We start from the raw sequence: 144179 nt of genomic DNA, 5'->3' as shown, positions 1-144179 counted from the left end.
CCCTTGGTAAAAATAAAAAAAATTGAACCTGAAGTATTTTTTTGTGAAAAAAAGTTAAATGTTCATTTTTTTTAAATATTCAAAAAATTCCTGTGAAGCACCTGAAGGGTTAAGAAACTTCTTGAATGGGGTTTTGAGCACCTTAAGGGGTGCAGTTTTTAGAATGGTGTCACTTTTGGGTCACTTTTGGGTATTTTCTATCATATAGACCCCTTAAAGTGGCTTCAAATGTGATGTGGTCCGTAAAAATAAAATGGTGTTGCAAAAATGAGAAATCGCTGGTCAACTTTTAACCTTTATAACTTCCTAAGAAAAAAAATTTGGGTTCCAAAATTGTGCTGATGTAAAGTAAACATGTGGGAAATGTTACTTATTAAGTATTTTGTGTGCCGTATCTCTGTGATTTAAGGGCATAAAAATTCAAAGTTGGAAAATTGCGAAATTTTCAAAATTTTCACCAAATTTCCATTTTTTTCACAAATAAACGCAAGTTATATGAATGAAATTTTACCACTAGCATGAAGTACAATATGTCACGAGAAAACAATGTCAGAATCACCAGGATCCATGGAAGCGTTCCAGAGTTATTACCTCATAAAGGGACAGTGGTCAGAATTGTAAAAATTGACCCGGTCATGAATGTGCAAAGGGTTTAAAGATTTCCGATGTGTTCCACAAATCCTTTTAAAACCTTTGGGATCTGTTGAGGAGGGTTCTATGTTGGCTGTTCCCCCGGTGTTGGTGGAGGATCAAATGGAATATGAGGTCGGACACATTGTGGATTCTCGTCTAGTATGCCGAACCTTGCAGTATCTGGTACACTGGAAGGGGTATGGTCCAGAGGATCGGTCGTGGGTCCCGGTCCAGTCTATACACGCTGATTATCTGGTTCGGGCGTTTCATGCCAGACATCATGAGAAGCAGCATGATCAGGAGAAACGGGTGGAGCAGCAATTAGTGACCGCACCCATGAATGGGCGGAATCCAGCAAAGATGGATTATCTAATAATGAATTAAATCCTTGTAGAAAAAAGGTCGCACTCGACGGGATGAATTCTCAAATTTATTGACACATATATTAGGTGTCAGAGTCGGGAGGGTGACATCTAGAGTGCAAAAAGACTGACAACGGCCGTTTTGCGCTGCTCAAGTGCTTCAACGGGTCAAACAGAAGGAAGTGACGGATTCATATGTGAAACACACGAAACCGTCCCACCTCCTTCCACAGCTGCTGTCTAATGACAAAGTGAATTAAAAACATGTATGAGTGCTTTAAGCTTACATCGAACATACACTATAATACAAAACATACATGAAGAAATATCATGAGTGTGGAAATTCATAAATACATTACAGGTTTTACGAATATGCCAAACAGTGGGAGAACATCACTAATATTTAATCAGAAAGCGTATTGCAGCACAAGAAAAAAGTGCCCTTATATATCATTATCCAGTACTAAGCACTATGCAGGAAAACTTGTTTATCTGTCTCAATACATAACCTAACCAAACCACACTATATTTAGATCAATTTCAATTTTTACTATCCACTTATGGACTGTGAATAAGTGCACCATGTACAGGAGGAGTATCTTCACAGTATATACCTCCAGTATCACCAGGTAATTTAATTGATATATTTGAAATGCAAGTTATACAAGATCAGTAGTAGAATCAGTAGTATATCCGACAGTACCCTCGAATTTGACAGCATTAGAAAGACAAGCCATGAAAGAGATCAGAACATGGTCAGATACGATAGTGAGACCTTCAGATAAAGGAGGCAATATGGTACTATTACCGAGAGAGATGTCTATGTCAGAAGCACATCGACAATTATCTGACACAGTGACATATACTAAGTTAAAGGTAGACCCCACATCTAGATACATAAGAGATTTCAGGTCTTTACTTAGAAAACATGTCATGAATCATGTCATTTCTGAGAAGAAGGCAGAGAAATTAATGCCGGAATTTCCTATTCGTCCTCATTGGTACCATGTACCTAAAATCCACAAATCCCCCTCCTGTCCTCCAGGTTGTCCAATTGTATCTGGAATAGGATCAGTTACAGAGCCTTTATCACAACATGTAGAGTGGCTATTGCGACCACTGTTAGTCCAAATCCCTTCGTATATAAAAGATACTAAAGCCTTCTTACAGGAGATACAAAATTTCACATGGCAACAAGGCTATAGTTTGGCATCTATAGATGTCGAGAGTCTTTATACGAGGATTCCCCAGAAATTTGGTGTTGATACAATTAGAGAGATACTCGAGACGACAGGAAAGGAGCAGGGTTTTGTGGAGTTTGTTTGTGATGCTATAAGTTTCATATTAAACCATAACGCTTTTACGTTTGATTCCACGTGGTACCGGCAGAATGTACAGTTGTGGCCAAAAGTATTGACACCCTGCAATTTTGTCAGATAATACTCCGCTTCTTCCTGAAAATGATTGCAAACACAAATTCTATGGTATTACTATCTTCATTTAATTTGTCTTAAATGAAAAAACTCAAAAGAGAATGAAGCAAAAAGCAAAACATTGATCATTTCACACAAAACTCCAAAAATGGGCCAGACAAAAGTATTGCACCCTCAGCCTAATATTTGGTTGCACAACCTTTAGCCAAAATAACTGCGACCAACCGCTTCCGGTAACCATCAATGAGTTTCTTATAATGCTCTGCTGGAATTTTAGACCATTTTTCTTTGGCAAACTGCTCCAGGTCCCTGATATTAGAAGGGTGCCTTCTCCAAACTGCCATTTTTAGATCTCTCCACAGGTGTTCTATGGGATTCAGGTCTGGACTCATTGCTGTACACCTTAAAAGTCTCCAGTGCTTTCTCTCAAACCATTTTCTAGTGCTTTTTGAAGTGTGTTTTGGGTCATTGTCCTGCTGGAAGACCCATGACCTCTGAGGGAGACCCAGCTTTCTCACACTGGGCCCTACATTATGCTGCAAAATTTGTTGGTAGTCTTCAGACTTCATAATGCCATGCACACGGTCAAGCAGTCCAGTGCCAGAGGCAGCAAAGCAACCCCAAAACATCAGGGAACCTCTGCCATGTTTGACTGTAGGGACCGTGTTTTTTTCTTTGAATGCCTCTTTTTTTCTCCTGTAAACTCTATGTTGATGCCTTTGCCCAAAAAGCTCTGCTTTTGTCTCATCTGACCACAGAACATTCTTCCAAAACGTTTTAGGCTTTTTCGGGTAAGTTTTGGCAAACTCCAGCCTGGCTTTTTTATGTCTCGGGGTAAGAAGTGGGGTCTTCCTGGGTCTCCTACCATACAGTCCCTTTTCATTCAGACGCCGACGGATAGTACGGGTTGACACTGTTGTACCCTCGGACTGCAGGGCAGCTTGAACTTGTTTGGATGTTAGTCTAGGTTCTTTATCCAACATCCGCACAATCTTGCGTTGAAATCTCTTGTCAATTTTTCTTTTCTGTCCACATCTAGGAGGGTTAGCCACAGTGCCATGGGCTTTAAACTTCTTGATGACACTGCGCACGGTAGACACAGGAACATTCAGGTCTTTGGAGATGGACTTGTAGCCTTGAGATTGCTCATGCTTCCTCACAATTTGGTTTCTCAAGTCCTCAGACAGTTCTTTGGTCTTCTTTCTTTTCTCCATGCTCAATGTGGTACACACAAGGACACAGGACAGAGGTTGAGTCAACTTTAATCCATGTCAACTGGCTGCAAATGTGATTTAGTTATTGCCAACACCTATTAGGTGCCACAGGTAAGATACAGGTGCTGTTAATTACACAAATTAGAGATGCATCACATGATTTTTCGAACAGTGCCAATACTTTTGTCCACCCTCTTTTTTATGTTTGGTGTGGAATTATATCCAATTTGGCTTTAGGACAATTCTTTTTGTGTTTTTTTCATTTAAGACAAATTAAATGAAGATAATAAAAACAAATTATTTGTGTTTGCAATCATTTTCAGGAAGAAACTGAGTATTATCTGACAAAATTGCAGGGGTGTCAATACTTTTGGCCACAATTGTAGGTACTGCGATGGGTACCCCGGTATCATGTACATTTGCCAATTTATTTTTGGGTGCCTTTGAGGAAAAATATATCTATATTGTAAAAAAAAATTTTCAACATATTAGACTCTACCTCAGATACGTGGATGACGTGTTTGTAATCTGGGAAGGCTCTAAAGAAATTTTTGAAGAATTTGTGGGTTATCTGAATGAGGTCAATCAAATGAACATGTTTTTCACGCACAATTTTGGGGGGTCGAAATTAGAATTTTTGGACGTGCTATTAGAGATAAAAAAAATAATCGAATTTGTACATCAGTACATAGGAAACCGTTAGCATCAAATTCTATATTACGTTCTGATAGTTTTCATCCACTACATACAGTCAACTCATTACCATATAGTCAGTTTTTGAGAGTACATCGGTTAAATAATAAAGCAGAGGGTTTTGAAAAACAATCTAAAGAAATGTATAATAGGCTTCAACAATGGGGATATCCTGATTCGTTATTAAATAGTACATTGGAAAAAGTGAAATTCCAGCGGGAAGCGAATAATAAGGGAATGGTGTTACAGCAACACAAGAAAGTCCAGAAGGAAAAGAGATTCACTTTCTGTTTCCGCTATGGTCCTATGTACCGTCAGATACAATCAGCAATTAGAAAGAATTGGCACAGCTTAAGGGCCTGTCACACTTAGCGATATCGCTAGCAATATCGCTATAACTAGTGACGTTATAGCGATATTGCTAGCGATATCGCTGTGTGTGATACTTACCAGCGACCCGCTCCCCCGCTGGTTATCGCTGATCGCGCGAGAACGTCCAGGACTGTTTCTTGTCATCAGCTTCCTACAGCGCTTCCTGTGGAGAGATGAGCGACGCGTGGAGCCGGGCGGGAGGACGCAGGATCGCCTAGTGTGACAGGTAAGTAGCGACCCCCGTCCCCAGCGATGTCGCTGGTGAGATCTGCCTGTGTGGCAGCTCACTAGCGACCACTTAGCGATGTACCAGCGATCCTGACCGCATCATATTGCTGGTCGGGATCGCTGGTGCATCGCTAAGTGTGACAGTACCTTTAGAACAAGACAGAGATCTTGGTGATATAGTATCAAGAGGACCTATTGTGGCAAACGTAGTACTAGAATCAGAGATATACTGGTACAGAACCGGGTGGTAACAAAACATGATACTTGGTTGAATAAAGCAATCCCTAAAGGGAATTACAAATGTGGACATTGTCCATATTGTAGACATCATTGTATTGATCGTACACTTCAGATAGGTGCAGTTCAATACACTGTGTCGGATTTGATTACATGTAAAACGGACCATGTGGTCTATGTAGTTTTTTGTACACGTCGTTTCTTTTACATAGGTAAAACAATACGTCCCCTATATGTTCGATTTCGGGAACATTTTAAATCGATAAATACGGGGAAAGGAGTCCCATGTTTGATTAATCATGGGAGAGAGGTACATGGAAAAGACCCCAATGTCCTTTCCTTTGCTGGTATAGAAAAGGTGACTTTACCCCCCCAGGGAGGAAACTTGAATAAAATATTGTTAAGATGAGAATCAAGGTGGATTATGGATACACAAGCAACTGGTCCGTTAGGATTTAATGACAGGATTGACATGGCTATTTTTTTTGTAAAAAAATATATTTTTTACTACATATTTTGTATACAGCGAGTTTGGAGTAATTGGTAGTATGTAGTGATAATAAGCTAATCAATAGATTGGTATGAGAAGATATAGTTACTGATGTTCCCATTGGATTTTTAACCTTCAAATGATAACTTTACTTGCATTTGTTTTATAGGTTTATATACACATGAAGCGTTTTTTGAGAGAAGATTTAGTAGTAATATCAACCTCTTAATATTCACACAATTATATAGGTACTGCTAGACTCCGAGATGTTAGAGATCTGTTGCCCCGGACTCCAAGGACTCAGAGGAGCTTAAAAGGACTCGAGAGGACTCAAGAACGGTCCCATAGACTGAAAAAGACTAAAGACCGCAACACGGGCCCTCGGTGAAGGGGCTTTAAGCGCCCAGTTTCCAGCACATGGGCTACTGAGAGCTTCTGCTGTGGGTGTGGCTGTCGAGAGGTTCAGGGAGATCCGGTGATGTATTCTTTTCTTTCTATTCCATCCCTGTGCATTAAAAGTTGTTCCCTGTTGGACAACAGTTGCCTTCTTGGATTCTAATTCGCCTGGACTACCATGGCTGGATAAAGAATAAGGTTTGCGTTGTGTGAGGTTGTGGTGTTGACAATTTTATGATGATCAATTGATGTTATTTTATTGGTCGACACCTCATTGAGATGCAGTGTTACCAGTACACCAAATCATGACAATCTCTAAATAATACATAAGGGTCTAGAATATAATCAGAAAGAAATATCCCCTAAAAATGATACTTTATTAAATTTAATAAAAAACAAATAAAAAACAAATCTGAACTGAGAAAAGTAAGTTAATGTGTATGCACAATGTAAGTGCATATTAACACATGACCATTAACCAGAGAAAACAAAAAACACAAATATCCTAAACTAAAAAGTAAAAAATGTATACTGCAAATAATGCATAAAGGTAATAATAATAAGGGTATTTAGTAAACATAATTTTGATCAAAATAATGTACAAGCCATCCCGCCACGTCACGGCAACCCTTGTGGGACAGTCCCTACTCTAGTATTTAAAACCTTTTCACTTGCCAAGTGGCGTGAATGTGAACTGCATTATTTGCAGTATACATTTTTTACTTTTTAGTTTAGGATATTTGTGTTTTTTGCTTTTTGTTTTCTCTGGTTAATGGTCATGTGTTAATATGCACTTACATTGTGCATACACATTAACTTACTTTTCTCAGTTCAGATTTGTTTTTTATTCATTTCATTGTGCATTCAGTGCATATATGGGTGTGACCGCCCTCTTTCTGAGCTGGGAAAGCCATCCAGTCTGGCCTAAACTGTTACTAGTGGTTCAGCCGCTCGACCCTTGTTCACATTCACGCCACTTGGCAAGTGAAAAGGTTTTAAATACTAGAGTAGGGACTGTCCCACAAGGGTTGCCGTGACGTGGCGGAATGGCTTGTACATTATTTTGATCAAAATTATGTTTACTAAATACCCTTATTATTATTACCTTTATGCATTATTTGCAGTATACATTTTTTACTTTTTAGTTTAGGATATTTGTGTTTTTTGCTTTTTGTTTTCTCTGGTTAATGGTCATGTGTTAATATGCACTTACATTGTGCATACACATTAACTTACTTTTCTCAGTTCAGATTTGTTTTTTATTCATTTCATTGTGCATTCAGTGCATATATGGGTGTGACCGCCCTCTTTCTGAGCTGGGAAAGCCATCCAGTCTGGCCTAAACTGTTACTAGTGGTTCAGCCGCTCGACCCTTGTTCACATTCACGCCACTTGGCAAGTGAAAAGGTTTTAAATACTAGAGTAGGGACTGTCCCACAGGGGTTGCCGTGACGTGGCGGGATGGCTTGTACATTATTTTGATCAAAATTATGTTTACTAAATACCCTTATTATTATTACCTTTATGCATTATTTGCAGTATACATTTTTTACTTTTTAGTTTAGGATATTTGTGTTTTTTGCTTTTTGTTTTCTTTTATTAAATTTAAAAATAACCAAAAACTTGGTTATGCACCAAAAACAAAAAGTGACAAAAATCAAATCAAAAAAGTGTTCAAACCAAACCCCAATAAGGGAACAACTAGGAATCCCTATTAAACATCCTGAGCTTTAAACTGCCTGGCCGCGGAGGTTGGCACCCTAGGGGGGGACGATGTGGCGCCCCCGCTCAACGATGATTGTCCCTAGGGACCCTGATGTACCCTGCAGCCACTAGGGTTACCCTCTATCCAGTAGTAAAGGGACCCCTAATTCTAAACAATATAGATACTGCTCTAAGGAGGGCCCTGTGTCCCTTATAGTTAAAAACAATAGAACACATTCAATCCACATTAACAGGTGGTATCAGGGAGGGGTTATAAAAGAAGTATTTCTATTTTCACACATGAACTGTTATTGATCTTGTGGTCATAGGTTAATTTCTCAAAAAATACCACAATCACTAGATTCAAAACTAGTGCCAAATGGAGATAATAACTCTCTTAATGCCCAATGGCTATCATAAATGGCTCAAATAGAAATTCATGCTAGCATATAAGCAGTATACATAGGATTGCAACAGCAATAATCCACTCTATTATCAGTGTAATAGCTATCATAAACAGTTTGGTGCCCAATAGCTTCAATCCATGGCTCAAATAAACACTTTCACTTCACAATTTAATGCCAGCATGTCCGGTATATAAAGAACAGAGCTATCAGCCTAAGTGCACACGTACCGGAACTCTCGCGGAAATTACCGCGAGAATTCCGGAATTCCAGTCCGCGGGAAAATCGCATTTTAAATTCCCGCGATTTTCCCGCGGAAAAACTAGCATTTTGCAAGCGTAATTAGCTTGCAAAATGCTAGCGTTCTCCAAGCGATCTGTAGCATCGCTTGGAGAACTGATTGACAGGTTGGTCACACTCGTCAAACATAGTGTTTGACGAGTGTGACCAACTTTTTACTACTGAGGCCGCCTATGCAGCATCAGTAGTAAAAGATAGAATGTAAAAATAAAATAAAAAATAGTGTTATTCTTACCCTCCGACGTCCCGCGCATCCGTTCCCAGTAATCCTTTGCGAAAATGCCCGCGATGACGTCCGTTCTCGCGGGATCGCGACGTCTCGCGGTAATTCGCGATGACGTCGCGCGAATGACCGCGAGACTTCGCGATCCCGTGAGAATGGACGCCATCGCGGGCATTTTCGCAAAGGACTACTGGGAACGAGAGCGTGAAGAGAAGCAGGAAGACTGTGCGGGACGCCGGAAGGTAAGAATAACAATATTTTTTATTTTTAAATTCTATTTTTTGCAGGGATATGGTACCCAAAGCCCGGAGGACAGTCTCCTCTCCTCCGGACCGTGGGTACCATCCGCAAATGTTCTGCTTACTTTCCGCATGGTGGGCACAGCCACTTGCGGGAAATAAGCGGAACAATGCATTCCTATGGGTGCGGGATCGCCGCGATTCCGCAAATTAATGAGCATGCTGCGGTTTTTACCGCGAAGCGATTCCGCCGCGGTAAAAAACGCAGCATTAGTACAGCATTGCGGAATCCCATAGGAATGCATGGGATGCTTATTTTTCGCGGCAAAATCGCGCGGTTAAAACCGCCGTGGAAACGCGAAAAAAACGCCACGTGTGAACTCAGCCTCACAGCGATGCCCAATGGCTATCATATATAGCTCACATATAGATTCATGCTAGCATAAACGCAGTCAACACAGTTTTGCAGCCGTTGTGTCATAAAGGTAATCCTGGTGATATTAAATTTAATATAATAGAGGTTGTGAAAATAAATCCAAGAGGGGGTAATATAGATAAGATGATCCTGAGGAGAGAATGTGAGTGGATATTTAGAATGGATTCCCTGGAGCTGAAAGGGTTAAATGAGCAATTCTCTTTTGCCTGCTTCTTATGAGTGATGACTGATGGATGGGACCCCTTTGAGTCTATCGGCCACCCCGGGTTTTGTTTTGTTTCCTCGTCAATTGAGGAGTCTCATGTATTATCATGTAATATTCTTCTACAGTATGTTCCCTTTACTGCCTGCCCCCTTTCATAGCTTTTATTTACTGATTATAAAACATAAATGAGGGATTAAATAATCTCCTATTCTGTAAACTAAATAAGATAAGAATCCGCTAAAATCTGGTCATATAATATAGATAAGAGGGCGAAATTGATTGATATATAGCACCTGACCGGTTATATTGAAAGTGGAGATATTGATCTCACATAGTAAGAAGAGGGGCGTCAGACATCTTTATGGAGTCCTGAGCATGCGCATTGTGCGCTGGATGGACAGGAGGCTTTGCCTCTAGTGACGCCGATATGGCGATCACTATCTGCTCTCTGAGTCTGCGCAGTAGAACGTCGAATGGCGCGATTGGTGAGTACATCGCAACTCCTCGTTATCTGCAGCTGGCGAATGTTGAGCATGCGCTATAGATTAGATCTTGGTTGGATATGCGCATTGGATCATTGTATGACGATCTGGATGGAGATCTTAGATTGGTCACATAGCGGTGACGTTTTGGACATGCGCATTAGGAACATGGGGAGGACGCCATACTATGCCAGCACAGGTGGGCGTACACTTAGGTGTTAATAGCGGCGGTTTTAAAAAGGGAACTGAGCAAGGTATCATGACACTATTGCACCTTATCTTCGACACATGGCATCTGATTATCTGGCCTCCTGATGAGCCATAAAGGGCGAAACACGTTGAGGCATTAATTAACCCATGACGGGTGGTGGGTGACACAGGTGAGTATCGCTGTTGCAACTCTGTGTTTTTACATATATATGCTGGCATTAAGCTGTAAAGTGAAAGTGTCTATCTGAGCCATGGATGAAAGCTAATAGGCATTAAGCCGTTTATGATAGAAAATGTATTGTTGCTGTTGCAATCCTATGTATACTGCTTATATGCTAGCATGAATTTCTATTTGAGCCATTTATGATAGCCATTGGGCATTAAGAGAGTTATTATCTCCATTTGGCACTAGTTTTGAATCTAGTGATTGTGGTATTTTTTGAGAAATTAACCTATGACCACAAGATCAATAACAGTTCATGTGTGAAAATAGAAATACTTCTTTTATAACCCCTCCCTGATACCACCTGTTAATGTGGATTGAATGTGTTCTATTGTTTTTAACTATAAGGGACACAGGGCCCTCCTTAGAGCAGTATCTATATTGTTTAGAATTAGGGGTCCCTTTACTACTGGGTAGAGGGTAACCCTAGTGGCTGCAGGGTACATCAGGGTCCCTAGGGACAGTCATCGTTGAGCGGCGGCGCCACAACGTCCCCCCCTAGGGTGCCAACCTCCGCGGCCAGGCAGTTTAAAGCTCAGGATGTTTAATAGGGATTCCTAGTTGTTCCCTTATTGGGGTTTGGTTTGAACACTTTTTTGATTTGATTTTTGTCACTTTTTGTTTTTGGTGCATAACCAAGTTTTTGGTTATTTTTAAATTTAATAAAGTATCATTTTTAGGGGATATTTCTTTATGAGTACACCAAATCACTTGCAGGGTAGGCATTGGCTGGTACTCCAGTGGGCATCTTCCTTTCCATATTTTTTATTGGTTTTCCTCTTAAATTTGTAGCTTACATTATACTGTGTATATGATCTTATCCATGATTGCATACAATAGAACACCCACATCCATTTCTTACATGAGATGAAACTGTAGATTTGCTAATGGGTAAAATGCTAATAATGATGTAACAACCCTGCTGGCATCACTGCATGGCCTCCCATCGCCCGCACACCAACTTACTCACTGCTCCGGGTCATGCTGTGAATTCTGTTTGCTGCCAGTCCTATGCTCTGTGCCTCTGCTCTCCTGCATGCTTCCTGGCTATGTGTGTATAGGGGAGCGGCGCCAGAACTCTCTGGTTCTTATGCAGTCAGGGAGCACCTGTCTAATATGTCCCTGACCAATCACCTGGAGCCCTTTACTATATAGGGCCGCCACACCCACTAACCCTTTCCTGTGCAATGTCTAAACTCAATTAGCTCCTTGCTGCTGAAGAAGCCAGACCCTGTCCTATGTATCTCCTCCTTCTCTGGAGGAATATTCCTTGTCTTGCCTAGTACCTTTGTCTGCCTGCCAGGAGGCAGAATATTCTGGTTCTTGAGTCTGTGTCCCTGTACCTTGTCTGAACTCTGTCCTAACCCTGCCTCCTTGTCTTTGGCTTCCTTCCCTGCTGTGTCTTTCCTTGTGTCCTCCCTGTCTGAGCCTCTGCACCCTTGCAGCTCTGTCTGAGCCTCTGCACCCTTGCAGCTCCGTCTCCCTGCACCCTTGCAGCTCTGCCTGCTCCGCTCCTGCTGCTGCAGAACCTCTTGCTGTAGCTTCTCTCCACAGTCCTTGTGGTTCAGCTTTGCTCTGCTGCTGCAGAACCTCTTGTTGCAGCTTCTCTCCACAGACCTTGTGGTTCAGCTTTGCTCTGCTGCTGCAGAACCTCTTGCTGCAGCTTCTCTCCACAGACCTTGTGGTTCAGCTTTGCTTCGCTCCTGCTGCCGCTGCAGAACCTCTTGCTGCAGCTTCTCTCTGCAGTCCTTGTGGTTCAGCTTACTCCGCACTCCTGCGGCTCCGCCTACTCCGCACTCATGCAGCTCCACCTACTCTGCACTCCTGCAGCTCCGCCTACTTTGCACTCCTGCGGCTCCGCCTACCCCACATTCCTGCGGCTCCGCCTACTCCACACTCCTGCACCTCCTGTGTGAACAGGTCCAAACCTGTTCCTTCATATTCCACTCCTTCCTGCCTGTATCCATTCCGGCACCTCCTGTGTGAACAGGTCCAAACCTGTTCCTTCATATTCCACGCCTTCCTGCCTGTATCCATACATGTATCTTCTGTGTGAACAGGTCCAAACCTGTTCCTTCATATTCCACTCCTTCCTGCCTGTATCAGTACTGGTACTTGCTGTGTAAACAGGTCTCTACCTGTTCGCTCATATACCACTCCTGCTTGCCCTGTGTCTCCAAGCCATGCCTGCTTGTCCTGTGTCTCCAAGCCGTGCCTGCTTGCCCTGTGTCTCCAAGCCGTGCCTGCTTGCCCTGTGTCTCCAAGCCGTGCCTGCTTGCCCTGTGTCTCCAAGCCATGCCTGCTTGCCCTGTGCCTCCAAGTCGTGCTTGCTTGCCCTGTGTCTCCAAGCCGTGCCTGCCTGCCAGCGTACCAAGCTGTGCCTGCTTGCCCTGTGTCTCAGCCATGCCTGCTTGCCCTGTGTCTCAGCCATGTCTGCTTGCCCTGTGTCTCAGCCTGCCTGTTAGTCACACCTGTCCAAGTGACTTGTCCCCGAGTTGGATCAGCAGCCACAGCCAGACACCCCCCTGGAGTGGCACCCGATAGCTATCTGCCGCACAAGCCTGACCTCACCATCAGAGGCTCCAACGAAGACCGAGGTAGCTGTCGTAGTCACGCCCCTTCCAGGGTAGTCTGGTTTTTGGCACAGTGGGGCCACAACCCCCCCGGCTCGCGCCATTCAGCCAAGGCGCGAGCGTGACAAATGACATGGGATCAGTGACAGAGAGCAGGTAATGGAGCTGCAGGTGGGCATTATGCAGCAATTTATTCTTGCCATATGCAGCATTATGCAGCATTATTCTGTCTCCACACACAAGGAGATTATAGATTGTCTATCCCAAATTGACGACTACCACTAGAAATGGGAAAGCTTCCACAGATAGACGTTTGGCCGAGATCTTCTAGAAATATGACAGTACTTTGGCCGCTACAAGGCCATGTATTCTGATGCCAGGTCTGTTATCTTGGCAAATAATTTAGAAAATTCAGCTATGATGACCAGTGCAGACTCCAGTGGATCATGTGGAGCCTCAGGCAAAACTAGACAATTCTGTCCTCTAGTTTCTCCTATGTGGTCATGCAAGGCACCTCACCTAGTGATACAGTTGCCATTGATAAACTGGATCTCCCAGAGACGTCTCGGACTATAAGAAGAGTCAGCAAACTTCTCAAACTCTAGTGATCCTATAAATTTTGTGCTACCTGAGATCTCAGGGAAATGGGGACTGAGAATTGGAGGGATGTAAAGTATGCATGAAGGCTTTAGTCTTGGAAAAGGAGGCATTTTGTACACCTCAAAATGATCATTGATGTAATATGCTCATTTACCAATATCTTTTCTGGGTGGCCACCATGTACAGTTGGCAAGAATGTCCATCTCAAACATTACCCTCCCTGACAGTATTGTCAAAGGCCTCTAACCCAGCCAAACAACACCTTGCTACTGATGGAGCTCTTATCCTTTTGATATCTAAAATCTCTGGGAATAATTAAGGGGGTATTTCAGGGGATAAACATTATCACCATGACTGGGACCCACACTGATCGACAGAAAATGGGTCTATCATCGTTGCTGCCACAGGAAAAGAAAGGAGTACTAGGGTGCCTCTCCATTCAACGACTTGTGGCTGTTGAGATCAGAGGACTTAAGCCCCCTGTTCTGACTATTAGTTGTGATTGGACTCACATCAATATGTAGGAGTGAATAGGTGATAATATTTATAGTTTTTAACTAATTGGTCATTGACTTAAATGGCAGCAACCTATAAGTGGCACTAGAGAGATGGTTCTTTTCCTTATTAGGGAGAATTTGTATATCTTTTTCCCATGCATCTGGGTTTGAACCCTTGAGTCTGTACTTTGTGGTCAGCTTTTCTCACAGAGCTACAACAGAAATACTTTTTCTCTGGGCGTTTGTTTAGTTTCTGTTATCCTTGCTTCAGTCTTTTTAGGGTAATAGGTGTTTTCATTTACTTCTTTGAATGCCCTATCACCTTTCGGGTGCAGCTTTGTATACTTTCCCCCTGCTGGTACTTACTGTTGGTGATAGTCTCATTTGGATATCCAGCCATACAGCTGTAGTTTAAGCCAGTCAATGAAAGACTAGCTAGGGTTTATCTCTCTGCTGTTTATGTTCTTTACCTTGCATTTATCATCTGCATCTTTTTAGGCAGTAGGAGGCATATTCTCCAGCAGTACATGTTGAATCCTTTATTTTGTATTTCATGGTTTGTTTTGCTCACTCTGTGATCTCTTTCTCTTTCGGCACACTTTTCCTTATGTAGGTAATTTACACTCTGCTCTGCCCTCTGGTTCTTTAATATAAGGAGCGTGAGGCATTTGATGGCCTTTCAGGCAGCATTGGTCCGAGTTGTCATTATCTAGTCTGAGGCTAGGGGCTATCTTACCTCATGCAGGAACCATTAGGGACTTAGGGATCAGGATCTCTAGTCTGTACAGGAATCGGCAGAGTCAATTGCAGTTTTTAGTGAGTTACCAATTTTACCAAGTTAGTTGATACACTATCATAACGTTATCACCTGCCCACTCCATTTTTTGTGTGCTGAGATGCCATCATGGATGCTGTGGACACCCTGACCGCGCAATTGTGATCCTGGTCTTTGGAGGTGGCAGACATTAAGTGACAACAATAGTATGCGTTATCCACCGCTACGCAGGTTCTACTCCATCCAAAACCGTCTTCAGAGCCTAAGGTAAATTTACCAGAATGTTTTGACGTGAACCGAAGTAAGATTTCCATCTTTCTTTCTTCATGTAATTTGTATTTTTGTTTCTGGGTCGCCCTCCCAGGGCTGTGGGGTACTCGGTACTAGGCCGGTATCAGTGGGATGTGTCACAGCAGCGGTGACCCGGACCATGGCCCTGGGCGCCCAAGTAATAGGGAGATGTGAATGGTGGAATGTAGTTAGATGAATAGTTCGTGACGCCACATGTGGTGCTCGGCAAGGGAGGTGTTAAGCTGACGCTGCAGACAGATCCTCTGGGACAGATGGTGTGGTGCAGCAATGATGTTATAGCCCTCCACAGGCAGGGCTGTTGTCCCAGGGCAGGATAGGTGAAGAGACACTTAGATGGTGTAGTGTCTGGCGCAGGGGATGTAGCAGTGCTAGGCGGACGGACGCAGGAAGGAATGGAGGACACCAGGGCATGTAGTTCCAAAGCTTTACTCACGGTCTGTAGTGCCCGCATCTGTGCCATGTCCTCCGGGTCAGGGACTCAGTCAACCTCCAGGCAAGATGGAATGCTCCCTTCCACACTCCGCCAACTTATGTGCCTTTTCTGAACGTCTCCTCTATAGTGCCTTTAAGTGTGAAGATCTCCTAGTACTGAGTTACATTGGAGTTCCTCCTGACAGATGTTCCAAAGAACTCTACTTGTACGGCAGACAGCTGTAGCCTGATTCAGGGACTCTCTACTCCTGAGTCCTGGCTCTCTATCCGTGTTGCTGTTGTGCCCTCAAGTCTTAGATGGGAGTAGTGCATTTACAGCCCACTACTCCACCAGTGTCTGCTGCAGAACCATTAGTGTCCATACAACCTCGGGGACCGGGCCCCAGCCTTGCGCTTAGAACTTCTAGGCAGGGTTCTTCCTCTAACCCACGTCCTCTGTGTTCCCTTTCACTCCTACGTTCTGTACTTGTCTTTCCCTCCTATGGAAGCTCAGGCTTCGGTTCAGTGTCTTTCTCCTTCTTTCCTTTCCTGTGCCAGCTGGCTCAGATCACTGAGGCAGCTGCAGCACTCCTTCCTCCATCCCTCTTCCAGGGATCACCACTCCTCTCCGAGTGGCTTCCTATCTCAGACTCCCCGTCTGACTGACTGACTGACCTCTAATCCTAAACCATCCCGCTCTGTTATATGTATTCTCAACTCTACCCACCTCCCAGCACGTTTAGTGTTCCAAGCAGGGAACCACCAAAGGTGCTCTGCTTCTCTCTAAGCAAGGAGCCACAATGTGGTTTTGCTGAACTACTCTATTGTGTGGGGTGCGAGTGTTGGAGCGTGGTCAGGAGCCACCAACCTATCTGGATGGTGGGGCACCACACCTTAGGAGAAGGTGCAGTATTTCTGTGGCGACTGAGCCTCAGGGGCGCCACATACCCCCCGTTAAACACAGCACGTCCGCAGGCTGCAAGGCAAACAAAGTTGACAACACAGGAACATACAAATTTTTTTTTTTTTGCAATGCTGAATAAACACTTCTTATACTAAACTTCCCAATGTGAGAGGCACTCATTCTTGAACGTTGCAAACAATTCTTAATTAACTATCTAAAATCCTAAGTCAAAAGTGCAATTTTCTATGCAATACTTAATTCAAAGTGCTATTATCTGTTACTCACTACCACTTCAGTATTCTTCATCAACACATTTCTTTTCTTCTTAACTCTGAGTGACAACCGTGGTGCCTGGTTCATCATCTACATTTTCAATTCTTTTTTCTTCTCTATCCAAATCTCTTATCTCTTTATTTAACACTAGGAGAGCACTAGGACCCTGTGGTGTTTGCCTGCTGCATCTAAGAGCAGGTGCTGCGAGTTCCAAGAAATCTGTGTGTGCTGGGGGTGGGGCATAGTGTTGGCTGTCTAGAGCTGTAAGGGAAGCTTCCAGGAGAGAAAGAGAGACTGCCATGAGAGACACTGTATGTGTGGAGCAGCTTGTGAGAAGCAAAGAGATTGAACGCTGTAAGAGACTGTGTACTGCAACCCTTCATCTTGGGAGCCTGAGACCTTGCTGTGGAACAAAGACTGAACATTCCTAAGAGCTGTGTGACTGTGGAGCTCTGTGGAGTCCGTTTTGTGATGAGCTGAAAAGCAATATTGGACAGACATTTTATACAGAAATAGGCGTATTGCTTCTAGGAGAATTTGTGAGAACTACAGGAGGAGAGAAGGCATCTTGAGGCTATAGAACTATAAGTACCCGGCGTTTTGGCTCAGCACCGGCCGACAAGACGAGGAACCTTGTGTTGCTACAACTGATTGGCGCCAAAGATTTAGGACTGGCTGCAGCCTATGAAATCTATATGCCTGAGAGGATACTCACCTCAGGTTAAAGGTAGCATAGTCATAGATACCTGGGTAGCCCTAGATGAAGTGCTTAACCCCTTTCTGACATCTGACGTACTATCCCGTCCAGGTGCCCTGGGCCCGTATGCCCATGGATGGAATAGTACGTCATAGCGACCAACTGCGCTCACGGGGGGAGCGCAGCTGGTCACGGCCGGGTGTCAGCTGATTATCACAGCTGACACCCGGCATTATGTGCCAGGAGTGGTCAAGGACCGCTCCCGACACATTAACCCATGGCACACTGCGATCAAACATGATCGCAGTGTACCGGTGGCATAGGGAAGAATCACACCGGGAGGGGGTCCCTGAGTGCTTCCCTGAGCCCCTCGGAACAACGCGATGTACACATAATTAGTATTGCCACATCCGTAATGACCCGCCCTATAAAACTGTCCCACTAGTTAACCCCTTTAGGGAACCCCTTCAAAAAAATAAACAAGGCTAAAAACAATGCTTTATCATCATACTGCTGATCAAAAAGTGCAATAACACACGATCAAAAGGACAGATAAAAATAAACATGGTACTGCTGAAAACGTCATCTTGTCCCGCAAAAAATGAGCCATGATACAGCATCATCAGCAAAAAAATTAAAAAGTTATAGCTCGCAGAATAAAGCGATGGAAAAATAATTATTTTTTTATAAAATTGTTTTATTGTATAAAAGCGCCAAAACATAAAAAAATTATATAAATGAGGTATCACTGTAATTGTACTGACCCAAAGAATAAAACTGCTTTATCAATTTTACTACACTCAGAACGGTATAAACGCCCCCCCCAAAAAAGAAATTCATGAAATGCTAGTTTTTGTTGATTCTGCGTCCCAAAAATCAGAATAAAAAGCAATCAAAAAATGTCACATGCCCGAAAATGGTATCAATAAAAACGTCAACTTGTCCCGCAAAAAATAAGACCTCACATGACACTGTGGATCAAAATATGGAAAAATTATAGCTCTCAAAATGTGGTGATGCAAAAACTATTTTTTGCAATAAAAAGCATCTTTTAGCGTGTGCAGGTGCCAAACATAATAACCTGCTATAAATAGTAAATCAAACCCCCTTTATCACCCCCTTAGTTAGGGAAAAATAATAAAATTAAAAAAAAGTATTTATTTCCATTTTCCCGTTAGGGTTAGGGCTAGGGTTAGGGTTGAGATTAGGGTTAGGGGTGTATTGGGGTTAGGGTTGAAGTTAGAATTGGGGGTTTCCACTGGTCAGGCACAAAAGGGGCTCTCCAAACGCGACATGGCTTCTGATCTCAATTCCAGCCAATTCTGCGTTGAAAAAGTCAAACGTTGCTCCTTCACTTCCGAGCTCTGCCATGCGCCCAAACAGTGGTTCCCCCCACATATCAGGTATCAGCGTACTCAGGACAAATTGCACAATAACTTTTGGAGTCCAATTTCTCCTGTTACCCTTGGTAAAATAAAAAAAATTGGACCTGAAGTAATTTTTTTCTGAAAAAAAGTTAAATGTTCATTTTTTTACCCTTGGGAAAATGAAAAATTAGGGGCAAAAATATCATTTTTGAGGAAAAAAATATGATTTTTTTTTATTTTTACGGCTCTACGTTATAAACTTCTGTGAAGCCCTTGGGGGGTTCAAAGTTCTCACCACACATCTAGATAAGTTTCTTGGGGGTCTAGTTTCCAAAATGGGGTAATTTGTGGGGGTTTCCACTATTTAGGCACATCAGGTGCTCTCCAAACACGACATGACACCTGCAGACCATTCCATCAAAGTCTGCATTCCAAAACGTCACTACTTCCCTTCCGAACCCCGACATGTGCCCATACAGTAGTTTTCTCCCACATTTGGGGTATCCGCATACTCAGGACAAAGTGGACAACAGCTTTTGAGGTCCAATTTGTCCTGTTACACTTTGGAAAATAAAAAAATGGGGACTAAAAGATCATGTTTGGGAATGTTTAGCTTGCAGAAGAGAAGACTGAGAGGAGACTTAATAGCTGTCTACAAATATCTCAAGGGCTGTCACATTGTAGAAGTATCATCTTTATTCTCATTTGCACAAGGAAAGACTATAAGCAATGGGATGAAACTGAATGGGAGGAGACACAGATTAGATATTAGAAAAAACTTTTTGACAGGTAGAGTGATCAATGAGTGGAACAGGCTGCCACGAGAGATGGTGAGTTCTCCTTCAATAGAAGTCTTCAAACAGAAGCTGGACAGACATCTGTCTGGTATGATTTAACGAATCCTGCTTTGAGCAGGGGGTTGGACCAGATGGCCCAGGAGATCCCTTCCAGCTCTACGATTCTATGATTCTATGTTTGTGGAAAAAATATGATTTTTTTATTTTCATAACCGATCGTTATAAACTTATGTGAAGCACTTGGGGGTTCAAATTCCTCACCACACATCTAGATAAGTTCCTTGGGGGGTCTAGTTTCTAAAAGGGGGTCATTGTGGGGGGTTTCCACTGTTTAAGCACATCTGGGGCTCTCCAAATGCGACATGACACCTGCAGACCATTCCATCAAAGTCTGCATTCCAAAACGTCACTACTTCCCTTCCGAGCCCCCAACGTGTGCCCATACAGTAGTTTTCTCCCACATATGGGGTATCACCGTACTCAAGACCAATTGGACAACAACTTTTGGGGTCCAATTTATCCTGTTACCCCTGGGGAAAATAAAAAAATGGGGACTAAAAGATCATGTTTGTGGAAAAAATATGATTTTTTTTATTTTCATGCCCGGGCATTATAAACTTATGTGAAGCACTTGGGGGTTCAAAGTTCTCACCACACATCTAGATAAGTTCCTTGGGGGGTATAGTTTCCAAAATGGGGTCACTTGTGGGGGGTTTCCACTGTTTAGGCACATCAGGGGCTCTCCAAATGCAACATGGCGTCCGATCTCAATTCCAGACAATTCTACGTTGAAAAAGTCAAACGGCGCTCCTTCCCTTACAAGCTCTGCCATGCGCCCAAAAAGTGGTTCCCCTCACATATCAGGTATCAGTATGCTCAGGACAAATTGCACAATAACTTTTGCAATCCAATTTCTCCTTTTACCCTTGGTAAAATAAAAAAAATGGACCTGAAGTAATTTTTTTTGTGAAAAAAGTTAAATGTTCATTTTTTTTTTGAATATTCAAAAAATTCCTGTGAAGCACCTGAAGGGTTAATAAACTTATTGAATGTGGTTTTGAGCACCTTGAGGCGTGCAGTTTTTAGAATGGTGTCACTTTTGGGTATTTTCTATCATATAGGCCCCTCAAAGTGACTTCAAATGTGATGTGGTCCCTAAAAAAAAAATGGTGTTGTAAAAATGAGAAATCGCTGGTCAAAATTTACTTTTATAACTTCCTAACAAAAAAAAACTGGTTCCAAAATTGTGCTGATGTAAAGTAAACATGTGGGAAATGTTATTTATTAAGTTTTTTGTGTGCCATATCTCTGTGATTTAAGGGCATAAAAATTCAAAGTTGCAAAATTGCAACATTTTCAAAATTTTTGCCAAATTTCCACTTTTTTCACAAATAAACGCAAGTTATATCAATGAAATATTACCACTATCATGAAGTACAATATGTCACGAGAAAACAATTTCAGAATCACCGGGATCTATGGAAGCATTTCAGAGTTATTACCTCATAAAGGGACAGTGGTCAGAATTGTAAAAATTGGCCCGATAATTAACGTGCAAACCACCCTTGGGGTGAAGGGATTAAGGACCTTTGTATTACATTTATATGTATTGTTATTGTAGATTTGTGTAGGTTATACTCAGTGTGCCATATCGGCGGGTCCCTTGATCTCATTACATTCGATTTACACCTGTTCAGAGTAACTAAATTGACCTTCCTGATAGGTAAATTTATTTCAAATCCCTGTGTAATACACTCTTCAGGGAACCTTGGATTGGCAGAGTGATTTCAGCTCTGGCTGAGTGAGTGTACTGTATAAGGGTATTCGATTTGTTTCTTCCATATACCGAGTTCTACTTTATATGCTGTTTGAGTAAAGACTCTTTTGGGATTTCTGCCTCAGTCTCGGTTTGTGACCCACTGGATCTTATTCGGACCTCTGGTCATTACAATTTAACCCTGTGTATCAGAGTCCTCTTGGGAGGAGAGGTCAGGGGAGGGTGGTGGTTCCTTCTGTGCATAGTGGGGGTGTGAGTTTGGTGACACAGGGGTACTCCTCTGTTGTCGGTTCTGTAAAGAGAATCACCATCTTGTGGCAGACGCATGCGTGGAAGTAAATGTTCAGGTCCAGACCTGTGTGTGAACGAGTACGTGTGGGTGTCCACCAAAAACCTTCAGGTAATGTGGTACTGGAATCTGGAGTTCTAGAGTAATTGGGCCGTATCGGGTGTCGGACATTCTCAGCCCGGGGACTTACCAGCTTGCGTTACCTCCAGTATTAACCATACACAACTTATTCCACAGGTCGGCGCTCTGGAGATTTGTGGAGCCTCCGGAGCCTACGTTGTTGTCATCTCCATCGTGCTGCGTTCGCCATAAACCTGAGGGTCAGGTGACTGCAGAGGTGAACTATGGTGAATCGAGGCGTCCTCACCTAGGTTGTTTTCTGGTGAGGTCCAGTGTTGAGGGTCCAGAGGCCCCTCATTGAAAGGAGGGTACTTTCACGATCCATTTTTGGATCTTGGGCAGACCTGGTTCTCAGATTAAAACTTTTTTCCTTTTAGGACATCGGGAGTTAATGTCAGTTTTTTCCCCCGCTGGCCTGCTGGTGTAATTGCATTGCTGCTGGGTCAGTTGATGTGAGTGGTGACCACTCCCACATCCTTTAAAAGGTCACCTGATGCATCAGCTGTCGGTGTTAGTTCATTCTACAGCAACCAAGCTGCAGGAAGGAGCTCTCTGGGTGCTGGTGTGCTTTGCTGAGTTCGCTTGTCAGGTGCCTTACTCTGCTGTGCAATGCTTCGTAGCTGAGAAAAGCTAAGTTGTATTTTTGTTACCTTGTCCTTTTGGTGTCTTTCACATGCCCCCTATGTGTGTTATCTGCAGAGGTGAGGCTAGTGCTCCTAGCCGGCTAGTGCACTAGCCAGGGCAGATCTAGGTGACAAATAGGGACAAGGCATCCTGTCGTTGGCAGGGGAAAGGACCTGCATAGGGTGTTAGGTGAGATCAGGGACAGGCTCAGGTTGGAGCTCAGGAGGTGACCGTCCCTGTTCCCTGTTGTCAGGGCCTCCCTCTCCCCTATTCCATTGGCGTTCTGTTGTTTAGCCATTTGGTGACCGACCAATCGTTGGGTTGTGTCGCACTGGTCAGTCATGTTAGGAGTGGCGGAAGGCACTAAATAAAACATATAAATGAAGTGCCTTCGCCACTCGGGGTCCACCGTGCTGTAGATGGAGAAACCGCAGCTAAGTGATGCAGAGCAATCTGGCGGTAATGTGCACAGGGTTTAGTTAGCACCCAGGTGCACAAAGGTATCTCTGTTAAACACACAGAGCCAATAAAGAAAATATAACAACGCTGAGCCTGTTCAGAACACAGGAACTCAGCGGTGCACGTGTGGGGAGGAGGACCCCCATATAGTGATTGGGCCGGAACCAAGGGGACCGCCATCAGAGTTATTGAAGGAATCACATCAGGAGGATTACAAAGGGAGACATGCGACTGAGGTTGTCAGGGCAACAGGGGGCGGGGCTAGGGTAAAAGGAGCAGGGGACGCGCTGAAGTGGCAGTTGGAGAGGAGCCAGAGTGAAGGCAGGGAGGAGAGTGACTTGCAGGGGCACCGACAAGAGCCTGTGAGGAGAAAGCTGCGCATTTATCGACCAGAGAGACTGTTACCGGAGACTGCTACCCACACCCGTTCTCAGAGAATCATCCCCGCTGTCCCCCGCCTTGGCGAGAGAGGAACTTTACCTCAGGTTGTGGCCGTGAGTACCCGTAACCAGGCCACAGAGGCCTGGGCACTTCCCCCCAGCCTTCCGCCATCACGCCGACCCGGCCGTCACCGGCCTGAAGGTACGCCACCTCGTCACAGGCGAGATAAAAGGCTCGCTACCCTGGCTTTGGGAGAGACTCCTTGATAAAGGACGGTTACAGGTCATCTGGGGAACTGCGTCATCACCGCGCGCCACCTCCATCATTTTCTTCAGGGCCTGTTGCGCCCCACCGTCATCGCTTTCTTCAGGGCCTGTTGCGCCCCAACGGCATCGCTTTCTTCAGGGCCTGTTGCGCCCCAGCGGCAGCGTTTCCTTCAGGGCCTGTTGTGCCCCAACGGCATCGCTTTCTTCAGGGCCTGTTGCGCCCCAGCGGCAGCGCTTTCTTCTGGGCCTGTTGCGCCCCAGCGGCAGCGTTTTCTTCAGGGCCTGTTGCGCCCCAGCGGCAGCGCTTTCTTCAGGGCCTGTTGCGCCCCAGCGGCAGCGTTTCCTTCAGGGCCTGTTGCACCCCAGCAGCAGCGCTTTCTTCAGGGCCTGTTGCGCCCCAACGGCCTCGTTTTCATCAGGGCCTGTTGCGCCCCAACGGTATTGCTTTCTTCAGGGCCTGTTGCGCCCCACCGTCATCACTTTCTTCAGGGCCTGTTGAGCCCCATTCCTCCCAGGAGTAACGAGGCGTCAGGACAGCTGCCTCAGCGACCTCTACGCGGCCACGTTCACGAACCTGTCAGCCCCTGGAAGGCTAAGTACCGCAATAGTGTTGTTAAGATTGTTGAGTCCCTGCGTGGACTGTTTGTCCCAGTATATCTTGTTTGTTCAGTTAAGCCCCAGCGGCTAATTTGATAAAAAGTTATTTCACCAACCACCATCCGTCTAGTGTCTCGTCACTGCATCCTGCGAACCTGCAGAACCCTACACACGAGCGGTATAGGGTCACGGGAGTAGTTAAATAACGGCACTCACTCCGCCAAGACCTATCGTAAACTCTCCTGGAAAACTGCACTGCAACTGCAGACGCAAACAATAGCTGCTACAGCAGCGCGGCGTGAGACTTGCCGCAAGGTAACACCGCAGTAACGCAAGCGCGATGTTAGACGCTAGCAGGTGCAATAGTGGAGCAGTGGCGCGCTGGCGCTGTCTACTGGCTATAACTCATTCCCTCACACAACCGTAATATCCAAGGAAGGGGGTTTCAAATGAGTCATTCACCAGTCCATGCATCCATCCACATACACACAGCAGCAAGTATGACTATACTGGCGCATGGCGGAACAGTCATGCGCGCTTTTTATAGCAAACGGGACCTTCCAAAGGCTTCTAGATCTCTGAGCTGAGCCAATGGAATCTGGAGCAGGACCTGAGCACCTGACTCCTGAGCTCCAATGGCCGATTGTCCCATGAGCATGCTCAGAAGAAGGGACAAAGGACTTAGCCTCCGGAGAGAGTTGCTGTAAAGCAATCTCCTCTGCAATCTCCTTTGCATTAGACAAAGAGCAGGAGACTGCAGCATGTGAGATTCTAGATTCCTGCCTAGTAATAGCCGAAATCTGACTCCTAACAAGTCACTCCGTGACAATCTCGTTAAGTGTAAGGGTTTCGGACCAGAGGATAATTCCTGGATTGATGCGGAAGATTTGCATGCAGATCGCCTAGTGAGGGAGTTCTGCCTGCTTTAGTGTGATAGGTTTTTTCATTTACTTCTTTGCCTGGCCTATCACCTTTCAGGTGTAGCTTTATATACTTTACCCTACTGATATTTCCTGCTGGTGATAGTCTTATTTGGATGTCCAGCTATACTGCTGTAGTTTAAGTCAGTCAGTGAAAGACCAGCTAAGGTTTATCTCTCTGTTGTTTATGTTCTTTTCCCTGCACCTATCTTCTGCTTCTCTTTAGGAAATAGGTGGCATAGCCTCTAACAGTACGTACTTTATCCTTTATTTTGTATTTCGTAGTTTGCCTACTCACTCTGGGATCTCTTTCTATTTCACCACTCTTTTCCCTTCTGTAGGTAATTTACACTTTGCTCTGCTCTCCGGTTCTTTAGGAGGAACGTGATAAACTTGACAGCCTTTCAGGCATCATAGGTTCGGGTTGTGATTGTCTAGTCTGTGGTTAGGACTATCTCAGCTCACACAGTAACTACTAGGCACTAGAGATGAGCAAATTTTGTTCAGATTCAGTTCTAAATACGATCGAATTCGAATATTGTTTTTGCAATGTTTGTCGAACACAGCCAAACATCATTAGAATGAATAAATGGGAGTATAAATTACCGAATGTGTTCAGAACCAATCATAAGACATACATTTGGCACGAATAGTGTTCGAATATGGCCCGAATATGTCAAAATCAGAATCAGGGCCAAAATCCGAACAAATTCGCTCATCTCTTCTAGGGACTGCGGGGTCAGGATCTCTAGTCTGTACAAGAAACGGCAGGATCAGTTGCAGTTTTTAGTGTTACCTATTTTCCCAAGTGAGTTGCTACACTATCATACCATATCAGTGTAGTGGTCTCCACAAGGAGAGACGGTACTTCCAAGAGAATAATCATAGGCCCCATTGTGACAGGTTTCCCTCCCCCACACAGTAGCTACCTGCAAAACTCAGAAGTAACAACACCAAAGGCCGGAAAAGTGTTTCATTCTTCTTTTATTTCACAACTTCATATTCTACATAGTCAGCAAATGTAATCCTAGGTAGAGAGGGATTTTGTTTTATGGCACCCCAAACCTGTCACCGGCCTGAAGGTACGCCACCTCGTCACAGGCGAGATAAAAGGCTCGCTACCCTGGCTTTGGGAGAGACTCCTTGATAAAGGACGGTTACAGGTCATCTGGGGAACTGCGTCATCACCGCGCGCCACCTCCATCATTTTCTTCAGGGCCTGTTGCGCCCCACCGTCATCGCTTTCTTCAGGGCCTGTTGCGCCCCAACGGCATCGCTTTCTTCAGGGCCTGTTGCGCCCCAGCGGCAGCGTTTCCTTCAGGGCCTGTTGTGCCCCAACGGCATCGCTTTCTTCAGGGCCTGTTGCGCCCCAGCGGCAGCGCTTTCTTCTGGGCCTGTTGCGCCCCAGCGGCAGCGTTTTCTTCAGGGCCTGTTGCGCCCCAGCGGCAGCGCTTTCTTCAGGGCCTGTTGCGCCCCAGCGGCAGCGTTTCCTTCAGGGCCTGTTGCACCCCAGCAGCAGCGCTTTCTTCAGGGCCTGTTGCGCCCCAACGGCCTCGTTTTCATCAGGGCCTGTTGCGCCCCAACGGTATTGCTTTCTTCAGGGCCTGTTGCGCCCCACCGTCATCACTTTCTTCAGGGCCTGTTGAGCCCCATTCCTCCCAGGAGTAACGAGGCGTCAGGACAGCTGCCTCAGCGACCTCTACGCGGCCACGTTCACGAACCTGTCAGCCCCTGGAAGGCTAAGTACCGCAATAGTGTTGTTAAGATTGTTGAGTCCCTGCGTGGACTGTTTGTCCCAGTATATCTTGTTTGTTCAGTTAAGCCCCAGCGGCTAATTTGATAAAAAGTTATTTCACCAACCACCATCCGTCTAGTGTCTCGTCACTGCATCCTGCGAACCTGCAGAACCCTACACACGAGCGGTATAGGGTCACGGGAGTAGTTAAATAACGGCACTCACTCCGCCAAGACCTATCGTAAACTCTCCTGGAAAACTGCACTGCAACTGCAGACGCAAACAATAGCTGCTACAGCAGCGCGGCGTGAGACTTGCCGCAAGGTAACACCGCAGTAACGCAAACGCGATGTTAGACGCTAGCAGGTGCAATAGTGGAGCAGTGGCGCGCTGGCGCTGTCTACTGGCTATAACTCATTCCCTCACACAACCGTAATATCCAAGGAAGGGGGTTTCAAATGAGTCATTCACCAGTCCATGCATCCATCCACATACACACAGCAGCAAGTATGACTATACTGGCGCATGGCGGAACAGTCATGCGCGCTTTTTATAGCAAACGGGACCTTCCAAAGGCTTCTAGATCTCTGAGCTGAGCCAATGGAATCTGGAGCAGGACCTGAGCACCTGACTCCTGAGCTCCAATGGCCGATTGTCCCATGAGCATGCTCAGAAGAAGGGACAAAGGACTTAGCCTCCGGAGAGAGTTGCTGTAAAGCAATCTCCTCTGCAATCTCCTTTGCATTAGACAAAGAGCAGGAGACTGCAGCATGTGAGATTCTAGATTCCTGCCTAGTAATAGCCGAAATCTGACTCCTAACAAGTCACTCCGTGACAATCTCGTTAAGTGTAAGGGTTTCGGACCAGAGGATAATTCCTGGATTGATGCGGAAGATTTGCATGCAGATCGCCTAGTGAGGGAGTTCTGCCTGCTTTAGTGTGATAGGTTTTTTCATTTACTTCTTTGCCTGGCCTATCACCTTTCAGGTGTAGCTTTATATACTTTACCCTACTGATATTTCCTGCTGGTGATAGTCTTATTTGGATGTCCAGCTATACTGCTGTAGTTTAAGTCAGTCAGTGAAAGACCAGCTAAGGTTTATCTCTCTGTTGTTTATGTTCTTTTCCCTGCACCTATCTTCTGCTTCTCTTTAGGAAATAGGTGGCATAGCCTCTAACAGTACGTACTTTATCCTTTATTTTGTATTTCGTAGTTTGCCTACTCACTCTGGGATCTCTTTCTATTTCACCACTCTTTTCCCTTCTGTAGGTAATTTACACTTTGCTCTGCTCTCCGGTTCTTTAGGAGGAACGTGATAAACTTGACAGCCTTTCAGGCATCATAGGTTCGGGTTGTGATTGTCTAGTCTGTGGTTAGGACTATCTCAGCTCACACAGTAACTACTAGGCACTAGAGATGAGCAAATTTTGTTCAGATTCAGTCCTAAATACGATCGAATTCGAATATTGTTTTTGCAATGTTTGTCGAACACAGCCAAACATCATTAGAATGAATAAATGGGAGTATAAATTACCGAATGTGTTCAGAACCAATCATAAGACATACATTTGGCACGAATAGTGTTCGAATATGGCCCGAATATGTCAAAATCAGAATCAGGGCCAAAATCCGAACAAATTCGCTCATCTCTTCTAGGGACTGCGGGGTCAGGATCTCTAGTCTGTACAAGAAACGGCAGGATCAGTTGCAGTTTTTAGTGTTACCTATTTTCCCAAGTGAGTTGCTACACTATCATACCATATCAGTGTAGTGGTCTCCACAAGGAGAGACAGTACTTCCAAGAGAATAATCATAGGCCCCATTGTGACAGGTTTCCCTCCCCCACACAGTAGCTACCTGCAAAACTCAGAAGTAACAACACCAAAGGCCGGAAAAGTGTTTCATTCTTCTTTTATTTCACAACTTCATATTCTACATAGTCAGCAAATGTAATCCTAGGTAGAGAGGGATTTTGTTTTATGGCACCCCAAACCTGAAAAAAAGAAAAACAATAACAATATACACTGTATAACCCCGCCACACCCTCTACTTGTAGTTAGATATACTGGAACCATGAGGAGACGGCGCCATCTTGTGCATACAAGACATAAATGCATTTGAAAGTCCTAGGCCTAAGATGTCTATGTCACGCACAGTATATACTGTATCTACACGCACTGTACATAGCTACGCACACAGGATATAAAATCTATTAACATATACCTAAAGTGAAAAATACGTACGCCTCTACACATAGGCACACATGTGCAGACTTTTTTATATTGTAACCTGAGTTTTTCTAATTCTTCTTGTATTTTACATAGTTTTTATGCTAAACGGCATCAGGAGAATGAAATAAGAAAATATATGTATCACCTGGCTCCATACAGTCTTACAAGGACCAGTCAGACCAGGTGTAAAGTCATGGCGTGCTTAAACAGCCAGTCATTGCTGTGATCATGAGGGACGAATATGGATTTAAGTATGTCTCTGTACTAACCTGTAACTGTTTTAAAGATCTCTGCAAGCTGTTGGTGAATGGAAACATTCCTGTTGACATTCAGTGGGTGAATTATACTTCAGAGATGCAATCACTATTCTGCTGGTGCAGTCACTGTGTACATACATTACATTACTGATCCTGAGTTACATCCTGTATTATACCCCAGAGCTGCACTCACTATTCTGCTGGTGCAGTCACTGTGTACATACATTACATTACTGATCCTGTACTGATCCTCAGTTACATCCTGTATTATACCCCAGAGCTGCACTCACTATTCTGCTGGTGCTGTCACTGTGTACATACATTACATTACTGATCCTGAGTTACACCCTGTATTATACACCAGAGCTGCACTCGCTATTCTGCTGGTGGAGTCACTGTGTACATACATTACTGATCCTGTACTGATCCTGAGTTACATCCTGTATTATACCCCAAAGCTGCACTCACTATTCTGCTGGTGCAGTCACTGTGTACATACATTACATTACTGATCCTGAGTTACATCCTGTATTATACCCCAGAGCTGCACTCGCTATTCTGCTGGTGGAGTCACTGTGTACATAAATTACATTACTGATCCTGTACTGATCCTGAGTTACATCCTTTATTATACTCCAGAGCTGCACTCACTATTCTGCTGGTGCAGTCACTGTGTACATACATTACATTACTGATATGAGCTACATCCTGTATTATATTCCAGAGCTGCACTCACTATTCTACTGGTGCAGTTGCTGTGTACATACCTTACATTACTGATCCTGTACTGATCCTGAGTTGCATCCTGTATTATACTGCAGAGCTGCACTCACTATTCTGCTGGTGCAGTCACTGTGTACATACATTACATTACTGATATGAGCTACATCCTGTATTATATTCCAGAGCTGCACTCATTATTCTGCTGCTGCAGTTACTGTGTACATACATTACTGATCCTGTACTGATCCTGAGTTACATCCCGTATTATACCCCAGAGCTGCAATCACTATTCTGCTAGTCCAGTCACTGTGTACATACATTACATTACTGATCCTGAGTTACATCCTGTATTATACTCCAGAGCTGCACTCACTATTCTGTTGATGGAGTCACTGTGTACATACATTTCATTACTGATCCTGTATTGTTCCTGAGTTACCTCCTGTATTATACACCAGAGCTGCACTCGCTATTCTGCTGGTGCAATCACTGTGTACATACACTCACTGGCCACTTTATTAGGTACACCTGTCCAACTGTGTGTTAAGACTTAATTTCTAATCAGCCAATCACATGGCGGCAACTCAGTGCATTTAGGCATGTAGACATGGTCAAGACAATCTCCTGCAGTTCAAACCGAGCATCAGTATGGGGAAGAAAGGTGATTTGAGTGCCTTTGAACGTGGCATGATTGTTGGTGCCAGAAGGGCTGGTCTGAGTATTTCAGAAACTGCTGATCTACTGGGATTTTCACGCACAACCATCTCTAGGGTTTACAGAGAATGGTCCGAAAAAGAAAAAAAATCCAGTGAGCGGCAGTTCTGTGGCCGGAAATGCTATGTTGATGCCAGAGGTCAGAGGAGAATGGGCAGACTGGTTCGAGCTGATAGAAAGGCAACAGTGACTCAAATTGCCACCCGTTACAACCAAGGTAGGCAGAAGAGCATCTCTGAACGCGCAGTGCGTCGAACTTTGAGGCAGATGGGCTACAGCAGCAGAAGACCACACCGGGTACCACTCCTCTCAGCTAAGAACAGGAAACTGAGGCTACAATTTGCACAAGCTCATCGAAATTGGACAGTAGAAGATTGGAAAAACGTTGCCTGGTCTGATGAGTCTCGATTTCTGCTGCGACATTCGGATGGTAGGGTCAGAATTTGGCGTAAACAACATGAAAGCATGGATCCATCCTGCCTTGTATCAACGGTTCAGGCTGGTGGTGGTGGTGTCATGGTGTGGGGAATTTTTTCTGGGCACTCTTTGGGCCCCTTGGTACCAATTGAGCATCGTTGCAACGCCACAGCCTACCTGAGTATTGTTGCTGACCATGTCCATCCCTTTATGACCACAATGTACCCAACATCTGATGGCTACTTTCAGCAGGATAATGCGCCATGTCATAAAGCTCGAATCATCTCAGATTGGTTTCTTGAACATGACAATGAGTTCACTGTACTCAAATGGCCTCCTCAGTCACCAGATCTCAATCCAATAGAGCATCTTTGGGATGTGGTGGAACGGGAGATTCGCATCAGGGATGTGCAGCCGACAAATCTGCGCCAACTGTGTGATGCCATCATGTCAATATGGTCCAAAATCTCTGAGGAATGCTTCCAGCACCTTGTTGAATCTCTGCCACGAAGAATTGAGGCAGTTCTGAAGGCAAAAGGGGGCCCAACCCCTTACTAGCATGGTGTACCTAATAAAGTGGCCAGTGAGTGTACATTGCTGATCGTGAATTACATCTTGTATTATACTCCAGCGCTGCACTCACAATTCTGCTAGTACAGCCACTGTGTACATACATTACATTATTGATCCTGAGTTACATCCTGTATTATATCCCAGAGCTGCACTCACTATTCTGCTGGTGCAGTCACTGTATGCATACATTACATTACTGATCCTGAGTTACATCCTGTATTATATCCCAGAGCTGCACTCACTATTCTGCTGGTGAAGTCACTGTGTACATACATTACATTACTGATCCTGAGTTACATCCTGTATTATACCCCAGAGCTGTTCTCACTATTCTGCTGATGCAGTCACTGTGTACATACATTACATTACTGATCCTGTACTGATCCTAAGTTGCATCCTGTATTATACTCCAGAGCTGCACTCACTATTCTGTTGATGGAGTCACTGTGTACATACATTACATTACTGATCCTGTACTGTTCCTGAGTTACATCCTGTATTATACACCAGAGCTACACTCACTATTCTGCTGGTGCAATCACTGTGTACATACATTACATTACTGATCCTGAGTTACATCCTGTATTATATCCCAGAGCTGCACTCACTATTCTGCTGGTGCAGTCACTGTGTGCATACATTACATTACTGATCCTGAGTTACATCCTGTATTATACCCCAGAGCTGTACTCACTATTCTGCTGGTGCAGTCACTGTGCATATACATTACATTACTGATCCTGTACTGATCCTAAGTTGCATCCTGTATTATACACCAGAGCTGCACTCACTATTCTGCTGGTGCAGCCACTGTATACATACATACATTACATTACTGATCCTGAGTTACATCCTGTGTTATACCCCAGAGCTGTACTCACTATTCTGCTGGTGCAGTCACTGTGTACATACATTAAATTACTTATCCTGTACTGATCATGAGTTACATCCTGTATTATACCCCAGTGCTGCACTCACTATTCTGCTGGTGCAGTCACTGTGTACATAAATTACATTACTGATCCTGCACTGATCCTGAGTTACATCCTGTATTATACCCCAGAGCTGCACTCACTATTCTGCTGGTGCAGTCACTGTGTACATACATTACATTACTGATCCTGAGTTACCTCCTGTATTATACCCCAGAGCTGCACTCACTATTCTGCTGGTGGAGTCACTGTATACATACATTACATTACTGATCCTGAGTTACCTCCTGCATTATACCCCAGAGCTGCACTCACTATTCTGCTTGTGCAGTCACTGTGTACATATATTACATTGCTGATCCTGTATTGATCCTCAGTTACATCCTGCATTATACTCCAGAGCTGTACTCACTATTCTGCTGGTGCAGTCACTGAGTGCATACATTACTGATCCTGAGTTACATCCTGTATTATACCCCAGAGCTGCACTCACTATTCTGCTGGTGCAGTCACTGTGTACATACATTACATTACTGATCCTGAGTTACATCCTGTATTATACTCAAGAGCTGCACTCACTATTCTGCTGGTGGAGTCACTGTGTACATACATTACATTGTTGCTCTGCTGACTTTCATTTTGGGAAGCGTACTATATGAGCATATGTAGAAAACCATTTGTTGATTGTGTCCAACAGCATCTGACAGAATTGCAATTGCAACTCTGGAGTATCATACAGAATAACACAGACAAATAATATCAAGTTTTCAATGTGACCCAACTTCTCGGACACAGGAAATGTAAAACAATACTAGACTGTGGACATACCTTCTAAATTTAATGAAACGAATAAGGCTTTTAAAAAAAAGCTCTCATGTCACCAACAAAGACACTCATCAACCTTTTAGAACGTCATAGTCCCTTTTATATAGAAATTCTAAATATTAGTCATACTGATTCTAATTAGTATTACTAATAATTCCAACTCTCTTCTACACAGTCCACAGATCTGTCTCAGGACATGTGCATCCATAGAGGGACTCTGTTCACTCCTGATTCCGGCTTACTTCCATTTCAGTATCACTTCATTGATAAATAGGTGACTAACAATGCACCCTAGAAATTAGCAGAGGAAAGGCTTTTTTACGTTTACTTGAATAAATGCTGCAATACCTGACACAGCCAGTGGACAAGGGTAGCGCTGTTTGTGAAAACAAAGGGGCTTCTGCTGTGAAAGAAATGGATTCAATTGGAGAGTCTGACACATGTTGTTAACACAATCCCTACCCTAAAATATATATATCAGGTCTAAATAGCTTTATTCTAAACTTGACATATATCCAATATATTAAAGTAGCTGGAAATTTGAATTTAGTGTATACTTATTAGTCCCATGTAAGGGGTGTATATAATTATGCAATCTGATAAGTCATCTTATTAGCCATTAGAATGTCAGTGTAATTTAATGCAAGGCTGACATGAGACAAGCGTGACATTAATTTGACTCCTTCTGACAGCGTCTTAATCCAATAAAAGGATGACTAAAATGAGTTATTAGAGATGGTTGTGATGAGCCCTCATTCTGCAAAATGTGTCCAAAGTGTGGGGCAGGTTGGTTGTGGATAGAAAAAGATAAAAAGATATGAACACAGAATCTTTGCTAAAATGTACATAAGGCACAAAAATGAAATAATAACTTCATTTGTTTGGTCCAAAAAAAATAGTTGACCTAATGCATAAATAAATAATAGATATCCCATCACCATTCTACTAATGTCAAGTTCAAGGACATTATAAAAATGCTTTTTCACTTTGTATTCACTTTTAACTTAAAACTGTTTCTTTAAATTTTTTTATGCTTTGGGTTTTTTCTCTTGGGTAGGCGTATATTTTACTTTTTTTTTACTATTAGCATGCAATGGTTAGAATTAAAGAAAGTGTAAAATATGGTGCAAAAAATATGTACAGACATTATAATCATTTGAGAACAGTAATGGGCACCACAATCAGCCCTGTGCCGTATAGAACAAAAACGGTAGACAACATTGCTTTAAAAAGGATTTCATCATACACATGTGCATATATGTGTGCGTAGCTGTAGCTAAATATGTATGTGCACAACCACATCTGTGTGTCCCTAATCTCTATCATTCTAGATATAGCTATATAGATATATTTATATATTTCTGTTTATACACGAATAGACAGGGCAAAGTGCTGTAAGATGCCGTAAGATGGACAGAGGTTGATTCCTCTGTGCATTCAATTCATCTTCTGTTTTCTCCAAAATAAAATTTACCTTCATCACATTCATATATTATTTGTTATACATCTATTAGTCTTATTATTAAATCTATGTGTGCTTTACTGGCAATATTTCACCAGTCTAAAGCTCTTTTTGGAGTATTTATATCAAAAAATTCCTCTAGTATACATTCAGTCATCAAAATATTTGCGAAGATAAACTTTTTGTCCTATGTAAGTGCTCTGGCAGACAATACTCTCAAACGCTGCTGACGATATAAAAAATGTGTTACAGTATAACAAAAAAGACAAAAAGAAAAGACAATAAAACCTGCTGTTTAGTTTACCAGTAGATGGTGATATAAGATAAGGTTTGGATTTAAGGTAAAGCGCCATCTGGGCAACGTGTTCAAGCAGGTTTCTCAAGTCAACATCCTGAATCACCCTGTTTCAAACCCTGGAAATAGTCATAATTATTAGTCACATGACTATTTCAGGGTGTAGTATTTACAAATGATGTTTTCTACATATTTTATATAAAACAGACACTTTTAAATTTACATTTTTTTCTATGATGCAAGCCACCTTCTTAGTTTTTTCAGCACTCAAAAGTCACAGAAAAGGTAGTGTTTAAGTTTCTGATTTTTTATTTATTTTTTTGCAGGTTTCATTAACTAGAATTATACAATTTCAAAGTCAAATTATTTGCTGATCAGATGAAATATGAATGTCATATTTTTCATTTAAAAGGACACCCAAATGGTTAAATTTCAAAATGCTACATTTACGAGATCTACCCATATTCCCACGTGTGAATGCAAAAACTTCATAAAGCCCATGAGAACCAAATCGATCAAGAAAAAAGTGATCATGATGGAAGCGATTTCCTGTTCATTTTTATTGTAGATATCACGATGAACCACAAAAATGTTGTTAAGATCCTACGAGGTGCAAGGAGATTTACATATTCACTTTCCATTTATTTTCTTCAGGTTAGAGCAGTATCAGTTTTCCATGGTTGATATTCTTTAATTATCAGATTCATTTTGAGTAAAGAGATTCTGAAAACTGGCAAGCTGTTTGATTTGTTCTGTTTGCATAGAATGTCTCCTTATGAGTTTCTTTTTGGCTTTGGCTTCAAAGTGTTTTGGAGAACTTGGGGCCACAGGAATGAGTGCTTTCTGACTGCCGTGAACCGGTGAAGGAGCTTTGCCGTTAGATCTGATATCAGGAATTGGAGGGTTAAGGTTGACGTTCAGTGGTGGTAAGAATCCTGGTCGGGTATGAGATATGTGATCCAGAAGAAGAGTCCCAGATCCTCTCCTTTCAAGAAGACCTGGGGTCCTACGACGGACAGTCATAGGAGAGACAGCGCTGGGAATACTCTCTAAAGATTCTCGAGATGAACTGGTAAAAAGTGTTAGAGGAGAAGCATTGTATCTTCTCCTTTCTAAAGACACACGTCCAGAGTCTGGAGATCCAGGAATAGAATCAGGGCAGAGGTGGGAATCTGATTCATAGTGGTCCATACGTGTCAATTTATGATGTGGAACTCCTCGTAAGTTAGCCCCAATGGTAGGAGCCAAGGTGGCATTTGATGTTTCCTGAGCCTCAGGTGCTGTATTGCGCCTCGATAGTGGCTGATGTAGGTGGCTTAACTGGACCTTGTCAGCCCATGAAGAGTCTGGTCCTGAGGGATCTTCTTCAGACGACTGCTCTCCAGTTTTAAAGCAAGATGAATCTTGACCCTCTATGCTGTGACGCCTAGACAATAACGGTCTCTTGGTAATGGACAAGTTATTTATTTCTGTAATAATAGTTTCTTCGGATTCTTCAACAGTAGGTTTTGAAGCAGGTGCCGCAAGGTGGGAAGCAGCCAAGACAGAAGGGGCCACCAAACCCCAAGGTTCGGAGTTTAGCCTTTTAAGTTGCTTTTTATTCACCATTCTTCCTTTATTAGGTATGTGATCGGAGGTTTTAATTTCTAGTTTGCTGGTTGTGGGGCACGTTAGCCTGGTTCCCATATTGAAGTTAAAGACATCCCGAGCTTCTTCTTTCTCACTTGCCGGAGAGAGGGATGTTTTTAAATCAATGTCAGAGGGAGACATACAAACTGATGGGGATTGCTTTTCGTCAATTCCAGGTGAGGGGGGAGAGTTGAGATACTGCTTGGTTTTTTTGGTCCCAGAAGGAGACGTATCTGTGGTTATGATGATTACCTCTTTGCCTCTAGCTTTGCACGCATCCAAGAGGACTCTTAAGGTTTCTCGGTCACCTTTGTTAAGAGCATACATAAGAGCAGATGTGCCTGAGTAGTCTTTCATACTTGGGTCTGAACCATGTTCAAGCAAAACTGCAACAACGGTTGCTCCTGTTAAACTGCAGCAAGCGTGCATTAAAGCCGTTTTACCCATCTTATCAGGCATGTTTGGGTCAGCCCCATTTTCCAAAAGGTATTTTACCATTCGGGACTTATTTTGGGGGTCGTCATATTTGGCTAAGCAGGCTGCCATCAAAGGGGTTTCACCCTGGGCATTGCCCTCATTGATGTAAGCACCTCCTTCCAACAAAAGGCGCGTCAGTCTGAATTTCCCCTGCCACACCGCCTTTAGTAAGGCACTGCCCTCTGTATGCAACATGGTGGAGTCTCTCATTGGTAATGTGGTCCAGGAACAGATAGAGTATCTGCTAAGCTAAGAAAGGAGCACGATGTTGTTTTGAAACTACACGTTCCCCAGGCAGATATTTTTCCTGAAAAGAAAGTAAGAATAAAATGAAAAATTACTTAAAAATTTTTTAAAACATCAGCAAGAATTGTATGGTTATTATTACATTTTTTATAATTTGTGATGTTTTACGATTTATAAAGTTTGTTATATTGGATATATGCTTCCTAATTAGACAACTAGACAATGGGTTCTACACAACTGTATGAAGAAAATGGGAAAGGATGCAACATTTCCAATATTCCTGCTTCTCCCCCCTTTATCTTGAACAAATTTAAGACTCATGAGTAGTACAGTAGAAGAGCACCACATCCTTATCATACCAACTTATGAATCCGCCATGATTACTATTACAAATAATACAGAAATATATATTTATATACATGTAGCACAATAACAGATATGGGGTGAAGGAATGGCCGGCATTGGCAGAACCCATTAGAGACACAATAAACAGGTGGATCTGTGAATCTGTAAAGTGATTTCATTCTCGGGCGAACACAAGGCCAGTTCAAGTAATTAAATAGACTCGGTATAATTGATTGGTGAAATCCAGAAGGGAATTTTCATATTTTATTTCAGTTTACGATTGTCCCATGTGAATGGAACAGGAAGAACTGGAAAACTATCATTGAATTATATCCATCGGAAGACATTACTTACAACAGTCACTGGAGCTATCTTCTCAATGAGATTATAAAAGGTTAAAAGAAGACAATAAACCGAGTCTATTAGCTCGACTTTGTTATTTTCCTTTGGCCATACTTTATTTCTAATGTAATCATGAGAACAAAACCACAAGACCCGCTATGGATTAATCACTAGACCTACTAGATGTTTGAGGGTATGTTTCCACGGTCAGGAAACACTGCGGAATGGATGCTGCATACAACTGCAGTGTCCAATCCGCAGCGGCCAGATGTTACAGCATATGGGTCGCCCTCACACCCAGGGCAGCGGGGTACCCGGTACCGGGCCGGTGTCAGGGGGGAATGTGTCACAGCAGCAGTGACCCGGTCCGTGGCCCTGGGCGCCCAATATCAATGGCGGTGGTTTTAATGGTATTAAAGTTTATTTGAATAGTTCGTGACGCCACCAGTGGTGTTTGGCAAGGGAGATGGTAAGCCAATGCTGCATGCAGATCCGCTGGGACTGATGGTGTGGTGCAGCAAAGATGGTATAGCTCCCCACAGGTGGAGCTGTAGTCCCAGGGCAGTGTAGGTGCAATGGATGAGGAGAGGCGCAGAATGGTATAGATGCTGGTACCCAGATGTAGCGGTGTTGAAGGTATTAACGGTGAATGAATGGAGGACACCAGGGCTTGCAGTTTCATAGCTTTACTCACAGTTCATGGTGCTCACTGGTGCCTGCCTCCGTGCAGTGTCCTCCGGGGTAGAGACTCAATCAACCTCCCGGGCAGTCAGGGTTCTCCTCTCCAACACTCCGCCAACATGTGCCTTTCCTGAGCGACTCCTCTATTGCGCCTTTTAGTGTGAAGAACTCCAGTACTGTAGTTCTCTGGAATTCCTTCTGTCAGATGTTCCTAGACCCTTACTTGTATGACAGACAGCTGTAGCCTCTATCGGGGACTTCCTTCTTAGAAGTCCTGGCTCTCTATCCAGTTGCTGTTGTGCCCCAAGTCTTAGATGGGAGTAGTGCATTTACAGCCAACTACTCCACCGGTGTCTGCTGCAGTACCATAAGTGTCCATACAACCTCGGGGACAGGGCCCCGTCCTTGCGCTGAGAACCTATATGCAGGGTTCCTCTTCCAACCCACAACTCCTCTCTGTTCTCCTACTCATTCGTTCCGCACTGTTCCTTCTCTCTCTTATGGAAGCTTAGGTTGCAGGTCTACGTCTTTCTCTTTCTCTTCTCTTTCCCGTGCCAGCTGGCTCAGATCACTGAGGCAGCTGCAGCACTCTTTTTAAACTGAACTCAAAAAACTAACTTCCGAACTGAACTTGTCTGGGACTCACCCCAGACTGACCTACAATTCTCCACTTTCCCCCTCTTTTATACTAACTTCACCCACCTCCCAGCACATCTCGTGTTACGAAGCAGGGTTCCACGAAGGGTGCTCTGCTACCCCCAGCCTGAAGCTGCTAGGTGGACCTACTGAACTATCCTGTGTGTGGGATGCAGGTGTTGGAGTGTGGAAAGGAGTTCCCAACTTACCCAGGCGGTGGGGCACTACACCTTAGGAGAAGGTGCAGTACCTCTGTGGCGACTGAGCCTCAGGGGCGCCACACATAGTGGATGGGATTTTATAAATCCCATCTCCTTTATGCGTGCAGGGACACCCGCGGCTTCCCTGCGTAACCGGACATGCGGCACGTCTTTCTAGACCGCAGCATGTCTATTTATCTTGCGGAGACGCTCAGTCACAGCAAGATAAATATCACAGTCTATGTATAGGATGTGGTGATTTTGCATGGTTCAATGAACACATGCAGAATCACCGCACATACAAAAGCCAGCAGTGCTTTGGACGGAGTTGCGTCCAAAGCGCTGCCATTACGGACCATGGAAACATACCCTTAGGAGGCCTTAAAGCTTCTAAGGTCCTCAGATGGTCCTGTTTACTAAGTAGGTTCTGAATTCATAACAGGGTCACTAGGGTCTAGTACACAGATCACATAATAACTATCCAGTTCTTTTTTTAACCATATGATCTGTCAACAAAAAGCTCAAGTAGTGTATAAGCCAATTGTCCAAGGTTACAAAATTTTAGGAAACACTGGGGAACTCTCCACCGAGACTGGTTAAGGATCATATGGACCGTTACAAAGGTTTTTAAGCTAGATATCTATCCAATATCTTAAATGCTCATAGTATGAAAGTGGATACAATGATGGTTGGGTGAAGTTTTAGCTTCTGCACATGGGTCAAGAACTTTCAAGATGACCCTTCAACAGAAGGAGACTCCTCCTTCTTGTGCTATTGATTGAAAAAAAGTACTAGACTGAAAGACCTCAAAATTGCCGGCTAAGAAATCAGGCAGTAGGTTCTACAATCAAAGATGTCATAAAACACAAGAGTTCAAAAAGTTATTTGATCTCCATTGGGTTAGTCTGAGTGTGCATTAATTTATTTGATTCTTGAAGGGATCCAAGCACCCCAGTAAGTAATAGCGTATAGCTAGAATACATCATCACTCAATGATCACTTGGGTCAAACTTGTGGGACCTCCACCGATCCTGGGAGTATTTTCTTCTGCATGGGGGCAGCTACAGTTCTCTGCAGTCAGGCAGCTTGGGTGCTGCAGTATAGAACAAGGTGCATTTACAAAAACAGTTCAAAAACCTTTAGAGATTTTGGAACCATGTGTTAGAAAATTCACACATTTCAAGCATCAGATACCGGAGTCACGAGTTGTTTGGTTTCTCTGTAACATAAATGATGTAACTGCAGGATAGGTTCCAAAAAAGAATACAATCTTAATGATTATTAGCAGCCAGGGTAGTGCGTAGTAAGAGTGTTGAAGGGCACACTAAGTAGTTGGACAGTGTCCCTCCACCCTACAGTAGATGGCAACATGTTGGTACAGTTATGTAACCTCACCTCATCAAAAGGGAAGAAAGGAGCAGGGAGAGTGGGAACTATTTTGACCCTATTTCAGAATTTACAGAATTTGCGGCCTAGTATTTAAGGTGGCTCACACCTGGGTACTAAACACTCTCCAATGTAGAGAACAGCTCTAGATGCACCTTTAGGCTGTAGAAAATAAAAGGAGGTTAAAGATGGGGTATTCCTCAACTAATTAAAGGTGATTTAGCAAGATGTATGGCCAAGAATTACCTGGAGGAGAAGTATGATGAATGCAAAGATGAGCAATTTTGCTATAATGTGTCCCTGGGCAAAGGGATTCCATAATTACATCTCTTTTTAGTCTCAATATTTCACTAATCTTGACATTATCCTTCCTTCACTGATAGAAATATACAGAAGTCAAACCTAACAATTTCTGTGGCACCAGTAGACCAAGCAGACCATCTACAGTGGCATGTAGAAGTTTGGGCACCCCTGGTCAAAATTGCTGTTATTGTCAACAGTTAAGCAAGTTGAAGATGAAATTATCTCTAAAAGGGCTAAAATTAAATATGACACATTTCCTTTATATTTTAGGCAATAAATATATATACATTTAAAAAAATTACAAAAAGAAAAATGGACTGATGCAATAGTTTGGGCATCCCTGGAGATCTGTGTCCTCAGATAATTTTGGCCAAGGTTTCAAACCTTAATGAGCCTGTTAGGCTGTGTGCACACGCTGCGGATTAGGTGCGGATTCATCCGCGCGGATTTTGTAAAATCCGCAGGTGAAACCGCAGGTCAAAAGACCTGCGGTTTTACCTGCGGATTGCTCTGCGGTTTTGCCCTGCGGTTTTTCATCTCCTCAAATGGAGGAGATGGCAAACCGCAGGAGAATCCGCAGAAAGAATTGACATGTCAATTCTTTCTGCGGATTGAAAACCGCAGATAATCCGCGCGGAAAATTCCGCACCGTCTGCATTGCGGTTTTTGATTCCCATAGGGAATCATGGTACTGTACACCGCAGCAGAAACTGCTGCGGGTCCGCAGCGGCCAAAACCGCTGCGGAACCGCAGCAAAATCCGCAGCGTGTGCACACAGCCTTAGGGTAATGGCTTGTTCACGATCATCGTTAGGAAAGGCCAGGTGATATAAATTTTCCAGCTTTATAAAAACTCAGTGTAACGGGGTCGACCAAGCTGGGGTACCTCTTTCAGTACCACCCCGTGTTTTCAGAGGTCCGCTCTGTGTTGACTGGAGCCTGAATGAATGACGCTGGCTGGAATTCCTTGGTTACATGGGCACATATAAAAGATCACTGCTTCTCCATGTATTTCCAGTCTGACAACACTTTACTCACAGGACACAGAATATATCACACAGATACAGAAGGCAGGCCAATAGAAAAGCGGCAGGCCAGACATGCATTACAAAAGCCGCATTTGGCCGGAGCCTGCCGATGTTTACTGTGGGAATTACAAAGGTGAGGGGAGGGCGGACAAAAGGAGAATATCGTGTCCCCTCTGCCCAGGGGCGCAGTCTGTGGGCTGACGCATTAGGGACATGCATCTCACATGGAAACTATTATACATACATATAACTGCACAACATATTCTGGGTGCTGAGTGGTTCTGTAACACGTAACACGGCTCCCCCTTTCAGCGACGCGATCGGCATACACAGTCTGATCCTCAATGGATCGGTTTGGGGATGACCGAAGTTTATGGCCTACTGCCAAAAGTTCCACTGACTTATAAAATGCATAACCGATACCCACGTTAAATGGGCCTGTAAATTACGGCGGTCACTGCTACAGTGGGTACAAGGGAGCCAAGCAACCACTATGGAGGACGTCCTCCAGCTCTTCCTGTTAGAACGATTCTTTAATGGATTAAACCCCGAGACACAGGAATGGCTTCGGGACAGGCGGCCAACGACTCTTGAGGAAGCCGCTCGTCTGGCCGATGAACATCATGATGCCAGGAGGCCGCAGTTGTCCGGATCAAAGGTGGTCACTAGGGGCCCGCCCATGGACCTGAAGGGCCCCAAACCACCGAAGATTGTAGGGGGACCAGCTAGAAACCCGGTCTACCACAGTCCCCCTGGGGCGTGATGCCACACCTGTCGTCAGCTGGGCCACCTGCAAAGACAATGCCCCAACCGGACTCAGCATACCCAGTGGCCAAAGGCAGGAACAGCTACCTTCAGCCGGGCTGCTGTACACTGCTACCAAGGCGAAGCTGGCCCGGCATTGGGGGCTACGATTAAACAAGAGGTGGAAGAGATGGAGGAAGTGCTGAATGAAGTAGACCCCGTGCAGGCAGCCTGGGCAGATAATCGACAACAGCTTCGACAGGTCGTCTGGGTTAATGGGAAACATATGCAGGGACTAAGAGATTCCGGGGCAACTTTGACTCTTGTGAAGCCTCATCTCATCCGGGACCAAGAGAAGACGGACCGGACAGTGGCAGTCTGTGTAGCAGGGGGAGCTATACATCGACTACCCACTGCCAGGATTCACCTGAACTGGGGAGTCGGGGATGGCCTTGTTGAGGTCGGCTTGATGGAGGATTTGCCTGCAGACGTCTTGCTGGGAAATGACTTGGGGCCCATGTTGTCTGCATTCTCGGTGGCCCCTCTGGCTGAGACCTATCCTGTGACCACCCGGAGACAAGCTCGAGCTGCGGAGGCGGAATCACACTCAGAGGAGGCCCAGGTAAGACATCCCAGCCCTGCACGTATTCCCATAGCCAGACACATTTCTTGGGCCACCCCAGATGAATTTAAGAGGGAGTTACTTGAGGATCCTTCATTAGAGGGATATCGTGGGAAGGCACAGGAGGGGAGAGGAGTACTGGAAGGGAAACAGTTTGTATGGAAGCAGGGACTCCTCTACCGGATCACAGAGCAGCACCACACAGGGACGAGCCCCACTAAAAAACGACAGCTGGTAGTTCCCAAGAAGTATAGGCAGGAGTTACTGCGAATCTCTCATGATATACCCTTGGCTGGGCACTTCGGCGTCAGTCGCACCAGGCATCATATGACACAAAACTTCTTTTGGCCGGGGGTAACCTATGATGTTCGTCAGTACTGCCAGACTTGTGACAGTTGTCAGCGCATTGGCAAGAGGGGGATCGATGCAAGGCCAAATTACACCCCCTCCTCATTGTGAAGGAACCATTTAGCCGAGTAGCGGTCGATCTGATAGGGCCGTTAGCCAATCCCAGTCCATCCGGGAAAAAGAATATATTGACAGTGGTAGATTATGCCACACGGTATCCAGAGGCGCTTGCGTTACCTAACATACTGGCAGAGACGGTGGCGGCCGCCCTGTTCCAGGTTTTCTCACAGGTTGGATTTCCCCAGGAGATTATCCCGGACCAGGGTACCCAGTTTACAGCAGAGGTGACCAACCAACTGTGGAAGCTGTGCGGCGTAAAGTCCATTAGAAGCGCCCCGTACCACCCGCAAACCAATGAGTTGTGTGAATGCTTTAACGGGACATTAAAACAGCTCATTGGGACTTTTACCAGGACCTACAGGGACTGGGAGAAATTCTTACCACACCTCCTGTTTGCCTATCGGGAGGTGCCCCAAGAATCCACAGGGTTCTCCCCGTTCGAGCTGGTATACGGGAGACAGGTAAGGGGACCCCTAGACTTAGTGCTGGAATACTGGGAAGGGGAGGGCCTCATAGAAGGGGTACCTATTGTACCCTATGTGCTGGAATTCCGGGACCGCCTACAGGAGCTGACCCAGGTTGTACCTGAGAACCTGCAGGCGAAACAGCGGTGCCAGCGAGTATGGTACGATCGGAGGGCCAGAGAGCGCACTTTGGAAATAGGACAGAAGGTCCTGGTGTTAGAGCCCACTAAGCAGAATAAGTTTCAAGCTGCATGGCAGGGGCCCTACCTGGTAGTGGGGAAAATAGCCGACACAACCTATATTGTCGCCGATTGTGACGACCCCAGGGTTATCCGCATGTTCCTTGTGAATATGCTGAAGCCCTACCGGGAGCGCCCTGAAGAGGTAGTGGCCATCTGTGCACCTGAAGCAGAGGATTTAGCCGGACTTCCCTTGCCAGATGTCTTAGGGGAAAGGACTCAGTCTAAAACATGGGACCAGGTACACTTGGGTGAAGACCTAGGCCCCCGGGAGAGACAGCAGGCGGAGGCGTTGTTGAGGCTGCGACAGAGCATGTTTTTAGAGAGACCGGGGTACACTCGCCTGGCACAACACAAGGTTGAGACCCAGGATCAGACCCCCCTGCGACAAAATCCCTTCCGCGTCCCTGATTCTGTACGAGAGGGGATGCGACATGAGATACAAGAGATGTTGCATTTAGCGGTCATTGAAGAGTCAGATAGTCCCTGGGCATCCCCCGTAGTGTTAGTGCCCAAGAAGGATGGGACTACACGGTTTTGTGTAGACTATCGTAAACTCAATGAGAAACAGTGACAGATGGATACCTCATGCCGCGTGTGGATGAGTTGTTAGACCGGCTGGCGGGGGCAAAGTATTTGACCACCATCGACCTATGCAAAGGCTACTGGCAGATTCCCCTTAGTCCTGATGCTATTCCCAAGTCGGCATTTGTCACCCCTTTCGGCTTATTCCAGTTTCGAGTTATGCCATTAGGGATGAAGAAAGCCCCACGACCTTCCAAAGGCTGGCTGACCGGCTTCTGGATGGTCTCCAGGACTATGCTTGTGCCTACCTGGACGACATCGCCATCTACAGTGTGACATGGGAAGAGCATCTAAATCACCTAGAGACAGTATTGGACAGGTTCCACCAGGCCGGAATCACCCTGAACCCAAACAAGTGTCACGTGGGCAAAGCAGAGGTTCAGTATTTAGGGCATTGGGTGGGAAGTGGGAAACAGCGACCAGAACCAGCCAAGATTGAGGCCATAGCCAAATGGCCCATCCTACGCACTAAAACCCAGGTCATGGCGTTTCTAGGGACAGCAGGGTATTACAGGAATTTCGTTCACAATTACAGCAGCGTAGGCAAGCCCCTCACTGATTTGACCCGTAAGAACCAACCCCGCCAGGTAACCTGGAACTCAAAGTGTGAGGAAGCCTTCCTCCAACTAAAGGACGCCCTCACCAATACCCCTGAATTGGCCGCACCCGATCCAACTAAACGTTTCCTTGTTCACACAGTCGCTTCTATGTTTGGATTGGGGGCAGTACTGAGCCAAGTCGGGCCGGACGGCCAAGAACACCCAGTAGCTTACCTGAGTCGGAAACTACTGCCCCGTGAAGTAAGCTATGCGGCCATCGGGAAGGAGTGCCTGGCGGTAGTATGGGCACTCAAGAAGTTGCAACCATATTTGTATGGACGACAGTTTTCCCTCCTAACGGACCATAATCCCCTAGTCTGGCTTAATCGGGTCTCCGGAGACAACGCCAGATTGCTGCGGTGGAGTTTAGCCCTACAACCGCTGGACTTCACCATCCACCACAGACCCGGCAAACAAAATGGTAACGCCGATGGACTAAGTCGACAAACGGAACTTGTACCAACCCCATAAACTTCGGTCATCCCCAAACCGATCCATTGAGGATCAGACTGTGTATGCTGATCGCGTCGCTGAAAAGGGAGCCGTGTTACGTGTTACAGAACCACTCAGCACCCAGAATATGTTGTGCAGTTATATGTATGTATAATAGGTTCTATGTGAGATGCATGTCCCTAATGCATCAGCCCACAGGCTGCGCCCCTGGGCAGAGGGGACATGATATTCTCCTTTTGTCTGCCCTCACCCCACCTTTGTAATTCCCACAGTAAACATTGGCAGGCTCCGGCCACCTGCGGCTTTTGTAATGCATGTCTGGCCTGCCGCTTTTCTATTGGCCTGCCCTCTGTATCTGTGTGATATATTCTGTGTCCTGTGAGTAAAGTGTTGTCAGACTGGAAATACGTGGAGAAGCAGTGATCTTTTATATGCGCCCATGTAACCAAGGATTTCCAGCCAGCGTCATTCATTCAGACTCCAGCCAATGCAGAGCGGACCTCCGAAAACACAGGGTGGTACTGAAAGAGGTACCCCAGCTTGGGTAGACCCCGTTACAATAAAAAAATTCCTCTAAAAAATACAATTTTTATGGAAAAAAATAAACAAAAAAATACACGTTTGGTATCGCCGCGTCCGTAAAAGTCCCATCTATAAAGGTGTCACCCTATTTAACCTCTTCAGTGAATGCTGTAAAAAAAACACAAAAAAGTATCAAATCATCACCATACCGCTGGAAAAAGTGCAATAGCACGCGATTAAAAAGATGGATGTAAATAAACATGGTACCGCTGAAAACGTCATCTTGTTCTACAAAAAACGAGCTGTATGATAATTTAAAATCACAAATCTTTATTGAAAAACCAGGTAGGTAACACATGTGGATAAAAAGTGACACATGAAAAAACAACAATGTGACAGTACACAGTGAACCATAAAAATGGTACCGTCATAAACATGACACAAACCCAAGTATGTTAATAGATCAAAATAGTATTCATATGGCCCAAGGAGAGCAGTCAATAATGGCTACAGATTAAATAGAAAAATGACCAGGACATAAAAAGGTAAAGGGAAAAAATCCCAGGCTGATTGCCATTAGAGTACATATACTCTAAAAGAAGCCACAGAAAATAAATCACTAATTAAAGCACATACCAGGGTGGAATGGACACTGCACACTGTTACACTGCTGACCCCAAAGCGCGTTTCGGAGAAAACTATCCAACTCTATGTGCTGTCATTTTCTTTTACTGAAAAACAAGCTGTCATACAGCATCATCAGCGGAAAAATAAAAAAGTTATAGCTCGCAGAATAAAGTGATGCAAAAATAATTATTTTTTCTATAAAAAATGATATAAATGAGGTATTGCTGTAATCGTAGTTACCCAAAGAAAAAACTGCCTCACCAATTTTACCACACGCAGAACGGAGGAAAAAAAATAAAAAAAATTATGAATTGCTGGTTTTTGTTCATTCTGTCTCCACAAAAATAAGAATAGAAACCGATCAAAAAACGTTATGTACCCGAAAATGGTACCAATAAAAACGTCAGCTCGTCCCGCAAAAAACAAGCCCACACATGACTCTGTCGGCTGAAATATAGAAAAATCATAGCTCTCAAAATACAGTGATGCAAAAATTTCTTACAAAAAATTCTTCCAAAGAAAAACGTCTTTTAGTGTGTGACAGAAGCTAAACATGAAAAAAGGTATAAATCTAGTATCGCTGTAATCGCACCGACCCGAGGAATAAAGTCGCCTAATCACTAATATCACACAAGGAACGGCGTAAAAAATAAAACCAATTCACCTTTTGTGGATTTGTTCATTCTGCCTCCCAAAGATCTGCACTAAGGCGATCACAGTGGTTCCCCCCACATATGGGGTATCAGCGTACTCAGGAAAAATTGCACAACAACTTTGGGCCTCTAATTTCTCCTGTTACCCTTGTGAAAATAAAAATTTTGGGGCAAAAAGATCATTTTTGAGGAAAGAAAAATGATTTTTTTTTGGGGGGGTCTAGTTTCCAAAATGGGGTCACTTGTGGGGGGTTTCTACTGTTTAGGCACATCAGGGGCTCTGCAAACGTAACATGATGCCCGCAGACCATTCCATCAAAGTCTGCATTCCAAAACGGCGCTCCTTCCCTTCCAAGCTCTGCCATGCTCCCAAACAGTGGTTCTCCCCCACATTTAGGGTATCAGCCTACTCAGGACAAACTGCACAACAACTTTTGTGGTCCAATTTCTCCTGTTACCCTTGTGAAAATAAAAATTTGGGGGCAAAAAGATTTTTGTGGAAAGTAATATGATTTTTTTATTTTCACGGCTCTACGTTATAAACTTCTGTGAAGCACTTGGGGGTTCAAAGTGCTCACCACACATCTAGATAAGCTCCATGGGGGGGTCTAGTTTCCAAAATGGGGTCACTTATGGGGGGTTTCCACTGTTTAGGTACATCAGGGGCTCTCCAAACGCGACATGGCGTCCGCTCTATATTCCAGCCAATTTGACATTCAAAATCTCAAATGATGCTCCTTCCCTTCTGAGCACTGCCGTGCGCCTAAAGATTGGTCTTCCTCCACACATGGGGTATCGGTGTACTCAGGAGAAATTGCACAACAAATATTGTGGTTTATTTTCTCCTGATACCCTGGACAAAATAAAAAAATTGTGTCCAAAGAAAAATTTTGGGGAAAAAAAGTTAAATGTTCATTTTTTCCTTACACATTGCTTCAATTCTTGTGAAGTACCTAAAGGGTTAATAAACTTCTTGCATGTGGTTTTGAACACCTTGAGGGGTGCAGTTTTTAGAATGGTGTCACTTTTGGGTATTTTCTGTTATATTGACCTTTCAAAGTGACTTCAAATGTTAGGTGATCCCTACAAAAAATGGTTTTGTAAATTTTGTTGGAAAAATGAGAAATCGCTGGTCAAATTTTAACCCTTATAACTTCCTAACAAAAAAAATTTTGGTTTCAAAATTGTGCTGATGTAAAGTAGACATGTGGGAAATGTTATTTATTAAGTATTTTGTGTGACATATCTCTCTGATTTAAGGGTATAAAAATTAAAAGTATGAAAATTGCAAAATTTTAAATTTTTTTTGACATATTTCCATTTTTTTCATAAATAAATGCAAGTTATAATCTCAGAATCAGCGGGATCCCTTGAAGCGTTCCAGAGTTATACCCACATAAAGTGACAGTGGTCTGATTTCAAAATTAAGGCCTGGTCATTAACCTACAAAATGGCTTGGTCCTTAAGGCGTTAAACAGTTCTTCTTTGTTTGATGTCTTGTGACTATTAGAGTTGAGCGAAACGGGTCGATCAAATTCATAAGTCGCCGACTTTCGCTAAAGTCGGGTTTCATGAAACGAAACCCGACCATAGCGTGAGGTCGGCCATGAGGTCGGCGACCAGAGCGCCAAAGTCGCGTTTCAAATGATGCTTCCAGCGTCCTTTTTCAGCCAATGATGGAGGACGCACACTGTGGGCAAAGCGATGACATGGGCAGCGGTCACCACCATCTTTGAGAAGGGCATGCAAGTGATTGGCTGGCTTTGTGTGGCGTCACAGGGGCTATAAAAGCGTGCACGCCGACCTCTATCTTACATCTGCCGATCTTAGCATTAGGGAGAGGTTGCAGCTGCTGATTCTGAATAAGGGAGAGCGTTAGGCAGGGAAGAAGAACCAAAAAACTGCTTCTGCTGGTAGCGATTTTCACTGTACAACACAACAGTTTGTGTGCAGTGACAGGGGAGAATATATTTTTGTGCATCAGCTCTGGTGGTTATTAGGCTGCCTTATAAGCTCCCTGATAGCTGCATTGTTGTTTGCACACTGCTGTGCAAACTGCTTTTTTAAAAGCAAAAATACTTTTCTTCCTCTTTTCTGCACAGTTACCAAGCGTTCATTCTTCCACACTTCTGTGTGTAGCAGTCCTGCTTATTAGGCTGCCAGCTGCCATACTTGGACTGAGACCATCATTGTCAGCCTCCTAAAATCTCTAGGGAGCTTCCAATTCTCCCCAATACTATATGCACCTTGTACCTGGCCATACACCAGCCAATTTCAGCCTGTTAAATTGAGGTGTAATCTATAGTGGGCCTGAGATAATAGTTCAGCCTCCTAAAATCTCTAGGGAGATTCAAATTCTCCCCAATACTATATACACCTTGTACTTTGTCATACACCAGCCAATTTCAGCCTGTTAAATTGAGGTGTAATCTTTAGTGGGCTTGAGATAATAGTTCAGCCTCCTAAAATCTCTAGGGAGATTCAAATTCTCCCCAATACTATATACACCTTGTTGTCATGATCCAGGGTGGATCTGACAGATTAAATGCACAAGTAACCTTTTTTTTTCCTGTGAACTGTTTTGCTCAGGGTTGGTTTTGTCCCCTGGTGGCCAGTATGGTCATTGCACTTGTGCTTAAAGATAGTTTTGCCCGGTGGCCAGTATGGTCATTGCACTGGTGTTTTTAGAGATAGTTTGCCCCCGGTGGTGGTTAGAGTAATTGCACGGGAATCACTAACAGGTGTGTTTGCTCTATAAAGGTGTGTCAGTAGTGCTCACTGACGTTGGTGATATTATTATTGTTGGGCTTTTCCAACGAACCTGGGTGAAGGAAGGAGCTGGATGGAGAGCTGGAGGAGAGTCCAGGGCGGCTTATTCAGAGTCCTGGAGTGGCAGCTATGGTGTCAGCGAGGAGTTTGTGTAAAGCATGGTGGAGTGGCAGCTATGGTGTCAGTGAAGAATTCCTGCAAAGCTTGGTGGAGTGGCAGCTATGGTGTAGAGCTGCACTCAGTTTGCTTGACTCTGTTACTGAGAGCTGCACTCAGTTTGCTGGACTCGGTTGCTGGACAGCTGCACTCAGGTGCTGGACTCGGTTGCTCCAAGGCGGCACTCAGTGCTGGACGCTGTTGCTGTAAAGATGCACCCTGGTGTTGGACACGGTGGAGGAAGATGCACTCAGGTGTTGGTCTCTGTTGCCAGGAGCAAGTGCATCAGAGCAAAGCTAAGTGTTTCCCTGTTTGTCACTTTTCCTCATGTTGGTGTTAGTGCAGCGGTGGGGCCAGTGACTGCGCCTCACAGCTCCTTAGCAAGGGATAGGTGTAGGGTGTGCCAGGGCTACAGGTTCCTGAGCGGCGCCCGGTGCGGAACCGGCATAGGGAACGTTAGTAGTGTTAGGGACACTGACTCAGGGGAGTGCAGGAGGTCTCCATGTCCCCCCGTTCCCTATCGCAGGGCCCTCCTTTGTAAATGTTTCCCTATCCCCCTTTGTCTGGTTGTATTAGTTACCAGCCTGCGGGCCGCGTCACACTGGACAATTACACGTGCCGCGTCCTGTTGTTTCAGTTACCGGCCTGCTGGCCATGTCACAACGGATGGGGCACGTGACACTTGTACTTTGTCATACACCAGCCAATTTCAGCCTGTTAAATTGAGGTGTAATATATAGTGGGCCTGAGATAATAGTTCAGCCTCCTAAAATTTCTAGGGAGATGTAAATTCTCCCCAATACTATATATACACCTTGTACTTTGTCATACACCAGACAATTTCAGCCTGTTAAATTGAGGTGTAATCTATAGTGGGCCTGAGATAATAGTTCAGCCTCCTAAAATTTCTAGGGAGATGTAAATTCTCCCCAATACTAAATACACCTTGTACCTTGTTTTACAGTACCATATAGCTGATGGTATTTTGGGTACATTTTCCCAAAAATGAAGAAGTATGGTGGAAGAGTCCATGAACGTGGGCGGGGGTTGCCATCTGGTACTGATGGTGGTGGTAGAGGTGCATCTGCTGGTAGTGGCAAAAGCACAACAGCACCTAAGGCAGGAGGTGTTGAGCCTGCATCATCGTCTGGCTCCACAAGGCCTCGAAGGCTCCCTTTTCTGGGAGTAGGTAAGCCGGAGCTTCAGGAACAAGTTTTGGCTTACATTGCTGACACAGCCTCCAGCTCTATCGCCTCCTCTTCAGAAGTTTCAAAAAATAAAAGCACTGAGTCGTCAATCGAGGCTCCTGGTCAGGAACAACACCTTTCCTTGTGTCCTTCACCCCTACCAAAAGTGAAGGATGCAGCAGGCCACACTACAGATTACTCCATGGAGCTCTTTTCACATACCATGCCTGGGTTATCAAGTCAAATCATGAATTCCCCAGTCCAAGATGAATCTGACATGGAGTGCACTGATGCACAGCCACTAGATTTTTCTGCTGATACATTCACTCAGAGCACTACAATGTCCTCGCAGTGTACTGAGCCAGAATCTGACCCTGATGAAACTCAGGTGCCCCTTCCCGCATACTATACCACCTTACACGGTGACACAGAGGAAGGTGCACATGAAATTGAAAAGGAGGTGATGGATGACCCAGTTGTTGACCCAGATTGGCATCCATTGGGGGAAGAGGGTGCCGCTGCCAATAGCTCAGAAGAGGAGGAGGAGGATCCGCAGCAGGCATCGACATCACAACAGCTGTTAGCTGGCAGGCCCATAGCAGTCCAAAAACGGGTTTCAAAAACCAAAAGAGTTGCAGCACAGCTTGGCCAGACGGTCAAATTAGCACAGCGTGCAAGGCCTCAAAAAAGAGTGCAGTGTGGCACTTTTTTGAACAAAATCCTCATGATCAGGCCAAGGTTATCTGTAAGAAGTGCGCAAAGACCTTTAGCCGAGGGAAAAATCTGAGAAATTTGAATACCAGTTGCATGCTTAGACATTTAACCACCATGCACTTGCAAGCGTGGACGGACTACCAAACCTCATGTCCCACATGTGCATCTGCTCCGAATGAAGTTAGTCAGCAACGCTACATCGCTTCCTCCACTGTAAGCCCACCGATTAGCACACCATCAGCAGCAAATGTTGAGGTGTCGTAGGAAGGCCAAAGCAGTCAGGGAATCACAATGTTATTGCTACGAAAGACTGAATCTAGGCCATCAGCAAGACCACCAACACCATCACCAATCCTCTCTCAGTCCGCCATGTCCATCGCTAGTTCCACCATATGCAGCTCTCAAGTCCAGCTCACTCTACCAGAGACTCTGAGTAGGACAAGAAAGTACTCATCCTCTCATCCGCGTACACTGTGTTTGAACGCCCACATTGCCAAACTAATCTCATTAGAGATGATGCCCTACCGGTTGGTTGAAAGCGAAGCTTTCCGCGAGCTCATGGGCCTACGCAGTACCACGCTATGACCTACCCAGTCGGCACTTTTCTCGAAAAGCCATCCCAGCCCTCCACCTGCATGTGAAATACTGCATTGTCCATGCACTCAAGCGATCAGTGAGTGGAAAGGTGCACCTCATAACAGATGCATGGTCTAGTAGGCATGGCCAGGGCTGTTACGTGTCCATCACTGCACACTGGGTTAATGTGGTGGATGCAGGGTCCACAGGGGACAGCGGCGTTGGGACAGTGCTGCCTAGCCCACGGTATAGGAAACAGTTGGCGTTCGACCCTCCTCCTCCTCCAGAAGCGAAAGCTCTTCCACAGAGCGCAGTCGCACGAGCACTCCATCCGCAGCTGCTAGTGTTGCACATGTGGTGTCCCACTATCGAACAGCTTGTGGTAAGCGTCAGCAGGCTGTGTTGAAGATGATGTGTTTGGGCGACAACAGACACACCGCGGAGGTACTTGCCGACTACTTGCAGCGACAAACTGAGTCATAGCTGGGCAGTCTACATCTTGAGGCAGGCAAGGTAGTTAGTGATAACGGCCAGAATTTTGTGGCAGCCATAGCCCTTTCAAAACTCAGACACATACCTTGCCTGGCTCACACCTAAACCTGGTGGTGCAGTGCTTCCTCAATAATTATCCGGAGTTAACAGCCCTGCTCCATAAGGTGCGAAGACTGTGCTCGAACATCCGCCGGTCGCCAATACTCTCCAGTCGTATGCAGAAGCTGCAGCGATTGCTCCACCTTCCCAAGCACCGCCTAATTATCGACGTTGCAACAAGGTGGAACTCCACCCTGCACATGGTTGAGAGGCTGTGCGAACAGAGGCAGGCTGTAATGCATTTGTGGGAGGATACACGGGCAGGCAGTTTGAGGGTAGACATGGAGTTGTCTGGTGTGCAGTGGTCGAAGCTGAAAGACCTCTGTAAAGTCCTTCAGTGTTTTGAGGAATGCACACGGCTGGTAAGCGCAGACGACGCCATCATAAGCATGAGCATCCCACTTATGCGTCTGCTCATGCAAACTTTGACGCACATTAAGGAGCAGGCGTCTGCAGCCGAGGAGGAAGAGGAGGAGGGAAGCCTTGATGACAGTCAGCCATTGTCTGCTCAGGGAACTCTCCTGGACGAGGTGAAGGAAGAAGAGGAGGAGGATGATGGGGATGATTATTTTGGGGAGGAGGATGCTTCTCAGGGGGCAAGAGAAAATGTCGGCGTGTCAAGGTCAGGTACAGGGTTTGTGTGTGACTGGAGGGATGTGGATTTGCCAGAAAGTGCTCCTCCACCCAGCACTCGCAGTGCATCATTGACACCTGGAACATTGGCCCACATGTGTGATTACGCCTTGCAGATCCTAAAAAGGGACCCCCGCATTGCCAAAATGATGATCGATGATGACTGCGGTTGGCCAGCATCCTGGATCCACGCTATAAAGGCAAATTCCAAAACATCATGCCACAGGAGAACCTTGACCTAATATTGGCTAACAAACAAGCAACTCTGGTAAACCGTTTGTTTGAGGCTTTCCCAGCACACAGCAGCGGTGATGGTTCTCACACGAACCGTAGGGGGCAACATGGAAGAGGTGTTTGTGGTGCACACATCCGAAGTGGCGTTGGAGACAGGGGTTTCATGACCATGTTGTGGACTGATTTTTCAAGTACCACTCAAACGACTGGTAATACTGCATCGATTGAAAGTGACAGGAGACAGCAGTTGTCAACTATGGTTACAAAATACTTCTCCTCCCATACCGATGTTCTCCCTCACAGGTCATTCCCCTTTGACTATTGGGCATGTAAACTGGACACCTGGCCTGAATTGGCACAATATGCCTTACAGGAGCTCGCTTGCCCTGCTGCTAGTGTGCTATCCGAAAGAGTCTTCAGTGCTGCTGGATCAATCCTGACAGAAAAAAGGACCCATCTGTCAACCCAAAATGTTGATGATCTAACCTACATTAAAATGAACCATGCATGGGTTTCATAGGATTTTGTCCCACCTTCCCCTGCTGACACATAGGTTGCCAGAAAAATGGCTTGCTTTTGTCCTCCTCTTCCTCGGACTTCTCCAATTCCTCCATTTGCAGCTGCTGAATGTCCAACATCAACATATGCCATTTTTTCAACCTCCCTAACTGGGCTGCCTCCCTCCCAGGGACGGGGCCACCACCTGGCACACGCACCCGTGCGAGTGCCGATGCCCTGGACAGGTGGGTGGGCCCAGTCTTGGGCGACGGCACTGGCACAGGGTCCCTCATCGTACAATCAAGTGTCTCTGATGGTGGGGGTGCACACCCGCCGTCAGACACAGCAGCGGACTATGAAGGGCCCTGCGCAAGTACCGCCGCCCACGAGGGGGCCCCCCTGCTTGCTCAGGTCCCCAGCACTTGCAATACTTACCTCTCCCTGCTCCACCACTGTGTAGTCTGGCCTGTTAAATCCTTCACTGGGACTGCCACTACAAATTTGGTGAACTGATAGATGATTTTTTTAAGACGTAGCTATGCCCTGTCCTGCTGGGCTCTATCTTCAGATGATCAATGGCTTCCATTTGTTATGGACGTCGACTCACAATGAGATGCAGTGGTGGTTTATCATCAGCTTTCACAGTTTTCCTACTCACAGATGTGTGACATTCCTGCCCACATTTTTAAATGTGTCTTCTCATGCCAATGCAATAGAATCGCCTACGGCCTGTGGCTTCTGTCTTTTGCACTCCAAAGTTACCTGACAGATCATGATAGGCAGTGAGGACTATGTCTACATCTCTCCCTGTGATCACAATTTGATGGAGATGAGTAACGGTGATGGGATCCATGGTACTGCGATACAGCAACCCTTTCTTCACAAAGAACTGTTTTCACTGTCTCCACAGACAAAGTAATTGAGGGTCTGCATCGCCTCTGAGAATTCTCCCAGGAGTTTTTCCCGTGAGTAGTAATTCCAAAATTTCTGCAATCATTCGACTTTCCGTCTGTACTTGTATCCATCTTGTTTTCTCTTGCGGAGAGTCTGGACTGTCTTACTGAGACTGAAATATATATGAAGATTTAAAAACACCCCAACAGTGTATACTGGTGTACGCTTCGAATACATTACCCTTTTCTAATTTTTAGATTATTGTCTAATCCATACTGAGGCTGTGAGTGTCTTTGTTGGACTCCGGAAATATACACAGAGATTTTTAATGTTTAAACTATGCTATATATACCTGGTATCCAGTGACACTGTACCCTTTCTCAACTTTCTACAATCTTGTCGAATCCATACTGGGCCTGAGACCGTCTGAGTATGTCTCCTGATTAGAGATGAGTGGTGTTTGAGTCGAATTGTTTGCCAAGTTCAAATTTGAGCTGTTTTGGGCGGTGTTCGAGCCGTTCGTTGAGCTCGTACACTTTGCTTAAAATTCGGTTGTTCGAGGTTCCGTTCGAGAGCGGTTCGTTCACCAAAAGCGTAACTTTATTTTCACATTAATAATGCTTTTCAATGTTAATAGACAGTTTCATGGCATAGTAGCGGTGTCTGGTAGCCAGCGGTGAAGTACACCTGTCAAGGAGCTACACTGTGTGTGTTTCTAATAATTTTTACCGCATCTTGTCCAGGAAATCCTTTTGGACCTTGTAGCACTGTCTGCTTCTCAGCAGAGGAGACCACCCGTGAACCTAGCTATGCCGCCTGTTTATGAAAGAACCAGTTTTTTACTCCATTTAGCCTAGTCAATACTTTGGGCCTAGTACCTGTTTCTACTGCTCAGCAGAGGAGCCCACCCGTGAACCAAGCTGTGCCGCCTGTTTATGTAAGAACCATTTTTTAACTCCATTTAGCCCAGTCAATACTTTGGGCCTAGTACCTGTATCTACTGCTCATCAGAGGAGGCCACCCGGGAACCTAGCTATGCCGCCTGTTTATGTAAGCACTGTCTGCTACTCAGCAGAGTTACCCACCCGTAAACCAAGCCATGCTGCCTGTTTATGTAAGAACTGTGTGCTACTCAGCAGAGGAGCCCAGCTGTTAAGCAAGCTACAGCACCTGTGGTTTGGACACTTAATTTTTGCACATTCTTTCTGGAATGCCGGTTAGGCCTAATTCCGGAATTCCGGTTGACCTGCACTTACTGGGAAATCCTCGTTCGCGGGGAAGAATTGGAATCCCAGATCCCCATCACTAACGGGGTTCAGCGGGTTATCCGCACCTGTAAGCGACACCCGCTGGTCCTTTCAGTGTAGCGCGCGTGCAGCCCCGGACATGTAAGGGCATGACAGACCTGTTATTGCTCGATCTCACGTGCCAGAGCCTCGCGAGTCCCTCTAGTAAGCTGGACGTGGACCACGGGGGTCGGATGGACAATGACCCAAAACATAAAGCCAAAGCAACCCAGGAGTTTATTAAAGCAAAGAAGTGGAATATTCTTGAATGGCCAAGTCAGTCACCTGATCTCAACCTAATTGAGCATGCATTTTCACTTGTTAAAGACTAAACTTCAGACAGAAAGGCCCACAAACAAACAGCAACTGAAAACCACCTCAGTGAAGTCCTGGCAGAGCATCAAAAAGGAGGAAACACAGCGTCTGGTGATGTCCATGAGTTCAAGACTTCAGGCAGACATTGCCAACAAAGGGTTTTCAGCCAAGTACTAGAAATGAACATTTTATTTACAATTATTTAATCTGTCCAATTACTTTTGGTCCCTATAAAAACAGGGTGACACATGTTAAGGAGCTGAAACTCCTAAACCCTTCATCCAATTTTAATGTGGATACCCTCAAATGAAAGCTGAAAGTCTGAACTTCAACTGCATCTAAATTGTTTTGTTTAAAATTCATTGTGGTAATGTCTAGAACCAAAATTAGAAAAATGTTGTCTCTGTCCAAATATATATGGACCTAACTGTATATACGGAGATTTAGAATGTTTAAACTATACTATATATACCTGCTATCTGATGATACTGTACCCTTTTTCTACTTTTTATATTCTTGTCTAATCCATACTGAGCCTGTGAGCGTCTCTGTGTGACTCATGAAATATATATGGAGATTTACAATTATCCTTTGACTGTATACAGCTGTACGCTTCTGATACAGTACCATATATCTGATGTTATTTTGGGTACATTTTCTCCAAAATTTGGAAGTATGGTGGAAGAGGCCGCGGACGTGGGCGTGGGGAGGCCAGCTGGTACTGATGGTGGTGGTGCATCTGCTGGTAGTGGCAAAAGCACAATAGCAGGTAAGGCAGGAGGTGTTGAGCCTGCGTCATGGTCTGGCTCCGGAAGGCCTGGAAGGCTACCTTTTCTGGGAGTAGGTTAACCGCTTTTAAAGCCGGAGCATCAGGAGCTGGTTTTGGCTTACATTGCCGAAACAGACTCCAGCTAATATGCCCTCCTCTTCTGAAGTTTCAAAAAATGCAAGCACTGAGTCGTCAAGTGCTGGCTCCTGGTCAGGAAGAACCCCTTTCCTTGTTTCCTTCACCCCCACCAAAAGTGAATGATGCAGCAGGGCACACTTCACATTAGTCCATGTAGCTCTTTCTCACATACCTTGCCTGGGTTATCAAGTCAAATCGTGAATTATCCAGTCCAAGATGAATCTGACATGGAGTGTGGGTGGCCAGCCAGGGCAGTGGGGTTAATCGGTACCTGACCGGTTTCTCAGAGGGATGTGTCACGGTGGTGGTGACCCGGTCCGTGGCCCTGGACGTCCATGCAAAGGGGTGAATAATGTTTATAGGTGAATGATATGTGACGCCACCTGTGGTTTCTGATCAGATTGACCAGCGCTGCAGTGTCGCTTCTCTGGGACAGATGATGTTGTGGTGCAGCTAAGATGTAGAAGCCCTGCACAGGTAGGGCCATAGTCGCAGGGCAGATGAAAGAGTTGGTAGATGGTGTGCAGTGCAGGATGTAGCAGAGCCATGCGCCAGGCGCAGGAGAAAGATGACAGACACAGTCGTGCAGTTCCTTTATCTGTACTTGGTAAGTGCCGTCCAGGACCCAGAGTACAGATGGAGAAGGAGTTGGTCAGCCTGGAAGCAAATTAGGAATTCTCTCTCTGCAGATAGGTTTGTCCCTACAAACTTGGAGACCGGAATCTGGACCATGCGCTACAGCTAGGAGTGAGTCTTAACTCTGCTCATCCTCGAGATCCCCTTCTCACGTCCACACACTTCCCCTTCCCTTCACAGACTGTCCTAACTTCCCTCCTCCCGACCACAGAGAGCAGCTCCTCAGCAGTCAGGTTCAGCGCTCTCCCTGCTGGCCTGGAGTGGGAACTGTGTTGTGTGTTGGTTTAACTGCTAAAGAGATCCTTCGTTGCTCCCAAGCATAACATCGCACTCCCTAGGAGTAAGGTAATGCCACTGTGGCGACCGTACTCCTGGGGGCGCCACAAGTGCACTGATGCCCAGCCACTGCTAGATGATTCTGCTAGTACATTGACCCAGTCCACTACATTCCCCTCGCACTCTACACAGCCAGAATCTGACCCTGATGAAACTCAGGTTCCCCTTCCCGCATACTATACCACTTTACACGGTGACAAAGAGGAAGGTGCAGATGAAAGTGCAGGTTCCTTGAGCAGGTGGGGGGGCATACTCATGGGCGACGGCACTGGCACAGGGCCCCTCATAGTACGCAAAAGTGTCTCTCCCGCCATCAGACACACCGCCACACACCAGTGCCATCGCCAACGAGTGGGCCCCCCCTGCTTGCTCAGGATCACAGCACTTGCAAAGTTGAAATACTTACCTCTCCCTGCTCCACCGCCATGCCGTCTTCCGCGTTTCCTGACAGTGACATTCTGGTCAGAGAGCGCGATGCCCTCTGCCTAAACAGTCCAAGTGCAGAGAGATGGAAGATAGGGATGACGAGGAGTCCAGAGTACAGGGATTCACTAGTGAGGAGACTTATGTAATTGTTTTAAAGGTTGGGAGCAGTTTTTGGGGAGCACTATACTCTGGAGAATGATATATGGGGCCCACCATACACTGGAGCATTCCAAAGGTGGACATCAGACACTGGAGCAGCATTTACAGGGCCCATTATACACTGGATCATTAGAAATGGGGCCCATTATATATGGAGCATTATTTGGGCCCATAAGACAGTGGAGCTTCATCCATGGGGACCAACATATACTGTAGCATTATGTGGAGATCATCACATACTGTATCAAACATTATATGGGACCAATGATTCTGTATGGAGAAATATATGGGCCTCATTACTCAGTATGGCGCACTATGCAGTGGCCATAATATGGTATGGAGTAATATACTATCCGTTTTTGGAGCTATTGGAGAATTTTAAATGGATATCAGTCACGTGATGTAAGAAGTGAAGTATTTTTCATTGTACTATACCGCTATTTCTCTGCCATATCAGAGGATCATGAATTGTTGCATGTGTTAAAGGAGCCCATTAATACTCTTTGGCCCTGGGCCCACGAAAATCTGGAGCCAGCCCTACCCCCCCACAACTTTAGCCAAATACTCCCAGTTTTTAATGCCTAACTATTATTATAAAGTAAATTAAGGTTGACAAGCTTAAGCAATAAGAATTGATGTTTTTGGCATTAAAAAGGGCACTGTAGGTGTGTTTCCTGTCCTCCACTCACTGCCGACTTTTCTTCCCCATTGACTTGCTTTGGGCTTCGTGTTTCAGTCGGCCTTCGACTTTTCACGATAATCGGCCAATTGCGTTCGACCCAACTTTTGCGAAAGTCGGGTTTCATGAAACCCGACTCGACCCGAAAAAAAGGCAAAGTCGCTCATCTCTACTGTAGGGACTATCCATCATCCTCTTGATTACATTCCGGAGGTTTTCAATGGGGTTCAGGTCTGGAGAATGGGCTGCCTATAACAGGGTTTTGATGTGGTGGTCTCTTAAATTTTGCCAGAGCTGTAGCAGAGGATGCAAGACCATCCAGGAATCTCACAGAACTGGAAGAATTTTCCAAGGAAGAATGGATGAAAATTCCTCAAATAAGAATTGAAAGACTTTTGTCTGGCTACAAAAAGCGTTTACAAGCTGTTACACTTACACTTGCAAAAGGGGGTGCTACTAGGTACTAACCATGGCGGGTGCCCGAACATTTGCATCTGCCCATTTTCCTTTTTGAAATTTTTAAAATGTAAAAAATAACAGTATTTTTTTTCCCAAAATACAAAATAAATGTGTCATCTTTAAAGGGGATCTTTCACCCCATTTTTGGACTATCAGCTGCCGGCACCACCATCTGGGGCTTATCTACAGCATTCTGTAATGCTGTAGATAAGCCCCCGATGTAACCTGAAAGATAAGAAAAATGAGTTATATTATACTCACCCAGGGGCGGTCCAGGTCCGGTTTTGGTCTGATGGGCGTCGTGGTCTGGTCCGGCACCTCCCATCTTCTAACGGTGACGTCCTCTTCTTTGCTGCCCGTCGTGGCTCCTGCGCAGGCGCACTTCTCTGCCCTGTTGAGAGCAGAGCAGAGTCCTGCAGTGCGCAGACGCCGGGAGAGGTCCAGTGCCTACGCACTGCAGTTTTCTGCTCTGCCCTCAACAGGGCAGAGCAGTGCTCCTGTGCAGGAGCCACGACAGGCAGCAAAGAAGAGTACGTCACCATTAGAAGATGGGAGGTGCCGGACCACAACACCCATTGGACCAAGACTGGACCGCCCCCCGGTGAGTATAATATAACTCATTTTTCTTATCTTTCAGGTTACACCGGGGGCTTATCTACAGCATTACAGAATGCTGTAGATAAGCCCCTGATGGCAGTGATGGCAGCTGATATTTTAGAGATCATTTCATCTTCAACTTGCTTAACTGTTCACAATAACAGCAATTTTGAAAAGGGGAGGCCCAAACTTTTACATGCCATTGTAAGGCTATGTGCACACGTTGCGGATTCTGCTGCGGATCCGCAGCGTTTTTGGATCTGCGGAACCGCAGCAGATTTAGCTGTGTTGTACACTACCATTGTTTTCAATGGTAAAATGAAAAACGCTGTGCACATGCTGCGGATTTTTCCGCCCGGATTTGCTGCGGGTTCAAATCCGCAGCATGTCAATTCTTTGTGCGGAATCCACAGCGGTTTCACACCTTCTCCATTGTAGAGGTGTTAAACCGCAGGGCTAAACCGCAGGCTAATCCGCAGGTAAACCGCAGGTCTTTTGACCTGCAGATTTTTCCAAATCTGTGCGGAAAAATCCGCAGCACCTTTCACTACGTGTGCACATAGCCTAAGCTATATGGGATGGATGTTAATATATCCAAGCCTTTTGTTGCCAGTCTTAGTCTCTACCACCAAAACTAGGTGGATCAAGCTTTTTTTTCAATTGCTCCTTTTCCCTGCACTGCCCCTATAGTAGAAACAAAATATTACAAGCAAGCCATCAAAATCACTGAGTCATAATTCAGAGCTAAAACCAATGCTAGATGCAGCTATTATAGCTTTAGCATATAAAGTGGTCTCTTTCTTTTAGATGACTACTAGCATTTCAAATGGGGTTGTATAAGACAGACAACCTCTTTAAGTTTAAAGCAGCGCCTATAGATACTAACTGGTGGCAAATAAGGGAGCTATTGTAGAGTAGGCTGATACTTAAGATTTCCAGTAACACCAGTCCACTACAAGAGACACAACATGTTTCCATGAAAACAGCAATACTCCGCGAGCTTATTTAATCAAATATAAGGAATCGATTGTCTATTGGCTCCTGAAAATATGTAAGTCCATGCAATGTATCCTATTGATCCAGAGAAGATCTATAAGATCTGTCTTATGCAATAGTCGCATTCATTCATACAAGCATCTTCACCTAGTCATCATGGATCAGGTGTTAGGCGTCGGGTTCCTGCAGCGGCACAACTGGAATCCGGAGCCTCGCATTCTGCGGTCTCCCATTCCCCATCGACCGCAGAGGAGCTTGCTCAGTGGCCCCGTCGTTCCCGACGCTCTGCCCGGACCTGCTCCGTGGGTCTGGCTGTTGCTGCCACCTTCGGGCCAGCAATAGCAAAGCAGGCTGTTCAGCAGCAAACCACTCCAGAGGCTAAGTCCTTCTGTCACTCCACTGAGCATGCTCATGAGACGATCTCCCATTGGAGATCGGGAGTTACATGCCCAGGTCCTTCTCCAGATCTGATTGGTCCATCTCAGGGATCTGGAAGCTTCCGGAAGGTCCCGGCTATAAAAGGTTTGCATGGCCCCTCGGCCATGCGCTAGTATAGACGCTAGTTGCTAACTGTGTGAATGATGATGGATTCATGAACCTGCGAATGACTCAATAAGATTCCCTTCCCTCTGATATTACGTGTGTGGATAGGGACTTAGTCATAGAGTCAGCGCCAGTCAGTGGCATGCTACAGGCCACAGTGCATATCTCCACAGAACTAGCGTCCTACAGTGTGCCCCCTCCTGGGCATTGTCGTATAGTGGCTGTATCAGTCGCCGCGCTGCAGTCAGCAGCACTTGTCAGCGTCCGCGGTAGCGACGCCGCACGCATGGTGGGTCTAGACGGACACTGACCCTGTGTCTTGGGCCCTAGTCCTGTGACCATATACCGTGCATGCATTCTGCTGAGACCTGTGAGTCTAACAGGCTCGGTATTTATGTTTATTGCTTTAGCGCCTCTGTGAATTAACAGAGTACGCTCAGCGCACACCGGGTGACGTTCAACCCGCGTGCGATATACCGCCATATTGAGTGTCCGCCATTACCTAGCAGCAGAGTAACACCTTCTGCACGGTGGACCCCGGGCGGCGAACGCACTTTCTATTATTTATTATTTAGTGCGTTCCGCCGTCCCTAACATCAGGCATGGTCAACCATATAAGGATTATCCTTCTTCACATGACCACTGGCATAGTCCTGAAGACCACCTAGATATCTTGAATGGAACTAACCTAGTTCAGATAGACTATTTAGTTTCTTCATGTTTTGGACTACTTTGAAACTCAACCACCATGTGTTCCCTCTAATGAGGATTAGCAAAAAAAATTGAACATCAGGGTTCCATAGCTTTTTTTGGTTGCTAAAAGTTATGAGGAACCCGATAGTAAAAAAAATCCGGTGGCACTCTCATCCAAGGGCATACATACAACAGAGGTACACCAAGTGACATCAATAGGGTTTGTAGAATGTCGAACCAGATCAGGTTGGGTCAATTTTCTCTTTATTCGTCTACAAAGATTAAAACAGAGACCCCCTTATAATGCTGGTTATCACTACCTAACCCTTGGCCACCTGGGACAGAAGCACTTTGTGTTTGTTAGACCCTATCTCTGTTTCATAATTTTAATTGAAGGGCCAGTGGTCAGAGGATCACAACATAGGTTCTCAAGACCCAAGAACAATGATACAACCTAGTCTGGACCTCCTCTTTCTATGGATCCTATAGTACACATGGTTTTGCTTTATGAGCCTCCTGGGATGATCCCCTCTCCAGAAGTCCTCCAAGAAAGAATAGTGGAAAGAACATAGGGGCAGACATATGTGAATCCTCCTGACCAGGGTGGCTAGGACTGTGGTAGGATGTACTAGCACCTTTGGTGGGGGAAATCCTATTTTAATCTTTGATATATATGGCCCCTGCTCTCAATAGTCAAAATACAATGGATCATAGAAACCATATATGTCAATGAGGAGCTTTTAAAGGCGGACTTTCTCAGTACCACTGTAGCATATCAAAGAAATGTGATAAGCGGTCCTAGCACATGAATCTGAAATAGAGGAATACGGGCCATTTTAAAGGCCTTCAAAATTTTCCCTGACAACCATTGTGGGGCACAATATGGCAGCATATAGATTGCGTACAGATCCCCAGGTGGTTAAAGTGGCCCCAAAGATGTCCCAGGCATATTTTGATAATGGTTTCAAGGAAATTAAGACACTTTAGGTCCCCGTTAGGCACTCAAGTCAAATTCAACCATTATAACAATGCCTTAGGGGTCATGATGGTGGCCTCATAATTAGAGTTGAGCGATACCGTCCGATACTTCAAAATATCGGATCGGAATGGATCGGCCGATCTTTAAAAAAAGTATCGGTATCGCCGATGCCGATACCGGAAGTCCCATTCAAGTCTATGAGACTTCCGGTATCGGAATTGGAAAAACCCTTTCCTGCCCTTGTACAGCCTCTCGGGGGTCTGTACGGGCCTGCCGGGGGTCTCTGCCGGCCTGCCGGGGGTCTGTGCCGGCCTGCCGGTGGGCTGTGCGGACTGCCCGGGGTCTGTGCACCCTGTGGGGGTCTGTACCGGCCTGCCGGGGGGCTGTGCTGATGTCCGGGGGTCTGTGCAGGCATCGTCCGATGGGACTACAAGTCCCATCGGGCGATGCCTGCTACCATGACAGTGATTGACACATTAGCCAATGATGGGACAGTAGTAGTCCCATCATCCGGCTAATGTGTTAAATGTAAAAAAAAAAAAAAATACTACATACATACATACTACATGCATGCTACATACATAGTACATATATACTACATATATACTACATGCATGCTACATACATGCTACATGCTACATACATACTACATACATACTACATGCTACATACATACTACATACATACTACATATATGCATCATACATACTACATGCTACATACTACATATATGCATCATACATACTACATGCTACATACATACTACATACATACTACATATATACTACATGCATGCTACATACATACTACATGCATGCTACATACATACTACATGCTACATACATACTACATACATACTACATGCATGCTACATACTACATGCTACATACATACCACATATATACTACATACATACTACATACATGCTACATACATACTACATGCATGCTACATACATACTACATGCTACATACATACTACATATATACTACATGCATGCTACATACATACTACATGCTACATGCATGCTACATACATACTACATGCTACATACATACTACATACATACTACATGCATGCTACATACATACTACATGCATGCTACATACATACTACATGCTACATACATACTACATACATACTACATACATACTGCATGCATGCTACATACATACTACATGCATGCTACATACATACTACATGCTACATACATACTACATACATACTACATGCATGCTACATACTACATGCTACATACATACCACATATATACTACATACATACTACATACATGCTACATACATACTACATGCATGCTACATACATACTACATGCTACATACATACTACATATATACTACATGCATGCTACATACATACTACATGCTACATGCATGCTACATACATACTACATGCTACATACATACTACATACATACTACATACATACTACATGCATGCTACATACATACTACATGCTACATACATACCACATATATACTACATGCATGCTACATACATGCTACATGCTACATACATACTACATACATACTACATGCATGCTACATGCATACTACATGCTACATACATACCACATATATACTACATACATACTACATACATGCTACATACATACTACATGCATACTACATACAATACATACATAGACATACAGTACATATAACATAGAGTAACATACTTACCAATACTTGTCACATTGTTCCCCGAAGCCATTGTCGTCTACGGAATAAATATTAACATAACAAACCACAAAAATACTCACCCATGATCCGAAGCAGTCCACGAGTGTGTCCCACGACGATCTTGGGTAGAGAACTGCAGCATCAGCTGATGCTGCCGCTCTCTACGGGCTGCAGGAATCCAATGACGGAAGGTAGGTATCCTTCCGCACTGTATTCCTCCGCCACTTAAAAAAAAAAAAGTCCCTAGTCTCACTTTATGGTAAAAGCTGTGTGGGAATTCACACAGCTTTTACCATAAAGTGAGCTAGGGATTTTTTGTTAATATTTTATGTTAATATTTATTCCGTAGACGACAATGGCTTCGGGGAACAATGTGACAAGTATTGGTAAGTATGTTACTCTATGTTATATGTACTGTATGTCTATGTATGTATTGTATGTAGCATGCATGTAGTATGTATGTAGCATGTATGTAGTATGTATGTAGTATATATGTGGTATGTATGTAGCATGCATGTAGTATGTATGTAGTATGTATATAGTATGTATGTAGTATGTATGTAGCATGCATGTAGCATGCATGTAGTATATATGTGGTATGTATGTAGCATGTAGTATGTATGTAGCATGTATGTAGTATGTATGTAGCATGTAGTATGTATGTAGCATGCATGTAGTATGTATGTAGCATGCATGTAGTATATATGTAGTATGTATGTAGCATGTAGTATGTAGTATATATGTGGTATGTAGCATGTAGTATGTATGCAGTATATATGTGGTATGTATGTAGCATGTAGTATGTATGTAGCATGCATGTAGTATGTATGTAGTATATATGTGGTATGTATGTAGCATGTAGTATGTATGTAGTATGTAGCATGCATGTAGTATGTATGTAGTATGTATGTAGTATGTATGTAGCATGCATGTAGTATATATGTGGTATGTATGTAGCATGCATGTAGTATGTATGTAGTATGTATGTAGTATATATATATATTTTTTTTTAAACATTTAACACATTAGCCGGATGATGGGACTACTACTGTCCCATCATTGGCTAATGTGTCAATCACTGTCATGGTAGCAGGCATCGCCCGATGGGACTTGTAGTCCCATCGGACGATGCCTGCACAGACCCCCGGACATCAGCACAGCCCCCCGGCAGGCCGGCACAGCCCCCCGGCAGGCAGGTACAGACCCCTACAGGGTGCACAGACCACCGGCAGGCCGGCACAGCCCCCCGGCGGGCCGGTACAGACCCCGGGCAGTCCACACAGCCCCCCGGCAGGCCGGCAGAGACCCCCGGAAGGCCTGAAATGACGGCGCATCATGATGCGCACGCACCGCGCATCATGATGACGTCATTTCGGCTGTCAATCAACTTTGAACTTCCGATTCCGATGCCCATGCCCGATATTGAAAAAATATCGGATGTCAGTATCGGAATTCCGATACAGCAAGTATCGGCCGATACCCGATACTTGCGGTATCGGAATGCTCAACACTACTCATAATGTCATTTCTGATAATATGAGGAGGCATGGAATTACTATTTATGCTTTCTTCTGTAAGGGTGGAGCTTGGCATCTTTCACAGACCATAGTAACATTGCTCCTGCGGTGTCCAACCAGCCAACCCGTGCCTGTAATCAACCTCAATCATATTACTTTATCATTTATGGTAAATGATTGCTTTTGATTAGCCATCACCTCATTCTGGGTTTTATTAAATCTCTTTAATATATATATATATATATATATATATATATTATGAGTTGAAAGCTGGAACCGATGACTACGCGCGTGTAAGGCTACAGAGAGCCGCCGCTCACAGTGCAAGGGGGTGTTTTGATATTGCTATCGCTTACAAAGAACAGGAGTGTAACCACTTGAACGCCATCATATTACCAATGCAGATCATCCTTTATTCCACTGTGTTATGCAAATCCTTCACTGCTTTTTTATCTTATCCAAGATGAGAAAGTGAACAGGGCCGGTAGAAATGAATCATTATTCATTAGGGTTATAATATTATTTTATTATTTCGAATGTGGGGGTAATTGAAAATTATGACCATCTGCTCCCTTATTCCTTGGGATTTTGGATTTTTCCTGGGGAGGTTTTATTTGTAGCAACATCTCAGAATTATCCCTCGTTTTGTGAGCTGCAATATGCTGCAGAGCTTAGCAAATAAACACAAGGGGTGGGCTGGTAGGGTTTAATTAGTGTGTATGGGTAATAATGCATCTAAACGAGGCCTGTCCGTCTCCCCAGTGACACGATAAAATCTTGTTATTCAAATTTTATGATAAAGCCAGGAAAAGAATTTCACTAGGTATCAGTTTATTAATATGTTTTATATTATATTTTTTGTATTATTTTTGTATTTGATATTTTTGTTTTATTTTTAGATTATTATGATTTTCTGTTTTATTTTTAGATTATTTTTTTAAACTATTTTTAGATTTTTTTTTGCTTTATCACTTTGTAATTTTTACGCTATTTATATTTTTTGCATTATTTTTGCTATTATTTTCAGTTTTACGTATAGATTATTTTATATTTTTGCATTATTTTTAGATTATTATTTTATTTAAAATTATAATTATATTCTCTCTTTTGGTATTTTTATATTTTATTTTTAATTTCATTTTCTATTTTTTTATTAATATTATTACAGTTTGCATTTTTTTTTATATTTTTCATATTTTGGTTATTAAAAGCATTTTTGCCCATCTTTTTTGTACCATTTAAATATATTATTAAATTATCTTTATTTTTCAAACTGTTTTTTACATTTCTCTAGCCCATAAATTGGCACAAATATCATTATTTAAAAAAAAAAAAAAATTACATTACGGGCAAGAACTTGTTAGTTGTAAAAAAAAAAAAAAAGCCAAAGGTGCCTGAATGCATTGCAATCAGGCTCTTCACGGCCTTCCAGATTAACCCATTTCAAGCGAATTCTGAGACGCCTTTTCAAGAGTCTAAAAATAAACAGGGTGGCGCCATATATTTTTTTTTCCATCCCCCCCACCCCATTATTCTTGGATTCCATATTTGTGTCTCACCCATCGCCCTGTCCGGATCTTACAGAGCAGTCGGATTGGTAGAAATTTAACATTTTCCAAAAATAAAATATATAAAAAAAAAATCACAAATTGAAACACAAAATTATAATACGTGCTAAACATAAAAACATAACAAAAAAATAAAATAGATAAAGCAGCACTATTGGAATGCAATAAAAGCTAAAGGGATTTTTGGACCATAGTAAGAAATATCACCCCGGTACCAGACTCCGCATCTGTGCCCGGGAATGATGCTGGCATGCATCCCTGCAAACACACATGGATGGTTACATAGGGTTAGCGCGCGGCTCACCTGGTAAGCTTCTCTCCATGCTAGATCAAAGCTCGCAAGGAACGCAGCTTCGCCCCATACACCATCTCCTTTGGCTTGAAGGATCCCTGTATATTCCCACCGTAAATTCATGTCTGGAAAAAGGAGAAAGAATGGACTTCCCTTTGTAGAAAAAAAAATCTATTTTTAATAAAAAAAAAAAATGTACAAAAAAATCTATAAATCTAATATATTGCTTTAAAGAAGCTCCAGCGTATGGATGTGTGAGTGAGAGTAATCCTACGTCCCCCCCCTGTTGCAGGCTGCATACGATCTGGTGCCTGCAAGTCACTGTCACAGAATGAACAGCCCTGAGAGACCCACGGCTGCTATTTTTAGCTCCTTTCCCATAGAGCAGAAGTAGATATTCCATTAAAATACACTGAGGCATAAGACTGCACCAGAATCCAGAGTCCGGGGCGGCCACCACATCCTCCAACCCTGCGCTGCCTCGTCTTCCGAACGCTCGTTCCCGGCGCGCTTCTGCTCATTAACTCCTTGGCTGCACATCCTTGCAGAGTAGATCTTAGGAAGAAAGAGACGACAGGAGAAAAAAATAAAAATATCAAAATTAATGAAAATTGAAAAATTCAGAATTTTTCAAATGGAGAAATGCAATTTGCAGTTTATTATTTTATTCTAGCTTTCTGCCTAGTTGCAATACCACACGTATCCTGTGGACAGGTGTGGTGCTAATCTTGGAAATAAGCAGTGTTTTTTTTATTATTATTATTATTTATTTATATAGCACCATTGATTCCATGGTGCTGTACCCCTCATAGTTCAAGTACCTCTTGCAAAGAGGTTTCGATTATTTAATCTGCAACATTGACCTGTCAATTCAAGGGTATAAACTAACTATTTAGACCTTATCATACATATAATATTGCACCACTCTTTTACATGGCTTGCGTCTGGTATTGCAGCTCTGGCTCTTTTTTATGAAGCCCAACATTGTAGATCCAATTTTCTAAAAGGGTATTAGACAAGCCTAGAGAACCCCTCTAAGATGCCTCATGGTGCCCAAAAAGCTAAGCTAGTTGATGTCTCTAAAATTCCAATCAGGGGGCACATGAGGTGTCTTTTTAAGGAGACCTCTCTCACACAATGAGTTGAAAGGGCTCGCGAAACACCTTTGATGCCTAAGAGTCATTGCAAGATCCGTCCATGATCAGAGTGAGTGAAGGTGCTCACTAGGGAGCAAGGTAGCAGATGCAAAAAGGGACAGTCCTTGCTTTTGATGATGGAGTGATGGCCTTGTCCATCCCAATAAGCAGGGTAGTAATGGTGATATTGGTGGAGCACTGCTTATGGCGAGTGATGATCTTTATCCAGTTGCATATCTTAAAGAGGCTATCCACTACAAGAACAACACCTTCTTCAGCTAAATGTTCGGCCCCCAAAAAATAATAAAGACTATATTCACCTCCCGGGGATGAACATTTGGTTTAAGATCCTAGTAGTGGACAACCCCTATAAAGATCATGGGCCACAAGGAAAAAGTTCCAACATGGCCCTCAAGGATCATTGGTTTCCTCTAATTTGGGCACCATTAGGTCTGGGTGAAGTTGAACCCGTCTTCACCTCTTACATAGGTAATGGGTAACCACCATGGAAGCCACCATAGAGCAGATCAGATTCTTCATCAGAAGGTTAGCCGAGGTACCAGCGGAGTCCATGGCCTGAGTATTCTGTGACGAGCGTCAGCTTACGCTGAGTCGTTTTCCTTTTGAATGAGTGGACCCTCTGGGCCGTGGCACCCACCCACCTAGGGCGAGCTGACCTAGTAAGAATCCACCGCCTATACAGGGAGTTTCAGGGGCAAGACCAAGGGGGTGAGCCACCACAGCAGCTGGACCAGACGGCCGGCTCAGGGAAACAAGACAAGGCGAGACAAGACGTTAGTTCAAGGAAACTTCATTAAGGAACACTTCTGGGTACAACAGGTGCAAAACGTGAACACACAAAGTACATAGAGCAAGATGCGTGCAAGGGCACGCCGAGGTCCAAGGTATGAGGAACACTTCAGGGTATAACAGGTGCAAAACGTGAACACACAGAGTACATAGAACAAGGTGCGTGCAAGGGCAAAGTAAGCAAAAGTCTTTGTGCAAGAGAAGCACGAAAAGGCACAGTGCGAAAACCAGCGTGCGTGCAAAGGAGCACGGAAGCCACGGCTGGGGCACCGGCAGGTGGTATCAACGGTGGCATAAGCAGGCGGGCACGACTTAGAGGCGGCACCGCTGCGGCTCACACAGCCGGTAACCACTATAGCACTGGACGGCTGGCACGGCTGAGGCACACAGGCGAGCACGACTAGAGGCGGCACGGCTGAGGCACAACAGGTAGGCACAGGGCGACCAGGCGCGTGCACGAGGGCACGGAGCCTCAAGGCAGGGCTAGGCAAAGGTACAGGACAGAGACACGTGCGAAATAGCACGGCAAAGTCTAGTACGAAGAGGGTGCACAAAACATCAGAGACAAGGCACAGGGAAAGAGGCAGAGTCCTGCGCATGCAGAGGGCATGCCAGGGGCAAAGTACAAGACGAGGCCTGCGCGTGTGGAGAGACACGCCAGGGACAGGGACAGAGTCTAGCAGCGGAGCGTAGGCCGAAGCCCAGTGCCTGGCCAAGGGAGAGCCTTGGGACTAGACAGAGTACAGAGCGGAGGCCTGCACGTGTAGAGAGGCACGCCAAAGACAGGGTACAGAACGGAGGCCTGCACATGTAGAGAGACATGTCAGGGACAGGGTACAGAGCGGAGGCCTGCACGTGTAGAGAGACACGTCAGGGACAGGGTACAGAGTGAAGGCCTGCACGTGTAGAGAGACACGTCAGGGACAGGGTACAGAGCGGAGGCCTGCACGTGTAGAGAGACACGTCAGGGACGGGGTACAGAGCATAGCATAACAAGGAAGCATAGCGAGGACAAACAAAACACGAAGGACAACACAAGACAAAGCACGAGACAAGAGACGGAATACGAGCACGGAGCATGTGCAGAGACGCACGACAGAGCAAAGTGCAAGGGCACAGAATAGAGGGAGCGACCCAGCAGACCAAGCAGCCATGCAGGGAAGCAACACAATACTCAGGCCCTGAGCATAGGAAGGGGCGGTCTGATATAGGGCATAGCACCTCCACTTCCGGGTCAGGACCAGGGAAGAAGTTCCAGTTCAGATCCTCCAGGATCACAGGGAGCAGTCACATGATCAGGATTCCAGACATGCAGGGATGATTGCAGAACCAGTGCTGAAACCTAGGCAGGTCACATGATCAGAGTTCCAGACATGCAGAGATGAATGCAGAACCAGCCTCTGCTGGAACATAGGAAGGACACATGATCAGGGGTTCTAGACATGACGAGACGATCACAGAAGGCAGAGCAGAAACGCAGGCATCCCGCAGCTCAACAGTCATGAGGTGAGTGTGCACACTGCTCTAGGGAACATGCAGGATAGCAGACATGAGATGCGCGTGCACTCAGTTCCAGGGGTCATGAGGCAAAACAGACATGGCGGACATGACAGACATGGCGAGCATGACAGTACCCCCCTCCTTAAGCCCTCTCTTACCAGGGCTGGAAAGAAGAAAAAAAAATTCTTCGGCAGAATCCAGAGTTAGTACAAACTACTCCAACAACTTTGATCCGACATCTGAAACGGACACCTGCACCGGTCAAGACACAGGAGCCGCGGACGAGACACGGGGATACAGTGGGGAGGACTGCGAGTAGACAAGCAAGTCTTCTTACTCTGTCTGACACCATTTCCAAACAAGTTCAGAGGTCAAGGGCCGGGTCTGATTTACATCAGAAGAGTGGCCGGGGTACCGCCATTTTCAAGCGAGTTCAGGAGACATAGAGCAGATCAGATTCTTCATCAGAAGGTTAGCTGAGGTACCAGCGGAGTCCATGGCCTGAGTATTCTGTGACGAGCGTCAGCTTACGCTGAGTCGTTTTCCTTTTGAATGAGTGGACTCTCTGGGCCGTGGCACGCACCCACCTAGGGCGAGCTGACCTAGTGAGAATCCACCCCCTAGACAGGGAGTGTCAGGGGCAAGACCAAGGGGGTGAGCCACCACAGCAGCTGGACCAGACGGCCGGCTCAGGGAAACAAGACAAGGCGAGACAAGACGTTAGTTCAAGGAAACTTCATTAAGGAACACTTCTGGGTACAACAGGTGCAAAACGTGAACACACAAAATACATAAAGCAAGATGCGTGCAAGGGCACGCCGAGGTCCAAGGCATGAGGAACACTTCAGGGTATAACAGGTGCAAAACGTGAACACACAGAGTACATAGAGCAAGGTGCGGGCAAGGGCACGCCGAGGTCCATAGCATGGTGCGTGCAGATGGTAGACAGAGGCACGAGGACATCGGACTCCGGACAGCAGGCAACGATCAACCGGGACATCAGGTTCTGTAGCTCTGAAGGTGATCGGCAGGTTCCGGACATCTGGTAAGCAAACCAGGGTTCCATGCAAGGAGACAAGACAAAGTTAGAAACAGGATGCGTGTCAACCAACACGCCCGGGTCAGGTTCACAGGACGGAGGCCTGCGCATGCCAATGGGCATGCCAGGGACAGGTACAGTGGCCTGCGCGTGCGAAGAGACACGCCAGGGAGAGATACAGAACGGAGGCCTGCGCGTGCATTTGACATGCCAAGGACAGGTACAGGGACGGTGGCCTGCGCATGCGAAGAGACATGCCAGGGACGGGGTACAGAGCATAGCATAACAAGGAAGCATAGCGAGGACAAACAAAACACGAGACAAAGCACGAGACAAGAGACGGAATACGAGCACGGAGCGTGTGCAGAGACGCATGACAGAGCAAAGTGCAAGGGCACAGAATAGAGGGAGCGACCCAGCAGACCAAGCAGCCATGCAGGGAAGCAACACAATACTCAGGCCCTGAGCATAGGAAGGGGCGGTCTGATATAGGGCATAGCACCTCCACTTCCGGGTCAGGACCAGGGAAGAAGTTCCAGTTCAGATCCTCCAGGATCACAGGGAGCAGTCACATGATCAGGATTCCAGACATGCAGGGACGATTGCAGAACCAGTGCTGAAACCTAGGCAGGTCACATGATCAGAGTTCCAGACATGCAGAGATGAATGCAGAACCAGCCTCTGCTGGAACATAGGAAGGACACATGATCAGGGGTTCTAGACATTACGAGACGATCACAGAAGGCAGAGCAGAAACGTAGGCATCCCGCAGCTCAACAGTCATGAGGTGAGTGTGCACACTGCTCTAGGGAACATGCAGGATAGCAGACATGAGATGCGCATGCACACCGCTCCAGGGGTCATGAGGCAAAACAGACATGGTGGACATGACAGACATGGCGAGCATGACACCAATAAAGTGACCATAAGGGTCATCAACCAACTTTCCACAGTCTGGATATATTTCTGTCATGGCTTCTTTCTCAGATACAAGTAGATGCCTGTAAGCCAAGCCAATCTGCCGTATATACAGGGTCTACCACACTGTATAGCTGCCTCTGGGGCCAAATCAAATTGATTAGCAGGATAGAATGGGAGCCCTGAGAACTGTGGCTCCTCATCATCATAAATATGGCAATATGCACATCAATAGAAGAGCTGAAGATGCCATCCGGTAAGAGGCAATTCCCCAGGATCCCGTTCAGAGAATACCAACATGGTCCTTCATACGATTTCGCACCATCGCTAATTATGATGGAATTTCATAGCAGCCCAATTATTGACGACAATGGGGTTGTGATGCAATACCACTAACAGTCCGAGAATAAGGGTGGCGCTCTTTTGGAAGAAATCTGTCATGGTTTTTTGTTTCCAACTACATACCGTATATAGTATTTTGGGTTCACCAACTTCTCCCTTCAACTATAAATGGCCGTGGCGCCATGTCTAAATCAGTACACATGGCGGTGTTCTATAAAAGGAGAGAAATGTCATAATAGACATGATTTCAGTTCACACATAAGCTCGGTGTGTCTGCTCTGAACCCTGTCTGATCCATTGTACGTTAATTTTGCAGTCGCCATGGTAACACGCCGGCTGATTGTATTGTTGGCTATGCATTCGCATTTCCCAATACATAGTACTTTCTGTATCCCAAGCCATGGCTGATGTATGAGGAGGGATAGAAAAAAAAAGACTCAGCCTTGTATTATTTCCCATCCTCATACCATCACACTTTCTATTTTTTGATTTGTATTTCAGCATTGCGTCAGCCGGTGTAACTAAATCGGGTTCAATATGCATCAGCATGTTAGGCGGAGCTGTTGCGCACGCACGCACACACCGATGAAGTGGGATTAAAAAAAAAAAAAGAAGAAAAATCACATTCAGCTCGGAGGTTATATAAATCTCGAATATATGAAATCAAACATGATATATAAAAGCGGAAGACTATTTTTAATAAACGTGTACAAATGGAGTAGAGATATACTTGGATTGCTATCAGTAGGTCTGGAGACAATTATTTATAATACATGTATAATGGGGAGGAAGAATGAAAAAATAAAAAGGAGTGTAAAAGCTGGGACTTGAGCAGCTCAAACACCCTGCATTATTCACTCTAATATAGGGAGTAACTAGAGAAGAAACAGATTCGGGAGCATTAGAAGCATTTCTTAGAGCACCCTTTGAATTTGGGGAATTAAGCTGACTACCTAGCATAGGGCATTCCAGAAAACAGGTGAAACACAAGAAAAGCCTTGGAGACATGGGAGTTTATTGGATAATTCACAAATGATGGATCAATGGAGAAGAAATAGATTAGTCAGTATTAGAAGCTGTGTTCTTAGGGCACGCTGTGGATTTGGGAAAATAATCTGACTGCCTAGGTTAGAGCATTCCAGAAAACAGGTGCAACACGAGAAAAGCCCAGAAGATGGGAATGGGAGTTGTGGATGATTTACCAATGATTGATAAATGGAGAATAAATAGATTAGGTAGTATTTCAAGATGCATTCTTAGAGTACACTGTGGATTTGGGGAAATAAACTAATTGCCTAGGTTAGCACTTTCCAGAAAACATGTGCAACACGAGAAAAACCCTGAAGACTGGAATGGAAGTTTGAAGTATGATTCACCAACGATGGATAGATGGAGAATAAATAGACTAGACAGTATTAAAATAAAACAGGTAAAACACAAGAAAAACCATGCAAATGTGTGTGGGAGTTTACTTAAACACTCACCAATGATGGATAAATGGAGAAAAAATAGATTGGGCAGTTTTAGAAGAGGTGTTCTTAGGGCACACTGTGGATTTGCAGCATTAACCTGACTGCCTAGGGTAGTGCATGCTATGAAAACAGGTGCAACACGGGAAAAGCCCTGAAGATGGGAGTGGGAGTTTACTGCATAATTCACCAATGATGGATAAATGAAGAGGAAATAGACCAGGCAGGATGTGTTTTAGGGTATCCTGTGAATGTTTGGAATTAAACTGACTTGGTGTAGTACATTACATTGGTATTTGCTTGCCAAACATTTTTTGCACTGGCACTTTATACACTCTTGGGACTTGTGCAATATTTTATAACGGGATTTGTAACCCTGGTATCTCTGCCGTTTTCCTGGATTGTGTTTTGTTGCTGATTTTCATGTCTTTTTATAATTTTTAGTATATTCACCTGACTGCTCCCTTTTCTCCTATTGTGCACATTACAGAGAAAAGACCTAAAAATGGTAATGGGAGTTTAATGGATGATTCATCAATGATGGATAAATGGTGGAGAAATAGATCAGGAAGTATTACATGTGTTTTAACGGCAAACCATGGATTTGGGGAATTGACCTGACTGCCTGGTTAGCGCATTTCAGAAATCAGATGCAACACGAGAAAAGCCCTGAAAACAGGCATGGGAGTTTATCGCATGATTCATCAATGATATGTGAGAATCATGTGGGAATAGTGGATGAGAGCAGGTATATCTCGCCCAGATTCCTTTCCTATGTGGCCTAGTCTGGTCAGTATCGCACCTGCTTGCTAATGAATAATGGGAGGTGGATATAAAAGGATGCCAGGTGGTTGTGTTAGTGTCTCAGCCTGGGAACACAGAGAGCCTGTCTGTGTGAGAGACACACGTGAGTGGAAGTAGTGCCCACTGCAACTGTGGTTTGGCTGGACGGGAGAAGCCCTCCAGTTGGTAGTTAGGTTGTCCATTGTTTAGTTAGTGCCGGACAGGCAAGGATTTGTTTTATGTTCTATTTCCTTTTGCATTGCTTTCTCCGTTAATAAACCTGACTCAGGGTCAGTTACACCCGAATCCCAGCTCTGCGCCTGAGTTTCATGCTGAATGCACGTGACCTTTGACCCCAGCAAAGCCGATCCCGGAGTGTTTTATCACAGATAGTTAAATGGAGAAGAAATAGATTAGAAAGTATAAAAATATGTGGATTTGCAGAATAAATCTGATTGCTTAGGGTAGCACGTTCCAGAAAACAGGTACAACACAAGAAAAGCCTTGAAGATGGGAATGATAATTTATTGGATAATTCATCAATGATGGCTCAATGGTGAAGAGATCAGCCAGTATTAGATGTATTTTTAGGGCATGCTGAGGATTAGGGGAATTGACCAGACTGGCTATCGCATTCTAGAAAACAGGTGCAGTTCAAGAAAAGCCCTGAACATGCATGGGGATGTGAGCTTTTTTCATGATTCACCAATGAGGGATAAATGGAGAGGAAATACATTAGACAGTATTAGATGTGTTTTTAGTGCAAACCCTGGATGTTGGGAATTTAATGGACTGCCTGGGGTATTACATTCTAGAGAAAAGCCCTGAAGACGGGAATGTGAGATTATCAGATGATTTACCAATGATGTACAGTTGTGGCCAAAAGTATTGACACCCCTGCAATTCTGTCAGATAATACTCAGTTTCTTCCTGAAAATGATTGCAAACACAAATTCTTTGGTATTATTATCTTCATTTAATTTGTCTTAAATGAAAAAACACAAAAAGAATTGTCCTAAAGCCAAATTGGATATAATTCCACACCAAACATAAAAAAGAGGGTGGACAAAAGTATTGGCACTGTTCGAAAAATCATGTGATGCTTCTCTAATTTGTGTGATTAACAGCACCTGTAACTTACCTGTGGCACCTAACAGGTATTGGCAATAACTAAATCACACTTGCAGCCAGTTGACATGGATTAAAGTTGACTCAACCTCTGTCCTGTGTCCTTGTGTGTACCACATTGAGCATGGAGAAAAGAAAGAAGACCAAAGAACTGTCTGAGGACTTGAGAAACAAAATTGTGAGGAAGCATGAGCAATCTCAAGGCTACAAGTCCATCTCCAAAGACCAGAATGTTCCTGTGTCTACCGTGCGCAGTGTCATCAAGAAGTTTAAAGCCCATGGCACTGTGGCTAACCTCCCTAGATGTGGACGGAAAAGAAAAATTGACAAGAGATTTCAACGCAAGATGTGCGGATGTTGGATAAAGAACCTCGACTAACATCCAAACAAGTTCAAGCTGCCCTGCAGTCTGAGGGTACAACAGTGTCAACCCGTACTATCCATCGGCATCTGAATGAAAAGGGACTGTATGGTAGGAGACCCAGGAAGACCCCACTTCTTACCCCGAGACATAAAAAAAGCCAGGCTGGAGTTTGCCAAAACTTACCTGAAAAAGCCTAAAACGTTTTGGAAGAATGTTCTCTGGTCAGATGAGACAAAAGTAGAGCTTTTTGGGCAAAGGCATCAACATAGAGTTTAAAGGAGAGAAAAAAGAGGCATTCAAAGAAAAGAACACGGTCCCTACAGTCAAACATGGCAGAGGTTCCCTGATGTTTTGGGGTTGCTTTGCTGCCTCTGGCACTGGACTGCTTGACTGTGTGCATGGCATTATGATGTCAGAAGACTACCAACAAATTGTGCAGCATAATGTAGGGCCCAGTGTGAGAAAGCTGGGTCTCCCTCAGAGGTCATGGGTCTTCCAGCAGGACAATGACCCAAAACACACTTCAAAAAGCACTAGAAAATGGTTTGAGAGAAAGCACTGGAGACTTCTAAGGTGGCCAGCAATGAGATCAGACCTGAATCCCATAGAACACCTGTGGAGAGATCTAAAAATGGCAGTTTGGAGAAGGCCCCCTTCAAATATCAGGGACCTGGAGCAGTTTGCCAAAGAAGAATGGTCTAAAATTCCAGCAGACCATTGTAAGAAACTCATTGATGGTTACCGGAAGCGGTTGGTCGCCGTTATTTTGGCTAAAGGTTGTGCAACCAAGTATTAGGCTGAGGGTGCCAATACTTTTGTCTGACCCATTTTTGGAGTTTTGTGTGAAATGATCAATGTTTTGCTTTTTGCTTCATTCTCTTTTGTTTTTTTCATTTAAGACAAATTAAATGAAGATAATAATACCAAAGAATTTGTGTTTGCAGTCATTTTCAGGAAGAAACTGAGTATTATCTGACAGAATTGCAGGGGTGTCAATACTTTTGGCCACAACTGTATAAATGGAGAAGAAATAGATTAGGCAGTATTAGTAGATGTGTTCTTAGGTTAATTCTGCAAATCCACAGTGTGCCCTAACTGCCTAAGGTAGCACATTCCAGAAAACGTGCAACACAAGAAAAACCATGAAAATGTGTGTTTACTGCATGAGTCATCGATGATGGATAAATGGAGAATAAATAGATTACGCAGCTTTACAGTTGTGTGAAGAAGTCTTTGCCCCCTTCCTGATTTCCTATTCTTTTGCATGTTTGTCTCAATTATATGTTTCAGATCACCAAACAAATTTAAATATTAGCCAAAGATAACACAAGTAATCACAAAATGCTGTTTTTAAATGAAGAGTTTTATTATTAAGGGAAATAGAAATCCAAACCTACAGGGCCCTGTGTGAAAAAGGGATTGCCCCTAAACCTAATAACTGGTTGGGCCACCCTGAGTATCAACAACTGCAATCAAGCATTTGCAATAACCAGCAGTCTTTTACAACGCCCAGGAGGAAATTTGGCCACTCATCTTTGCAAAATTGTTGTAATTCAGCCACATCAAAGGTGTCACGTGCAGGCCGGTAACTAATACAACAGGACACGGCATGTGTAATTGTCCAGTGTGACGCAGCTCGCAGGCCGGGAACTAATACAACAAGACACAAGGGATAGGGAAACATTTACAACGGTGGGCCCTGCGAACAGGGGACGTGGAGACCTCCTGCACTCCCCTGAGTCAGAGTCCTAACACTCCTAACGTTCCCTATACAGGCTCCTCACCTGTCGCCGATCAGGATACCTGTCACCTTAGCACACCCTACACTTATTCCTTACTAGGGAGCTGGGTGGTGCAGGCACTGGCCCCACCGCTGTACTAACACCAACATGAGGAAAAGTGACAAACAGGGAAAACTTAGCTTTGCTCTGATGCACTTGCTCCTGGCAACAGAGTCCAACACCTGAGTGCATCTTCCTCGCACCATATTCAACACCTGGGTGCAGCTTTACAGCAACAGTGTCCAGCACCTGAGTGCAACTGTCCAGCACCTGACTGCAGCTTCCAGCAACAGAGTCCAGCACCTGAGTGCAACTGTCCAGCAACCGAGTCCAGCACCTGAGTGCAGCTTTCCTGTAACAGAGTCCAGCAAACTGAGTACAGCTCTACACCGTAGCTGCCACTCCACAAAGCTTTTCAAGAATTCTTCACTGACACCATAGCTGCCACTCCACCATGCTTTACACGAACTCCTCGCTGACACCATAGCTGCCACCTCAGGACTCTGATTGAGCTGTCATGGACTCTCCTCCAGCTCCATCCTTCACCCAGGCTGGTTGGAAAAGACCAACAATAATATCACCGTGAGTGAGCACAACGGACACACCTTTATTGAGTAAACACACCTGTTAGTGATTCCCGTGCAATTACACTAACCACCACCGGGGGCAAAACTATCTCTAAGCACACGAGTGCAATGACCATACTGGCCACCAGGGGCAAAACTATCTCTAAGCACACCAGTGCAATGACCATACTGGCCACCGGGGGCAAAACTATCTCTAAGCACACCAGTGCAATGACCATACTGGCCACCGGGGGAAAAACTATCTCTAAGCACAAAGCTTAGAGAGAGAAAAAAAAGGTTACCAGTGCTCTTATCTGACATGATCCTGCATGGATCATGACAGTACCCTCCCCTTAATGAGGGGCCTCTGGACCCTCAAAACCACTCCTCATCAGGAACTACCTACAGAGGGGACGCCCAGATCCAGAGTTCACCTCAGCAACCACCTGCACTTCAGGTTTATGACAAACACACCGCTGGTATTGGCAATATAAGTTCTGGAGGCACCCCACATCTCCAAAGCGCCGTCCTGGGGAACGAGTTACATATGTGTATGTTTGATATGAGCTGGTAAGACTCCACAACACACTTCCACTAGATGTTTTTTGGTGGGACCCATACACACTCGTTCACACACAGGTCCGGAGCTGAACGTTTATTGCCACACATTCGTTTGTCAATACTCGGTGAACTCTCTCTGGGATTGACAACAGAGGCATTCCCCTGTGTCACTACACTGACACCCCCGCATTCCACCTAGGGGTACACCACCCCCCAACCCTTTCCACCACGAGGACTGCGCCTCAGGGTTGGCTAATGGCGAGGGTAGAGATTTGCCCCAACTCCCCCGCAGCGCACCTGCTGTTCACACCGGAGAGGGAGGGGCCTGGGATATGGAGGAAAAATACACTCACTGGTCGCCTTTTTCCACACGACCAGGAGGGGGTGGCTTTTTCGGTGGTATGGAAGATTTGGCGTGAGCCCCCGCGGACCATATCACCAGTCTGCTCACTACAGAGACGCACTCCTTCACCTCGGGGAACCCCAGACAGCACCATGGGGACACCAATTCCACCCACCTGCCTGGGTACGTCCAACTGTATGAGCAAGTCCCGCTCCCCAGCAGGGACTCTAGGGGGCTTCTTTGCCAGAGCCGCAATTTGATTTTCTGGTTGAGCCAGAGGGAAGGCCCCAGACCCCGATTACTGCTGCTGGAACTGCTTCAACACACCATGCAGCTCCTCACTCACCCTAGTGAGGCCCAGCAGCAATTGCTCACAAGTCTGAACATGGCCAAGGCTCACCAGAGAAAATGTATGGTTGGTGATAAAGTCACGCGCCCCATCCTGTATGACACGGCCAGCAGGCCAGTAACAAATACAACAGGACACAGCACGTGTAATTGTCAAGTGTGACGTGGCTCGCAGGCCGGTAACTAATACAACAAGACACAAGGGATAGGGAAACATTTACAATGGTGGGCCCTGCGATAGGGAACAGGGGACGAGGAGACCTCCTGCACTCCCCTGAGTCAGAGTCCCTAACACTCCTAACGTTCCCTATACAGGCTCCTCACCTGTCGCCGATCAGGATACCTGTCACCCTAGCACACCCTACACCTATTCCTTACTAGGGAGCTGGGTGGTGCAGGCACTGGCCCCACCGCTGTACTAACACCAACATGAGGAAAAGTGACAAACAGGGAAAACTTAGCTTTGCTCTGATGCACTCTGCTCCTGGCAACAGAGTCCAACACCTGAGTGCATCTTCCTCCCACCGTGTCCAACACCTGGGTACAGCTTTACAGCAACAGTGTCCAGCACCTGAGTGCAACTGTCCAGCAATGGAGTCCAGCACCTGAGTGCAGCTTCCAGCAACTGAGTGCAGCTTTCAGCCACAGAGTCCAGCACCTGAGTGTAACTGTCCAGCAACCGAGTCCAGCACCTGAGTGCAGCTTTCCTGTAACAGAGTCCAGCAAACTGAGTGCAGCTCTACACCACAGCTGCCACTCCACCAAGCTTTGCAAGAATTCTTCACTGACACCATAGCTGCCACTCTACCATGCTTTACACGAACTCCTCGCTGACACCATAGCTGCCACTTCAGGACTGACTGAGCTGTCCTGGACTCTCCTCCAGCTCCATCCTTCACCCAGGCTGGTTGGAAAAGACCAACAATAATATCACCAACGTGAGTGAGCACAACTGACACACCTTTATTGAGTAAACACACCTGTTAGTGATTCCCATGCAATTACACTAACCACCACCGGGGGCAAAACTATCTCTAAAAACACCAGTGCAATGACTATACTGGCCACCGGGGGCAAAACTATCTCTAAGCACACCAGTGCAATGACCATACTAGCCACCGGGGGAAAAACTATCTCTAAGCACAAAGCTTAGAGAGAGAAGAAAAAGGTTACCAGTGCTCTTATCTGACATGATCCCGCATGGGTCATGACAGGAGGGTTTACAAGCATGAACCGCCTTTTTAAGGTCATGCTACAGCACCTCAATCGAATTAAAGTCAGGATTTTGACTAGGCCACTCCAAAGTCTTAATTTTTTTTCCTTAAGCCATTCATAGGTGGACTTGTTAGCGTGCTTTGGATCATTGTTCTGCAGCATAACCCAAGTGCGCTTCAGCTTGAGGAAAAAAAAACATGACAGGACATTCTCCTTCAGAGTTTTGGTAGACAGCAGAATTCATGGCTCCATTTACCACAACAAGTCATCCAGGTCATAAAGCAGCAAAACAGCCCTAGACCATCACACTACCACCATATTTTACTGTTGGTATGATGTTTCTTTTCTGAAATACTCTGTTTCTTCTATGTCAGATGTAATGGGCGTGCAGAGTGTTCTCCCAAAAGTCTTGGGGATCACCAAGATTTTCTCTGGCAAAACTGAGATGAGCCTTTATGTTGTTATTGCTGAGCAGTGGTTTTTGTCTTGCAACTCTGCCATGCAGGCCATTGTTGCCCACTCTCTTCTTATGGTGCAGTCATGAACATTGACCTTAACTGAGGCAAGTAAGACCTGCAGTTATTTGTATAAAAAACAAAAAAATAAAAAACAAATCTGAACTGAGAAAAGTAAGTTAATGTGTATGCACAATGTAAGTGCATATTAACACATGACCATTAACCAGAGAAAACAAAAAACACAAATATCCTGAACTAAAGAGTAAAAAATATACTGCAAATAATGCATAAAGGTAATAATAATAATAAGGGTATTTAGTAAACATAATTTTGATCAAAAAAATTTACAAGCCATCCCGCCACGTCACGGAAACCCTTGTGGGACAGTCCCTACTCTAGTATTTAAAACCTTTTCACTTGCCAAGTGGCGTGAATGTGAATAAGGGTCGAGCGGCTGAACCACTAGTAACAGCTTAGGCCATGGTTCTACTTCATTTCTACATTTCTTTTTTTTTCAGTCAAGATGGGGTGCAGAGTGTTCATTAATGGCTGCAATGAAACAAAGAGTGAAAAATTTAAAGGGGTCTGAATACTTTCCGTACCCACTGTATTTAAGGGATTTCTTGATTGAGAACAGGAATGGCAGTAATCAGGCCTGCGTGTGGCTATGGAATTTGAACTCGGCTTCCCAGTTCATTTATGGTTTACGTGGGAGGATCAATCACTTTTTCACATAGGACCCTATAGGTTTGGATTTCTTTTTCGCTTAACAATAAAGACCTTCATATAAAAACTGCATTTTGTGATTACTTGTGTTATCTTTGTCTAATATTTAAATATGTTTTGTGATCTGTTGTCTTTGTCTAATATTTAATTATGTTAGGTGATCTGAAGCATTTAAGTGTGACAAACATACAAAAGAATAGGAAATCAGGAAGGGCAAACACTTTTTCACACAACTGAAGATGTTTTTTTAAGACACACTATTGGTGTTGGGAATTAAATTGACTGTCTGGGGTAATACATTCCAGAGAAAAACCCTGAAGACAAAAGTGGGAGTTTACTTCACAATTCATCAATGATGGGTAAATTAGGTGTAAATGCAGATGAAACAGATTAGGCAGTATGAAAAGATGTGTTCTTAGGGGTCATCATGGATTTTGGGAATTACCCAACTGCCTGGCGTAGCACATTGAAGAAAATAAGTACATCTTGAGAAAAATTCCGAAGATAGGAAGATTCACCAATGATGCTATTTTGAACAATGTAAAAGATTGTATCAGCCAGAGAAGTCTTACATGACCTTGGCCACAGCAAGGTGGACTTTCTTATAACACCTTGTAGCTATCATAGTAAAGCGATGCCAATCAGCATGGACTATCATAGCCTCTAAAAAAGCCAATACAGGGAATGCAGCACAGCAGACATTTTGTGGTTAAGGCTATTTTTGCGTTAAAGAGCTTGAAAAGAGTTGGATATAGTCCTGAGAGACCTCAGATTGTTACATTCGTCTTTTCAGGAAATTAAATTGGAATACCTTTTCTGGATGAAGTTTTGTATGAAAACTCTAGCAATCAACATACAATGAATAAAGTAGTTAAAAAGAGCTAAATATAATTGAAGGTAAAAACATCATATTGCTACCTCTACATCCCATAGATCACACATGTCACATTTTCCTTGATTTGCACTTTGGCCACTGCGTTGTAGGTGTCATCAGAGGGTGGAATAATGAAGAGAGTCTTCATACTTATCTTTCTTTCCTAATGATCTTTCAATGGCACTTGAAATGTGTATTGCTGTGAGTGACATCATCAAGGGCACTTGGCTAAATTGCTGTCAGGCATTGGATGCAGTTGTAGATGAAGACAAGTTTTTCTATTCTGCTATGCACAGGATAGGACTCTTAGGTGGGCGCTGGAGTGGAACTTATTTGTAATAAAAAGCTGTAATTACCAGTACTTTATTTAAATATTTTTCCCCCAAGAAGAGGTCTTGTTTTTCACAACCACACAAATAGAGGTGTAGCTGGACTGAAATATTTGCCTAATTGATGCTATAAGATAAACCATCAAGATCGAGAAAATCTCAACTGAATAGACTGGTCCCATGACCATAAAGTGATCAAAAAATGTCCTCCAGCTGGGGCCTCCAGCAATCATCTGTAATCTGTGGATAACCTGGCAGCAAATGTCTGCTTTCCCTGCAGAGCCTCACCAGGATAAATGAAGTATTACAATTATGAATATCAAATCATTAGGTTGTTTGTGAAATGTAGGTCAGAAGGACAGGTCCTCCAGATGCTCTTTGAAACCACTTTCCATTCTAGACAAGAGATGACAATGGTGAACATAAACCTTCCTTGTATTAACTTGACAACCTATCTGGTAGTTAAAGGGCTATTCCCAACCTTGCAAATTTTCAGGACTGGTAAGGTTTTCAAAGATTATATAGGGTTAACTTGCGCTAAAGGGTACACAGGTTATATGCAAAACATCCAGCTAAAACAAATCCAATGACCCAATGAGAGGGCGAATTACCTTGAATAAACTTTGGTTGGCTCCTTAGCTATTTTCTGCCTGTCACGTGATATATCACGTGACTGTGACGTCACGCAAGGTCCTGTAGCGTTTTGGGACCTTGCAGGCTTGCCCCTTATGCGGCATCTGTAAGCTGCATAGGTCGGCGCTTCATATCTCCAGCCGCACGCTAGTTTCCGGCCGGGACAGCGGCATGCAGGGAGATTAGATCCCCTTCTTTGCATCAGAGACAACTGCTATCTCAGAGCGACCGACTATCAGTGGAAAGGACCTTTTCTTTGAATTCACTCCTGAAGATTCTCTTCCTCGGCATAATTCCTCCTTTGCCAACCAAAGTTTATTCAAGGTAATTCGCCCTCTCATTGGGTCATTGGATTTGTTTTAGCTGGATGTTTTGCATATAACCTGTGTACCCTTTAGCGCAAGTTAACCCTATATAATTTTATTTTAAATGTTTGGGCAAATTGAGTGGTTTTTTGTCCTATTACTTGCTGCTGTGCACTCCAAGGTCTTGCGCTTAGCGCCGTTAGGTATTTTACATTTATAGGTTTTCAAAGATGGCTGATAACTTTCCAAGTTAGGATTACATTTTTAAGTACATTGTGGACAATCATACCAATTAGTAGACCTTCTGCTAATGGTGAAATGCACTAAGAATCTTTACTTTATCATCAATAGTACCTAACACCCATCTCAAAAGTCACAGGATGTTACTACCAACCCCTAAAAAATAGGATAATAACATCAAATTATCTGACTAATAAACCAACATGGTTCTTCCCCTGGCAACCAGAGCGACAACCACCCAAGATCTAGTTGAATGTACATGTTATGCATGTTGGGCCTTAACCTCCACTTACGGTCAGTCATCAAAAAGGTCTGACTTTTCATCAATGTACCAAGGAATCATTTGTTGGCCCATACTTTGACATAATGATGGGCCAAAAGAGACAAGACGATTTGATGGATGAACGATCTGTAAGAACATTGATCTTGTGCAACCCTAGATAGCTCCACAATGGTCTTAGCTGTTATCTTGATTAAGCCATCGGGTTGCTGGTCTTCCTATTCACCTTGTTCCTTCTATTCTTCCAACCATGATATCCTTCTCCAGTGATTGCTCTATTTGTATGATGTTTCATAGTAGGCGAGAGTCCCACAAACTGGGTTATAAATGGAGAAGGGTTTATGAAAACCCAGCTTGAAAGTGGCAGTCAGAGAGCCCAACTCTGGTCATCAGGCTGATGGTGTAATGGACAGTGAAGATCTCATAACTAAGCAATAGAAATCTAGTAAATGCTATAGGTGACCCATAATTTACACACAATCGGTGAACAATACATTTTTGTTACTTAGACAATCTATCTCAGAGACAGCATCAATTAGACACTTCCTCCTATCGTTCCCACTGAGAGGCATGGGACTGGCGTGTTTAGGCTGGTTACACCAAAAATAGATTTTAGAATTGCATTATGCAAATGCAGCCGCTTGGTAAGACAGATTGAAGCAGGAGAATATTTTTAGCTTAGGTATAAATAACAACCCAAAAGCTAATTTCTGCAGCATATAAAAACATTCAGTTTCAAACTCACACCATGTTGATTATGAAATTTTTTGGTTAAGAAGAAAAACATCTCAAACGACTAAGCTGTTGAGTATTGTACCACTTATCTCCAATGCCCCCCGGGTACTTGCACTTGTCCACTCATAACATCCTTCCCACTAATCATGTTCTTCAATTGTTTTTCAAATTAAAATTGAAAATGAACGGATCTATATGAGGAAGAGCACAGTCGCTCCTGTGCCCTTTGAAGATTTTAGACCATTACTGAGGGTATCAACTAAACAGAAGAAAACCATCACAGTATGGTTGGGTTATTGACTACCCACCATCTTCTTTGAGTTTGTTGCAGTGTCATGTAATATTGCATTGTTTGGCTACTTTAAGACTGGTGTCAAATATTTTGCAATTTACCTTTACGGATATTACTTACTATTTTAACTTTTAATCTTATTTAGGCCATAAGCCCTTGATCAGCTGGCCTTCTGTCCACATAGTACTCTCGTATATACATTGTTGGCAGATCGACCATATACATCAATCTCTTCCAAAAAAAACTCTGTACCTGTACTAGATTTCTGATTGACCACTCGGTGCATCATTGACCACAAAAGACTGCAAACACAATACACCATTGATCACCTATGACCAGGTTCTGTATTTACCCCAAGACCCAAATCTAAATTTATTACTCAATGCAAAGAACAAGATGTTAAAAACACTGGGAAAATAGGTTTTTATTTATCCATTGACCATAGATCTGAATATCATTATTCAGGTTCTGAAACTACCACTGAAACTCAGGGACCCATATGTGGAGTAACTACTTAAAACCCATATCACATTGTTTAGAAATTCTATAACCACTAAGGACCCCTTACCAATAGTGATTAAAACCACTGATAACCAGAGACTAGGTTTTGAGTTTACTCATAAAGACTGAGATTGAGACCACCTACCACCAGGGAATGAGTTCTGTATGAATCATTAGGAACATCTCAAGCATCAGGACTGTGGAGAAGAAGCTATCACGAGGAAAAGGAAGATAAAATAACATGAGGAATAGTGGACCAACATAAGTGGATTAATAAGGACCACATTGTCACCTAGGTTTTGGATTTAACACTGGACAGCGGAGACCCATATTTGGCTTAACTACTAAACACCAACCACCACAGGCTGAAAGTTACGTGCCGATATTGTAGCCAGGAGATATTTTGTACAGGAAACTATCCCTGAATGAGTTGGGTGCAAACATACAGATGTGGCATGGGTGTCAACAACAATGCTTCCTCCTTACCAAAAGTATCAAAGTGAATATCTAATGCCAGTTTATTGATGCCTACTAATCACCTCTCGTGATTGACTAGTGATACTTCTATTGTGTGTACCTAAAGTAGGAGAATGAGAAGGCAAGCACCCTAGGAGCTAGGAATCAATGTCGGTGAAACTTGATTGGTGAGTGGATACTGGATACACATTTAAGTACCCTCTTATTAACTGTACAGCCCGGCATGGGCACACAAGTGGTTATTTTTACAAGCCGAGTACCTTTTAAATGCTAATTTTGAATAAATGCATCCCTGCTACAATGGGAAGAGTGGCTGCAGGAGAGGATGAATATGTGTCATTTTCTTCCATCTCTGCGTAAGAATAGAGCAGGCCTTTCACATTTTTAGCAGCGCCTGCCTCCCACTCAGCTCTCTAGATACTGAAATAGAAGCTGAAAACATGCAGGAGAGAACAGACAGAGTTGTGAAACCCACCATGAAAAATGACAGCATGAGTTTACCTGACTGAGCATCTGCAGTAGGGGGTTTTAACACTTGCATTGTCGGAGAGAAACAGAATCTGAAGACGTAATTATTACTGATTTGTGTCTGTAGAATATAACTAATGTTTCCTGAACACTTAGAAGGGTTGATCGAACCTCATAAGAAAATCTTAAAAAGTAAAATGCAACATCATAATGTCCGAGGAATCCAATAACTATTAGGGTATGCCGTTTAGTTGAAAAGTCCTTCTACGAGGCAAAGTCAAAATCTCTTGCATTTAATGGGATCCAAAATTCTCATTGACATCAATGAGAGAAGCAATTAACAACGACCCATGAAGCCATATCAGTCCTTATGCAAACCTACAGTGGCATGTAAAAATTTGGACACCCCCAGTCTTAATTACTGTTATTGTAAACAGATAAGCAAATTGAAGATTAAATAATCTCTAAAAGGCCAAATGGCACATTTTCCTTTGCATTTTAGGAAAAAAATATAATAAATATAATATAACACATATATGTATTTTTTTTACATTTTATAGATTGTAAAATGGGCAGATGCAAAACTTTGGGCACACTTGGAAATTTGTGTGCTCAGATAATGTTGACTAAGGTTTCAGACCTTAATTAGTCTTTTAGGGTTATGGCTTGTTCACTATCATCGTAAGGAAAGGCCAGGTGATGCAAATTTACCAGCTTTATAAAAGCTCAGCCTCCTCTAACCTTCTGCCAAGAAAAAGAAGCCATTGGTTCTTCTAAGCAACTGCCTTGCACCCTGAAAATGAAAATGGTGGAGACCCACAAAGCAGGACAAGTTATAAGAAGATAACAAAGTGTTTTCAAGTTGCTCTTTCCTCAGTTCTATATGCAATTAAGGAATGGAAGTTAACAGTAACAGTGGAGGCCAAGATAAGGTCTGGAAGACCAAGCAAAATTTCAGTGAGAGCTGCTTGTAGAATTGCTAAAAAGGCAAATCAGAACCCCCACTTGACTGCAAAAGACCTTCAGATCTGTTTTTTTCCCCCATTGATTTGCATTAGTGGCGGATTTTGACTGATGGTCGGCCGTTGGGTCCGTTATTTGACGGATCCGTGAGAATTTTAGCGGCTCCCGGGCGGACCAGACGGACACTGCAACTTTTTTTTGGTTGACGGTCCGCTATTTTTTAACTACGCATGTCCGAAAGGTGAAAGCCGGAAGCAGTTTTACCCCTGAAATGCTGTCCCGGGAGCCGCTAAAATTCTCTCTCTCTCTCTCTCCACGGATACCTTTAAAATTCAACCTTCGCCAGATCCGTAAACACAATGGAGTGCCACACGTTGCAGTCAATCCGCCGACGGATCCGTTTTCCGCCATTTTCGCGGATTACAACTGATCTGAAAAACGGATGTGTGAAACAGGCTTTACCTGACTGTGGAGTTGTGGTACATTGTTCTACTGATCAGAGAAACCTACACAAATGTGGCCTTCATGGAAAAATCATCAGAGTCAGAAGTATAAAGAACATCAAAACAAGTCTGATGTATTCTGGAAACAAGTTCTGTTGACCGATGCAGTTAAAATAGAACTCTTTGACCACAATGATCAAAGCTATGTGTGAAGGAAAAAAGGCACAACATTTCATGAAAAGAACGTCAACTATTAAGCATAAGGTGGATCAATCATGCTTTGAGGTTGTGTTGCAGCCAATGGCACAGGGAATATTTCACAGGTAGAGGGAAGAATGGATTCCATGAGATTTCAACAAATTCTTGATGCAAACATAACATCATCTGTAAAAAAGCTGAAGTTGAAAAGAGGATGGGCTTCTACAAATGGATAATGATCCTAAACACACAAATTCCACAATTGACAAACTCAAAAGTCGCAAGCTGAAGGTTTCAAAATGGCCCTCACAGTCCCCTGATCTGAACATCAATGAAAATCTGTGGCTAGACCTCAAAATAGCAGAGGATGCAAGCTGACCCAGTAATCTCACAGAACTGGAAACATTTTCCAAGAAAGAATGGATGAAAGACTCTTGTCTGGCTACAAAAACATTTAAAAGCCGTGATACTTTCAAAAGGGGATGCTACTAGGTACTAACCATGCAGGGTGACCAAACTTTTGCATTGACCCATTTTCATTTTTGCAATTTTTAATATATAAAAGATGAATATATATATATATATATATATATATATATATATATATATATATATACTGCTCAAAAAATAAAGGAAACACAAACAGTCTGGTGCAAATGGAATAGTGTTCCCTTTATTTTTTTGAGCAGTATATATATATCCTTTAGACTAAAATACAAAGGAAGTGTGTCATCTTTAACTTTAGGCCTTTTAGAGATCAATTAATCTTCGACTTGCTTAACTGTTCACAACAACAGTAATTTAAACCATGGGTGCCTGTTATGATTGAGTCACCGTAGGAGGCAGACACAAAAATAGAAGCTACGTCCAGAAAACCAGAGAAGTTGGCAACTATCAGATTGCAGACCCCTGAACCTATCAACACAACTAGCAGTAGCCGTGGGGGGTTCCTACGATGCCCTAGACCCCTCGATCACAGCCGGAGCGCTAAATAGCCTAAAGACAGAAAAGGAAATCTAAACTCCCCCAGAGCAGACCCCAAAGTAAAAGGCAGCCCCCAACATATAATGACGGTGAAGCAAGATGAAAAAACACTCACACAGATAGAAAGATAGGCTGAGCAAACGATGGGGCCCAAGCTAACTAAACAGAAAAGGAAAGGAAGGTTGCTGTCTGCAATCTGCCAAAACCCTATCAAAGACATAAGCCAACAAGCTGATATGAAAAAGACCCTGAAGCAGCTAGGCTTCAAAAACTAAATCAGCACTCAGGTATTTTCAGAAGACAGAGCTAAAGGAATTCAGCACACCCCAGCAGGGAATGGCAGAAATCCAGAAAAACAAAGCAAAGCAGAAAACTTAGCTTTTAGAGGAGCAGGAATTCAGACTGGTCTCCAAGGATCCCACAGAGAAATCACCCGCAGGGCAGAAGGGCGTCGGCAGCCTTATATCCAGTCAGTAACTCCACTCAGCCAGTCATCATCATCAGACTCAGGTGTTTGATAATCAGGCTCACTACCTTTCTTTACCAGAAGAGGGAGTTCCTCGGGCCTCAGTAGTGAAGGGGAAAATGAACTCACAACAGTACCTCCCCCTTGAGGAGGGGTCACCGAACCCTCAACCACGCCACCAGGGCGATCAGGGTGAGCCTGATGAAAGGCACGCACCAATCTTTTGGCATGAATATCAGAGACAGAGACACAGGAATTATCCTCCTGACCATAACCCTTCCACTTAACCAAATACTGGTGTCTCCGTCTAGCCAGACGGGAATCCAGTACTTTCTCTACCTCATATTCCATGTTACCTTCAACCAATACAGGGTCTGGAGGTGCCACCCCCAGAACAACAGGTTCAACAAACCTCTTCAACAAAGATTTATGGAACACATTATGGATTTTAAATATGACAGGAAGAGCCAAACGAAAAGAGACTGGATTAATAATCTCCAAAATCTTGTAAGGTCCAATAAATCTAGGCTTAAACTTAGGAGAAGCCACCTTCATAGCAATATTTTTTGATGATAACCACACCATATCACCAACCTTAAACCGGGGACCAATGGTCCTATGTCGGTTGGAAAACCGCTGGGCCTTTTCCTGGGAGAGAGATAACTTATCCACCACTTGGTCCCAGATCTCGTGCATTCTCTCCACCACATTGTCAACACCTGGGCAGGCAGAGGGCTCCACCTGCCCTGAAGAAAATCGAGGATGAAACCCAAAGTTACAATAAAAAGGTGACATCAAAGTGGCAGAACTAGCTCTATTATTTAAAGCAAATTCGGCCAAGGGCAAAAATGAAACCCAATCATCCTGATCAGCAGAAATAAAACATCTCAAATATGACTCCAAGGTCTGGTTTGTTCTCTCTGTCTGCCCATTGGTCTGAGGGTGAAAAGCAGAGGAGAAGGACAACTGAATTCCCAGCTTGGAACAGAAAGTTCTCCAAAATCTAGACACAAACTGGACTCCTCTGTCAGATACAATGTTCTCAGGAATCCCGTGCAAGCGAACCACCTGTTGTAAAAACAGGGGCACCAACTCAGAGGAAGACGGCAACTTAGGGAGTGGTACAAGATGAACCATCTTAGAGAACCTATCACAAATCACCCAAATAACAGTCATCCTTTGAGAGACAGGCATATCAGAGATGAAATCCATTGAAATATGGGTCCATGGCCTCTTGGGGACAGGCAAAGGCATCAACAACCCACTAGAGCAAGAACACGATTTAGACAGGGAGCACGTCCCACAGGACTGCACAAAATTCCTGACATCACGAGACAAGGAGGGCCACCAAAAAGACCGACTCACCAGATCTCTAGTACCAAAAATACCTGGATGACCAGCCAAAGCAGAGCAATGAACTTCAGACATCACGCTCTTCTTCCACTGGTCAGGAACATACAACTTTCCACTGGGACAACGCTCAGGTTTGTCCTCCTGGAACTCTTCCAGAGCACGTCTCAAAACGGGCGAGATGGCAGAAAGAACTACCCCTTTGCCTAAGATGGTAGCAGGCTTGGTCACCACAGGAGAATCAGCAAAGAAGCTCCTAGAGAGGGCGTCTGCCTTGACATTCTTAGTTCCAGGAAGAAAAGAAACCACAAAATCAAAACGTGTAAAAAACAAGGCCCACCTAGCCTGTCTAGGGTTCAAGCGCTTAGCCGACTCTAGGTAAATCAAATTCTTGTGGTCAGTGAGGACCACGACTTGATGCTTAGCTCCCTCCAACCAATGTCTCCACTCCTCAAATGCCCATTTCATGGCCAACAGTTCCCTATTCCCCACATCATAGTTCCGTTCAGATGGAGAGAACTTTCGAGAAAAGAAAGCACAGGGATTCATTTTAGATGTTACAGGATCCTTTTGGGACAAAACAGCTCCTGCACCAATCTCAGAAGCATCCACCTCTACCTGGAACGGAAGTGAGACATCAGGTTGCCGCAAAACCGGGGCGGAGGTGAATCTTCGCTTCAGCTCCTGAAAGGAAGAAACAGCCTCCGGAGACCAATTTAACACATCAGCACCCTTCTTAGTCAAATCAGTCAATGGCTTGGCAATACTAGAAAATTTTGCTATAAATTTCCGATAAAAATTAGCAAAACCCAAAAACTTCTGGAGGGCCTTCAAAGAAGTGGGCTGAACCCAATCGTAAATGGCCTGTATCTTGGCCGGGTCCATTTCAATAGTTGACGGGGACAAAATAAATCCCAAAAAAGAAATCCTCTGTACTCCAAAAAGGCATTTAGATCCTTTGACATACAGGGAATTCTCCCTCAAGATCCGGAACACAGTCCGAATATGTTCCACATGAGAATCCCAATCCTTGGAGAAGATCAAAATATCATCCAGATAGATAATCAAAAATTTATCGACAAAATCTCGGAAAATATCGTTCATGAAGCACTGGAAGACAGAAGGGGCATTAGTGAGCACAAAAGGCATCACCAGGTACTCAAAATGTCCCACCGGAGTATTAAACGCCGTCTTCCATTCATCCCCATGCTTAATGCGAATAAGATTATACGCCCCCCTGAGGTCAAGCTTGGTAAACCAGCAAGCACCTATAACTCTGGAGAATAGATCAGAAATCAGGGGTAACGGATACTGATATTTAACAGTAATTTTGTTGAGTGCACGATAATCAATACAAGGTCTTAATGATCCCTCCTTTTTGGCTACAAAAAAAAAACCGGCACCTAAGGGTGACGAGGATGGTCTAATATGACCCTTCTCCAACGCCTCCTTAATATAGGATCGCATAGCCTCGTGCTCGGGTACAGATAAATTGAAGAGCCGACCCTTGGGAAATTTACACCCCGGGCTCAGTTCAATTGCACAGTCATAACTCCTATGAGAAGGCAGAGACGCAGACTCATTCTCACTAAATACATCATAAAAGTCCGCCAAATAATCAGGAACATCATGCGACTGAGGAGAGGTGGAAAACACCGGAGCCTCACTAAAGGCACACCGACAACCCCAACTCACCACAGACACAGATTTCCAATCCAAAACTGGATTATGAATTTGTAACCAGGGAAACCCCAGAACAATGGTATCATGCAAATTATGCAACACCAAAAATCTGCAATTTTCTTGATGGTCTGGGGCGACCCGCATTACCACCTGGGTCCAAAACGGAGGTTTATTTTTAGCCAAAGGAGTAGCATCAATCCCCCTCAAAGGGATAGGCGTCTGCAGAGGTGTCATCGGAAATCCACAACGTTTAGCAAAATCCAAGTCCATTAGGTTTAGGGCTGCTCCCGAATCCACAAAAGCCTTGGCGGAAAATGTGGACAGGGAGAAGATCAGAGTAATAGCCAGAAGAAACTTAGGTTGAACACCACCAACAGAAAACGTGTGTGCAAAGCGTTTCTCTCGTTTAGGACAGACAGAAATAATATGCGAGGCATCTCCACAGAAAAAACACAACTTATTATGCCTTCTGAACTCCTGACGCTGCTCTCTGGAAAAAACTCTATCACATTGCATAGGTTCAGACATTTGTTCAACAGGTGGCAACACCTCTCGTGCAGCTTTGCGTTCGCGCAAACGCCGATCAACCTGAATGGCTAATGACATAGAATCGTCAAGACCAGAGGGAACAGGAAATCCCACCATAGTATCTTTTACGGGTTCTGACAACCCCTTCCGAAAGAGAGCAGCCAAGGCATTATCATTCCAGGTAGTAAGTACTGCCCACTTTCGGAATTTTTGACAGTACAATTCTGCAGAATCACGACCCTGGTTCAATGCCAGCAGGGTCTTTTCAGCCTGATCAATGGCATTAGGTTTGTCATACAACAACCCCAAGGCCTGAAAAAATGCGTTCACATTAGTTAGAATAGGATCATCTGGTTTCAAAGAAAACGCCCAATCCTGGGGATCTCCACGCAGCAAAGAGATGACAATTTTAACCTGCTGCGCGGAGCTCCCTGACGAATTAGGCTTCAAGGCAAAAAATAATTTACAATTATTTTTGAAATTCAAAAATTTAGACCGATCCCCAAAAAATACATCAGGTGTAGGAATCTTTGGTTCAGCAGCATGTGAATGAGCAAGGTAGGCGGAAATTCCCCGCACTTCCGCAGCGAGCTGCTCCACACGATCAGACAATTGCTTTATCTCCATTGAGAGAAAAAAAAATTCCCCCTACGGCCTCAGAGATATAGAGGAAAAAATATACACACTTTTTTTTTTTTTACAATTCTTTCCTGCTATTGAGTACCCTAGGATCTGCGGTATGGCGATTCTGTTATGATTGAGTCACCGTAGGAGGCAGACACAAAAATAGAAGCTACGTCCAGAAAACCAGAGAAGTTGGCAACTATCAGATTGCAGACCCCTGAACCTATCAACACAACTAGCAGTAGCCGTGGGGGGTTCCTACGATGCCCTAGACCCCTCGATCACAGCCGGAGCGCTAAATAGCCTAAAGACAGAAAAGGAAATCTAAACTCCCCCAGAGCAGACCCCAAAGTAAAAGGCAGCCCCCAACATATAATGACGGTGAAGCAAGATGAAAAAACACTCACACAGATAGAAAGATAGGCTGAGCAAACGATGGGGCCCAAGCTAACTAAACAGAAAAGGAAAGGAAGGTTGCTGTCTGCAATCTGCCAAAACCCTATCAAAGACATAAGCCAACAAGCTGATATGAAAAAGACCCTGAAGCAGCTAGGCTTCAAAAACTAAATCAGCACTCAGGTATTTTCAGAAGACAGAGCTAAAGGAATTCAGCACACCCCAGCAGGGAATGGCAGAAATCCAGAAAAACAAAGCAAAACAAAGTCAAAGCACCAATGCAAAAAGCCGAGCAGAAAACTTAGCTTTTAGAGGAGCAGGAATTCAGACTGGTCTCCAAGGATCCCACAGAGAAATCACCCGCAGGGCAGAAGGGCGTCGGCAGCCTTATATCCAGTCAGTAACTCCACTCAGCCAGTCATCATCATCAGACTCAGGTGTTTGATAATCAGGCTCACTACCTTTCTTTACCAGAAGAGGGAGTTCCTCAGGCCTCAGTAGTGAAGGGAAAAATTAACTCACAACAGGTGCCCAAACTTTTACATGCCACTGTATGTGTCACAGATTTTCCATGACAGAAAGAGAGCGCATTTTCCACAGGCGGTAAACCACTTTCCTTCAGCGCTATTATCGGGACTTTGCTTATGACATATTGGGATTTTATTATACTTACCTTATGAACACACTTCTATTAACATAATCCGTCTGATGAAGGTCAATAAAGACCGAAACGTTACATTTTCTTTGGATTATAGAATTGAAATAAAATAATTTTGATCAGCAACTAAAATGGAGTGCCGGATTATCCGTTTTTTAATATTTATACAAGGGAGTGGTAACCCTTCATCCGGGCACCATTAAAGAAAAAAAGGAGTGACGTGTCAGCTTCAACCTATTTCCATGACAGAAAGGCGCAAGAAGACTGCAGCATCTGATTTCTCCTACCCCTACACGGATTAGAAGGCCTTCACCTTCTTATTAAACAATGTAAATTTCTTTTGGCAATGCAGGGGCTAATCTGCTCTGTTGAGAGCTCCTGGCCTGGAGTGTTAAGGCTCTCAGCTGTGCACTGTTAGCCACTCCCATCTCCTATACAAACTGGGTCCTGGCTAGCACTACTAGTCAAAGCTAGCTTAGGCTTCATGGCTGGAGGTTGTTTTTGGCTTATAGAAGGCGTGTGGTGGATTTATCTGTGACTGTTGCTAGGTTTTGAGAGTGTGATAATTCACTTTCTTCTCCTACTTTGGTTCAACCCCATCCTTCACTCCCCGTTTCTTTCATCGGTTTTATGTTTGAGTATTTTTGTATGTTTGGAATTTTTCGTTACCCGTTCATATTACCTTGTTAGTTTGGTTGGTGTATTGCGGTACACTACTACACCCCTTTTCCCTGGGTGGGGGAAGAGTACAGACTGAATGCGGATTCAGGAGCTAAGGCAAGGTTTGTTGCCCCATCATCTTCACCATCAGAAGTAATCCAGGGAACAGGGCGAGCTAGGGCGCTCCTAGTATTAGGGACAGGGAAGGAGCCCCTGATCCCTGTGTCTTTGTTCCAGTACCTTGTCTCGCACCATTACCTTGTCTGAACTCAGTCCTACCTCTGTCTGTTAGTCTCCTTGTCTGTGCTCCTTTCCCTGCCGTGTTTATCCTTGTGTCCCCTCCTCCTGCCTGTGCTCCGTACTCTTGCGACTCTGCTTATGTTCCTCACTCTTGCGGCTCTGCCTGCTCTGTACTCTTGTAACTCTGTCTGTGCTCCGTACCTTTGCGGCTCTACTTATGCTCTGCACTCTTGCGGCTCTGCCTGTGCTCTGTACTCTTGCGGCTCTGCTTATGCTCCGCACTCTTGCGGCTCTGCTTATGCTCCGCACTCTTGCGGCTCTGCCTGTGCTCCGTACTTTTGTGACTCTTCCTGTGCTCCGCACCCTTGCAGTTCTGCTTCTGCTGCTGCAGAGACTCTTGCTGTTAACTGCAGCTTCTCACCGCAACCTTGCGGTTCTTCACCTCCTGTGTGAACAGGTCTCTACCTGTCCCTTCCATACACCATTCCTTCCTGTCAGTACCAGTACCCAGTACCTGCACTCGCAGTGTGAACAGGTCTTTACCTGTTCCTCCATACACCATTCCTTCCTATCATTACCACTACCTGCACCAGCTGTGTGAACAACAGGACCCTACCTATTCCATACACCACTCCGTCCTACCCGTGTCCCTGTGCCTTCCAGTTGATTCCTGTCTTTGTGTCTCAGCCATGCCCGCCTGCCAGTGCCTCAGCCGTGCCTGCCTGCCAGTGTCTCAACTGTGCCCGCCTGCCAGTGTCTCAGCCTTGCCCGCCTGCCAGTGTCTGAGCCATGCCCGCATGCCAGTGTCTCAGCCGTGCCCGCCTGTCAGTGTCTCAGCCGTGCCCGCCTGCCAGTGTCTCAGCCGTGCCCACCTGCCAGTGTCTCAGCTGTACCCGCCTTACTTACTTGCCTGTCTGCTACTCATGCATGTCAACCATACCATCTCCCCAAGTGGGATCAGCAGCCACAGCCAAACACCACCCTGGAGTAGCACCTGGCAGCTACCTGCCGCACAAGCTTGACCTCACCATCAGAGGCTCCAGTGAAAACCAAGGCAGCTGTCTTAGTTACACCACTTCCACGGTAGTCTGGTTTGTGGTTCAATGGGGCCACAACCCCCTGGATCACGCCCATCAGTCAGGGCGGGAGCATGACAGTTTGCACAGTTATCCCATGTCCTTCCGCTTGCAGAGCATGATGAACTTTTTCCTTGCCCATATGAGCAACCGGAAGAATTTGTTCCGATAAGGGTAGTTCAGATTGTTGATACACCAGACCCCATCATAGTCTCTAATACTATCTACAAGCAACTGCTGGCTTATGAGAAGCTCAACCCAGCAGACCCGCCTATGTTCTATGGGAATCCTAAAGAGTGCCAAGGGTTCCTGGAGCAGTGCTTGCACTACATCTAGATGAATGCAGCCTGTTTCCCCTTTGATTGGGTCAAGGTGGGATACATCATGTCCTACCTGGCCGAAGATGCTTTGATATGGATCCCTCCCCTCTTATCATCACGGACCTAGAGGCCTTCCTGGTGGCCTTCCGTAAAGCCTTTGATGTACCTAGTCCAGCTACTCCTATCAAGTCTTCCCTTTCCTGATCCAAGAGGCGCTCCAGACGGACGAAACAGGTGAGGAAATCGCCACATCAGACCACGACCGTCTGAAACCCTCCTGTTCCTCTACCCGTTAAAGCAGCTACTCGAGCTGAACCCAAGAAGACTGATAAGAGTGGGCTGGCAAAGCAGCATCCTAAAACCAGTCATAAAAAGGGCAAACTGTTTTGCTGCGGTTGTGAGGAACACCCGGACGGCCTCTGTCCAAAGGATCTAAAGCTCCAGAACCTTGGGCCAGTAGGAGAGACTGCCCTTGGTGAGAGTACCTCCCCTCCACTAGAGTATGTGACTGTTCCAGTGACTTGTGGGAGCTTCGGCCCTGCAGATGTATTCAAGCTGCAAGCCAGATGGAGTCTGTGTGTGGTTCCTGCTCAACAGCTCCAGAATCCAGTGAGGGTGTTTGGTGATGGCCGAGCCCTACCTATGAACAGTCCAGTGTTGGAGGGACGACTACAGCTCCTATTCAGAGCGTTAAACACGGAGAAGTTTATTTTCCACTCGCTGACCAGTTGGCCCATCAGTTGTTCTGAGCCGGGAACTCAGCGTGGTGCTGCATTTGGAGCTACCTTGTCACCAGAGGTATCTAGTTCCAATATTGCAAGGTCAGTCTACAGTGTTGTCACCTTCTCCACCTGATCTGCTGGTTATTAAGTCATGGTGTGCTGACGCCACTGAAGAAAAGGAAGCAGTGGCGCCCTCTCCACACACCTCCTGTGACCAGTTCCCAGGAACATCCCTGTCACTTGAAAATTTTCCTCTAGGCCATGGGCAGAAGATGGATCCTGTGAGGATGCCTTCAGATTCCATGTCGCAGGTGGATGAAGAAGTTGAAGAAGAAGCCTTTGTATCTCTTTTTCACCAACCCGGAGGAAGAGGTCCAACTTTCTTTAGGCAACGGGCAGAAGATGGATCCTATGTGAGTACCCTCAGCTTCCATGTGGCTGGTTGGTGAAGATGTCCAGGCGCAGGTGCTCCCCTCTGATCCAAAGGAGCAGCCCCAGTTTTCTCGGGATAACGGCCTGAAGTTGGACCCACTGAGGGTGTCTTAAGTTTTCAAGTGGCCAGCTGATGTAGAGGTCAAATCTGGAGCTTCAGAGTCCCTGCTTTCTGCAAATCAGGAGGAAGAGGTCCATGTCATTGTACCCTCTGTGTTGGAAGCTGACCTCCCTGGGCACAAAGAGACTTGGCGGTCTGAGATCTCTGATGTCACACCTACTTCATTCTACCTAAGAGATGTTATGATGGCTCCCTCTGTGTATGCTCCTATCCTTCTTCTACAGGTCATCCTGGAGGGCTTGAAGAAGAGGGGGCGTAAAGGGGAGGTACTGTTACAACCCTGCTAATGTGTCTCTGACCAATTACCAAGAGGCCTCTAGTATTTAGTGCAGCTCCACCCAGTGGAACCTGCCTGTGCAATGTGTTAACTCAGTTAGTGTCTTGCTACTGAGCTGCCAGGTCCAGTCCTGTGTTTCTCCTTCTCTGAAGGCTTCACTCCTAGCTTTGCCTTGTACCTGTCTGTCCCCTGATGAAGGAGTAACCCTCCGAAATGGTCGTTGGGGTGGGCTGCTGACTGCTGGAACCTTTGCCCGCCATTTCATTAGGTAATTCATGCTTCTTCTCTTGCTACTCTGCTTCTTAGGCGTCATATACCTGTCTAACCATGGTGAATGATCACCTGCTATCTGATAATGATCTGTGTATTTAGCTGCCTACTTGATGGATGGAGCTTGAATGAGACTTTTTTGGCAGTGCACTCCTATTTGCCATACATTGCTATGCACTTTGCGATAATTTAGTAACTTTATGTATTTATTCCTTGTTATTGCATAGGTTCTGATTGTACAGCAACCCCTTGTTATCCATGCGGTGTGCGGTTTCCGCACTTCATTGTCCACTTCCCCCCACTTGTATCTGGATTTGTCTTAATAAAAACTATTGATTTTACTTTGGACTTATAGTCGCCTTTTTGGAGCATTGCTCAGTTTGTTCCCTTGGTAGATTGCGATTGTCCTTATTGTCCATCTATTTGTGTCTGCTATTGAATTATGCTGATTTCCTAATATTTAAAATGCAGATATTTGTCAAAGGCATTTTTATTCTTGTGACTCTGCCTATGCTCCGCACTCTTGCGGCTCTGCTTGCTCTGTACTCTTGTGACTCTGCCTGTGCTCCGTACTCTTGTGACTCTTCCTGTGCTCCACATCCTTGCGGTTCTGCTTCTGCTGCTGCAGAGACTCTTGCTGTTAACTGCAGCTTCTCACCGCAACCTTGCGGTTCTTCACCTTCTGTGTGAACAGGTCTCTACCTGTCCCTTCCATACAACATTCCTTCCTGTCAGTACCAGTACCTGCACCCACTGTGTGAACAGGTTTCTACCCGTTCCTCCAAACACCATTCCTTCCTGTCAGTAACAGTACCTGCACCCACTGTGTGAACAAGTCTCTACCTGTTCCTCCATACACCATTCCTTCCTATCAGTAACAGTACCTGCACCAGCTGTGTGAACAAGACCCTACCTATTCCATACACTACTCCTTCCTGCCCGTGTCCCTGTGCCTTCCAGTTGGTTCCTGTCTTTGTGTCTCAGCTGTGCCCGCCTGCCAGTGCCTCAGCCGTGCCCACCTGCCAGTGTCTCAGCCATGCTCGCCTGCCAGTGTCTCAGCTGTGCCCGCCTGCCAGTGTCTCAGCCGTGCCCTCCTGCCTGGGTCTCAGCTGTGCCCGCCGTGCTTACTTGCCTGTCTGCTACTCGTGCCTGTCACCCATACCGTCTCCCCAAGTGGGATCAGCAGCCACAGCCAGACACCACCCTGGAGTGGCACCTGGCAGCTGCCTTCCGCACAAGCCTGACCCCACCATCAGAGGCTCCAGTGAAAACCAAGGCAGCTGTCTTAGTCACGCCCCTTCCAGGGTAGTCTGGTTTGTGGCCCAGTGGGGCCACAACCCCCTGGCTCACGCCAACCAGTCAGGGCGTGAGCATGAGACCAACTACATTGAAACCCTCTGTAGTCTGATCCTACAACCATGTTGCTTCACTTCTTCTATCTGTTAAGACCAGCATTAATGGAGCTCACATAGGTAATATGTCCCAGTGATATTCATTTTTATGCCCAGAATATTTTATTTTAGGGTAAACCCTTTAAGTGAACACGTTATGACAAACAGTGCCATGTTAGATCAACACAGAAGTAGCATCCCAGTCGTCATATAGCACCATTATTGTCACAGTAAAATCATAAAGTTCAAGAAAGCAAAGCACTGCCGCCAGCTCGTCAGAAATAGATGCACAGAGTTGATCAAAAGTAACCGCTTAGAAGCAATTACCCAAATCTTCGGGTGCTCACCACAGAAAAAACAATAGTGCAATATCCAAAAAGATGAAGATGGTGGCACTCATCAGATTAAAATCCATGCTTTATTAGTCAAACTTGTAAAATTACATCTTCAGCTGGAGGGAGGGCACTGTTCAGCGCGAAACGGCCTTCGTCCTCATACTCCACTGCCCTCCCTCCAGCTGAAGTTGTAATTTTACAAGTTTGACTAATAAAGCATGGATTTTAATCTGATGAGTGCCACCTTCTTCATCTTTTTGGAGATTGTCACAATAAAAGCTACCATATATCTTAAAATCTTATGATGCAATCAATTTTGGCGGGATCATCTGATGGGTATGCAGAGGCCTTACTACTTTCCCACAACAGAAGAAGTCATAATGTACGATGCCGAGAAACCATACATGCCAAATATAGCCATAGGCACTCATTCACCAACTGGAGGTCAAAATAGTGTCCTCCTCCTTGTCTCAGGATGCTATGCATTGGAACTTTCTTTTTAATGTATCGCAAAATACTGCTCTTACAGTGGGTCAATGCAAAAAAAAAAAAAATTAAAAAAGGTACCATACATTACAGATTTTATTTTTACATTGTGGCCAAAAGGAAATATTTTAGGAAGAATGGCATGTGTTGGAGCCTTCCTCCTGACTATATTGGTTGTGGGATAACACCTTTACGTAATAGAACTGTGGCTTCGCCCATGATTTGTTAAAGTTCGCCATGATAGTTGCAACTATTAATGGAAATGCTGATGGCACTCTTGTATCACGATAATGTCGCAATTTTATGCAGGTAACAACGTGGAGCCTTGTTTCGTCATCTAGTACAGCGGTTCCCAAACTTTTTTGCACCAGGGACCGGCTTCAAGCAAGACCATTCTTCCATGGCCCGGCAGGGCGGGGATGGAGATGTGGCAGGGGAGGGGCTTTGGTCATAAGGGGGCGGGGCTATGGACGGGGTTGTAGTTTAGTAGTGCATACTTATCATTTAATTATTACATTTATAATGTGAATGTGACTCAATTCACCATAGGTTTTGAATGAGTGGGAGCACCGGGCTTGTTTCCCTGTATCAGTGGGAGCACTGGGCTTGTTTTCCTTCAACAAGACAGTCCCATCTAGGGGTGATGGAAGACAGCAACACCCTTGTATGCTTGGCTCCGCTCCCACCCTTGTATGCATGGCTCCTCTCCCACCCTTGTGTGCATGGCTCCGCTCCCACCCTTGTATGCATGGCTCCTCTCCCACCCTTGTGTGCATGGCTCCGCTCCCACCCTTGTGTGCATGGCTTCGCTCCCACCCTTGTGTGCATGGCTCCGCTCCCACCCTTGTGTGCATGGCTCCGCTCCCACCCTTGTGTGCATGGCTCCGCTCCCACCCTTGTGTGCATGGCTCTGCTTCCACCCTTGTATGCATGGCTGAGCTCCCCCGTCCTCCCCCATCATACTTACCCTCACACCGTCGCTGAACTTCCCTGCATCTCTATCCTGGCGCGTCAGCTTCTTCCTGTGCGGAACAGTCACATAGTACCGCTCATTAACCCCTTTCTGCCATGAGACATACTATCCCGTCCATGTGCCCTGGGACTTAATTCCCAGGGATGGGATAGTACGTCATAGCGATCAGCGGCGCTCATGTGGTGAGCGCCGCTGATCGCGGCCGGGTGTCAGCTGATTATCACAGCTGACACCCGGCACAATGTGCCCGGGGCGGTCACGGACCGCCCCCGACACGTTAACCCCTTGTACACCGCGATCAAACACGATCGCGGTGTACCTGGGGTTAAAGGGAAGCATCGGCAGGGAGGGGGCTCCCTCCATGCTTCCCTGAGCCCCCCACGGCAGCGCAATGTGCAGCGCTGCTGCGAGGGCTCTTTCCCTACAGGCCCCCGGATCTAACATGGCGACGGGGACCTTTGGGGGCCTGTAGGGAGCTGACTTCCTCACTGCCTGCAAAGCGCAGGCATGAGGAAGTCTGCAGCAGTGCCTGTGACAGATCGCTGATCTGTGATGTGACAGATCAGCGATCTGTCACAGGACAGTGATGTCCCACCTGGGACAATGTAATAAAGTTAAAAAAAAAGTGTAAAAATAATTTTAAAAAAATCGCTAAATAAATTAGTAAAAAAAAAATATTCCCCAATAAATTTTTTGAAAAAAAAAAAAAAAGTACAATAAAAGTACACATATTTGGTATCGCCGCGTCCGTAACGACCCGCCCTATAAAAATGTCCCATTAGTTAACCCCTTCAGTGAACCCCTTAAAAAATAAAAATAAAAAACGAAGCAAAAAATAATGATTTATTATCATACCGCCGAACAAAAAGTGCAATAACGTGCGATCAAAAAGACACATATAAATATCCATGGTACCGCTGAAAACGTCAGCTTGTCCCGCAAAAGACGAGCTGCCTTACAGCGTCATCTGCAAAAAAATAAAAAAGTTATACCTCGCAGAATAAAGCGATGCAAAAATAATTATTTTTTATATAAAATAGTTTTCATTGCATAAAAGCGCCAAAACATAAAAAAACGACCTAAATGAGGTATCGCTGTAACCGTACTGACCCGAAGAATAAAACCGCTTTATCAATTTTACCGCATGCGGAATGGTGTAAACGCACCCCCCCAAAAGAAATTCATGAAACGCTAGTTTTTGTTCATTCTGCGTCCCAAAAATCGGAATAAAACGCAATCAAAAAATGTCACATGCCCGAAAATGGTACCAATAAATACGTCAACTTGTCCCGCAAAGAATAAGACCTCACATGACTCGGTGGGTCAAAATACGGAAAAATTATAGCTCTCACTATGTGGCGATGCAAAAACTATTTTTACAATAAAAAGCGTCTTTTAGCGTGTGACAGCTGCCAAACATAAAAACCGCCATAAATAGTAAATCAAACCCCCGGTTATCACCCCCTTAGTTAGGGAAAAATAATAAAATAAAAAGAAAATGTCTTTATTTCCATTTTCCCTTTAGGGCTATGGTTAGGGATAGGGCTAGGGTTAGGGCTAAGATTAGGGTTAGGGGTGTGTTGGGGTTAGGGTTGGAGTTATAATTGGGGGGTTTCCACTGTTTGGGCACATCAGGGGCTCTCCAAATGCAACATGTCGTCTGATCTCAATTCCAGCCAATTCTGCATTGAAAAAGTCAAATGGTGATCCTTCCCTTCCAAGCTCTGCCATGTGCCCAAACAGTGTTTTACCCACACATATAGGGTATCAGCATACTCAGGACAAATTGCAAAACAACTTTTGGGGTCCAATTTCTCCTGTTACCCTTAGGAAAATAAAAAATTGGGGGCAAAAATATCATTTTTGTGGAAAAAAAAGATTTTTTTATTTTCACGCCCAGGCGTTATAAACTTCTGTGAAGCACTTGGGGGTTCAAAGTGCTCACCACACATCTAGATAAGTTCCGTGGGGGGTCTAGTTTCCAAAATGGGGTCACTTGTGGAGAGTTTCAATAGTTTAGGTACATCAGGGGCTCTCCAAACGCACATGACACCCGCAGACCAATCCATCAAAGTCTGCATTCCAAAACGTCACTACTTCCCTTCCAAGCCCCGCCGTGTCCCCATAAAGTAGTTTTCTCCCACATATGAGGTATCAGGGTACTCAGGACAAATTGGACAACAACTTTTGGGGTCCAATTTCTCCTGTTACCCTTGGGAAAATAAAAAAATTGGAGACTAATTGATCATGTTTGTGGAAAAGATACGATTTTTTTATTTTCATGCCTGGGCATTATAAACTTCTGTGAAGCCCTTGGGGGTTCAAAGTGCTCACCACACATCTATATAAGTTCCTTAGGGGGTCTAGTTTCCAAAATGGGGTCATTTGTGGGTGGTTTCCACTGTTTAGGTACATCCGGGGCTCTCCAAAAGCAACATGACACCCGCAGACCATTCCATCAAAGTCTGCATTCCAAAACGTCACTACTTCCCTTCCGAGCCCCGACGTGTGTCCATACAGTAGTTTTCTCCCACATATGAGGTATCAGCGTACTCAGGACAAATTGGACAACTACTTTTGGGGTCCAATTTCTCCTTGTACCCTTGGGAAAATAAAAAAATTGGTGACTAAAGATCATGTTTGTGGAAAAAATACAATTTTTTTATTTTCACGCCCGGGCGTTATAAACTTCTGTGAAGCACGGGGGGGTTCAAAGTGCTCACCACACATCTAGATAAGTTCCTTGTGGGGTCTAGTTTCCAAAATGGTGTCATTTGTGGGGGGTTTCTACTGTTTTGGTACATCAGGGGCTTTCCAAACGCGACATGGTGTCCTATCTCAATTCCAGCCAAAAACGTCAAATGGCGCTGCTTCCCTTCCGAGCTCTGCCATGCGCCCAAATAGTGGTTTACCCCCACATGTGGGGTATTAGCGCACTCAGCACAAATTGCACAATATCTTTTAGGGTCCTGTTACTCTTGGAAAAATAAGAATTGAGGGTGAAAAGATCATTTTTGTGGAAAAAATATGATTTTTTAATTGTACGGCTGTATGTTATAAACTTCTGTGAAGCCCTTGTGGGTTCAAAGTTCTCACCACATATCTAGATAAGTTCCTTGGTGGTCTAGTTTCCAAAATGGGGTCACTTGTAGGGGGTTTCCACTGTTTAGGTACATCAGGGGCTCTCCAAACGCGACATGGCGTCCGATCTGAATTCCAGCCAATTTTGCATTGAAAAAGTCAAACAGCGCTCCTTCCCTTCTGAGCTCTGCCATGCGCCGAAACAGTGGTTCCCCCCCACATATCAGGTATCAGCGTACTCAGGACAAATTGCATAATAACTTTTGCTGTCCAATTTCTCCTGTTATTCTTGGTAAAATAAAAAAAATTGAACCTGAAGTATTTTTTTTGTGAAAAAAAGTTAAATGTTCATTTTTTTTTAAATATTCAAAAAATTCCTGTGACGCACCTAAAGGGTTAATAAACTTCTTGAATGTGGTTTTGAGCACCTTAAGGCGTGCAGTTTTTAGAATGGTGTCACTTTTGGGTATTTTCTATCATATAGACCCCTCAAAGTGGCTTCAAATGTGATGTGGTCGTAAAAATAAAATGGTGTTGCAAAAATGAGAAATCGCTGTTCAATTTTTAACCCTTATAGCTTCCTAACAAAAATAATTTTGGTTCCAAAATTGTGCTGATGTAAAGTAAACATGTGGGAAATGTTATTTATTAAGTTTTTTGTGTGCCGTATCTCTGTGATTTAAGGGCATAAAAATTCAAATTTGAAAAATTGCAAAATTTTCGCCAAATTTCCGTTTTTTTCACAAATAAACGCAAGTTATATGAATTAAATTTTACCACCAACATGAAGTACAATATGTCACGAGAAAACAGTGTCAGAATCACCGGGATCCATGGAAGCGTTCCAGAGTTATTACCTCATAAAGGGACAGTGGTCAGAATTGTAAAAATTGGCCCGGTCATGAACGTGCAAACCACCCTTGGGGCTCAAGGGGTTAAGGTCATGAATATGGACGCTACGCCTATGCGAGTGGAGTCGCTTCCATATTCATGACCTTAATGAGCGGTACTACGTGACCGCTCAGCACTGGATGAAGCTGTCGCACCCGACAGGGGTGCAGGAACTGAGGGTGAATATCGATGTCTTCTGGAAGCTGGTGGTTGCAGCAGTCACTACAGTGCTACAGCCGCCAGCTCCCCTTGTGTCCTGCATTCTGAGCCGTGGCTCCGCGGACCGGCAACAGAACTGCAACGGCCCGGTCCTGAGCCACGGACTGGTGGTTGGGGACCCCTGATCTACTACACATGGAAGAAGTGGTTGTACTACAACAAAATGAGGGAATCACTGTCCATTGTCCCACAAATATAGGTAGAAAAATACTTGTCCTGGGCATTTGAGCATGGATTCTTGTACGGTCATCAGTGTGCTATTCTCAGAGTCTAAACTTACAAAACAGCTCCCTGGTCAGATGAGAACGGCACCATAGAAAAGCATGTGGGACATTACGATTGAGCAAATTGCAGAGGTGAACAATCTGTAACCTTTCTCTTTTGTTTTTTGTCTGCTTTTCTCCAACCACCCACAATTACATCTCGTCACTACACACATACTCTAATGGAAATACATTTGTATTACAGAACCATTCAAAAAGACGTTTTCTACTGATGCCAAGGTCATCGCACCAAGAACTTAATAGACAGATGATTTATCCTCCACTTTCATTGGTCCTTCACAATCCCAGCTCAGAAAATAAGGATTTTGCTGCAGATGTATGATGGTACTTAACAAGTGACAATGGATATTGTCACAAATTACCAGGGAGGATATATTCGTATATCCCACCGCTTGCACCACTTTGTCACATACCCGCTTCTCAGCATGTGATTTGGGGTTGCGCCTGCAAGGGTTAATCTATCTCCTCTAGCTCAGTCCAACATTCAACCTCTGTTCTATGCTGCAGTGGGGGCATAAATCACACCCTGACACAAACCACACACCCCGCTCATACACGCTGCCACCACTCACCGAACACACGGGCGATGAGTCCCGGAAGTAATTCTACTACTATGTGCCAGTCACCAGGAGCGCACACTATAAGGCTATGGATTCTTTAGAGCAACAAGGTTCAGACTTATTAAAGTTTTAAGCTTTAATATAAAAGGTACAGTACTTACAATAAAAATGATATAAAAATGGAAATAAAAAGTGACATACAAATATGCAAAAATAGTGATAAAATAAAAGGGAGAAAACTTACAGAAATATCAAACTTTGAAATCTGGTACTCTGTCCCTGAGAGAGGGAGAAATATGAACTGCAGCACAAGAGCTGTCCATGCTGCCCCCACATGTGAACCTTTTTCTTTGTGTGTAGGCCTAATTTATAGATTTATTCAGGGATCAGGTTTCTAGACCAGCCTCTCATGTTAATATTCTAATTGCTGGTTTGTGACTGGACCATGGTTATTTTAGCAATGAATACTTCATTTTTCTCTAAAACTCTTTGTGTAACCTTTCTCATAGATAGATAGTGTCATTATTCAATTGGCATCTCTCTTCAAAAGAGCTGAAGGTGTGAAATGTTTCCACTTAGTGGTTCTCAGTAAAGCCCCCTGGTGAGATTGGAGACAGGAGACTGCCTTCTCAGGATAAGATAGGTCATGACCTGTGTGGAGAGCTGCAGTCTAAGGACAGATGTTAATTTACTGCTGGTCATTCATCCATACATATACATATTTCACTACAAATATACTTTACTAAAAGGTCTTTCTAGGACTCAAACAATAATGTCTTATCAATGTTTCATTGCTAAAGGTGGGATATAATTCATTAGCAGAATATGTAGACCACTTGGGAAGTGTGGCGTAGATGTCAATGAAGGTAGCTGCATGCTGCATCAGTGTTAGGAAAATAGTTTGTGGGTGGGGGTGTTTTATTTTCTTATTAATTTTAGACTAGACTAAAGTTGTCCGACTCTGCCAATATTGGCAAGATCACCTGACCGTCTAATTTTTATGGGGGTTTTCTAATTATACCCTGAAAGATAATGTCGGGATAGAGAAGGACTCACCAAGTTGGATTTCAAAAAGCCGACCCTTTTGTTCTCCAGTAGATAAGCCACTACCAGAGGAGTCTGACAGCCACTCTAATAGAGTTCACAGGCGCACTCAGCAATGCAGAGTTTTCGTTTATGGGGGACTCAAAACAGACCGCTATCGAATGTGTGAATGGGGCTTATAGGGAATCTATCACCAGCAAAGAGGACTTAATCTGCAGGTTAATAGCTATATTAACCTGCCCGGCACCCACATTTACCTGTGGGAAGAAAATTCTCTTTATTCTCCCTGCCAGCATTCAGTTTCAGTCACGGGGGCGGCGCCGATTCGGTCACCACTCTGAGAAAATAGAGCGGTGGTCATAACAACACCCCAGGCCCTGACTGACAATAGCTCTGCATTACGGTAGGGCTTGAACCAGCAAAGGCTCTCTCCTGTGACTGAAATCGATACTGGGTAGGATAAAGTTAATTTTCTTACAAGCGCATTAGGCTATGTGCAGGTGCCGGGCAGGTTAGTAACACTATTAACCTACAGATTAAGCCCATATCTGCAGGTTAATAGCATTGTTTTTGCTGGTGACAGGTTCCCTTTAAAACCAAGATAGATTGTCCCCATGTAGAGCAGTCTTTCTCTCTCATCTTGGTGAATTTGTAGCAAAAGTTGTTGATTTATATAATTGTTGAGCCTTACAGTCAAAATTAAACAAAATGTGAAGGCGGTGGGTGTGGACCCACTGCGTCATGGGCAGGGCTTACCCTGGAGGGGTGTGATTAAGTGACTACCTGATTTTTGCTTGAGCCTCTTGTGGTGAGGATAGGCTTGGCCACAGGTACTCCCTGGACCTGCAGCAGCTGACTCCCAGGTCAAATGAAGAAAGGTGGAGAACAGAGGGAAGAAGACAGAAGACTAGTCATACAGTCCACGGTTGGGGCATGCAGCACTGCTTCACAAAACTAGGCTGAGATCAGGAGTGGAGAGTTCAGACAGAGTGAGTAAACAGGGGAGACAAGACAAAACACTAGCCTGAATGCTGGAGACGAACAGGAACAGGAACCTAAGTTCAGGCAGGGAACATGAGAAGGAGCAGCTTAGTATATGCCCTGTTGGCAGGACACATGTGACAGGTTTACTGCGGCAGTGAGGAGCCAGAAGACTGCAGCATCTGATTTCTCCTACTCCTGCACTGTTTAGAAGCACATCATCTTCATGTTACACGGTGCAGGCTTCTTTTAGCAGTTCAGGGGTTAATCTGCCCAGTTGAGAGCTCCTGGAGGATTCCCTGCATTAAAGGTACTGTCACACTTAGCGATGTACCAGCAATCCCGACCAGCGATATGACGTGGTCAGGATCGCTGGTACATCGCTAAGTGGTCGCTAGTGAGCTGCCACACAGGCAGATCTCACCAGCGACATCGCTGGGGACGGGGATCGCTACTTACCTGTCACACTAGGCAATCCTGCGTCCTCCCGCCCGGCTCCACGCTCGTCTCTCCACAGGAAGCTGACGACGAGAAACAGTCCTGAACGTTCTCGCGCGATCAGCGATAACCAGCGGGGGAACGGGTCGTAGGTATCAGGCACAGCGATATCGCTAGCAATATCGCTATAACAAGTTATAGCAATATTGCTAGCGATATCGCTTAATGTGACAGTACCTTAAGTCTCAACTGTTCACTGTTAGCCACTCCCATCTCCTATATAATTTGGGCCCTGGCTATCACTCATTGTCAGAGTTAGCTTGTGTTGCATGGCAGGAGGTTATTTGGGAAGGCATTTGGTTGATTTATATGTGACTGTTGCTAGGTTTTGGGTGTGTGCCAATTCCCCTTCTCTCCCCTCCCCAAAGTATACCTCTGTTATTTGTGAGTATATTTGTATGATTGGTATTTTCCTATATCCTTGTTAATATTACCTTGTTGGTGTATTATGGTATCCTACTACTCCCCTCTTCCCTGGGTGGGGCAAGGGTACAGACCGAGGGCGGATTCAGGAGCTAAGGAAAGGTATGTGGCCCCGACGTCTTCACCATCAGAAGTAATTTGGGGAACAGGGCAAACTAGGGCACCACTAGCATTAGGGACAGGGAAGGGGGCCATGGTTCCGGGACACCTGACAACAGAATCGTGACAACATAGCATGATCTGGCCACGACTCCTTATAGCCAGGTGGAGACAGCAGGAATATGCAGAAGAGTTGAAAGTGCTGTATAAAGGTACTCACCATGGTGGCCTGATATGGGAAGCAGAACAGCAAACACAGCGGGTGCCACGGCACTGGAAAAACATGCGAGTTACCACCGTGACACAAAAGTTCTTCATTCTTTTCGCTATGACCTGTCAAATAAAAAGCAGATACCATCTGAAATATTGGTCTAGATCTGCCTTATACTCAGATACCTCGTCTTGTCAGTATAACCCTCCCCAATTGTATCTGCAAGGTTGTAAATCTGTCAGCAATCCAGAATGTACTAAAATTTGTTTGCACATATCAGCATTCATGATGTCTTCGATCTAAAATAAATACATTTAAAATATTGTTCTGCATGCCAAAGCTTGAGCTGATCTTCCGTCATGTTTGACCAATGGTTGTAGACAAAGATGGAAGTCTTTCAAAACATGTCCTCTACTGCTACTTCCAAAAATCTAATTCTTTAATCCATAAATCCTCACTCCACTTCATAGACATTTCATTTTAGTATACTATGGGGTCTCCTTTTTTTTTAATTAATTTTGCCTTTATGTCCTACTTCTTGTAAGCTAGACCTCCTTCAGACGCTCAAAAATTATTTGCCTTCACACAGTGGAAAACTGGACCCTGAACGCTATGAATTTTTCTAAGCTGTGAACCTGGAAGATTGACATTCTCCAATTGTTCGAAGATGAAACTTTGAAGTAATTTTTTCCTGATGGTGGGAGGTTTGGTGATCCATCAGATCTCACTCGGTTGTTAGTAGTCCCATTTTTAGTACAACTTTCAAGTACTTTTTTGACTCTAAATTTGACAACTCATGTCTTACTTATCTGAAACAGATGAGTTATAGTGGGGACCAGATGTAGCAGAACAGGAACAGAGGAGTTGTAGCAGTACAGATAAAACATGGCTGAGACTTGGTGGATAGAAGTACAAAGCAGAAACACCAACAACCTGAATACTCAGGCAGCTTCCCACTGCTTGAGTAGGTTTTAAATGAACCAGTGGCATGATGTCATCATTGGGTTGTAGCAAGAAGAGATGGGACTGGCTGGAAGAGGGAAGCAATGCATTAGGGAGGTAACAATATTAGTAATGACATTTTTAACATTTGCTTGTGTGACCGTTGGTGAAAGGAAGCAGGACACCAGCGTCACCTGTCTTAATACATACCTTTGAGGGACAAGTCTATAGCTCAATTATTTAAGTGTTAAAGTGGAGGTAGGGTACATAACATTAAAAAATATTAAACACTGATACGCTTTCTATTATATTTGGAATTCGGACTTTGGTAAATGTTGTATGCTGTTCTTTTTGACACTGAAAATAGAATTTCTTCTTTATGCATCATTTTACAAAAGAAAAAAAATGTATATTGCACTCTTATATGAAATTGTATGGTTTTAAAATCGTTCTGAAATTTCTATAATTCCAAATCAGGATTGGAAAAAAAGTCCAAAAATATGTCAATTTTTCTGTTCCTGGAGTATTTTTTTTTTAACAAGATGCAGTCCTCAGCAATACAGTAAAAATGTAATGACTTCTTTTGAAGTTTTCCACAACGGCTGTTATCAGACAAACCTAAAGTGGCAATTTGCTGAATGTTTCCTAAGCTCTCATTGAAGACTTGAGATGTTAGAGTCAGTTCCTTTCCTGATTCCCGCATCATAAGGGCAGTACAAGATGAGAAGAGGTTGTTTTGCTTCAAGAACACAAATTCCCGTTTTCAAAGCAGAAAAACGAGAGGACATCGGATACATGATGGGCCATGTGATCTGACTTGAGCATCTTGGTTCGGACATGTGAGGAAAACACAGAAGTCAACAAACACCAATGAATTGGTATCCATGAAAAATAGTTCACAACTTTTTAAACCATAATCTCCCAAAACTGCAGAATATTTGGTGTTCATGATTTGGATAAAGAAGTGAAGTTCTGAGCAGAAAAAAACAGTCTACATAGGTATTGGTTAACATTTGGATCTTTTCACCTATTTCTCACAAAATAGCAACATTATACACTAAGACCATTGAGGGAACCTTTGAGGGAGCAGAGCTCAAAAGTGATGGTGATCCACAAGAGGAACAGAAGAAGATAATCTCTTCTGAAGCCAACAGTTGAATGATGATTTGGCAGTCAAAAAATTTCCTCTGTTGTTCTAGGGTTTGACCTTTGATGAGCCAATTTTCAGGCAAAAAAAAACTGCAAAGTTGTACTTGTCCTTTAATGCGGATTCTTCAAAATGGACAGTGGTTCATTCATGGATATAAGAACAATGGAGGCGTCATTTAGACTTTAGACACATTCTCCACATCAAAGTGTAGATTGACAATAATCAGAACAAGACAATATAGTATGGATAAAAACATTTTATTATAAGACCACCAATAACATAAGACACTCTATGCAGTATATCTCTTATCCGGCTAGTAGAAAGAGGTCCCAAGTAAACATAAGAAAGGGGTCATCATGATACAGCTGCTTTTTCTCTTCTCCAGTATGGTCATCTATCATCAATGCAGTATTACTGCAATGTCTAGGACTGGATCTGTTCTTCACCAACCCAACATACATTTCAAAATGCAATTATCAATATTGGATTATCATCCCTATCAGGCCAAATAAAAATCCAACATGCCGGACAGGTCTTTTGAATGATAAGAAGTGTTCTGTGTTGAAGTTGGCCATGTTTATAAAACTGTTCAATTGAGAATCAGTGTAGGGTATTTCCAATATAAATGACAGATTCCTGTCATGGTTTGCTGGTGAATGGATAGGGTGTGTTAAGGGTTAACCCTCCTTTTAGGTTTCTCTGAGGCTTTTTATAGCCTCATTGTGGGGCCATCCTTTGTCTGTTATACATTCACCCTTGGCTGAGTGTGTCGTCCCTGGTGTGCCTGTGACCTGTGCTATAGCGTGTCTGTTTGGTTTTGACCCGGTTCTGTCCCTGTTGCAATTTGTGCTTGTTGCCTGTGTACAGTTATCTGCTTCTACCAGTTATCTGACTCTGGCTATGTACTTTGAATATCCATTGGTTTACCACTGTGTACTTAGTTCCCGGATCCGTGTAGGACCTTGACTTGTGTTTGACTACGTTCCCCTCTGTCGCCCTGCAATGTCCCCTAGATCCCCTCTCCCTCCTGCATTGCCCCCAGGAGCCACCACAGCCCCGCTCTGTCGGCTCTAACTGCGACGCGCTAGGCTCCACCTCCTCCCCTCTGACCCGCGGTCACGTGTTGCAGGTCCTGTCTGCCTTCTCTAGTGGGCAGCTAACTCCTGCAGCATCGCTAGCACCGCTCTGGTTCACCGCTTCCCGCTGGCTGTCCCTGGTGCTGGACTTCTAGGAAGCCTCTACCTCAGCCACCAGTGAGTACCCACCAGGCAGCTATTCCTGATATTCAGGAGGCATTCCTGATAATTACCAAAAGGCAACTACACTGTTAAGTATTAATCTAAGAATTAACTTTTATTTTGAAATTAATTAATGTTGATACTAGTGCGCATTTAAAATTACAGTGTCTAACACGGTTCATTACTGTCCTAGTGATTAGTCACAGCCGCAACCTCGTGTACAGCAGCTGAGGGACCACTGTATATGCAAACCTATAAGGTAGCTCCGCACAAAGCAGATAACTGTTATGCACTTGTTAACAGCTCCAGTGTCGGGTTCTTTCTTCTTTCTCCTGTGATTGGCTTCCTCTGTTAGTCCATGTTGAGATACTGGGGTGACCTGACAAGCTCCACTGATGCCTCTGTCCTACGCCCTTTAAGTAGTGTAGGCAGCTACTTAACATGAGTATTCAGTGCCCTGCTACCATGTGCTGTTCTCGGAGTCAGCATTATCCTTGACTCTTGTGAGACAGTGACCAGCGCTGTTGTGAATGGCAGGTATGGGTAACAGAGGCGGAGGTCCTCTGCGCTGTAAGCCTAGAAAGTTGCTCTGGGACCTGTAGCTCCATGAGCCTTGTTTAGTGTATAAGGGACGGGGCTTTCGGGGTTAGGCCTGTTTCACACTTCATTTTTTTTGTGTCAGTTAAAATCCGCCAAAATGGCGGAAAGCGGATATGTTGCTAACTGATGTGAACGGATGCCACCGGACCGTTTTTTTGACGGATCCGATGAATGAAGAATTTTAAAGGAACTGCAGCCCGGGAAGGGGGGGGGGGAGAGAGAGAGAATTGTTTCTATCCGTCAGAAATTACTTCAGGGTTAAATTTCCGGCTGACTTCATTCCTCCGGGCATGCGCACTATAAAATGTGGATCCTGCAGCACAAAAAACGTTACATGGTCCGTCCAGGCATGTTGGCGTACGCAAAAAAATTGACGGATCCGCAAAAAAACGGATCCAACGGATGGCCATCTGTCAAGATCCGCCGGTAATGCAAATCAATGGGGAAAAAAACGGATCTGCCAAAAAAAATGGCGGATCCGTTTTTTTTTGCAAAACGGCGGATTTTGACTGATGGTCAAAAACGGAAGTGTGAAACAGGCCTTAGCCGTAGAGATGGACGGGTCTGGCTAACCACACACCTCCCATCAATGGTTGTGTCTTATAGGATATAATGAGACTGTTTGGTCACATGGTCTCTGGGTTGGAAGGTCCTGAAAGTGTACAGGTTTTGCTGGAAGGCACATGGAGGAGACAGGTGCCTGCAGAGTCCGTGAAGCCTGTGTTGGGGGAAGCTTCTGAGGGTCTGGAACTGATGGATGTGAGCTTGTCAAGCAAGTCATAGTACAGGTCAGTGAACCCAGTAAGGCAGCTTTCCTGTAAGTCAGGACCCATGTGATGCCAGCCTGTGAAGCCTGCAACGCTGCCAAGCAGGTAAACCAGAGCATAGGAGGGTCAGTTAATGAACTGTGCGGACATAACCACAGTTGAGAGTAGACTGTATGCTAGTTCTGTGATGTATAACATGGCCTACAGTGATTTATGATTGCATAATACACCGCATGGACTGATTTATGTGGAAAATCGTTCCTGTGTGCTGTAATCCGGCTGCCAAGTGAGTGTCGAGTGTCCCCCAACACATTCAGTGAGCGCTATCTTACACTCTGCTCTAGCTACATATCTAATTATTTTTTCAGCTTCTCATGTCCACAATCCAGCAACTATTTCTAAGATCAGTTCAGAAAATCCGGGTGCTACTGCATTTTCAGCTCTGCTGTGTACGGCTAAAAAGTTTGTCTCCGCTATCCTTATACTGTTCCCTTTTGTTACTTTACTATTCCTATGTATGACCACATCTCTGAAAGCAAGGTACCAGCTTACTTATAAATTTCTGCTATTCCTAAGTACTACACCTCTGCAAGCAAGATACCAGTTTGCCTATGAATTTTTCCTATTCTCGTGAGTATCCACATTTCTGCAAGTTACCAGTTTGCCTAAACATCTCTACCACTCCTGTGTATAACTACTTTCATGAAGTAAAATATCACTTGCATATACATCTTTGCTTTACCACAACAAAGCACTAGCCACAGATGACCTCATAACAATTGTGGGGAATAGATAGCTCAGCTGGGATCTTTGCTTTGGCACAAGCGTGTGGCTATGAAGTCACTTCAGCAGACTAGCAAGTTCCACATGGATATGAACACGGCATATTTATTGTGCACACTTGTTACTCAATGTTACACATGCCAAACATGAAATAAAACATCTAAGGCCGTCTGGCCACTAACTAACAATAGCAGGCTAACTACAAAATAAACCTATATAACAGCAAACAAGTCGATGTAATGTTACTGTGTCAGCTCCCAGCTCAGCAGACGAGATAGACTGAGAGATCCCAGCTCCTCCTGATTATATCAGCTGGACCAGTCAGGAAACCAAAACCTGGATTGAATTAGTGGAGGAGGAACTACCAGTCCTTTCCATGCTGATCACTAAGGAAACCAGGACTGGATTACAGTGAAATAAACTGGCTTCATCATCAGTACAGGGAGACATATGAAATGAAACGGGGAGAAATATACCTGTTTTCTAGTACCTTTCCCCTTGGCACCTCACACAATGCATCGGTCACAGATTTCCCTAAAATAATGCACCAGACATATTTGCCACAATAACAATGCACCAGTCACAGATACCACAATAACAAAGCACGAGTCACAGTAGCCCCCTTAACAATGTACAGTAACAGATGCCCCCATGACAATGTACAGTCACAGACGCCCCCATGACACTTAAAAACAAAGATTTTTATAAAATACAATAACCACTAGAACGTATAACCCATAAAAATATTTTATTATAATTTTTAAAATATTAAAAAATTATTTACAGTGCATAAATACTACTGGGCATTATACAAAATAAGGGGACCAACATCATACATAGTATTCAGTAGAAAAATATTCAGGATTGAGAGTCCTCAGTAGTTGATACCTTTTAATGGCTAACTGAAAAGATGGTAATACATTGCAAGCTTTCGAGACTACTCAGGTCTCTTCATCAGGCTAGACTAATACAAAATCTGAAGTCACATATTTATGCACAATACAGCCTAGAAAAAATGCAATAGATAAGACAAGTGACGTGAAGCAGAACTATCAATATGGGAGAGGGAGAAACATAAATATAAACATTGGGCCAGTTCATAGATAAGGAGTCTGGATGTTTTATGGTCCTCTGATTGGGGTCTAGTTCTGTGTTGCCCCGCAAGGTTTTAAAAGGAAATTCCTTAATTGATGTAAAAAGACATAAATCCATGCGACACATTCATTCCAGCACTGAGAGTGTCAAAGTTCGTCATAAATTTGTGCTCCCAAACTCGTCTCTCTCTCTGAGATGTGAAGTTACCTTTCAATACCAGTAATTTCATATCCATGCTGCTGTGATCAGGGATACAGAAATGTTTTGCCACAGGTAGATCCATTCTTTTTTCTCTTATTGTGTGACGATGAGCATTCATCCTTGTTCTAAGCTTTTGCCCTGTCTCCCCCACATACAGACCCCCAGTTGGACATTTAGTACAAATAATTAAGTATACCACATTAGATGTAATGCAGGTGAAAGTACCTGGGATCTTGTAGTCCTGATGTGAGTTGGGGATCTTTATCTTGTTATCTATTGCATTTTTTCTGTGCTGTATTGTGCATAAATATGTGACTTCAGATTTTGTATTAGTCTAGCCTGATGAAGAGACCTGAGTAGTCTCGAAAGCTTGCAATGTATTACCATCTTTTCAGTTAGCCATTAAAAGGTATCAACTACTGAGGACTCTCAATCCTGAATATTTTTCTATCCACTGGCTAACACGGTACAAAGATATACATCTTTCCTGTATCAACATTAGTATTCAGTAGTGTTTTTAAGCCTAATCTAGCAAGTTATAGCCAGCAACTACAAATCACAAAAATCTAAATGTCACTTTTCACACATAACAGGCATAAATAGTAAAAACAAGCAAGATGGCAAAACTTACATATAAAAAAGATGAGACAAGTTGGAGTCCGGTGTTTCTGCTAAGTTTCTACTACTCTGTACTCAGCTTGTTATTCGGTGCAATCCCCGGCCGGCTCCAGTCCAACCCGGTGGTGCTTGCACCAGACCGCTTGAGTTCCTTTTTAGGTCACTGCCAGATGTCCAGAGCCTGACGACCGCTGCCTGATATCCGGTGTCTGCCGACCGCTCCCAGATGTCCGGTGCCTTATGTCCTCCACCAGATGTCCGGATCCTATCCTTCACTGCCTGAGGCCCGGAGCCTGCTGATCGCTGCCAGATATCCGGAGCCTGATGGCCGCGGACTGATGTCTGGAGCCTGTCGATCGCTGCTAGATGTCTGGAGTCCGATGCCAGTGTTCTGATGTTCTATCTGAGATCCGAGTCCTCATGTCCTACCTGAGACCTGATGTCCGGCTTGTGCCTGAGTCCTGAAGTCTGGCTTGTGCGCTGATGTCTGCCTTGTGCCCTGATATCCAGAAGTCCTGCCTGTGACTTGATGTCCGGCTTGTGTCTGAGTCCTGATGTCCAGCTTGTGCCCTGATGTCCAGCTTTTGCCCTGATATCCTGATATCCAGAAGTCCTGCCTGTGACCTGATGTCCGGCTTTTGCCTGAGTCCTGATGTCTGGCTTGTGCCCTGATGTCCTGCTCGTGTCCAGATATCCTACCTGAATCCTGATGTCCCGCATGTGTCCTGAAGTCCCATCCATGTTCCGATGTCCAGTCCGTGGTCCTGGTGGTCCAATTTGTGCTCGAGTCGGTCCCACTCGTGTTCCTGAATGGATTCCTCCTCCGTGCTTCCCGGGAGTCTCCAGCTCTGTTCCCCGGTGACGGTCCCGCCAGTGAGCCCTGGACCTGACCAGCCGATGCCCGGTGCTGTATTGCCAATGTTCCTGGACCTGTGCTATCCGTGTCTTGCTTATGTTCTGATGTCCTGCTGGTTCCCTGGGGTCTTACCCGTGATGGCTCCTGCCATTGTCTGAAGGCTGTCCGAGGTCGGTGTCTGATGTTCTCCTGCTGTGCCTGTGCTATGCCTGAGAGAGGCCATCCTAGTATGCCCGTGCCAGATAACCCTGAACTGCATCAACCCGTGATGACCCTAGCCATCGTCTGAAGTCTGCCCGAGGTCGGTGTCTGCGGTTCTCCTGCTGTGCCTCTCCTGTGGACCGAGAGAGAGGTCCTCCTAGGATGCCTGTGCCAGATGTCCCTGGATTGCGTCAACCCATGATGACCTCTTGCCATCGTCTAAAACTAGTCCGAAGTCGGTGTCTGATGTTCTCCTGCTGTGCCTGTGCCACTCCTGAGGCCTAAGTGTGAAGTCCTCTTAGGATGCCCGTGCCAATGACCCTGGACTGCATCAACCCGTGATGACCTCTAGCTTCGCCTGTCAAGCTGAGATGTGTACCCTTCGTGATGTGCGTAATCGGGAACCTGGTGTCTAGATGTCTTTTTGCTTTAAGTAAACTTTGTTTCTTCATACCTGAATTGTGCGGTGTCCTGCCTATGGCCATCTTGTCCACAAGCTCAGCAGCCACAGACCCCAGTCGCTACCCTTCCCTAGTCCGGGTAGGCCCTGGTCCTCCTCTGTGGTCCAGTGGGTCCACATTCCACGATCACCTGGAACGCATACCCCATCGTCGTTATGGTTCGACAGCGTGGGAGAATTGGTTGGGTAAGCCACGCTGCGTCCGCGATCGTTAGTCACAGATGCCCCCATAACACTGTAGTCACAGGCACCCCATAACACTGTACAGTCACAGACACCTCTATAAGGCCAGTTTCACATTTGCTCTTTATAGCGCAGCGACGGCCTGCGCACGGCCGCCGCTAAGCCCCGCCCCCTGCCGGCTCCCTGTCCGCCCCTTCCAGTCATCGCCGCCTACTAGCGCACATGGGCGCTTGCGATCTGCGCACCCTATGCTAAAGATAGGGTGCGCAGATCGTGCGCTGGCCGTGCGCTAGCAGGATTTTGCCGTGCGCTGCGCACTTTTGAAGATGCGCCCGTGTGCGCCGAACGCAGCATGTTGCATTTCTGCGCACGGCGCACCTTCAAAAGTGCGCAGCGCACGGCAAAATCCTGCCAATGCACAGCCAGCGCACGATCTGCGCACCCTATGCTAAAGATAGGGTGCGCAGATCGCAAGTGCCCATGTGCACTAGTAGGAGGCGATGACCGGAAGGGGCGGGCAGGGAGCTGGCAGGGGGCGGGGCTTAGCAGCGGCCGTGCGCAGGCCGTCACTGCGCTATAAAGCGCAAATGTGAAACCGGCCTAACACTGTACAGTCACAGACGCCCCTGTCACGATAATGTGAATATGATCTATGATTTCCCTTATTAGCACACCTTCCGGAATCTTCCATTCTCTACACTATTTCCAGAACTTTCCGCACATACTGAACTCTGCTACATCAGTGGTGATGGTTTGACACACCCTTCTGTTGTGAGCTCATCTGTTCATTCACCTTTTGTGTCCGAGGATCTCCCTCTTCTGGTGAAGGAAGGTAGTGAGGCTGATTTGGATGAAACAAACCAAACACCTGATCAGGTGGATTGTGACTGGGTAACAGGAACTTCAGACTGGATATAAGGCAGCCGACACCCTTCTGAGTGGCTGGTAATTTCTCTGCTGGATTCTTGGAGACCAGTCTGATTCCTGCTTCCCAAAGATAAGTTTTTGCTCTGCTATTGAACTTATTAGTTTTGGTTTTCCTTGTTTTCTGAGTTCAGCCATCCCCGGCTGGGGGTGTGCTGGATTCTTTTTCCTTGATCAGTGTTCTCTTTTGCTCTGCTTTCAGAATATTCTGAGTGCTGATATAGGGTTTGAAGTCTAGTGACTTCAGGGTCCTTTTTGCTTATCAGTTGTGTTGGTAATATTTTTAGCAGGGATTTCTCGGATTGCAGACAGCAGCTTTTCTGTCCTGCCCTTTTTAGTTAGCTTGGGCCCCATCGTTTGCTCAACCTATCTTTCTATCTGTGTTAGTGTTTTCATCTTGCTTCACCGTCATTATGTTGGGGGCTGCCTATTGCTTTGGGGTCTGCTCTGGGGCAGTTTTTCCCTTTTCTCTCTTTAGGCTTATGTAGATCTCCGGCTGTGATGAGGTGTCTAGGATCACCGTAGGAACACTCCACTGCTACTGCTAGTTGTGTGATAGGATTAGGGGTCTGCAATCCGCTAATTTCCAACCTCTCTGATTTTCTGGGCTGAGCTTGTGTTTTGTTTTTTCCTCCTCGGTGACTCAATCATTACACCCTTCTCTCCCCCCCTGCCTGTCATGCCTGCAGCTCTATTCCTCCTCTGCCTGCATGTAACACTCACAGTCTATAACCTGAAACTCCAGCTCACTCACTACTTCCTCTCCCCCCCTCCCGAAGGAATGTTAATTAGCCAAGAGAGAGCTTCCTTTGTCTTTCCCCATGTGCTGGCTCTGCCAGTCTATAGTTAGAATCTAATCATTTGGTCATAATGCGACGTGAGTTTATGATAGAAATATGAAAATGACATATCTGGGACGTGCATCGACAAAGCTTCGTAGCCCGTGTTTTTCCCGGTTCCAGCGCCAACAGAACCCGAGAAATGGATTTCTCCTGAACAAAGTTGAATAGACAGCCAGTGTTTGGTGTCAAAAGTAAGGTAAATTCAAGACCAGATTAGTGAGGCTTCTGCCATAATTCTGCTAGGTTCTCCAGCCAAGTTCTGATCAAGAAGTTTTCAGAACGAAATCAGTAACTCTGGAAGAGGGTAGGGTGCAGGTAAACCAGCCTCTTTAGTGATGTCACAAGCCCAGAAGTACGAGTTACTGCAACTAAGCCCAGCCTACAGTTGCTGCCTCGACACTGTTGTATCAAGACCTTCCATGCATTTTGATGCAGCCTGGTTAGCCTGGAATGATCTAAGTACATGTGAGTGTTTTTCTTCTTTAACCCTATTTTATTTGTAATTGCTTTGTACATACTTTAAATTGTCTCATATTGTAAAATCTTTTTATACCTTCTGTAAACACTGCCTACCTTTTGGGAGTAAAATACAAAATTACTAGTTGGTCTCCATATTCTATCACGAATCTACACGTGCCTGAAGCTAATTTCGCTACTAATTTGGGTTTGTTTTCGGACCCTCTTTATTAATTTAAATATTAATATAGAAATTGGAGCTGGTGGCAGCGAAGTGTGTTCTGGGCTAGGTGGGTAGCGCTGGGAGTGACATAAGGGGTTTTATGAGCTGATTGTGTGGCTGCGGCCAGAGCATTTATAATTCCCTCGCTGCAGCGTGCCTAATAGCCATTGCACAACAAGCGGCCCATCCGGCAACCAAATATCCTAGGTGCAGTTCTCTGACTGGCCTGAGGGTAAGGGGGGCACCGGAGAGCTGCAAGTTCCAAAGTGGAACCAGAACGTGGGATATACATAAATCCCTGCAGTTTATAACACATTGTTGGCAGCGGTGGGATAACCAAAATAAGCCCCCCTGCAGTAAATTGATAGGTCAAGAGTAGCTTGCTGTTTTTCATCACATTGTGGCAGTGGTGGGATAACTAAGGCTAGTTTGGCATTTGTGCCTTTTTGCGCAGCGTTTCGTGCGCACTTGAAACGCAAGCAAAAAACACTTGCAAATGCATGTAAACGCAGCGATTTTTAGACGCATCAGCGTGCGCATGACAAAAAAACGCAGCGTTTGTATGCGTTTTGCATGCATTTGCGCTTTTTATGCGCATGCGTTCTCTAGGTGTCACATTTCACAGGATGAAAAGTCCTTGAAACATACTCCACCAATGGGACACCAGTGGGCGGGTGTCATGGGAATTCTTTACATATACCCTGTTTACAGCTGAATTCTTCAGAATTTGTTGCATTTTCCTTTGTCAACATGGATCTGCGGTGGAAGAGTTTTCGCTTCAATTTGGATCTGGACATCGCGCTGTCTCAGGCTTTTGCATTTGCTTTCTAGCAACAAAGGGACAGAGAGAGACAGTTAAGATGGCAGCGGCGGCGTTTGTGGATACATCCGATTAGTCCGAGAGAGCCGTGGAGCATACCACAACCTCTACAGCGAGCTCCAGGAAAACCCGGCGAAATTTATTGACAATACCCAGATGTCCCAGGAAAGCTTCATGGATTTGCTTGCTCGTGTTCAAGGAGCCATCCGGAGACAGGACACACAGCTCCGTTGTGCGATTCCTCCTGAGGAACGGCTCCTGGTCACATTACAGTACGTAATATTTAAAAACCAATGCCTGCATAATTGTTTTTGTTCTACCATGTACTATTCCAAAGCCTGCAGAATTATTCTTCTGCCACGTAGTAAACAAAAGCCTGCAGAATTATTGTTATCCCATGTACTAATATTTTTTCATTTGTGGTTTACAAAACCCTAGAGAAAATGTCACTCAACATTTGATGATTATGAATATTTTAATGCAGTCCAATATCAACAACGTTTCGGTCCCAAAGTGAACCTTCATCAAGTACCGACTGCTCAGTGTGAACACACTCCAATATGTTGGGATAGAAACCAGCTGTGTAAACTGCGGTGTACCTTCAAGAGGTATAGTTAAATGATCAGTGGGTAAATTGACCCAAATTGCTCATTTGTATAAATTGCATCTAATGAGCATCCACTTCCATGGGTATCAAAAAATTTTCATGGGTGGCATAAGGCACTTAAATATGGCAAGATGTATTCAGGAGAAAACGTCCTCTAATAGGATAATGGAAAAGTGTTTAAATCTCTCATATAGGGAAAAGCCTTTACTTATGTATGATCTCACTGTGTCCCCAGGCAGTATTAGCATCAGCCCAGTGGTGGTTCAGTGGGCGGTGTGTCAGGCTCATCAGCACGGTGTCCACGGCTTGCTGCTTCTCTCCAAATTTCCAAACGCTGCTTGTCTCTTCAAGACTGTCTGTAGAGTAGCGGTCTGCCAGTACCAACATCTTTAATTTTTCTTTGTGTAGCGGGTGGTTTAAACCAGTGTCTAGACGTGTTTACGCAAAAAACGCATGCTGTGATGTACCGTGTACGATTCATATAGCGTCTTGTGCTTGAGTGCAAGGAAAACACAGGAGACACAGGTTTGATTAGGAAGGAGTTGTATTACCGTATTTTTCGCTTTATAAGACGCACCCCCAAATTTGGTGAAGAAAAAGAGAAAAAAATGTTTATGTTAAATGGAGGTGTGTCTTATAACGCTAGTGTCCATCTTTCAAATCATATACCGTATATGTCCCTCATCCTGGTATTTATATAAACCCCATCCTGGCACATTGCCCCCTTGTGCTGGCACATCACCCTCCCATCCCATCCTGGATATGGTCCCCCCCGGTCCCTATATGCCCCCCTTGTGCTGGCACTCACATGGCCCCCCTCTCTCTATATCCCTCCCTGCTAGTACGCACACGGCCCCCCCGTCCCTATATTCCCCCTGGTGGCACACATTGTCCCCCATCCCTATATTCCCCCCTGCTGGCATTCACACGGCCCCCCATCCCTATGTTCCCCCCTACTGGCACACATTGTCCCCCGTCCCTATATTCCCCCCCTTCCTAGCACACATTGTCCCCCTGTCCGTATATTCCCCCCCTGCTGGCACACATTGCCCCCCCCCACGTCCCTATATTCCCCCCGTCCCTATATTCCCCCTTGCTGGCACACATGGCCCCTTTTTCATATATTCCCCCCTGCTGGCACACATTGTCCCCCCCCATCCCTATATTCCCCCCTGCTGTCACACATGGCCCCCGTCCCTATATTTCCCCCCTGTTGCCAAGCACACGCTAAAATAATAAACAGTTAACTCACCTACTGATGATCGCTCCTGTTCCCAGGTCCCCCGTGGCTTTCCTGTGTCTGTGCTGAGTCTGCTGTCATCCTCCTCCTGCAGGGTGCGCGCAGCTGCTGCTCATTCAGGCAGCTCATTGTAGCTACAGGACCTTCCATGAAGTGACCAATAGGAGCTGCTCAGCTGCGGTCACGTGACTTGCCGTGCACACTGGGAGTCATGTGACCGCAGGTCCTATTGGTCACATCATGCAAGGTCCTGAAGCCATGAGCTGCCTGAATGAGCTGCTGCTGCCGCGCGCCCTGCAGGAGGAGGATGACAGCAGACTCAACACAGGAAAGCCACAGGGGAGCTGGGAGCAGAAGTGACCATCAGTAGGTGTCTATAGTGACTGGAGGTGAGTGCAGGCACATGTAATATGCACAGCTCCCCTGTCTACCAACTCGGCGCTGCTTCAGCACCGATGCGATGGACAGCGGGTGCAGTGAATATTACATGAGCCTAATGAGCGGGAGCACAGGACCTCCCGCTGTCTCTGCAGCCTCCAGCCAGCCCACCCCAGCCCCCTGACTCCACGCCAAAGCCGCCCCCCCAATCTATAGCACTGCAGCACACAGATTTGCTTTATAAGATGCACCCCCCACTTTCCCCCAAAAGTTGGGGGAACAAAAGTGCGTCTTATAAAGCGAAAAATACGGTACCTCATACAAGTAAGCAAAAGGGTTCACACAGTTTTGCAGATACAAAGGCAGGAGACACAGCAGGTAAGAGGAAACTTTAAGCACAGCAGAACTTCCAAAACAGGTTCATGGACTCTCTGTTACTTCCCTTGCAACTGTGGATTTAGCAGGCAACAGGTTTCCAGTGTCCACAAGTGTTCCCAAGTTCATCAGCAGCAGAAGGCTGGAGTACCAAGTCCAAGGCCTCCTCCAGGAGCAAATCACAGGCTAACTGCAGACTTGATTCTGAAGCACTGATTGCTCAACTGAGGCTGCTTAAGAGGCAAGAGGGAGAGAATCAGGCTGTGTGCACACGATGCAGATTTGCAGCGTTTCCGCAGCGGATTTTACAGTCACAGACGCCCCCATAACACCGTACAGTCACAGACGCCCCCATAACACCGTATAGTCACAGACGCCCCCATAACACCGTACAGTCACAGACGCCCCCCCTATAACACCGTACAGTCAGACGCCCCCATAACACCGTACAGTCACAGACGCCCCTATAACACCGTACAGTCACAGACGCCCCCCTATAACACCGTAGTCACAGACGCCCCCATAACACCGTACAGTCACAGACGCCCCCCCATAACACCGTACAGTCAGACGCCCCCATAACACCGTACAGTCACAGACGCCCCTATAACACCGTACAGTCACAGACGCCCCCCTATAACACCGTATAGTCACAGACGCCCCCATAACACCGTACAGTCACAGACGCCCCTATAACACCGTACAGTCACAGACGCCCCCCTATAACACCGTATAGTCACAGACGCCCCCATAACACCGTACAGTCACAGACGCCCCCCCTATAACACCGTAGTCAGACGCCCCCATAACACCGTACAGTCACAGACGCCCCTATAACACCGTACAGTCACAGACGCCCCCCTATAACACCGTAGTCACAGACGCCCCCATAACACCGTACAGTCACAGACGCCCCCCTATAACACCGTACAGTCACAGACGCCCCCATAGCACCGTACAGCCACAGATGCCCCCATAACACCGTACAGCCACAGACGCCCCCATAACACCATACAGTCACAGACGCCCCCCTATAACACCGTACAGTCACAGACGCCCCCATAGCACCGTACAGCCACAGACGCCCCCATAACACCGTACAGCCACAGACGCCCCCATAACACCATACAGTCACAGACGCCCCCCTATAACACCGTACAGTCACAGACGCCCCCATAGCACCGTACAGTCACAGACGCCCCCATAACAACGTACAGTCAGAAGCCCCCCCTATAACACCGTACAGTCACAGACGCCCCCATAGCACCGTACAGCCACAGACGCCCCCATAACACCGTACAGTCACAGACGCCCCCATAACACCGTACAGCCACAGACGCCCCCATAACACCGTACAGCCACAGACGCCCCCATAACACCGTACAGTCACAGACGCCCCCATAACACCGTACAGCCACAGACGCCCCCATAACACCGTACAGTCACAGACGCCCCCATAGCACCGTACAGTCACAGACGCCCCCATAGCACCGTACAGTCACAGACGCCCCCATAGCACCGTACAGTCACAGACGTCCCCATAGCACCGTACAGTCACAGACGCCCCCATAGCACCGTACAGCCACAGACGCCCCCATAACACCGTACAGTCACAGACGCCCCCATAGCACCGTACAGTCACAGACGCCCCCATAGCACCGTACAGTCACAGACGCCCCCATAACACCGTACAGTCACAGACGCCCCCATAACACCGTACAGTCACAGACGCCCCCATAACACCGTACAGTCACAGACGTCCCCATAACACCGTACAGTCACAGACGCCCCCATAACACCGTACAGCCACAGACGCCCCCATAGCACCGTACAGTCACAGACGCCCCCATAACACCGTACAGTCACAGACGCCCCCATAACACCGTACAGCCACAGACGCCCCCATAACACCGTACAGTCACAGACGCCCCCATAACACCGTACAGCCACAGATGCCCCCATAACACCGTACAGCCACAGACGCCCCCATAACACCGTACAGTCACAGACGCCCCCATAACACTGTACAGTCACAGACGCCCCCATAACACCGTAGTCACAGACGCCCCCATAACAATGGACAGTCACAGACGCCCCCATAACACCGAACAGTCACAGACGCCCCCATAACAACGTACAGTCAGACGCCCCCATAACACCGTACAGCCACAGACGCCCCCATAACACCGTACAGCCACAGACGCCCCCATAACACCGTACAGTCACAGACGCCCCCATAACACCGTACAGCCACAGATGCCCCCATAACACCGTACAGTCACAGACGCCCCCCATAACACCGTACAGTCACAGACGCCCCCATAACACTGTACAGTCACAGACGCCCCCATAACACCGTACAGTCACAGACGCCCCCATAACAATGGACAGTCACAGACGCCCCCATAACAACGTACAGTCAGACGCCCCCATAACACCGTACAGCCACAGACGCCCCCATAACACCGTACAGCCACAGACGCCCCCATAACACCGTACAGTCACAGACGCCCCCATAACACCGTACAGCCACAGATGCCCCCATAACACCGTACAGTCACAGACGCCCCCCATAACACCGTACAGTCACAGACGCCCCCATAACACTGTACAGTCACAGACGCCCCCATAACACCGTACAGTCACAGACGCCCCCATAACAATGGACAGTCACAGACGCCCCCATAACACCGTACAGTCAGACGCCCCCATAACAACGTACAGTCACAGACGCCCCCATAACAATGGACAGTCACAGACGCCCCCATAACACCGTACAGTCAGACGCCCCCATAACAACGTACAGTCAGACGCCCCCATAACACCGTACAGTCACAGACGCCCCCCCTATAACACCGTACAGTCACAGACGCCCCATAACACTGTACAGTCACAGACGCCCCCATAACACTGTACAGTCACAGACGCCCCCATAACACTGTACAGTCACAGACGCCCCCATAACACTGTACAGTCACAGACGCCCCCATAACATACACGGAGATTTGCCTAATGATCACATGACTCCTCCCCCATCACACAGCAGCTGCTCGCATCTGCCGCTCTCTCATTAATTATGCGCAGAGCCGCGGCCTTACGGCACAGCTGTCCCCCGTCACCATAGCGACCACACACTCCCGGAGTCATCTTGTTCTCCACGTTGCCCCGCTCCCCGAGCGCGCTGATTTGCTCTTCTCTGCGTGATCGGCGTTTGAGTAGACCAATCGCATCACACGTGTGAGGGAGAGAGAAAAAAAAATAATCTAGCAGCAAGAAAACGTCATCAGTCGGCGCCGTAAATCTGCGTTCCAGGAGCGGGCGGCATGCCGTAAGGTAAATGCGGAGCCTCAGTATTGTATGTAACCCCGTATAACGGGCTGTGATGACGTCACTGTGTATTTGCTGTATTTTGGCCATGATATTATAGCAGCACAGTGAGACTACAAGTCCCAGCATGCTCGTTGAAGGTATTATGGGTCATTTCGGAGCAGTTTTTATGTGCTCTCACCTGTCACCTCTGCGGTCAGTGATGGGTTAATATATTTTGTATTGTGTTACCGCCCTCTGGTGGGTTATCAAACAGTTTATCTCGGGTGAACAACCCCTTTAAGTCACGCCTCCGACCCCCGCATAGTGGCTCATAGTTTAGTGTCACTGATCTCCATATAATGCTACCCCCTTCTCCTCTGTACGATACCACGGGGCCCTCAATGTCCTCTATATAATACCCCGGGGCCCTCCCATCTCCTCTATATAATAACCCCGAGGCCCCCCATCTCCTATATATAATAGCCCGGTGTCCTTCATCTCTATATAATACCCAGGGGCTTTCCATCTCCTCTATATAATACCCCCGGGGCCCTCCATCTCCACCAAGTAATACCCTCCCCCCCCCCCGAGGCCCCCCATCTCCTCTATATAATAGCCCGGTGTCCTTCATCTCTATATAATACCCCGGGGCTTTCCATCTCCTCTATATATTACCCCCGGAGCCCTCCATCTTCAATATATAATACCCCCGGGGCCCTCCATCTCCACCAAGTAATACCCTCCCCCCCCCCCCCCCGAGGCCCCCCATCTCCTCTATATAATAGCCCGGTGTCCTTCATCTCTATATAATACCCCGGGGCTTTCCATCTCCTCTATATATTACCCCCGGAGCCCTCCATCTTCAATATATAATACCCCCGGGGCCCTCCATCTCCACCAAGTAATACCCCCCCCCCCGAGGCCCCCCATCTCCTTTATATATTACTCCGGGGCCCTCCATCTCCTCTATAGAATACCCCTGAGGCCCTCCATCTCTATAGAATACCCCTGTTGCCCTCCATCTCTTTAGAATACCCCTGAGGCCCTCCATCTCCTCTATAGAATAGCCCAGGCCCCCCCCCATCTCCTTTATATAATAATCCGGGGCCCTCCATCTCCTCTATATAATACCCCCGGGGCCCCCCATCTCTACTCCAGGGCCCTCCTTCTCATCTTATATAATACCACAGGGCCCTCCATTTCCTCTATATAATACCCTGGGGGCCCCCATCTCCTCTATATAATACCTCCAGGGCCCCTCATCTCCTCTAAATAATAATACCTCCGGGGACCTCCATCTCCTTTATATAATACCCCCGAACGCCCTCCATCTCCTCATATAATAGCCCAGGGCCTCCATCCCCTCTATATAATACCCCGGGGTCCCCCCATCTCCTCTATATGCAGTCGGTACGAAAAGTATTCAGACCCTTTGCTCAGACACTTATATTTAAGTCACATGCGGTCCATTTCCTTGTGATCCTCCTTGAGATGGTTCTACTCCTTCATTGGAGTCCAGCTGTGTGTAATTAAACTGATAGGACTTGATTTGTAAATGCACACACCTGTCTATATAAGATCTCACAGTGCATGTCAGACCAAATGAGATTCATGAGGTCAAAGGAACTGGGCGAGGAGCTCAGAGACAGAATTGTGGCAAGGCACAGATTTGGCCAAGGTTACAAAAGAATTTCTGCAGTACCCAAGATTCTTAAAAGCACACTGGCCTCCATAATCCTTAAATGGAAGGTTTGGGACCACCAGAAGTCTTCCTAGACCTGGCCGCCCAGCCTAACTGAGCAATCGTGGGAGAAGAGCCTTGGTGAGAAAGGTAAAGAAAAACCCCAAGATCACTGTGGCTGAGCTCCACAGATGCAGTAGGTGAAATGGTAGTCAACTATCACTGTAGCCTTCCACCAGTCGGGCCTTTATGACAGTGTGGCCTGACGGAAATCTCTCCTCAGTGCCAGACATGAAAGCCCATATAGAGTTTGCTATTAAACACATGAAGACTATGAGAAATAAGATTTTCTGATCTGATGAGACGAAGATAGAACTTTTCGGTTATAATTCTAAGTGGTTTGTGGGGAGAAAACTCAGGCACTGCTCATCATCTGCCCAATACAATCCCAACAGTAAAACATGGTGGTGGCAGCATCATGCTATGGGGGAGTTTTTCAGCTGCAGGGACAGGACGACTGGTTGCAATTGAAGGAAACATGAATGCAGCCAAGTACAGAGAGATCCTGGATGAAAACCTCTTCCAGAGTGCTCTGGACCTCAGACTTGGCCAAAGGTTCACCTTCCAACAAGACAATGACCCTAAGCACACAGCTAAAATAACAAAGGAGTGGCTTCAGAACAACTCTGTGACTATTCTTTACTGGCCCAACCAGAGCCCTGACCTAAACCCATTTGAGCATCTCTGGAAAGACCTGAAAATGGCTGTCCACCAACATTCACCATCCAACCTGATGGAACTGGAGAGGATCTGCAAGGAAGAATGGCAGATGATCCCCAAATCCAGGTGTGAAAAACTTGTTGCATCATTCCCCGGAAGACTCATGGCTGTACTATCTCAAAAGGGTGCTTCTACTCAATACTGAGCAAAGGGTATGAATACTTATGACCATGTGATATTTCAGTTTTTCTTTTTTAATAAATTTGCAAAGGTTTCTACATTTGTTTCTTTTCTGTCAAGATGGGGTGCAGAGTGTATTTGAATTTAGCAAATGGCTGCAGTGAAACAGATTGAAAAATTTAAAGGGGTCTGAATACTTTCTGTACCCACTGTAGTATCCCGGGGCCTCCCATCTCCTCTGTATAATATCCCGAGGCCCCCATCTCCTCTATATAATAGCCTGAGGCCCATATCCTCTATATAATAGCCCGGGGCCAACCATCTTCTCTATAGAATACCCAGGGGCCCTCTGTTGTGAATTCGCTTTCTGGCCTACCTCTGGTTGGTTACTAGTGAAGGTAGTGGAGCTGGTTGTATTGACAGAGGGGTCGCGAGGTCTCTTTCTGGGCTCCCTCTGGTGGTGACTGGAGGTAATGGAGCTGATCTGATTAACAGAGGCTTGCCACCTGATAATGAGGAGGACGATTGGAGATCTGGAGTTTCTGACTGGATTTAAGACAGCCGACTCCCTCTATCCCTGCTGGTGATTTTTTCCTGCCTCCTGAGGTCTTAGCTGAGCATGCAGGGACTGAACTGGAAACTAAGTGTTCTTTTGCTATTGTTCAAATTTGATCTGGTTTTGTCTATTTTAGTTTTGTGTGGTCAGCCAGCTCCGGCTGGGGCAGTGCTGAATCTCCATCCATATGTTACTGTTTGTGCCAGTTTGTTTTTGTCCCTTATTAGATTGGCCTCTTTTTTACTCTGCTTTCAGAATATACCAGAGTGCTGATATAGTGGGTGAAATCGTGTGACTTTTTTTCTATCAGACGTGTTGGACATTTTTTGCAGGGTTTTTTGCGTGATTGCAGACAGTGTCTTTCCTGTCTAGTTAGTGTGGGCCCCATCGTTTGCTCAGTCTATTTTCCTACCTGCGTTTGTGTTTTCATCTTGTCTCACCAACAATATATGTTTGGGGGCTATCTATTCCTTTGGGGTCTGCTCTGGGGCAGTTTAGATTTCCCCTTTCTTGCTTTAGGCTTTTTTAGCTCTCCCGCTGTGTCGAGGCGTCTAGGATCATCGTAGGCACGCTCCATGGCTACTGCTAGTTGTGTGGATAGGATCAGGGGTCTGCAATCCGCTTAGTTACCAACCTCTCTGGAATTCTGTGGTTTAGCTTGGTCTTGCTCTCCCCCTCGGTGACCCAATCATAACAGCCCCCCATCTCCTCTATAGAATACCCCCCGGGGTACCCATCTCCTCTATAGAATATCCCGGGGCCCCCCATCTCCTCTATATATTATCATGAGGTCCCCATCTCCTCTATAGAATACCCTGGGCCCCCCATCTCCTCTATATATTACCCCAAGGTCCCCCATCTCCTGTATATATTACCCCAAGGTCCCCCATCTCCTGTATATAATGCCCCCGGGGCCCTCTATCTCTACTCTGTATAGTCATTCCCGGGAACCCCCATCTCCTTTTTATAATAACCCTGGGGCCCCCCATTTCCTCTATATATTTCCATGAAGCCCCCCATGTCTTCTATAGAATACCCCCGGGCCCCCTATCTCTTCTATATAATACAGTGGGGCTCCTCAAACTGGATTGTTCTGTTATTTCCATAAGGAATGAGATGGAAGTGTTATCATGTTCCCTCTCCAGCGTGGACGTCCATGTTTTACATTGTTCTCATCTGACATCTCAGTTTGTCACACAGGTTGTGGTTTTATGTTTTTATCCGAGTGGAGCTGAGAAGATGGCAGGACGTGGGAGAGGCGCGGGACGGGGGCAGATGACATTCAATGTTCAGGCCATCGGCATTGGAAGGGGTGAAACGTTGCCTCCGCCCACCCTTCAGCCTCCCCCTTTGTTTCCTGTAAGTAATGGGCTACTCTCTTTCTTTGTTAAATTAAAAGTCCTGCATTCTTAAGGGGGCTTTACACATTGCGATATCGCTAAAGCGTCACCGATTTTGTGACGCAGCAGCGATATTGCTACATGTGATACTTACCGTACCTCCGACCGGCTCCCCCGCTGGCTATCGCTGATCGCGCGAGATCGTCCACGTCCATTTCTCATCGTCGGCTTCCTGCTGGCGCCGACGAGCGAGCTATGGACGCGGGCGGCAGACGGCGGTCATCGATTCATCTGAAAGGTAGGTACAACTCCGAGCATCGCTACATCGCTGGTGAGATCTGCCTGTGTGGCAGCACACTAGTGACCATTTAGCGATGCACCAGCGATCCTGACCGGGTCGTATCGTGGTCGGGATCGCTGGTGCATCGCTAAATGTAAAGGGGCCTTCATACCTCTTTCACACTTCAGTCTTTTGACGTCAGTCAAAATCCGCTATTTTTTTGAAAAAAAACGGATCTTTTTTTTTTAGCGGAATCCGTTTTTTTTTCTCATAGACTTACATTAACGGTGGATTGTGACGGATGATCGTCCGTTGCATCCGTTTTTTGATCTGTCTCTCCCTTTAAATTTCATTCACTTAGCGGCTGCAGCGGATCCGTCCAAAAAACGGATCCGGTGCATCCGTTTTTTGCAAAGCGAAAACGGATCCGATTTTTCACACTTTGACGGTTTGCAACTGACGTCAAACAACTGAAGTGTGAAACAGGCCTTAAAGGAGTGTGAGGCCCGGCGTTTTGGGCTCTGTGGCACTGTGAGGCCCGGCGTTTTGGGCTCAGCGGTGCTGTGAGGCCTGGCGTTTTGGGCTCGGCGGCGCTGTGAGGCCTGGCGTTTTGGGCTCGGTGGCGCTGTGAGGCCCTACGTTTTTGGCTCGGCTGCGCTGTGAGGCCCTGCGTTTTTGGCTCGGCTGCGCTGTGAGGCCCTGCGTTTTGGGCTCAGCTGCGCTGTGAGGCCCTGCGTTTTGGGCTCGGCTGCGCTGTGAGGCCCTGCGTTTTGGGCTCGGCTGCGCTGTGAGGCCCTACGTTTTGGGCTCGGCTGCGCTGTGAGGCCATGCGTTTTGGGCTCGGCTGCGCTTGTGAGGCCCTGCGTTTTGGGCTCGGCTGCGCTGTGAGGCCCTACGTTTTGGGCTCGGCTGCGCTGTGAGGCCCTGCGTTTTGGGCTCGGCTGCGCTGTGAGGCCCTGCGTTTTGGGCTCGGCTGCGCTGTGAGGCCCTGCGTTTTGGGCTCGGCTGCGCTGTGAGGCCCTGCGTTTTGGGCTCGGCTGCGCTGTGAGGCCCTGCGTTTTGGGCTCGGCTGCGCTGTGAGGCCCTGCGTTTTGGGCTCGGCTGCACTGTGAGGCCCTGCGTTTTGGGCTCGGCTGCGCTGTGAGGCCCTGCGTTTTGGGCTCGGCTGCGCTGTGAGGCCCTGCGTTTTGGGCTCGGCTGCGCTGTGAGGCCCTGCGTTGAGGGCTCGGCTGCGCTGTGAGGCCCTGCGTTTTGGGCTCGGCCGCGCTGTGAGGCCAGGCGTTTTGGGCCCTGCGTTTTGGGCTCGGCCACGCTGTGAGGCCAGGCGTTTTGGGTTTGGCTGCTCTGTGAGGCCCTGCGTTTTGGGCTCGGCTGCGCTGTGAGGCCGGCGTTTTGGGTTTGGCTGCGCTGTGAGTCCCTGCGTTTTGGGCTCGGCTGCGCTGTTAGACTCGGTGTTGAGCTTTTCATTTTTTGCCAATGTCATCCTGTGCCAGGCCTTAGACTTCAAGCCGGTGCCCCTGCAGACGGGCGAGGAGGTTGAATACATGTTGGCCTTAAAGCAGGAGCTGAGAGGAGCCATGAAGAGCCTACCGTATTACATCAAACCTGCAGCACCCAAAAAAGGTACCTTATGTCAGTACACTGACAGCAAGCGGAGATATTGAAAACAGTGGGAAAGTTTTGTGGTGATTAAAGGGAGTAACCATTTATCCACAATATGTGCCCTAAATGTCTGACAGGTGAGGGTCCCTCATCTATCTAATGAACTGCGTGCTGCCATGCATATGCTGCTCTGTCCATTCATGTCTATGAGAGTTGTGAAGTTTTAATGACTACTCAGATCTGGTATAAAGGAAAAATTGGGCAGTTACATATGCCAAAGGCCTTTGAGAAATGAGGCTACTAATGTACCTATACCCGACATTGCTATTTCTGTGTGTGGTTCCACTATTACTCCCCAGCAACATGCCCGCTGTCTTGGGGTCATACTTGATTCCGAGCTTTCCTTTGCCCCCCACATTCAATCACTGGCTCGCTCTTGTCATCTGCACCTCAAAAACATTTCTAGAATTCGACCTTTTCTTACTTTTGACTCTGCAAAAACTCTTACTATTTCTCTTATTCATTCTCGTCTCGACTATTGTAACTCTCTTCTAATCGGTCTCCCTCTTACCAAACTCTCCCCTCTCCAATCTGTCTTGAATGCTGCAGCCAGGATCATATTCCTCACCAATCGTTACACCGATGCCTCTACCTTGTGCCAGTCATTACACTGGCTACCCATCCACTCCAGAATTCAGTATAAACTTATTACCCTCACCCACAAAGCCCTCCATGGCTCAGCACCACCCTACATCTCCTCCCTTGTTTCAGTATACCACCCTACCCGCGCCCTCCGTTCTGCTGATGACCTGAGGTTAGTATCCTCAATAGTCAGAACCTCCCACTCCCGTCTCCAAGACTTTACACGTGCCGCGCCAATTCTTTGGAATGCACTTCCCAGGTCAATACGATTAGTCCCCAATCCCCACAATTTTAAGCGTGTCCTGAAAACGCATTTATTCAGACTGGCCTATCGCCTCAACACATTAACCTAATCTATCCCTGTGTGGCACAGCCAAAAGTTTTACCATAACCAGATTTCCCGCATCATGTTCCCACATGCTTTATGCATCCATTAGCCCTCTGTGTCTGTACTGTTACACACTTAACATTATGGCTGGTCCATACAATCAGAGCAACTGTTACCACCCACCTTTCGTGTCTACCTCTTTCCTCATAGACTGTAAGCTTGCGAGCTGGGCCCTCATTCCTCTTGGTATTTGTTATAATCTATGTGATTATTGTTATGCTGTAATGTCTATTGTCTGTACAAATCCCCTCTGAAATGTAAAGTGCTGCGGAATATGTCGGCGCTATAAAAATAAAATTTATTATTATTATTATTATTATTATTATTATTATTATTATTATTAAATGAGAGGTAATATTCGATTGGTTGCTACACAGGCAATTATTTTACCATTCCTCTGAGTTCAAACTCTTGGTAGGTTTTTTTTCTTCTGTCCACATAAACCAATCAAATTTCTCCTTTCATTTTCTGGAAACCTAATTGCTTGAGAGGGCAAACAAATTAGGTGGCTTTTTTTATTTGAAAAAAAAAAACCTATGAGAAACAGAGCTGAAATCTGATTGGTTGCCGTGGGTAACTCCTCAAACTGTGCTTGTTGTTACACTTGTGAGGTAAATGTCCTCCAGCTGACCATAAAGTGCCGGATTATCAGACTGTCCAAATTACTGGCTAGTTGTACATGTAAACTATGTAGACAGCTTACAGTTTGGTGGTAGTGAGGCCTCCTGTCTTCGGTGCCTGGCAGGGGAGATTAATTATCTGTCACTTAGTGAGGTAACAGGCAGCATCCGTTTGCGGCGCTATAAATAAAGCTGCTTTGTGTTTGTATGACACCTGTTTGTATGATTGGTCGGTGACTGCCTCTCTTTCCTCTGATTTTCTCTCCTCAGATGTGGAGCGGTACTCCGATAAATATCAGACGTCTGGACCTGTGGACAACGCCATCGACTGGCACCCTGGTAAGGCAGCGCTTCCCGGGGACAGCGCCACTCCCAGGCCTTTCTCTCTGGGGATAGTGCCGCTCACAGGCCATTCTGTCTGGGGATGGTGCCCCTCGCAGGCCTCTCTCTGTCTAGGGATGGTGCCACTCGCAGGCCTCTCTCTGTCTAGGGATGGTGCCACTCGCAGGCCTTTCTCTGTCTAGGGATGGTGCCACTCGCAGGCCTTTCTCTGTCTAGGGATGGTGCCACTCGCAGGCCTTTCTCTCTGGGGATAGTGCCGCTCACAGGCCATTCTGTCTGGGGATGGTGCCCCTCGCAGGCCTCTCTCTGTCTAGGGATGGTGCCACTCGCAGGCCTCTCTCTGTCTAGGGATGGTGCCACTCGCAGGCCTTTCTCTGTCTAGGGATGGTGCCACTCGCAGGCCTTTCTCTGTCTAGGGATGGTGCCACTCGCAGGCCTCTCTCTGTCTAGGGATGGTGCCACTCGCAGGCCTCTCTCTGTCTAGGGATGGTGCCACTCGCAGGCCTTTCTCTCTGGGGATAGTGCCGCTCACAGGCCATTCTGTCTGGGGATGGTGCCCCTCGCAGGCCTCTCTCTGTCTAGGGATGGTGCCCCTCGCAGGCCTCTCTCTGTCTAGGGATGGTGCCACTCGCAGGCCTTTCTCTGTCTAGGGATGGTGCCACTCGCAGGCCTCTCTCTGTCTAGGGATGGTGCCACTCGCAGGCCTTTCTCTCTGGGGATAGTGCCGCTCACAGGCCATTCTGTCTGGGGATGGTGCCCCTCGCAGGCCTCTCTCTGTCTAGGGATGGTGCCCCTCGCAGGCCTCTCTCTGTCTAGGGATGGTGCCACTCGCAGGCCTCTCTCTGTCTAGGGATGGTGCCACTCGCAGGCCTCTCTCTGTCTAGGGATGGTGCCACTCGCAGGCCTTTCTCTGTCTAGGGATGGTGCCACTCGCAGGCCTTTCTCTGTCTAGGGATGGTGCCACTCGCAGGCCTCTCTCTGTCTAGGGATGGTGCCACTCGCAGGCCTCTCTCTGTCTAGGGATGGTGCCACTCGCAGGCCTCTCTCTGTCTAGGGATGGTGCCACTCGCAGGCCTCTCTCTGTCTGGGGATGGCGCCCCTCGCAGTCCTCTTTGTCTGGGGATGGCGCCCCTCGCAGTTCTAACTCTGTCTGGGGATGGCACCCCTCGCAGTCCTCTTTCTGTCTGGGATGGCGCCACTCGCAGGACTATCTCTGTCTGGGGATGGCGCCACCCGCAGGCCTCTCTCTCTCTGGAAGTGGCACCACTCGTGGGCTTCTCTCTCTGAGGATGGCGCCACCCGCGGGCCTCTGTGGCGTCACTCGCAGGCCCCTCTCCCTCTGGGGATGGCGCCTCCCACGGGACTCGCTCTCTATGGCGCCACTCGCGGGGCCAATCTCTCTCTCTTTGGGGATGTCGCCACCTACAGGCCTTCTTTACAAATGATCCAGAGGTCATCCATTGGTGCTACCCACGTGAATAGTGAAGTATTGTCCAGCAGACTCCCATGACTATCACCATGGAGGGGCTCCATATTTCAATCCATAGAACTCCCAGGAATACACATAAGATGCTTTGATTCAGAACTCAGACGGTTACTTTTATGTCCGTTCCTTTTCTAGACTGGAATCTTCTCCCCCGAGAGCTGAAGATCAAAGTCCGGAAGATCCAGAAGGAGAGTAAGTGATAAATCATCACCACCATCTTATATACAAGGTCAGGGTCCAAAGGGGCAATTCCCTGCCATATGGGACAATCCTCCACTTTGGATCCCTTTGCACTTCTCAGTGCAGAGATTTGCGGAGTCTGTGGGTCTACAAATAGCCTGAAATGGCTGATAACAGAGAGTACTAGCTGGCATTCAGCTGCACAGGAGTCACAGTGTCCATTATAACCAATAGAAAGTCTATTTTGAGTCTGTCACCCAGTCGTCGCACATTCTGGTATGACAATTGTAGATTTACAGTCACCGGTGGTCTGGTTATTATTGCTCATAATCGGACTCCCTTTGTGCTTTTTCTGCAGAGACTACCATCATTCTTCCAAAACATAAGCAGAGGGTTCCACTGGATAAAGAAGAAATCATTAAAAAGTTGGAGGTAGGCTAATAATAGCTGCCACATACAAAAATGGCTGAAGGGACTGTCTACCACAGCAGCACAGAGTATGTCAGCAG

General features: G+C 45.5%; 2 protein-coding genes across 3 annotated transcripts in view; one reads left to right on the top strand and one right to left on the bottom strand.

Annotated features, from left to right (window-relative positions):
* Positions 1-35574: 35574 nt before the first annotated feature.
* ANKRD34A (ankyrin repeat domain 34A) lies at positions 35575-115490 on the bottom strand. The gene is made up of 3 exons (XM_073567041.1): positions 115395-115490; positions 70890-71432; positions 35575-37701 (listed from the first exon to the last, which is right to left on the bottom strand). Exon 3 carries the CDS (start codon positions 37602-37604, stop codon positions 35979-35981), a length of 1626 nt encoding a protein of 541 aa, XP_073423142.1. The 5' UTR covers positions 37605-37701; positions 70890-71432; positions 115395-115490; the 3' UTR covers positions 35575-35978.
* An 18022-nt stretch (positions 115491-133512) lies between these two features.
* POLR3GL (RNA polymerase III subunit GL) overlaps positions 133513-144179 on the top strand; it is a 13997-nt gene continuing 3330 nt past the window's right edge. Inside the window, exons 1-6 of one of the 2 annotated variants that reach the window (XM_073567039.1) lie at positions 133513-133677; positions 137991-138149; positions 139904-140033; positions 141933-142001; positions 143626-143682; positions 144029-144102. In XM_073567039.1, the coding sequence (XP_073423140.1) occupies positions 138030-138149; positions 139904-140033; positions 141933-142001; positions 143626-143682; positions 144029-144102 (450 nt within the window). In that variant the 5' untranslated portion in view covers positions 133513-133677; positions 137991-138029. The other variant, XM_073567040.1, reaches the window with a different exon arrangement.

The sequence above is a fragment of the Dendrobates tinctorius genome, unplaced genomic scaffold (genome assembly GCF_039654945.1).
Source record: "Dendrobates tinctorius isolate UK_male_01 unplaced genomic scaffold, ASM3965494v1 ptg000019l, whole genome shotgun sequence".
In the NCBI taxonomy this organism is placed as follows: Eukaryota; Metazoa; Chordata; class Amphibia; order Anura; family Dendrobatidae; genus Dendrobates; species Dendrobates tinctorius.
The sequence above is the reverse complement of the archived record's forward strand: the minus strand, read 5'-3'. Positions and strand labels throughout refer to the sequence as shown.

Bases quoted from the DNA above. Each gene is read 5' to 3' on its own strand.
- ANKRD34A (XM_073567041.1), bottom strand. From the start codon at position 37,604: ATGAGAGACTCCACCATGTTGCATACAGAGGGCAGTGCCTTACTAAAG.